General features: G+C 46.6%; 2 protein-coding genes across 3 annotated transcripts; both read left to right on the top strand.

Moving 5' to 3' along the window:
- Positions 1-29,949: 29,949 nt before the first annotated feature.
- BPI (bactericidal permeability increasing protein) lies at positions 29,950-56,503 on the top strand. Its single transcript, XM_026009683.2, has 15 exons — positions 29,950-30,173; positions 32,717-32,831; positions 34,110-34,238; positions 35,847-36,008; positions 37,231-37,294; positions 39,944-40,007; positions 41,597-41,688; positions 44,758-44,934; positions 45,972-46,031; positions 47,453-47,620; positions 48,672-48,739; positions 50,764-50,806; positions 53,441-53,504; positions 54,558-54,634; positions 56,101-56,503. The coding sequence occupies exons 1-15, from the start codon at positions 30,041-30,043 to the stop codon at positions 56,140-56,142; spliced, it is 1,458 nt and encodes a 485-aa protein (XP_025865468.2). The 5' UTR covers positions 29,950-30,040; the 3' UTR covers positions 56,143-56,503.
- A 9,313-nt stretch (positions 56,504-65,816) lies between these two features.
- LOC112928266 (lipopolysaccharide-binding protein-like) lies at positions 65,817-89,304 on the top strand. 2 transcript variants are annotated; one of them, XM_026009907.2, is made up of 15 exons: positions 65,817-66,073; positions 67,848-67,962; positions 69,057-69,185; positions 72,330-72,485; positions 73,071-73,134; positions 76,626-76,689; positions 77,671-77,762; positions 78,467-78,643; positions 79,988-80,047; positions 82,194-82,361; positions 83,595-83,662; positions 84,201-84,243; positions 86,234-86,297; positions 87,293-87,369; positions 88,908-89,304. In XM_026009907.2, the coding sequence occupies exons 1-15, from the start codon at positions 65,950-65,952 to the stop codon at positions 88,950-88,952; spliced, it is 1,446 nt and encodes a 481-aa protein (XP_025865692.1). In that variant the 5' UTR covers positions 65,817-65,949; the 3' UTR covers positions 88,953-89,304. The 2 variants fall into 2 exon arrangements, with proteins under 2 accessions (XP_025865692.1, XP_072591979.1); XM_072735878.1 differs by having other exon boundaries at positions 65,915-66,073; positions 86,159-86,297.
- Positions 89,305-115,229: the final 25,925 nt, after the last annotated feature.

Below are 115,229 nucleotides of genomic sequence, written 5' to 3'. Positions count from 1 at the left end.
CTGAGACTAAGGGGAGGGATTATTGTCGGGGCTTGGGCCAAAGACCCAGAACTGGAAGGCTGAAGAGTGAGTATAGTAACATAACCCATGATCTGCCCTAGATGAAACTGACCTTACCTGTCAGGGACTCTCGATTGTAAGTGACAGAAGCTCAATTCAACTTAGCCTAAATGAAAAAGGGACTTTAGGGTCTTAAAAGTGAGAACTGGTGCTGGATATCTGCATCATTCTTCTGGTGGTTTCTCTCCTGTCCAATGGAAGATGGTGGGTAGGACTCCAGGTCTGCGTGGTCTCAGCTCAGTAATCCTAGCATCGCCACATTTTTTCCCAACCTGTATATGCTGATCCTAGGGAAGAGACCTTGATTGGCCTTGCTTAGGTCCCAAGTCTGTTCCTCAGTCACTGTGGTCAGGGTAATGAGGATATTCTGATGGGTCAGAATAGACTCCCTGCCCACTGCTTGGTGGGATCATATGATGGTGGCTCTACTAGGACTGCATGGAGTGGGGAGAAGTTCTTCAAAGAAACCAGAAGGAGAGGGATGGAAACACAGGTTAAGCCAATGGAAGCTTTGGGGTTCATTGCCCACTTCATGAACAGTGGGAAGAGAAAAGATGGACCCTTATCCCTCAAGGACCTTCTCTTCTTGCAGGTGAAATATGATGTTTAGATGAGTTTCCTGAGACCAGGAATGGGATGGGACTAGAGGAGACCCGGGGACACATGGGGATCTCAGACACTGTCCCACCTTCTACGATGCCCACAGTCTGGTCCACAAGGGCAGAGATGGAACCAACCTATGAGAACAAAAAGCCCCTGAGACTTAAAACTTACCTTGTTTGTCTGTCCTAATTCACAGCAGGGAGATCCACCCACAGAGAGGTGAGTCATGTAGTGTCACACTGCTCCCAGAGACACCTACCTATCATGTTTGGACTGTTTCTAAAATCACTTCCTGATGGAGCAGGCCATGATAGATATGCAGGGCCCTGAGTTTGAGTCCCTGCCTGCCCACTAATTTCCTGGGGGCTTCCGGGGGTTTCCTTAAATTCTCTAAATCTCAATTTTTTCAGCTGTATGATGGAAGCAATAATCTCTGCTTTGCCTCCTTCCTCTGCCTGCTGTGAGGCAATAGCCACGAGCATTGATCATGTCCTGCAAGAGAGGGAGATGCATTTATTGATCACTCATTGTATGCCAGGGACAGTGTGCTGAGTGCTGGTAGTAACAGGGTGAGCATGACAGACAGGTCCTCCCGTGTATAGCTCACAGCATAGTAGGAGATCAGATCTTAATAATGAAGCATCACACAGATGGTGATATGGTTGTTAAAGAGGGAAAAAACAGGTATCAAAGGAACCCAGTAGATTCTAAGGGTCTGGAGGGCTGTCCTGAAGGCTTAAGCTGAAGAAGAGAGATAAAGAATGAACTAGTAAAAGAAGTCAGGGAAGAGCATTACAGTCAGAAGGAATGGCATATGCAAAAGCCCTGTGGCAGGAGAACAGTTGAAGGCGCAAAAAAGGCACAGTGAGAAGGACAAGGACACAAGGAGGGGTGGGGGAGGTTTTGCCTTAGAGCCCTGAAGAACCATGGGAGGAAACTAAGGAGAAAAGTGACAAACTTATTTTTCCCAAAAGATTCCTCTAGCTGCTGAATGAGCAGCTGGTAGAAGGGGGGCAGAAGCTGCAGGGACACCTGCCAGCAAGGGGGCTGCCTCAAGAGGCTGGAGAAGGGGCAAGCTCCAAGGACAGTGGAAACCAAGAGCCAAGACCCCATGAAAGGGGGCACCGAGGGCCATCCCACTCCCCCAGCCTATCCCTTAGCTCCCACCTGAGGTTTCTTTTTTCCTCCCAGTCCAGCCCTTGCTTGTTATTGTAGGACAGACTCCATCAATGACTCATCCAGGACTCGGGTTTCTCATTTCAGCCGCCTCCCCCCTCCCCAGCTACTTGGAGCTTCTTGGGGCCAGTGGAGCTCACCCCTCACCATCTGGGAAGGCAGCCAAGAGCCCCTCCAGCTGGGGAGGGAGGTGGAGTCTAAAGAGAAAGGAGCTGGGAGTCTGCCCGCTTAGCCACCACCCACGCCTTCCCTACTTCTGTGATTTTTCTCATCTTCTTCCTCCTGCCAGGGGACCCCCTATCTGCAAGTCCTGTTCATCCCCCCAAGACCACCTCCTCTGGGAAACCCTGCCCCACGCACTAAGGAGATTGTTCCCCTTCTGCTCAACAACATCTGTCTTTTCATCCACCCCTCAGGAGCTCACCTCCTTGTGAGGGGCAAGGGAGAGCAAAGGTGGCAGCGGGAACACAAATATGGTAGCAGCCTACAGGAGGAAACCAGGAACACCCCCCAGGGGAGGGATCAGAGGAGGTTTCCCAGAGGTAGAGACATTTGCACCTGGGTTGTGAAAGAGGAATAGAAGAAGTTCATATTGGAAGAAAGAAGAGAAGGCATTCCAGCCCAAGGAAGCAGTGTGTGTGTGTGTGTGTGGTGATTGCAAATCATTTCTGTGACGCGTGAAAGGGGCCCCATGCATTTTTTAATGAATAGATGTTTGGGGAGAACACTGAGAAATTCAGTTGTGTAGCTGCATCAGTTTGCAAACTGGTGATGAGTGGGCCAAACCAGGCAAACACAGGGTTAAAACAACAACAACAACAACAAACTGAATTCTTTGTCAACATCTAACAACAGGGAGGCTTCACATAAATTTCTGGGCAGCAGCCTCTCTCTTCGTCTACTTCAAGCATGTGGGTACCCAGCTCACTAGAGTCTCTACCTGGTTCACTCTACTTATTTGCATTTCCTGGGTCACTTTCTGGACCCTGTGGGCATTCGAGTTCTCATCCCCGATCTAGATGATAAGCTTCCCAACACTCTGAACTATATGAGGTACTAAGAGGGCTAGGTACACAACAGGGGCTCAATAAATGTTGGCTAGGTGGATGGATAGTGTGATTCTAAAACATGTCCACAATATCTTAGCACTCCTGCCTTTCCAAGTTGGAGCCCCCTTCAGTGTGGGCTGGACTGAGGCACTCCCCTTGAAAGAATCAACCATGGGGGGGGAGGGGAATTGACAATATGTAACTATCATGACTAGGTCATAAAAGACAGGCAGCTTCCTCCTTGCTGTCTCTTGGGTCTCTCACTGTGGTGAAAGCCAGTTGCCAAGTTGTTAGGATGCTCAAGTGACTCTAAGGAAACACCCACTTGGCAAGGAACTGAAGCCTCCTGCCAGCAGTCAGCACCAACCTGCTGGCCACATGAGCAAGGCACTTTGGAAGTGGACCCTAAAACCCAGGCCAGGCTTTGGATGGTTACAGCTCCAGCTGATGGTTTGACAGCAACCTCATGAGAGACCCAGAGCTGAACCTACCCAACTAAGCTGCTATCAGACACCTAATCCACAGTGTGCATCAATAAATGTTTATTTATAATCAATGTACATTTACCTCAGTACTCAGCATTGAAGCAATGAGTTATGCATCAGTAGATAAATTAATACAAATGGATGGATGGATGGATGGATGGATGGATGGATGGACGGATGGATGGGATGGAGAGAGGGAATGGATGACTAAAGGATGTGTTATGTAGGGAGAGAGATTCCATTGGGAAAGCAAAGGGGAGGGGTCAGATCCCAACTGAATTTTGTCACCCTGGAAAGCCAAAAGTTTGTAATCCAGGAGTGCCACTGTCATATCTAAGTTTCAAGCGAGTCACTCAGGTAGACAGACAGGGGAGGACAGTTAATGAGCCTTGAGACTGAAAGGTAAGCAAAAGGCTGTGTCAATCATCCTGGGGAGATGGGCTGCCTTTGTGTCACCAAACACAACTTCCTCCAGCAGCAGTCCACTCTGTTCTTTGTACCCTATGGTCCTGGCTCTGTCATTCCTCGGGCCTGACTGGCCCCCTGGGCTGTGGAGGAGGTCAAGACTTGAGCATTTCTCAGAGACCAAGTCATCCTCCTCACTCAGAGTCGTCTTTGTGTGGAGCAAGCAGTTGCTCCCTTGGCTGGTGGGGCCTCGGAGTAGGGTCATGGCCTTCAGGAGCCATGACCAAGAGAGGGGGACCAAAGAGCTCAGTTCTCTGTGAGGACCCCACTGGCCCTGAGGCGTGATGGGGAGCCACAGCTACCAAACACCCATGGGTTAGGTCAACCCTGAGGTTCAGTCCATTGGGATTGTTTGCAATGGCCCTGCATGTGTCCCAGGGAGACGTATTTGGAAATGAGCCTCACATGTATGAGAAGTTTTAATGCAAATCAATCTGCATTGAAATACCATTTCTCATCTATTAAACTGGCAAAAGTTCAAAAGTTTGGCAACATATTAGTGAGGCTTTGAGCACATAGGCACTCTGACACATCATTGGCAGGAATGCCAATTGGTAATAAGTCTCAGAAGGGAATTTGATGGTATCTAGCAGAATGACACATGCTGTAGCCTCCGAATCAAGATTTTTACTTCTAGGATTTATCCTAAAGATATAATTCCACAAATACAAAAAACAAAACAAAACACCTCCATCTCATTAATAAACTTATTCACTGAGGCATTAATTTGTAATAGCAAAATGTTGGAGTACTCATGTGCATTTATAGGAAACTGGGTGAATGATCTATGGTACCAAACAAGGGAATGTTATTCAGTCATAAAAGTAGGCAGCAAGGTCTCTATGGACCTGGAGTGACTTACAGCTTATGCGGTTAAGCAAAAACACAAAATAAAAGCAAAATATAAAGAACTACATATAGTCTGCTACTTTCCAAGTAAGAAAAACTCTTTGAAAACGATTTATTTATGTGTGTGCTTACTTATTTAATTATGCAAAATTTTATCCAGGAAGGATAAATCAAAAACTTACTGAAAATGGTCACTCATAAGGATTTGGTCACAATGCAATGAAGAAGAAAGAGATTGGCAACAAGATTTCTCTGGATATATTTGCATACAGTTTGACTTTTTAACTATGTAAAAACACTGCACATTTTCAAAAATAAAATTAAATAAGATATGAAAACCTAAACTCTAAACTTGAAAACAAAGAGATAAAAGTGAACTTAACTGTACGTTGAGTAAATAGTATAACCACACACAAAAAATAATTAATTCAAGTAACTTTGGCCACATGATTCTGACTCCTGACCCCATAGTAGGATATACTTTATGGACAAATAAAATGGAAAAGAACTCCTGAACTTTAGTTTATAGTAGTTGGCAGAGGTATTGGTATTACAATTCTGAAGCTACTATCTGTGTTGCATGATTGAAGAAATGAGCAAATATATTGATGATTTGAGAACCCAGGTCTTCACTCCGAGGAAAGCAAATTAAAAATGTGGAATGGAGAAAAGATCTGTGGCTCTGAGTTTTAACTAGAGATAGTGGTAGGAGCTCACACTTTAAAAGACATGCACAGGGATCCCTGGGTGGCGCAGTGGTTTAGCGCCTGCCTTTGACCCAGGGCGCGATCCTGGAGACCCGGGATCGAATCCCACGTCGGGCTCCCGGTGCATGGAGCCTGCTTCTCCCTCTGCCTATGTCTCTGCCTCTCTTTCTCTCTCTGTGTGACTATCATAAATAAATAAAAATTGAAAAAATAAATAAAAGACATGCACACACATGTATACACACACTACACACAGTACACACACTCCCTAGCTCTACCCACTGACAGGGCCAGGGAACTACAATACCCTCAGAGCGATTAGCACACCCAGCACCCACACCTTGGTTCCTAAATACCAACCTCCACTAAGTAAAACCCACATCTTTAGAGAAGAAACTAATTCCAGGATTGGGCAGGAAAAGTGCAAGGTGAACCTGAAATATCTTGTGTCAGAAATCAAGGAAGTGCTGGAGAATGGTGAGGTCAAGTGAAAGGATCTAACTTAAAGGAGCTTCCACTAACTAAAGTTCAGACAATTTGATCATCAAAAGAAGAGTGAGGTGGTTTCTTACTGATGGAGTAAGAGCTTACAGAGAAGCAGGGAGTAGAATGATCTCTGTGATAATGGGTTAGAGCCAGAGACAGTATGAACTCATGCTTAGTTTAATAAAGATATAGATGAAGATAGGTAGATTGATAGATACATATAGAAACATTTACGGATATGTGTGTACACTGAAGTCATTATATACACATATATTTCCTCGTTCCATCAGCTGAAGAAGCTTATAAGCAGTGATGCCCCAGTAGCAATGAGCACACCTAACACCCACATCTTGGTTTCAAATACCATTCTCCAAAAAAAAAAAAAGAAGTCAGAGGGGAGAAATAGCTGATTCTAGCACCAAAGTAGGAAATACACAAGATGAGCCTGGAGGAAGTAAGGAAGAGCCAAACAACAAACACAAAACCCACAATGATGGAGGTATGTCAAAGAGCCACAGAAACCCTCTGAAAGAGCTTCTCATGACCAAAGCTGCAACAATTTGAACAAGAAAAAAAATGCAAGTATTACACGGATATAAATATGAGTGAATAAGCAGGAGAGAACAGACAAATCTCCCATGCAGAAGAATTCCAAATAATTTGTGCAGATACTTCATTTTTGAGGAGATGGAGCATAACTCCCCACTTCTAAAGTAAACTGCACATAGTGACTTCTTTCCAAAGAGCACAGTCTGGAAAGGAGGGAAAAAACAATTTTACAGTCTATAAACCTGATAAACACTACCTCAGCCAGGTGCTCAAGGTCAACATCAAGACTCGTAAGTCATGTTGATAGTAGATCCTATTGATATGCTTTGCAAGGACAGAGTAATTGACAGACTGTCTTAGACATCCTCCATTCTGACCCTACCTGCCTTGCAAAGATGCCCAGAGAGGGCAACAGTCTTCTCTGAGGCCACACAGCATGTCCATGGGCAGAGGAGGATTAGAGCCCATCATATTGACCCCTCACCCAGGGATCTACCCCCAAATCTAAGTGCTGGGAATGACAGGGACCGGACAGTCTTCCTTACAACATCATCAGAGCTGCCATAGAGAAGGCAAGGGGGGGGTGGGCTCAGAGGGTTAGTGGAATGTCCCCACATCACCTTGGAGTGACAGAGTTGCCAAAAATAGGAAAATGGGGTGCCAAGCCACCCCACCCCAAGGTCACAGCTTAGCCTGATTACCCCCATCTCTGGGAATCCCAGCACGGATGTCTCCTTCCCCAAAGTGCTTATTTCTTCTCTGTCCTTTCTCACGGTGATGGTCCCTTCCCTTCCCTCTGTGGCCCCATGTCAGGGATCCAGGGCCACCAAGTACACCCTGGGCCTCTACCTAGGGTGATAGGGTCTGGGCAGTGTGAAAAAACTAAACAGATGGCGCTCTGGGGGCGACAACAGGAAGGGGGCAGGGTCACGCCGCAGAACCTAGCTCGCCATGAAAGAGCTAAATTGTCCTGTGCAGCTGTGCTTGTCTTTCTCCCCCTTTCAGTCTGCAGCCCTGGTCAGGGAGGGGGCAGCCGCCTTCTCCGTGCCTGTGCCCTCCTACCCCCACGCACAGTCTCCCAGGGGCCATCAAGCGCCACTTTCCCCTTCTGGGTTGTGTCAAAACAGAATTTCAGGTCTGCAGAGCAAGAAGGGGTCTTGGAAGCCATGGTGTCTTGCAGCTGCTACATGAGAATGGCTTGTGAGGTGCATTTTGTGCAGGCATTCCCTCTTCCTCAGGATCAGAACCCCCAGGGCCAAGACCAGAAATTGTATTTTTAATAAACACAGCTGGTTGGTGAGACACCTGGTTACACAGATGAGAAAAAAACTGGCAACTCCCTGTCTGGAAAGGTGACACAGACTTGCTCAGGGTCACAGAGTGAGTGTTATGGCTAGACCCAAGCTGACTCATTCATTCATTTGTTTATTCATTCACTCCTTCATAAAGACATTCACTCAGCACTGACTATCCCAGGCTACATGGTAAGGATTTACCAGAAAGAAGGTTTGCTCCCAAGATGCTCACAATAAGCAAGCAAGCAAGCAAATATGTCCTTCAAAAACGTGATGATACGTACTTCAATTGAGTACTTCAGGAGCCTGCCTGGAAACGGTACTTACCCCAGGCAAAGAGGGGAGTGATCAGGGAAGGCTGCCTGGAGGAGGTGAAAACCCAAACAGAACCTTAAAGGCGTTTTATAGGAAATATTACCACCAGGGAGGAAGGGCCTCCAGGCAGGTGGATCAGCATGAGCAAAGGCTTGGAGGTAAGAAGCAGCATAGTGTGTGTGGGCAGCCAATAGCAGGTCAGTGTTGCTGCAGCCAAATGTAAGGCAAGAAGCTCATTCACTGATTATATCTGTTGAGTGCTTACTGCATGCCAGACCTTATTCAGCACTGAGTTTGGGCACACTGAAAAAAGCAGACAAAATTTTTGCCCTCGTGGACCTTCCATTTCAGTGGAAAGATAGAAAAAGACAAACTGATAAGCAAATAAATGTATAATGTGCGTGAAGTGACAAGTGCTAAGTGCTGTCCTGAATAAATCAGGGCAAGGGGCTGGGAGTTCCTATTCTGTGAAGGGCAGCCAGGGGAGGCCTCTTGGAGAAAAAAGCCAAGACTTTTTAGTAGAGACTTATAGGAAGCCAGTCAGTGAGTCATAAATAACTGAGTGAAGCAAATTCTAGGAAGAAGAAACAGCAAGTGCAAAGGTCCTGAGGCAGAAGAGAGATGAGACTGGAGAAAGGTTGGCAGGGGCCAATTCAAGGAGGAACTTATGTGACACATTGAGACTTTTCTTTTTCTTTCTTTTTATAAAGTATAGGAAGCCAGCAAAAGTTTTAAGCACAGAAAAGACCATAGCCAATTTTAGATTTTAAAGTTTCTTCTGACTGTGCAGAATAACTTGTGGAGAAGAGAAGTAGATGGCAGCAGGAAGAACAGTGGTCCAGGTGGCCCGAGGTTATGGCCCGGACGCTTGTAGGAGGGGGTGAGAGGGGTGAAAAGAAGACAAAAAACACTAAATGAATTATCCAGGAGGCAAAATCCACAGGGCTGGCGTGGCTGCAATCATTGAGGGGAAAGGAGGCCCAGGATGGCATCAGGTTCCTGGTGGGATGCCCCCTCTTAGATGGAACAAGACTGAGGAGAGGATACATATAGTTTGGAGCTCTGAGCCTGAGGCTCCTGGGGGATGTCCCTATCCAGGGGATGGCAAATTGGGGCTCTAGAAAGATCTGAGCTGGGGGGAAGATTGGGGACCTGGCAGCATAACGAGCAGTAGGGAGAGCCTTGACTCACTGGTCATTTGAGTTGACTTATGATTGTTGAGTGGGAAGGGAATGGAGCCCAGGGTGGAACCCCAGGAAGGCCCAGGGTTTTAGGGGTAGAATAGAAGCTCACCAAGCAGCCAGAGAAGGAGTTTCCTAGGCCCCCAGGAGCTTGAGGAGCAGAGCTGGAGGAAGCCATGGACACTTCAAGGGGAGAGAGAGAGGCAGGGTTAAGTCTGCTCACGGGCCCATTCAATCAAGGGCTGAAATATGAGCGTGGGAACTTTGCCGGGCACTAAAGCTACTGACAGCCCTCTCAGCACAGGAACATGGAGCTGTCCTCGAAGTTGTGCTCGAATGACTCCACAACCTCGCGGCTTATAGCGACAAGGAACATTGATTGTTGCTCTGTTTCCATGGATCAGGAATTCAGAAACAGCGTGGTTGCCCTCTTCCAGCTCAGAGTCTCTCATGAGGTCGTAGTCAGGGTGTTGGCCAGGGCTATCATCACCTGAAGGCTTGACTGGGGCCGACAGATCCACTTCCAAGGCTGCTCGCTTACGCAGCTGATGAACACCAGCCAGCTGGTGCTGGCTGTTGGCGGATGCCTCAGTTCTCCAACCTGTGGGGCCTCACCACATGGCGGCTGGCTTCACCCAGAGCCAGTGACCCAAGATTGTGGAAGTCACAACGTTATATGGCCTAAGCTGGGAAGTCGCACATTGTTATGGCCTAAGCTGGGAAGTCACATGTTGTTATTTCCTCCATATCCTACCATAGTCCTATTCTGTGTGGGAGGGGACTCTACATGGAGGTTGGGGTCACTGGGGGTCACCTTGGAGGCCAGCTTCCACACGGTGAAGACAGTAGGAACATAAGTGCCTGGCAATATGATTGGTACACAGTGGTTTGTGGAAGTCTTCAAAAGGTCACCCGTCTACCGGAGCACATGGTGCCTATTTCATTGAGCATCTTTGAGAGGATATGCTTCTTTTTTTTTTTTTTTTTTTAATTTATTTACGATAGACACAGAGAGAGAAAGAGAGAGAGAGAGAGGCAGAGGAGAAGCAGGCTCCACGCCGGGGGCCCGACGTGGGATTCGATCCTGGGTCTCCAGGATTGCGCCCTGGGCCAAAGGCAGGCGCCAAACCGCTGCGCCACCCAGGGATCCCTGAGAGGATATGCTTCTCACAGTTTATCCCTTCGTATCTTACACGTTTCTCCTAGTCTAATAAATATATCTTAAAAATATAATTATCAGAGAGGAGGGGCAAGATGGCGGCGGAGCAGGGTCTCCAGGTCACCTGTCCTCAACAAATTACCTAGAAAACCATCCAATCATCCTGAAAATCTACGAATTCGGCCTGAGATTTAAAGAGAGACCAGCTGGAACGCTACAGGGAAAAGAGTTTGCGCTTCTATCAAGGTAGGAAGACGGGGAAAAAGAAATAAAGACACAAAAGGCCTCCGAGGGGGAGGGGCCCGCGAGGAGCCGGGCTGAGGCCGGGGCGAGTGTCCCCAGGACAGGAGAGCCCCGTCCCGGAGGAGCAGGAGCTGCACCGACCTTCCCGGGGGAAAGGCCTCCCGGGGAATTGGAGCAGGATCCCCAGAAAGGCGGGGATGCCCTCGGGCTCCCTGGGACAGTAACAGAGGAACTGCGCCCCGGAGAGTGCGCCGAGCTCCCTAAGGGCTGCAGCGCTCGGCGGGCCCCGGAGCAGCTCGGAGGGGCTCGGGCGGCGGCTCCGCGGAGGGGGCTGCGGGGCTCCGGGAACAGCTCAGCGGCGGCGGCTCGGGCGGAGAAAGAAGCTCCGCGGAGGGGGCGGCGCGGCTCCGGGAACAGCTCGGAGGGGCTCGGGCGGCGGCTCCGCGGAGGGGGCTGCACCGCCGGGAGCGCGAATCCAACAGCGCAGGCCCCGGAGCACAGGGCGCCGGGACACAGCCCAGGATCCGGCCTCCCCCGGGACAGGCAGAGGCCGGGAGGGCCCAGGACAGCAAGGAGGCTCCTGCCTGGAGCTGAGCACATCAGCGGCCCCGCCCGGGAGCCCCCAGGCCCTGCAGACGGAGAGCCCCGGAGCTACTGCGGGGGCTGACTTCAGGGTCCCAGAGCTGCCCCCGCCACTGTGGCTTCCTCCCGGGGCCTCACGGGGTGAACAACCCCCACTGAGCCCTGCACCAGGCAGGGGCAGAGCAGCTCCCCCAAGTGTTAACACCTGAGAGTCAGCACAGCAGGCCCCTCCCCCAGAAGACCAGCGACACGGACCAGTTCCAAGGGAAGTCAAGGGACTTAAAGTACACAGAATCGGAAGATACTCCCCCGTGGTTTTTTTTTTGTTTTTTGTTTTTTTGTTTTTGTTTTTGTTTTTTTTTTTGTTTTGTTTTGTGCTTTTTTTTTCTTTCTTCTTGATTTCTGATTGCTTCCCCCACCCCCCCTTTTTTTTTCTTTTTTCTCCTTTCTTTCTTTTTCTTTCTTTTTCTTCTCTTTTTCCCCTATTTTTTCTTCTTTCTCTTTTTTCTATTTCTCTTTTATTTCCTTCTCTCTCTTTTTCTCCTTTTCCCAATACAACTTGTTTTTGGCCACTCTGCACTGAGCAAAATGACTAGAAGGAAAACCTCACCTCAAAAAAAAGAATCAGAAACAGCCCACTCTCCCACAGAGTTACAAAATATGGATTACAATTCAATGTCAGAAAGCCAATTCAGAAGCACTATTTTACAGCTACTGGTGGCTCTAGAAAAAACCATAAAGGACTCAAGAGACTTCATGACTGCAGAATTTAGATCCAATCAGGCAGAAATTAAAAATCAATTAAATGAGATGCAATCCAAGCTAGAAGTCCTAACGACGAGGCTTGACGAGGTGGAAGAACGAGTGAGTGACATAGAAGACAAGTTGATGGCAAAGAGGGAAACTGAGGAAAAAAGAGACAGGCAATTAAAAGACCATGAGGATAGATTAAGGGAAATAAATGATAGCCTGAGGAAGAAAAACCTACGTTTAATTGGGGTTCCTGAGGGCGCCGAAAGGGACAGAGGGCCAGAATATGTATTTGAACAAATCCTAGCTGAAAACTTTCCGAATCTGGGAAGGGAAACAGGCATTCAGATCCAGGAAATAGAGAGATCCCCCCCTAAAATCAACAAAAACCGTTCAACACCTCGACATTTAATAGTGAAGCTTGCAAATTCCAAAGATAAGGAGAAGATCCTTAAAGCAGCAAGAGAAAAAAAGTCCCTGACTTTTATGGGGAGGAATATTAGGGTAACAGCAGACCTCTCCACAGAGACCTGGCAGGCCAGAAAGGGCTGGCAGGATATATTCAGGGTCCTAAATGAAAAGAACATGCAACCAAGAATACTTTACCCAGCAAGGCTTTCATTCAAAATTGAAGGAGAGATAAAGAGCTTCCAAGACAGGCAGGAACTGAAAGAATATGTAACCTCCAAACCAGCTCTGCAAGAAATTTTAAGGGGGACTCTTAAAATTCCCCTTTAAGAAGAAGTTCAGTGGAACAATCCACAAAAACAAGGACTGAATAGATATGATGACACTAAACTCATATCTATCAATAGTAACTCTGAATGTGAACGGGCTTAATGACCCCATCAAAAGGCGCAGGGTTTCAGACTGGATAAAAAAGCAGGACCCATCTATTTGCTGTCTACAAGAGACTCATTTTAGACAGAAGGACACCTACAACCTGAAAATAAAAGGTTGGAGAACCATTTACCATTCAAATGGTCCTCAAAAGAAAGCAGGGGTTGCCATCCTTATATCAGATAAATTAAAATTTACCCCGAAGACTATAGTGAGAGATGAAGAGGGACACTATCTCATACTCAAAGGATCTATCCAACAAGAGGACTTAACAATCCTCAATATATATGCCCCGAATGTGGGAGCTGACAAATATTTAAACCAATTAATAACCAAACTCAAGAAATACCTTGATAATAATACACTTATACTTGGTGACTTCAATCTAGCTCTTTCTACCCTGGATAGGTCTTCTAAGCACAACATCTCCAAAGAAACGAGAGCTTTAAATGATACACTGGACCAGATGGATTTCACAGATATCTACAGAACTTTACATCCAAACTCAACTGAATACACATTCTTCTCAAGTGCACATGGAACTTTCTCCAGAATAGACCACATACTGGGTCACAAATCGGGTCTGAACCGATACCAAAAGATCGGGATAGTCCCCTGTATATTCTCAGACCATAATGCCTTGAAATTAGAACTTAATCACAACAAGAAGTATGGAAGGACCACAAACACGTGGAGGTTAAGGACCATCCTGCTAAAAGATGAAAAGGTCAACCAGGAAATTAAGGAAGAATTAAAAAGATTCATGGAAACTAATGAGAATGAAGATACAACCGTTCAAAATCTTTGGGATGCAGCAAAAGCAGTCCTGAGGGGGAAATACATCGCAATACAAGCATCCATTCAAAAACTGGAAAGATCTCAAATTCAAAAGCTCACCTTACACATAAAGGAACTAGAGAAAAAGCAACAAATAGACCCCACCCCCAGCAGAAGAAGAGAGTTAATTAAAATTCGAGCAGAACTCAATGATATCGAGACCAAAAGAACTGTGGAACAGATCAACAGAACCAGGAGTTGGTTCTTTGAAAGAATTAATAAGATAGATAAACCATTAGCCAACCTTATTAAAAAGAAGAGAGAGAAGACTCAAATTAATAAAATCATGAATGAGAAAGGGGACATCACTACCAACACCAAGGAAATACAAACGATTTTAAAAACATATTATGAGCAGCTGTACACCAATAAATTAGGAAATCTAGAAGAAATGGACGCATTCCTGGAAAGCCACAAACTACCAAAACTGGAGCAGGAAGAAATAGAAAACCTGAAAAGGCCAATAACCAGGGAGGAAATTGAAGCAGTCATCAAAAACCTCCCAAGACACAAGAGTCCAGGGCCAGATGGCTTCCCAGGGGAATTCTATCAAACGTTTAAAGAAGAAATCATACCTATTCTACTAAAGCTGTTTGGAAAGATAGAAAGAGATGGAGTACTTCCAAATTCGTTCTATGAGGCCAGCATCACCTTAATTCCGAAACCAGACAAAGACCCCACCAAAAAGGAGAATTACAGACCAATATCCCTGATGAACATGGATGCAAAAATTCTCAACAAGATACTAGCCAATAGGATCCAACAATACATTAAGAAAATTATTCACCATGACCAAGTAGGATTTATCCCTGGGACACAAGGCTGGTTCAACACTCGTAAAACCATCAATGTGATTCATCATATCAGCAAGAGAAAAACCAAGAACCATATGATACTCTCATTAGATGCAGAGAAAGCATTTGACAAAATACAGCATCCATTCCTGATCAAAACCCTTCAGAGTGTTGGGATAGAGGGAACTTTCCTCGACATCTTAAAAGCCATCTACGAAAAGCCCACAGCAAATATCATTCTCAATGGGGAAGCACTGGGAGCCTTTCCCCTAAGATCAGGAACAAGACAGGGATGTCCACTCTCACCACTGCTGTTCAACATAGTTCTGGAAGTCCTCGCCTCAGCAATCAGACAACAAAAAGACATTAAAGGCATTCAAATTGGCAAAGAAGAAGTCAAACTCTCCCTCTTCGCCGATGACATGATACTCTACATAGAAAACCCAAAAGCCTCCACCCCAAGATTGCTAGAACTCATACAGCAATTTGGTAGCGTGGCAGGATACAAAATCAATGCCCAGAAATCAATGGCATTTCTATACACTAACAATGAGACTGAAGAAAGAGAAATTAAGGAGTCAATCCCATTTACAATTGCACCCAAAAGCATAAGATACCTAGGAATAAACCTAACTAAAGAGGTAAAAGATCTATACCCTAAAAACTATAGAACACTTCTGAAAGAAATTGAGGAAGACACAAAGAGATGGAAAAATATTCCATGCTCATGGATTGGCAGAATTAATATTGTAAAAATGTCAATGTTACCCAGGGCAATTTATACGTTTAATGCAATCCCTATCAAAATACCATGGACTTTCTTCAGAGAGTTAGAACAAATTATTTTAAGATTTGTGTGGAATCAGAAAAGACCCCGAATAGCCAGGGGAATTTTAAAAAAGAAAACCATAGCTGGGGGCATCCCAATGCCAGATTTCAGGTTGTACTACAAAGCTGTGGTCATCAAGACAGTGTGGTACTGGCACAAAAACAGACACATAGATCAATGGAACAGAATAGAGAACCCAGAAGTGGACCCTGAAATGTACGGTCATCTAATATTCGATAAAGGAGGAAAGACTATCCATTGGAAGAAAGACAGTCTCTTCAATAAATGGTGCTGGGAAAATTGGACATCCACATGCAGAAGAATGAAACTGGACCACTCTCTTTCACCATACACGAAGATAAACTCAAAATGGATGAGAGATCTAAATGTGAGACAAGATTCCATCAAAATCCTAGAGGAGAACACAGGCAACACCCTTTTTGAACTCGGCCACAGTAACTTCTTGCAAGATACATCCACAAAGGCAAAAGAAACAAAAGCAAAAATGAACTATTGGGACTTCATCAAGATAAGAAGCTTTTGCACAGCAAAGGATACAGTCAACAAAACTAAAAGACAACCTACAGAATGGGAGAAGATATTTGCAAATGACATATCAGATAAAGGGCTAGTTTCCAAAATCTATAAAGAACTTATTAAACTCAACACCAAAGAAACAAACAATCCAATCATGAAATGGGCAAAAGACATGAAGAGAAATCTCACAGAGGAAGACATGGACATGGCCAACAAGCACATGAGAAAATGCTCTGCATCACTTGCCATCAGGGAAATACAAATCAAAACCACAATGAGATACCACCTCACACCAGTGAGAATGGGGAAAATTAACAAGGCAGGAAACAACAAATGTTGGAGAGGATGCGGAGAAAAGGGAACCCTCTTACACTGTTGGTGGGAATGTGAACTGGTGCAGCCACTCTGGAAAACTGTGTGGAGGTTCCTCAAAGAGTTAAAAATAGACCTGCCCTACGACCCAGCAATTGCACTGTTGGGGATTTACCCCAAAGATTCAGATGCAATGAAACGTCGGGACACCTGCACCCCGATGTTTCTATCAGCAATGGCCACAATAGCCAAACTATGGAAGGAGCCTCGGTGTCCATCGAAAGATGACTGGATAAAGAAGATGTGGTTTATGTATACAATGGAATATTACTCAGCAATTAGAAACGACAAATACCCACCATTTGCTTCAACGTGGATGGAACTGGAGGGTATTATGCTGAGTGAAATAAGTCAATTGGAGAAGGACAAACAGTGTATGTTCTCATTCATTTGGGGAATATGAATAATAGTGAAAGGGAATATAAAGGAAGGGAAAAGAAATGTTGGGAAATATCAGGAAGGGAGACGGAACATAAAGACTCCTAACTCGGGGAAACGAACTAGGGGTGGTGGAAGGGGAGGAGGGCGGGTGTTGGAGGGGAATGGGTGACGGGCACTGAGGTGGACACTTGACGGGATGAGCACTGGGTGTTTTTCTGTATGTTGGTAAATTGAACACCAATAAAAGTTAATTAAAAAATATATATATATAATTATCAGGTGACCAAAAGGAGCATCCATTGAGTTTGGAAAAAGTTCTTTCATTCCTTCAAAAAGCAAATATTTTTACTGAGCTCCTACTGTGTGCCAGGCATTGTTCGTGGCACTGGAAACAGGGAAGTGAGCAGAGCAAAGTTCCTGCTGTCATCAGTAAGCAGGGCCGGCATAACCAAGTACTAGAGACTGGACAGCTTAAACAACAAATATTTATTTTCTCATAGTTCTGGAAGTTAAGAGTCTGAGATCAGGGTATCGTCCTAGTTGGTTCCTCCTGCTGGAGGAGAGAATATGGTCTGTTCTAGATGGCTCTCCTTGGCTGGTGATTTGCCATCTTCATGTTCACGTGGCATGCTCTTGTTTTTGTTTTTGTTTTTAAAGATTTTATTTATTTATTCATGAGAGACAGAGATAGAGAGAGAGAGAGAGAGAGAGAGGCAGAGACACAGGCAGAAGGAGAAGTAGGCTCCATGAAGGGAGCCCAATGCGGGACTCAATCCCAAGACTCCAGGATCACTCCCTGATCCCAAGGCAGGCGCTAAACCACTGAGCCACCCAGGGATTCCCGGCATGCTCTTGTTTGTATGTGCTTTTAAATTTCCCATTTTAAGAAGACACCAGTCATATTGGATTAGGGCCCACTGTAATGACCTCATTTTAAATGTATTACCTCTATCAAGACCAGAGCTCAAAATAAGGACACATTGTGTGGTACTGGACATTAGGACCAAAGATACGAATTTGGCAGCAGGAGTGGGGGTGGAGAACACACAGTTCAACAGGTAACACTGGCCTTATAATCTAGTGAGGGAGACAGACAAGAAGTAAGAATGTAATACTTCCAGGGGTGAGGAGTGTTCTGAAAAGAGAGAAAGTGGGGCACAGGGATGAGTAAACCAAGGGAAAGGTGTTGCTCTTATCTATGGGGTGGGAGGTGCAGGGAGGGTGGTGAGTGGGGAGGATGGCCTGAGGGCAGAAGTGGGAGCCTGATCTCGGGAGACAAAAGGGGCTTTGAGGAAATTTGGCTGAGTAGGGGAGGAAGGGCAGTAGCTGGAGGGAGGCCGTGGGATCAAAGAGGTTTATCTGACTTTCTGATGGAGAATTTTGTGAGCTGAGAAGACAAAAAAAAAAAAAAAAAAGTAATGAAGAGAGCAGGGTCTCTTCTGGGAGCTGAGAAGAAGGGAGGGAGGGAGAGGGGGAAACTGTGCATGCCTGAGCACTGGGAGAGAGGGAAAGGTGGGGAGGCTACCTGCTGAGTGAGAGGTACAGGGGGTGGGAGGGGGTGGGAAGGTGTGAGGACCGAGCTGCCCTGGGGCTTGGCTGAGGGACACAGGAAGCTCGGAGGGTGGGGGCCTGCAGGCTCAGTTCCCAGGCCTCCCTCCCAAACACCACCAACCCCTACAGCCTCTGGCCTTCCCATTTCCTCCCCATCTCCCTTAGGACCCTGTGATGACGGGCTGAGGGGCTCTCCCTCCCCACCCGATGTCCACTCTGATCAATGGATGCTGTGTTCTCCCTGGCTGCCTTCCATATGTCCCCAGTCACAGGGATCACAGGGCCCATGGTCAAGGCAGTCTCCATCTGGTCAAAGGAAGTTCTGCCTCCGTATCTCGGACAATATTTGAGATTCTTAAGAAGTTGTGTTTTGCCTTTTTACATCCATTGGACCCTGCCCCACCTTTTGAAAACCCTCCAGTGACCTCATTGCTCACAGCACAGAATCCAAACCCTTCAGAGTAGCCTCCAAGGCTCTGCATGGTTTGGCTTCCGTAGTACTTAAAAAAAAAAAAATTTTTTTTTTAAATTTTGAAATAATTTTAGGTTTGCAGAGGGTTGCAAAGACAGTATAAAGAATTTCGATATAGGCTTCACTTCAGTTCCTCTAATGATAGCATCTTACACAATCATAGCACATTTATCAAAACTGAGAAGTTAATGTTGGTACAATGATGTGCTGCTTTTAAGGTAATTGAAAATGATTATGGATTTTTCTTTCGTCTTTAATTGTGGGATGTGCCACAGATACTAAGGCATGTACGTGGATTTGGAAGAATAGTGATAAATGTTCTTTTATAGAATTTCTGTTCATGTTTTTTTGCTCATTTTCTATTGTGTTATTTATTAGTCTCTGACTCATAGGTGTTATATATATATATATATATATATATATATATATATATATATATTCTGATGCCACTCTGGTTAGTTATATGTGTTGCAAATACCTTACTGCAGATCGTAACTGGTTTTTTAATTTTTTTTCTTTTTAGGATTTACGTATTTTTATGAGAGAGAAAGAGGGAGTGTGTGTATGTGCGTGCTCTTGAGTGTGAGAGAGGGGTAAAGGAGGAGAAACTTTCCAGCAGAATTGCTGCAAAACATGCAGTCCATCAATCCCAAGACCCATGAGATCATGACCCGAGCCAAAATCAAGAGTTGGATGTATAATCGACTGAGCCACCAGGTACCCCTCGTCTTCTCATTCTTAATGGGGTTTTTGATTAATGGAAGTTTTCAATTTTAATGTAATTAAACGTTCTAAATATTTCCTTTATGGTTTAAATTTTTTGTGTAATATGTTTAAAAGCTTTCATCAAGGATCTTTGTGTAAAGAGGCTATCCCATATTTTATTCTAAAGTTGCAGGTTTTACCATTTACATCTAAATCCTTAATCCATCTGGTATAGATTTTTAGTGTATGGTGTGAGGTAGGGAATCATTTCCATTTTCTTCCATATGGATGGCCAATTATTCCAGGTCTGTTTATTAGATAGACCATTTTTCCTCCTGGATTGGCAGTGCAGTTTGTGCTAAATATCAGCTTTCCATATATGCATAAGAAAAAAAAATGTTGGGGCAGCCCCAGTGGCACAGCAGTTTGGCACTGCCTGCAGCCCAGGGCATGATCCTGGAGTCCCGGAATCAAGTCCCACATTGGGCTCCCTGCATGGAGCCTGCTTCTCCCTCTGCCTGTGTCTCTGCCTCTCTCTCTGTGCCTCTCATGAATAAATAAATAAAATATTAAAAAAAAAAAAGAAAAAGAAAAAAATGTTGAGGAAAAAGTAAAATGAAATAAGTCTACAACTAGGAATTTATCCTAAAGAAATAACAGTAAATGGAAAAAAAATACTTAGTTCTAGGATGTTGTTTATAAGACCCAAGAAATAAAAACAATCTGCTTGTATATCCAACAAGAAAGGATTATTTAAATATATTTTTCTATATCCATACAAGGGATCACTGTGTTGTAATCCAAAAAGACGTGCTGGATTTTAAAGTGGCAACATGGAAATACTGAAAAAAGCAGACTATAAAACCATAGTAGTATAATCCTCTCCATATTATCGAAAGGATGTTCATACATACATTACAAAGAAGAAAGGATTTACAGTAAGCTGTTAGTTGTTTATTATTCAAATTGCTATAACAATATCAAAAAAACACAAATAAATTGCAATTCATTTTTTACACATTCCAAAAAAAATGTTGCATCTGTTTAGGCTCGTACCATAGAACCCAGCAATCTTGCCCCAAGGAATTTCCGCAAGAGAAATAAAAGCGTAAGTTTACACTTTTGCCTGTATATGAATGTTTAGAGCAGCTGTAGTCATAATCATCAAGAGCTGGAAACAAGCCAGATTCCTTCAACTGGTGAAAGGCTAAACAAACTGTGGTACATCCATACGATGGATTATTACTCAACTATAAAGAGAAACGCAGCTGATGGATGCAGTTCCTGGTTAACCTCAATGCACTGTGTAAAATGAGAGAAATCAAAGGCTGCATACTCTGTGATGATCTCTTTTATATAACTTTCTGGAAAAGGCAAATTTATAGGAAAAGTAAACATCAGTGGTTGCCAGGCGCCGGGGTATTGGGAGGGGACAGCTACAAATAGGTACAAGGAACTTGTTTGGATGAACTATTCCCAACATTGATTATGGCAGTGATTACACCATGGTGAGTCTCTCAAAATTCAGACATAAATGCTAGAAAGGGTGACTTTTACTGTATGCAAATTACACCTCAATCACAAAAAGCAAACTGTAAGAGGTGCGGCATATAATATCCTTGTAAATTAAAATAAACCAGCAATGTGAGTGCTAAAGAAAAATGCGTTGTAAGAGAACATTTAATGAGACATTAAATTCACCTATTGTCATTCACCCTATTGTCAAATGAATGCCCATGTTCTATGACTATAAAATGAGCTTCTGTGTGTGTGTGTGTGTGTGTGTGTGTGTGTGTGTACATACCTGCACATATTGGTAGAAAGTCAAACTGCCAGATCGGCATCATAAATGGCATCCAAGACTCTCTCTGAGTGGAGGCATTACAGCTCCTCTGTATTTTCCTTTACTCCTGTGTTTGCTCATTTTCCCACGACAACCATAGTTCATCCTGGCTCCTTGGAACCGCTGGAGTCCAGGGCTGGCTTGGGGACGCTGGGAGGAGACAGCCACTTCACAGCTGGGAAAACAGCAGCCCCCAGATGAACCCTGAGTCTCATCCTGTCAATGTTTATTTTTTTCTCCCTGGGCAGACAAGGCAGGAGACTGGACAAAGGGACAGAAATTCAGACCCAGAAGCCCCGTTCAGGGTAGCCTGCCCCTGAGAGCCAGCTCGCCCCTCCTCTGGAGCACCCCTGTGCTCTTGTAGAGGAGTGTAAGGTCAGGAGGGCGGGCTCTGGTCCCTGCCACATCAACTCCCATTTCATCACTTGCCGACTGTGTGTCCCTGGATCAGTTACTCCACCTCTCTCTACCTCCGCGTCTTCCTCTGTGACATGGGGATAAAGATGGTGCCTACCTCTTCAGGATGCTGTGTGTGTACATGTGCATGTGTGCATGTGCAAAGAGCTTAGAATGATACCTGACACCATTTAAGTGTAGAAAGATTGTTGCAGAAATCAGCTGATAGATGTATGAGCCTACTGGTCCCATCACAGGGCATGTGGCAGTCACAGGGTCACACACCCAGTGAGTCACAATAGTGGTCACACACCCACTGTTCCCCAAATAGTTTTAAACCAACTCAAGTTCTTTACTATGATTTAGAGCATCCTGAAGGGATGCTAGAAAGGATCCTAGAAACGCTGTCTAATACTTCTCTTCAGCCAGCCACTTCCCTTGCCACCATCACTACCATCTCTCTGGGGGTTCTCCTTTTCCAAACTCCCTCATTCAGCCAACAAGCACTTACTGAGCACCTACTCTGTGCCAGGAGCCATACTTGGAATAAATCAGGGAACAAAATAGGTAAGAATCCTTATTGTTCACAGATAGATTACAGATCTGTCCCCCAGAGCTGGCCCTAGAACCTTGCTCTTTCCCCACCTCTTCTTCCTCATTCTGCCAACCAGAACCCAAGAAAACCCTGCAGCCCCATCCTCAGGTGGCAGGAGATCGGAGAAGGCAAGTCAGGAAAGCCAGACTCTCTTTAGGAGACAGGACTTGGCCAGAGATGGAGCATTTCCAGTCGTCAACTCCTGTGTTGACGCAATGAGTGCTGAGCACCAGCCCAGGTCTGGCACACAGTAGGAGCTCAGCAAGGGTGGCCCCACTTTACGGCAGTCACCTCATCCCCAGTGGGGTTGGCAGCAAGTTCTGGGCAGAACCCCAATGTTGTTCAGTCCTTGGGGAACGTACAGCACAGGGCATGGTGCAAAGCAGCCTCTTGATGGCTGGCAGGGCTCTCTAGGCGTCCTTCCAGGTTGGAAGCCACAGACAGCTGTGTCACGGTCTGCTGATGTGCTGGGAAGCTCACTGGGCGGGGGGTACTCATCAGCCCCCCCAGGGTTTTCTCTGGGCCTGTAGATGTCACTGAACTGTGTCAGCCCCCACCTGGCTGCCTCCCAGCCACTTGGTGCTCACACCACCCGTGTGAGCTTCATGGGGCAGGAAGTGGGCTCTGTGGGAGGAGGCCAGGGTTTGGACTTAGCTCCACCGGTCAGTAGCTGTGAGGCCTGCAGCTCTGAGGCCTGCTGACCTTCCCGATCCTCTGTGTCTTTATCCATGCAAATATGAATTTTAACCCCTTCCTTGGTGGAGCAAATTAAATGATACATGGTACACAGAGACATTTTGTAAATGCTCGTCTGCCTTTGCTCTCAGAAAAGAGGCCTCCACCTTCAGACTATCAGACACCTGGGAACAGACCCTAGGACACCACCGCCTTTGGAGGTACTTGTTGGCGTGGTCACCTCAGTTCCTCACAGCCACTCGGGCATGCTCTGGTACGCCACACAGACGCACAGACACGGGAATGTTGCGAATCAGGGTTCCAACGTCAAGGAACAGAAAGCCAACTGGCTAACTGGAGCAGAAAAGGAATTTATGGAAAGGATAAAAGTTTGACTTATGGAATCATGGGAAGTACTCCAGGCCTCGACTGTGAAGGCAGAGTGAACTTCATTAAAATTACTTGAGAGGCACAAGCAGCATTGTGTTTTGTTTGCATAGAGTTAGTGCTCCATAAATGTTCCCTGATAACAGGAGCACATCTCTGCTCAAAACACTTAATGGTTCCAACTGTCACTAAGGAAGTCCTGGCCCCCGGGGCATGGATACTCTCAGTGGGGTTGGGGACAGAGGCTCTGAATTCTTCCCAAGGATCTGCAAACCCATGTAGCCATGAAGCATTGTCTGGGATCCCCCCCCCCACACACACACACATCCTCAAGTGAGGAGAAGAAACATTCACCCTCACCTGCCTCTCAACTCTCTGGTCCTCCCCCCACCTCTAGGAATTTGGTAGTGCTGCTCCGATTGGCCGGATCTAGGATATGGACAGGCCCTGGTTTCCTCACCTCTGTGGCTAAAGGGCCACACATCCAGGTTTCCTTTTCCTGTTCTTCAAATCATGCTCGGTGACCAGTAAGTAATACTAAACTCTCTCCCTCTCTCTTCCTCCAACTGAGCCAGTCATCCTTGAGATGTGTCCACCATGCAGCACAGAGGCCAGCCCAAGGCTGGGAGGAGAAGGGCCGGACAGTGGGAAGAGGCTCATCCCACTGCCTTCTGTGTTCCTGCTCAGCTCAGCCACTGGCCACTGGCCCAGCTCAGTGAATCGATGCTTTGTTTCTGAGCATGACAGTCTCTGGGTTCAGCTCCCAGGTGTAGTGAGAGCCAGGGGGCAGGGAACAGGCAGGGCAAGTTTTGGGCATTCAGAGGTCCCTTAGCCAAACCATCAAATATCATTTGATGCCCCCCCACCCCCGCCCCGACTCCTTATTTCAAATGTCTCCAAACTGGAGGCTAGAAAAAATGCAAATTCATTTAAAAGAGTTGCTGCATTTCTAGTGGTTTTCCAGCTTTCCTACCAGCTGCAAATCTAACTACTGTCCTGGGAGGACTTTCATACTTGAAAAACGTGGGTGGTCACTGGCCTCCAAGTACAAGACCACAGCATGACCCCATGGCCCTCCCTGGCACTCTCCCCCTTGCAGTCTACACTGCAGTCCCCAGGGATTTTCACCCTCAGTGCTTTTTGTGGAGCTGTTCCCTCCACCTGGTCTACCCACCCCACCCCCCCAAGCCTATCTGTGGTGAGTGCTGTGACAGGTGCCTACACAGGGGACATTTTTCTCAAGGGGTCCTGGCATTCCTTAGTCATCCCATCACACAACCCAGTAGGACACCCCCCTCCCCTCCTTCTGAAGCTCTCAACATCCCTTTGCCACTTCCCAGTTGTATGGCCTTGGGTGAGTTGGTTAACTGCTCTGAGCCTCAATCTTCTCATCTGCGAAACAGACCTGCGAAACAGGTCTCATTGGAGACCTACTTTCCAGGATGGGTGAGGATTCAAAGAGAATGTTAGCCAAGGGTTGGCTCTGTCTGTGGCATGGTTTAAGCCTTCCAAAGGTGGAAGCTGCTTTTATGAATGAGGATCCTGGAGTCCAGAGAGGCACAACCACGTAGAAGGGAAGCCAAAGCCAGGCCCCGTTCCTTACTGGCCCCCTCTAGTCTCAGCCTGTCTGTGTCCCCTGCCCCATCTTCTGACCATCCCTGGGCAGGGCCAGATAGGGAACCAGGCCACAGTTATCTCAGGAACCATCCTCGGCCCCTGGGGCTGGCTGAGTGCACACACCTATTTTCTAATGGAACTGTTGGAGGCCCTTGGCCATTTGGCAACAGGGTGTTACTTGACTTCCTGTGATCCTCCCTCTGGCTGGAGGAGGCCCAGGCGGCTAGAGCCAAATGTCGTAACAGAAGTGAAGCTCTTCAGAAAGAAAGAACTGAGCGACACTCTCTCCCGGTTCCCTGCTGGGAGAGCAATTTTGCTTTCTGTTTTCTATTCTCTCAGCCTTCAGCTCTTTGCAGAAACTATCCCTTGCGCAAAGCCAATGCTTGCAGTGTCAGAAGCAAACCTTCTATAAGCACCATACTGAGAGAAGAGAGGAGAGGGGAGGAGAGGAGAGGAGAGGAGAGGAGAGGAGAGGAGAGGAGAGGAGAGGAGAGGAGAGGAGAGGAGAGGAGAGGAGAGGTCGCCTCCTACTGGCAGCCTTGCAGGAGTGTCAGCTCAGGCTGTGCTAGTCCTCAGGCTCCAAGCTCTTACTGTCTGGAATTTATGACCTGGATTCTGATCCTCCCTTCATTTCTTCACCATTAAATATATCTTGTGATCTGCTCTGGGACTGCAGAAATTGCAGCAGAAATTACAGCAGCAGCAATACTCTACGGTGAGGAAGATCTGCCTGCACCTCCTGGACCAGGGTCCCCAAGCAGGCCCTTTTATGAGAGCGAGGCTCAGGAGACAGACACATCTTTAGCGTGACAGGGTAGGAGGCACCCTCCCAAGGGGTAACCCACACAGGGCAGTGTCTGACTGCCTTGTCGGTACCTCACCTTGAGGTCCGATCTCCACGAAGGAAGGACCTGTGTTTGAGGATCAGGTGGGGGTAAATGAGAAAGCTGAGGTTCAGCCAGGTTAGGCTACCAGCTGAAACTCCCCCAGCGAGCAGGTGGCGAGCTGGGACTCCATCTATAAGGTTCCCAGCCCACACGCTCTTGACTGCTTTGCTGTGTGGGAAGGGATCACCTCTCACAGCACCACAAGTGCAGGCTCCCAGAGGCAACGTGAGCCATGGATTCCTCTCTCCTACATGTATCCAGCCCAAACCCAAAGCTCAGAGGTTGGAGAGCTCAGTGTGGTGCCCCATGGTGTGTTTTCCTGGGGGCTCCAGGACTCTCCAGCCAGCTAGTGATGAAGGTCGGATTAAGACTATGCACTGAGCAACTTCTCCATGCAAACTAATTCACACCTTATCTCATGTCATCCCCAGAACATAGCACATAAGGGGCAGTGTTTCCCCATTTTTAAATAAGGATAAATTTCAGAAGGGTAAGAGTTTGATCAGAGGTGCACAGAGAGTGGGTAGCCTGGCTGGAACAATGGACCCGGGTCCATCAGCTCCAAACTCAATGCATTTTCCTCTGGGAAAATTCAATGTCTTAAGGACCACAGAGTAGAGAGATGAACAAAACCAGCCCCTGAATTAACCAACTTTTGATCCATGCACCTTGGAGTTCCTGCAGGGATCAGGTATTTCCCTTATGCTTTCAGCCATGTTGAGCTGGGATAGCAGGAGAGGGTGTGAAAGGATCATGGGAATATTCTAATTCTTAATGTGGTCCTGGTTTCCTAGAACTACACATATATGAAAATTTATAGAGCTAGAAGAAACTATAGAAAGTAAACATGGGGATCCCCGGGTGGCTCAGCGGTTTAGCGCCTGCCTTCTGCTCAGGGCATGATCCCGGAGTCCCGGAATCGAGTCCCACATTGGGCTCCCTGCGTGGAGCCTGCTTCTCCCTCTGCCTGTGTCTCTGCTTTTCTCTCTGTGTGTGTGTCTCTCATGAATAAATAAATAAAATCTTTGAAAAAAAAAAAGAAAGTAAATATGGCAAAAAAAGAAAATATGGCATAATGTTAAGATTTTATAAACCTCAGTAGTCTATTCTTATCTATATATTTAAAATATTTTACAATAATAGTAATAAGACCCCCCCCCCCAAAAAAAAAAGGAGGAAAAAGAGGAGCAGAGGAGGAAGAGGCATTGGAAGAAGCTTACTTAGATGTGATGGCCGGAGCTGCTGCAGCTACTTTACAGCCATGGCAGAAGCCAGTGTGAGAGTAAATCTGAGACACTAGGTTAACAGAGTAGAGAGTTGGAGAAATGGCAAATGTCCACTGAATCAGCTGAATCAGCTAGAACTTAATACCTGCTCTCTCTTTGGACTTCTCTGAGATAACACACTTATTGTTGAAGTCAATGTGAATTGGGGATTTCTGTTACTTGGGTTGAAAACATTGTCACTCATGCAGAGTAGAGAGTCAGATCTGAAGCAGTAGGGCACCTCTGTGGCCTGTAGCAGCAGTGAAGAGGAGACTGTAGGGTCACCAATGGATTCATCTGGATTTGGTTGGGCATGAGCCATCAGAGGGAAGCCAGGGGGGAGGTGGCTTATTCAGAAACTTGCCAGTTGGCTTTAAGATTTCCTTTTTGTGGCAATGTAAGTCATAGTCACATGAGTTCCATTGTAATGTTTCTTTCCTGTCTGACGCCCTCACCCATGCAACGTCTTCCCAGCCCCAAGGGACTCAGGAATTTGGGGCAGTTAGAACTGCAAGTGTTCAAAACTACATAACATAATTTTTACAAAAGCCTAATTTTTTTTGACAAATCATCAATCTGTGTGTTTTGACTGCTATCTTCCTTCCGACACAGACATCTGACTCTGGGGCTCTAAGAAAGTAGAGCTAGGGTGAAGGCCCAGGGTGACAAGTCCTCCTGGCAACTGCCCCAAGTAAGAGGAGGAAGTCTTCTCTCCAGGAAAGGCAGTGTGACCTTGACAAGGACATAAAATGGCTCAGTTTTCTTAACTCCAAAATGGAGAGAACAATCACCCCTCCCTCCCATCCCTCCCTCAAGGTTTGTTTTTAGGCCTGGAGAGAATATATGTAAAGCGTCTGGCACACAGTAGATGTTCTGTACGTGGCCACTGTTTTCATTCCTAAGCAAGCCCGAAGGATTCTTGTTGTGGATGGGGGCAGGAAGGAGAGCCTTCGAGGACCTGGCAAAGAGAAGCAAACCCAACCCAACCCAACCCAACCAACTCCGGTCTCACATCCTCCCCGCTCAGCGGGCTTCATTAGACTTTCATTAAATTAGAGTCGGGGAGACAGGGCGCCAGGGGGCTGTCGGGGACCCAGCAGGAGAGACGCGGGCCTCCCCCTCCCGCCCCGCCCCTCCTCTCATCACCATGGAGACTGAGCCTGCTGCCCGGCGGGGCTCCGGCCCACCCAGGGCCTGAGGCTGCTGCCAAAGGGAGGGGCCGAGCCAAGCCGACCGAGCCCCGCCTGGAAAGCTGGGGTGGGGGTGGGGAGCGCCCACGCCCCCCCCCCCAACCCCCCAAGCGCAGAGGGCCGCGGCCGCGGGTGCTGTGGGCGCGGGGTCCCCGCTGGGCCGCGGAGCCTGCGTGACCGTGGCCGTGGGAAGAGCAGTTCCCCTCCCAAGCCTCAGGTCCTGTGTCTGTCCAAGGAAGGGGTGGAAAGGAGCAAAACCAAAAGCTTGGTGAACAAGCTGTGGGATGAGGAAGCAATAATACACGGTGCGTGTGGAGGGCTGTTGGCGAGAACATTCACTAGGTTGACTGAAAAACGGGAACTTGACAACACTGAGCAGCCTGATCCCATTTTTCTCTGTTAAAAAAAAAACAATCTATGCTTACTAAATATGGGGGAAAGGATACTCTAAGAAACACAAAACACCTTGTCTCTAGAATCGGGGTGTCCACGCGGTTTTTATTCTCTTGGTTCTTTCTCAAATTTTGGCCTGTGAACATGGGCTGCTTTTAAAGTCAGAGAGACGTTCGTAGCTACCGTTTCTGTGCGTATTACGCAGGGCCTTGTGCTAAGTGCCTTACGTGGTTGAAAGCCCTTTCTGTCTTCACAATAATCCAAGGAAGGAGGGTACTCTGATTGTCCCCACTTTACAGAAGAGGAAATTCAGTTCCAGAGAGGTTAAGGGGCTTGACCCAGGTCAGACCACTGGAGAGTGGCCGGGCTGAGATTTAAAACCACAGCCAAGCCCTTGGATTTTGGGCTCCAAAAATCCAAGCATTTAATGATTACCACTACTGTCTCTCGGGACGAGAAAATGCTAAAAGGTCTGTTTTTAAAAACTAGTTTAGGGGATCCCTGGGTGGCGCAGCGGTTTAGCGCCTGCCTTTGGCCCAGGGCGCGATCCCGGAGACCCGGGATCGAATCCCACATCGGGCTCCTGGTGCATGGAGCCTGCTTCTCCCTCTGCCTATGTCTCTGCCTCTCTCTCTCTCTGTGTGACTATCATAAATAAATAAAAATTAAAAAAAAAAAAACAAAAAAAAATAGTTTACTATGGAAATTATCAAGGATGTTAAAAATGCAAAGAAAAATGTAACTTTATAAAGTGAGTAAGTTCTGGGGATCTAATGTACAGCATGGTTTAAGTATAGTTAAGAATACTATAACATATTTTCTGGATTTGTTGAGTAGATTTAAATGCCCCCTCCCCCCCCATGATAGCTGCATGTGAGGTGATGGATGTGTTAATTAGCTTGGCTGTGGCAGTCCTCACGGTATATATGGTAAATGTGTACAATTGTATGTGTCCATTATATCTCAATAGTGTGGGGGAGAAAGAAAAATATGACAAATCCTGATATACCAATGATCCAGCTTCAATGAAGTTCTTAGGTGGAGGGATTTGGGTGAGGGCTCAGACAGGGGTACGGGGATGCCTAGGGAATGATGCCCAGAGCCAGAAATCTCATCCTATTATGCCCTCACTCCACACATACCCCACACATATCACACATACCCCCACACACACACCACCACCATCCCCATACATATCACACACACAGCACCACCATACACATGCTACACACACACCATACATGCCTGCCAAACACGCAGCCCCACCCCATACACACACACAGACATGCGTGCACACACACATGTCCCATGCCCACCTACTCCCCCTCACCCCCCAGCTCCCAGGCTCCACTTTGGGCCCCAACCATGGCAGGCAACAGCCCTCCCCCTCTCCCGCCCCCACTCAGTTTCCTTCCTCCTTTCTACATCCAACTGGCTTGCATTTCCCCAGCCAGCTCCTTTATAGATCCCTGGCTCCCCTTCAAGGCCTCAAGGCTTTGGCAGCTTTGGAGGACGAAGACATGGCCAGGCACCCTGACAACGCACTGAGATGGGCAACCCTGCTGCTGCTGGCCACCCTGGGCACAGCTGCTCTTGTGACCACCACCAACCCTGGCGTCGTGGCCAGGATCACCCAGAAAGGCCTGGACTACGGTAATCAGATGCCTTCCTTCCCTCCTCTTCTGCCCCTAAAGAACACTTATTGAGTACCTGCTGTGTGCAGCCATTTAAATCCAGGAGCTCACTGCTCCTCAAAGGAGGCTCTCTTATCCCCTGTCACATAGATGAAGAAACTGAGACAAGGTGAGTTGCCCAAGGTCACAGAGCTGCAAAGCGGCAGTGCTGTGATCGGATGCTGGTCTGGAGAACTCTAGGGCCAGTGCTCAGGCCCCCATGGGTCCTCACAGTCCCCTCCCTCTCTCTCCCCAGCCGCCAACTCAGGCTTCTAGGCCCTTATCTTCCCTCCAGAGCTGGTTCTCAGTCCTGTCATTTGCCTTGAGATCCCTGGCTCAGTCTCCAGCGTGGGCAGTGCCCAGGCCCTGCAAGGAGGCTGAGTGATGGGGAAGGGGAGGAAGGGAGGGCCTTCTTCATGGTCTCCCCCAGGCAGGGGCTTGGCACAGCCATATTGTGCACATTACCCATCCGGATGCCCCCGAGAAGTTCCCTCCAGGCCACTCACCCAGGCCCAGACGGAGGAGAGAGTGGACTGGAACCACCCCTGCTGCCCTGCCTGGATCTCTGCCAGGCACCTTACACACCTGATCTCCTTTCACCTTTACTTCAGCCCTGGGTGGGACATACTGTTACTAGCAACAATTTACAGATGAGCAAACCGAAATTTGGAGAAGGGACTGGCGAAGTAGGCGGGTCTGGATGGGACCTCCAGTCTTGGCCAATGTCCCCGAGTGGGGCTGCTTGATGCTGTCTCCCAGGGGTGGAGAGACAAACTGTGGACTGGTGGGGAAGAGCCAGCTGCAGAGAAATCAGACCAGGGAGGAGCCAGAGGCCCATCAGCTGGTGTTCCACTGAGGGAATCAGGACAGCACCCATGGGGACCTGGTGGGACACCTCTGAATCCCAGGGGTGCGGCTAGAAGGCTCCATGTGAGCTCAGAGACAAGAGTATGGCTAGTCTGAGGGCTTCCCAGGAGCAGTGGCATGGGCTCAGCCTTTAAACCCAGAAGTCTTCATATTCTGTCGCAGCAGCCCTAAACTCCCCATGTGGCAACAAGAGTGGGTTTCCTGAAATGCAGCAAATCTGCTCTTACCCCTGGGGGTCAAGATATCCTGATCCTTTGGAATGGCAATTGAGACCCTTTAAGGCCTGGCCCCTACTGACTCATAGGTCCTGGCCATCGTATGTTTTCCTTCCCCTCCAGTCAGTGACTATGTATGCATTATTCACTTTTGAATCTCCAGGAGACCCGTCCTGGTGCATGGGCTCTGGGACCAGAAGTCCTGGATTCAAATCCTGATCCATCCCTTGTCAGCTGTGTGGCTGCTTCCCCAAATTTCAGCTTCCTCATCTGTGAATTGGGGGTGGTAATGGGACCTATTTCCTGGAGTTATTCAGATTCAATAATTTAATACCTGTACCAGAGCCCAGGACAATGCCTGGCACAGATAGATGGTAGCGGTGGTGGTGATGACAGTTGTCATTTCCTAACTGGCTGTTGGAAAACACAAAGCCTGGGATCCGTCTTCTTCACTTCCTCCTTCTCAAGTAACATGTTTGTCTTTCAACCGCTTATTATGCTGTTAGCCGCATAATAACAGATGGCAAGATTCTTGACATTGGGCATTCATTCATTTATTTGTTCAACAAATATTAAGTGCCTTCTAATAGTAAGTGCCAATCACTGTGGTAAATGTAAGGGCCACATTCATAAATAAAATAGACATTCCTGCTGCAAGCCTTAAAGGACTTGTGTCTAGCAGTGGGAGGAGATAGTAATCACAAAGTCACTTGAATAGAGGTGCACTTACAGATAGCAATGGGGGCTCTTCAGGAGATGCCCACATGTGAGAATGATGACAAGGGAGATTGCTCTCATCTACTGGGTCAGAGAAGGTTCCTGGAGGAAGTGATGATCGAGCTGACTAGAATTTGGCCAGGGGAAGGTGGGAGGGGAGGGTTTCTTAGGCAGCAGGTATAGCCACAAGTAAAGGTCCTGTGGAGGCAGAGGCCAAAAGGTCAGAAGGGTGGCGTACCTGTGAGGGCATAGCACAGAGAGAGGCACAGAGTCAGTGTTCCATAAATACACATAGGACACATGACTGAGTGTTTAGGGTGGTATTTGAGACCATAGATTGGCAAACGACAGCCCTTGGGCCAAATGTGGCCCACCATGTGTTTTCATATGGCCCGTGAACTAAGAGTAGCATTCACATTTTACATTTTTAAATGGTTGAAAAAAATCAAAAGAATACTATGTCACAACATGTGAAAATTATATGAAACCCAAATTTCAGTGTCTATAAATAAAGTTTTATGGGAATATAACCACACCCATTCATTTACATATTGGGTATGGTTGCTTTCCTGCAATCACAGCAGAGCCGAGTGGTCCTGATAGAAACAGTAATGAGACACAAAACCAAAAATATTTGCCATCTGAGCCTTTACAGACCCCCGCCCCCCTGTATGGATGGGGATGGGCTGAGCTTCTGACCATCTGCCCTGTTCTTGCCCCTCAGCCTGCCAGCAAGGCGTGGCTGTGCTACAGAAGGAGCTGGAGAAGATGAAGATCCCCACGTTCTCAGGAAGCTTCAAGGTCAAGCATCTTGGGAAAGGACGTTACAGTTTCTACAGGTGAGGCTAGTCGAGCTCAATCCTGAGTGTATGGAGCATGAAGTGTTCTGGGGCCACCAAGACCTAGAAGCACAGAGCCCCAAACTCCTAAACTCAGAGAGGAGGTTGAGATCCACAAACTAGTGTTGACATTACCCCAACGGAATAGAATCCCCCAAGCTGAGTGTGGAGGATGCCGCAGAAGGTACTCACCATGACTCCCAAGGCAAGGGGAGTGTGTCATGAACCTCCAAACTCTGTGCCAGGCCCATATAACAAGTAGCATTTAGAAGGGGTAGGGTTCAAGGAGAGGAAGCCTAATCCAAAATGGCCCAAGCCAGAATTTATTGGCTCACACGTCTGAGAAGTCTCCGAAATAGCCTGGCTTTGGGTCCAGCTTGAGGTGGGCCCAAATGTCATTGGACCCTGTTTTTGCCTTGGGGTTCTCAGCATCCCTTCCCTTGGGGAGGTCCAACTCTCAGGTAGGGTGTCCCCACGAAGATGCAAGATGGCCACCAGCATTTCCTCAGTGCTGCAAATCCTGTGGAAGGACAGCAATTTTCTCTTGCAACTCAAGCCAAAAACCTAAGATTCCCCCCAATTGCCCCATCTTAGGTTATGTACACCTCCCTGGACCCACATGTGGCCAGGGCTACCCTACACTAACTAGCTTATGCCCAAGTCAGAAGCTTCATTCTGCGAAGGTGGAGGTGAAGTTAACTTTCTTTGGAACAACATAGAGTAGATGTGAGGAGGGGTTCCCCCAAAGTAAAAATGCAGTTCTGTTACCACAAGAAGGGGGTGAGGGTGCTGGGCAGAAAACCCATAAATGTCCTCTATGGAATTTTATACACCTATTCACTCAACAGATATTTTTGAACACCTACTACGTGTGTGACCCAGCAGGTTTTGCTACAATAGTGAACCAAGAGAGATACATTCCACCCATTACAGAACTTGCAGCCAATTGAGATTACATTTATTATCCTCATTAATCATCACACTTCCTGCAAGATGGAGATTATTGTGCCCATGTTACAAATGAGAAAACCAAGGCTCAGGATGATTAAGTGACATGCCCAGGGGCACACAGCAGTACAGGATTCTAATGCAGATGTGTCTGACTTTAACATCTAGCCACTCTGCCCATAGAGTTCCCAAGGCTGTTCTCATGGCTTCTGGGTTCTCCTGGAATGGATGCAATGATGGATTGGGGGTAGGGGTGGGTGAGTCTGCACTAACCATTAACTGAGTCTTTGTGTGGGTCCCCAAGAGGCTAACAGCGTTTCTTCTTCACAGCATGGTTATCCGTGGATTCCAGCTTCCCAGTTCCCAGATAAAACTAGTGCCCAATAAGGGCCTTGATCTCTCCATCAGAAATGCCAACATCAAGATCAGTGGAAAATGGAAGGCACGAAAGAATTTCATGTATGTTTCCAAGCTTGCAGTTTATTGAGTATGTGGGTGAGCTCCTGGTGATATTTGGAAGGGGCCAGAGCCAGGTCTCCGGAATGCCCAATTTTTGCCTTATCCATCACCACTTGTCCCCACAGGACTCCTGGGGTTATTTTCACATGTGAAGATGCAAAATAGCCTTTGATTAATAGCTGAGCATTTGTCCACATCACAATGCAAGACATTGTCAAGAGTTGATACATGTGGTTTAGGATGGAAGGCTAAGTGGGACCTTTCATTTACCCTTTTATCAGTTGGCTGTTGCTGTGTAATAAAACACCCCAAACTCAACCCCTGAAAACAATAGTCATATATTATCACCATGTATCTATGTGTCCTCTGGGGTTCTGCTGATCTGGGTTGGGCTCAGCTGAGGTAGCTCTGCTCCACATGTATCTCTTCTTCCTCCCCCTTAGACCAGTGGGCTACTGAGAGCATATCCTTAGTGATGGCAGACATGCAAATAGGGCAACTGGAAACCCATAGGCCTAGACTTGGAAATGGCCTATGGTCACTCCTACTCATATGCCATTGGCCAAAGTAAATCATGCAGCCAAGCCCAAAGTCAAGAGCTTGGAAATGCACATAACTCCCCCTAAGATAGGCAAAGGGGTGAAAAATTGAGGCAAATCATCCAAACTACAACTCTTAATACTGGGTTCACACCACAATAAGCCTGCCGTCTAGTGGTGGTGGCTCAGAATGACCCATCACTTCAGTGCCGGTGAGGAGTCGTGGGCAAAATGGAGAAGGCACTCTGGGGAGAGGGTCATGGATCTGCCCTCCTGGACTCACCCACCCCTGCCCTCAGGACTGCTAATTTGTCCTTTCCTCACGGTAAGAATTGCTTATTTATTTTTTTAATGTTTGTTTTGTTTGTTTTTAAGGATTTTATTTATTTATTCATGAGAGACACAGAGAGAGAGAGAGAGAGGCAGAGACACAAGCAGAGGGAGAAGCAGGCTCCCTGCAGGGAGCCCCATGTGGGACTCCATCCCAGGACCCCAGGATCATGCCCTGGGCCAAAGGCAGATGCTCAACTGCTGAGCCACCCAGGTGCCCCCTCAGTTCTTCACATGGGCTCTTTTTGCCTCTATCAGTTCACTCATTGATGGCAAAAAAGATGACAGTACTTCATTGTATTGAAGGAGAGTTGACGAAATATGTTACGTCTGCTCTCATACCCAAACTCGTTTTGCCTCTGGAGGAGGAGTTATTAACTCCATTTAATGAATGAGAGTATTAATTAATGAAAGTCAGCGACCCTCAAGCCCTCAACTTTTTAGGGGCAAGCCAGGGTTCAACTGTTGGCCAAAAGTCTGGGTGAGGCCGTTGGAACTCAGAGCAGTTAGGACACCCAAAGTCACTCAGCAGGGGCAGAGGCAGTAGGTAAGAGCAGCATTCCCTGGTGGGACATGGACCTGCACTTCACTCAGTGCTCTGTGACCTTGGGCAAGCTGCCTCCCCTCTCTGAACTCCGTCTCAAATAGTGAAACCCACCGGCCAGCCCAGGCCTGAAGTTTGAATGGCGGCGGGGAAGAGAGTGCTTGCCCCAATTCTTCTGTCTGTGTTCCTCTACAGCAAAACCAGGGGCAACTTTGACCTGAGTGTGGAGAGCATCTCTATTTCGGCTGGTCTGAATATGAGCTTCGACCCCACCTCAGGCCACCCCACCATCATCTGTTCCAGCTGCAACAACTACATTAACAGTGTCCGTGTGCACATCTCAGGTGGCCATCTGGGGTATGATCTCCTGGGACTGTGGGTGGGAGGAGGGACCTCAAGAAGCACTGTCTTAATCATGTCTGTATTCAGAAGTCATGCCAAGTGCCACCTCCTTGCCTGGTCTTGTTCAGAGGCCTCAGGTGTAGGGGAAGGACAGGGTCCACGGACAAAGCAGACACCATCCCTGCCTCAAGGAGTCACTTGTTCATCCAACATTCGTTCAACAGATTTGACTGAGCATTTGTGATGCCCCAGGCTCTGGGCTAACCACTTTATATGCACTAAACTATACAGTCCTCACCACCAATCTGTAGGCATTTATTTATCCACTCAGCAAATGCCAACTTAGAATCTGCTGTGCACTGGGCTCGTGCTTGGGAAATAATAGCGGCCAAATACAATTTAGCAATAGGTAACATCAGTGGCTCACATCACTGTGTGCCAAGCATTCTCTTAAACTTGCAAATTGTCTCAACCAATCCACACAATGAAGTTAGTCTATTCTTACGTCCATTTGCAGAAGTTAAAACTAAGGCAGAGAGGGAATAGGAAATATCCTGAGTTTTTATACCTACTGAGTGTTAAAAAGAGATTCAGTCCAGAACTATCTGGCCACAGACTCTTAGCCACAGAATCCTTATTCTCTTGAAGTTTCCTGCTTCGAGATAAATATTAATCAAATCATTGCACTAGTGAATGGCTCATGATGAATTGCAAAAGGATGTAAGAACTAAGAAAAGGAGGTACAACGTACTACAAGCACATGGGATGGGAGGATCTGACCTAGTCTGGGGGCTGGCTGGTTCGTCCTTGATGAAATGACATTTGAATTAAAATGAAAAGAATAAGTAGAAGTTATTTAGGTGGGTGTTGGAGACGGGGTGTTTTAAACACCAAGAACAGCATGTGCAGAGGCCCTGTGGTGGGAGGGAGCAAAGAACACAAGAGGATACAGCAGAACAGTGTGGCTGGAGTGCAAGAGGGAGAGCAGTAGTGAGGAAAGATGCTGAGACAGAGTGGGGGTCTAGCCATGCATCAATTGAGGAAATAAACTCATAAATGAGTCACTGCACCCAGAGGGCCAAGTACCTAATGGGAGCATGTACAGTTGAAGCCCAGGAACAAGGGTGCCTAGGCTATTTGGAAGAGGGAGGAAGGCTTCTCACATGAGGTACCCTCCCGAATGTAACCCAGGGACACCTGGGAAGCCTCATGCTTGTCCCCACATGTCACTCTCCAGGTGGCTGATCCAACTCTTCCACAAAAAAATAGAGTCTTCGATCCGAAAGACCATGAACAACAAGGTAGGACATGCTCAGAGTCCTGGGAATGGGGAGGGGTGGGGGGAGGGGAGTGGAGGGATGTCTCAGTATGTGTGTTGCTGGATCCTTCTGCTCTCAGCCCAGAGAGCTCACAGCTCACAGTTCTTTGAAACCACAGGTCCGGCTTAAAAACTGGTCATGAGGAGTCCAGCAAGAGCCTAGGAAAGGGTCCCGGCACACAGCCACAGTGTACTCTCCCCACACCCCGCTGGACCACCTCTGCTCTTCCTCCCTCATTCCTCCCTGCAGGCAAACTGCCTTCTCCTGCCTCACCTGCCTCCGAAACCTCTGCTCAGAGCCCTCTGGTCTCCTCCCCCATCCCCACAGCACCCCAAGCTAGGTGCTCCCTACCTTGAATAACACACATGATTGAGGAAGCTGCTAGGCTAGAGTGCCAACAAACTATTCCCTAGGGCTGGAACTGGTAGCAGCCAGTGTTCCCCAATCATGCCCTCACCCTAAATCCACCCAGGCCAGCTTCTTCAGCTGTGAAAAGGGGCCATTCATTGGGCTGATTTTCCATGAATACACTGTTAGCTCCAGGAATGCCCTGAGCCTGCCTCACAGGCCAAGTGAGTCAAGGGCAGTGGGGAGCCCTTGAAGATTTTAGGCAAGGGGGTGACCTTGCCAGATCTGTGCTTTAGAGACACTTCTGTGGCTGCCCTAAGAATGACAAGAGGCGCCAAAAGAAGCAGGGCATGTCAGGAAGACTGAGGAAGCTCTGATGGTCTTCTAGATGGGAGTCGCTGGGTTCCCGGTCCTAGGCACTGACAATGAGGGTAGGGAGATATCAGTCAAATCAGATCATCGGTCTGAAGGCATTCTGTCAAAGTTTTAAAACAAAACAAAATTAAAAAAAAATAGCGCATGTTTTTTTTTTTTATTTTTTATTTTTTAATTTTTATTTATTTATGATAGTCACAGAGAGAGAGAGAGAGAGAGGCAGAGATACAGGCAGAGGGAGAAGCAGGCTCCATGCACCGGGAGCCCGACGTGGGATTCGATCCCGGGTCTCCAGGATCGCGCCCTGGGCCAAAGGCAGGCGCCAAACTGTTGCGCCACCCAGGGATCCCTAGCGCATGGTTTTTAACATGTGTCTGAATACAGTAGATTATAGAATGGGTTTTATTTATTTTTATTTATTTTTTATTTTTTAAAGATTTTTTTTTTTTTTAAGATTTTATTTACTTATTCATGACACACAGACAGGGAGAGAGAGGCAGAGACACAGGCAGAGGGAGAAGCAGGCTCCATGCAGGGAGCCTGACGTGGGACTCGATCCCGGATCTCCAGGATCAGGCCTCGGGCTGAAGGCAGGCACTAAACTGCTGAGCCACCCGGGCTGCCCTAGAATGGGTTTTAGAGTCAGTCTCTGGGTCTTAATTCTGACTCCAGGGCCCTAACTAGCTTTGTCATTTTGAGCAAATATCAGAGCCTCAGTTTCACCATCTGCAAAATGGGGCCATAAATACCTCTGACACCAAGCTGCTGAAAGTATCATGGAGGTGAGGCAGGTGGTGTGCTCACCCCACTGCCCGGCTAACCCATGGTTCAACTGTCTTTGTAATTAGGTGATAGTCAGAGGGGAATGTTAACATTTAACACTGGAACTATTAAAACAAAAGTGTTTCTTGGTAACACCGTAAGAGAGGCCAAGCTAAAAAGTAATACTGTGCTGCTGTCAGCGATGGTGATGGGGAGAAGGAGCAAGAGGGTGCTACATCCACGGAGTGGGCTTGGCATGACGCCTAGAACTCTACAAGGATCCCAGCATTTAATGCACACAAAATCCTTACGATGAGGGGTGGTTGGGTGGGTGTCATGATTTCCCCCATTTTACAGATGAGTAAACTGAGGCACAGAGGGAGAAGTGATAGTACTGGAGTTCAAACCCAGGCCACCCCCACCTCAGAGGGGAAGCTCCTAATCATAATAAGATATTCTTTAGAAAACAGTACTGGCTTGAGTAGATGGATGGATGGAGAGAGGGAGGAGGGATGGAGGGATGAATAAAGGAGTCACACAGTGTTTATGATAGTAAGAAGGGTGGACGAGGAATGAGTTGGGCAGTTGGCTCCCCAGGAATGCTGAGTGAAGAGTAGGTATCTGAGGGAGGGAAGAGGCCACCCCCCACCCCATCCCTCCTCGAGGCATGATGCACCGTGTGTTTGGAGGGGTGGGGGGGCAGGTAGGATGGAACACAGAGGGGCAGCAGCAGAAAGCCGGCTCCCAGGGGCTATGATGTGATTTCCTGTGGTTTGGAGCCATCTGGTGGCCCTCATGGGTGAGTGGCCTTGGAGGGCAGTAGGGGCAGGTGCTGGGCTGGGGCCCCAGCTACCAGATGTGGGGCCGTCCTACCCTTGGGCCATGTGGCAGAGGCACAGGCTCCTGGGAGGATGATATTCTCGGGGCATGCAGAGTCACACCTCTTGTGTGATGGAAACACAGTCCGAGAAACCAATTTTCTCCCTCCTACGTTTCTTTCCTCCCTCCCTCCCTCATTCTTTCCTTCCCTCCCTCCTTCCTTCAAAAAAACATTCAAGGGAAGGAAAATGTATCAGATTCCTTATTCCCAAAGGACAGTTTCCACTATGGGCAGCCCTCACTGGTCACTTTCTTCGTCCTCTCCAGATCTGCCAGGTGGTGACCAGTTCCGTGTCCTCCAGGCTGCAGTCTTATTTAAAGACATTGCCAGGTGAGCACTGGGTGAGATCAAGGAGGCTGGGATACAAGTGTGTGTGGGGTGGGGGTGGGGAGGGAAACAGGGACAACGCGTGCTGAGCCAGCGAGCTTCCCAGACAGGCTGGTGCCGGGTGTGGGAATGAGTAGAATAGATTATTTTCAAATGGCCCCTGGCATTGGATCCCTCTTGGGCCAGGCCCTTGTGGCAGGTGCAAGAGCAGCCCACACCCATTCATTCCCCTACCCGTCAGGGGCCAAACAACCAAATTACTTCCAGCTCTGAGGCCAGACACACACAGCTGGCCTGAGATCTGAGGCTGATCATTTTGCCTCTCTGGGCCTCAGTTTTCGTAGTTTTATTTATTTTTTAAAGATTTTATTTATTCATGAGAGACAGAAAGAGAGAGAGAAGCAGAGACACAGGCAGAGGGAGAAGCAGGCTCCATGCAGGGAGCCCGACGTGGGACCAGATCCCGGGTCTCCAGGATCATGCATGCCCTGGGCTGAAGGCAGTGCTAAACTGCTGAGCCACCCAGGCTGCCCAGTTTTCGTAGTTTTAAAATGAGGACAATTCTCTCTATCCTTAAGTATGTGGTAAACTGTGACAAGTTGCAGATGGTCGGGAGAGGAGGCCTCTGGCCAGCTCTTGCCATGTGCCACGCATCCAGCAGAACTGTCTCCTCCTGGCCTCCCAACACCACAGGGAGGTTGGTGTATGATCCGGATTTTACCATCAGGGAAACTGAGGCTCAGAAAGGATCCCTGACTTGCCCAAGGTCACAAAGCCAGAAAGAAACAGAAGCAGGATCCAAAGTCAGGTTTTCTTACTCTGGAGCCTGTGCCCCAAGCTGCTACCCGGGCGTCCGCCCTGTCCAGTAGGCCCCATAGCACATGGTGTGAGCTCCTGTAAGACGTGTTCTGTCCCCAGGCACTGCCCCCCCCCCCCCCACTCCCCAGGGACGGGCGCATCCTGGGCATGTTTCGTGCAATTGCAGGTGTCCAGCAGGCAGGAAAATGATTTTTGTTGGAGTCCAGCTCCATCACTCACCTGCTGTGCCATCTTGGGCAAGTTACATTTCTGAGCCTCATTTCTTTCCCTCTAATGCGGGAAGGAAAGCTGTAAGGAGGGGGGCGGTATTTATTTAATTCTCGTTCATGTCAGTTGAGAAACACAGAAAACATTCGGCCCTGAGCCAGCCTGGGCTCAGCCTGGGGTATTATCCCTGCCAGTAATGGTCCCTTCAGCTTTTGAGCCCCTACCACGTGCAGGGCACCTGTGTGGTCACTAGTATTATCTTGTTCTACAAATGACAAAAAGTGGCTTCGAGACATGAAAGGACTTGTCCAAGGTCATGTAGAGTTCACTTCAGCCCTCTGCTCCTTGACAACATCTGGGGCTGTGGGAAGAAGGGAAGGAGATGATGTCCGTTTACGCAGAGTGTGGGTTCATTTCCCTCCCTCCCTGGGAGGGCTCCCTGGAGGAGGTGGGAATGGAACCGGCACCACTGTCCCTGATTCAACTTTGGCGGATGCCGACTGCGTCTCAGACTCCAGAGATGCTGCTGTGCGCAGCCGGCTCACGGTCCCTATTCTCTTCTCTAGTGACATACAAAATAGATCGTATTGCTGGGATCAGTTACTCCCTGGTGGCCCCTCCGACAGCTACAGCAGATAACCTGGATGGGCATCTGAAGGTGAGACTTACACGGAGGGACATATATACCCTCCGGCCTCTGCCTTGGACTCTCCTAGGGCTCCTCATCGTCCTTACCTCTGCACCTTCTCCTTGTTCCTTTCTTCTTTTTATTTTTATTTTTTAAAAAATATTTTATTTATTTATTCATGAGAGACACAGAGAGAGGCAGAGACATAGGCAGAAAGAGAAGCAGGCTCCCTGCAGGGAGCCCAATGCGGGACTCGATCCCAGGACCCCGGGATCATGACCTGAGCAGAGGGCAGCTGCTCAACCACTGAGCCACCAGGTGTCCACTCCCTGCTCCTTTCACACTGGCCTCCCCGCTGCTCCTGAACCACCCTATGCCTGCTCACTCCCCCAGGGCCGTTGCCTTGCTCCTTCTTCTGCCTAGAAGCTCTTGCCCAGATATTCACCTAAGTTCTCCCTTCCTTTTTCCAAGTCTTTGCTCAAATATCCCTCTCCCTAGAGAGTCCTTCCCAGACCACACTTACTGAAATAGTTTGCTCCTTTCCCTCCATATCCTGTTTTATTTTTCTTAGTGTTACTTATTACTGATACCCCCCCAACTTGCACACACTCACACACACATGCACACACAGTCACAAGGTGTCCCTCAGGGTGATGAAGGAGGAGGGGCTATTGTTGCTTTGTTCCTGAGTGCAGGGGCAGCACATGGAGCTAAGTTTGGTATCTATTAGCTGCTTAGCAAATATTTTGATTGGATGGACAGATGGGTGGATGGATGGATGGAGCTTCATTTCATGCCACTTTCCTGACACTCACCACCCTCCAGCCAGACACACTGGCCTTGCACGTCCTCAACAAACCAAGGTCAAGATTTAGAAACTACAGAGGAGCAGAGAAATAAATAAATAGAAAGGAAAGAATGGAAGAAGGAAGGAAGGAAGGAAGGAAGGAAGGAGGGAAGTTAGGGTGCTAGAGATTACCCAAATATTACAACTCAGAGATATACACTATTTTTAAAAAAGATTTTATTTATTTATTCATGAGAGATACTGAGAGAGGGCAGAGACATGCTTAGAGGGAGAAGCAGGCTGCCTGTGGTGAGCTCGATTTGGGACTTGATCCCAGAATCCCAGGATCATCCCCTGAGCCAAAGGCAGACACCCAACCACTGAGCCACCCAGGCGTCCCAAGATCATGGCCTGTCTCTACCAAGACACAGGAAATCACACACACATACACACATGCATAAAGGAGGCAGAAACAAATACACATAAAAAAACTCGCATATATAGAAATAGGAATAAATACACACATACATGTATTTACATGAGTCGTGTTATACATACTGTTTCACAACTTTTCAAAATATAACAGTGTAGTGTGAACATCTTTCCCGCAGACCTTTTACTGGCTGCTGGGTTTCTCGGTGAATAGCTTGTGATAAGATTCGTGGCAAGTGCCGCCTTCTGGGACATTTGGGCTCTGTGTCCATTTTTTCCCACACATGTAACCAGAGCTGCCACGAGCATCCTTGTATCTGGATCTCTGTCCATCCTTGACTACTTCCCAGAAGTGGGATTACTGGACCAAATAGTATAATTTTTAAAAACTAAGTGAAACAGTGGGAAAAAAAGGATTAAAATGATACATAATATTTTTTAGTGAATGAGAATGTCCTCTTTACTGTCCCTCCCCCTCACCCCCAGGCTCCTGCCCAGAGGTAACAGCTATGAGCCATGGGGAGTGTTAACCTCCTGGCTCCCTAGTTCTTTTTTTAAAAATATTTTATTTATTTATTTGAGAGTGAGGAAGAGAGAGAGGAAGAGCAGGGGCAGAGGGAGAGAGAGAAGCAGACTCCCTGATGAGCAGGGAGCCAGGACCCTGGGATCATGACCTGAGCAGAAGGCACATGCTCAGGCTGCGCCCCCCAGGCGCCCTTGGCTCCCTGGCTCTAAGCATTCAGGTGCACACACGCGTGCACAGGCAAGCCCATTTGGTTTTGCTGGTAATCCATATGCATGAATGGATACACATCAGTCTTTCACTTGCTTTTCTCACCTAATGACATGCATTAGAGTTGGTTCCTGGTTGGCACATGGGTCCACTTGTTATTTTTAAGAGTCGCATTTTGTCGGTATTCTATAAGACGGGTGCTGTGGCAGTTAATTTTTAGTGATGAAATGATTCACAGATACACAGAACCCATCATCCAGATTTAAGAAATGTTACCATTTTGCCAAGTTTGCCCCTGGGTTTTTTTTTTTTTTAAATGAACACTCTAAAAATAAATCTGAGGTCTCCTCGGGTCCCCTCTACCCTCCAGGGGATCACACCAATATGATGCTGGTGTGTATCCTTCTTAACCGCGTTTTTATACTTTCTATACTTTTGCTACATATCTACGCACGTCGATAATTCTTGCATAGTATGTTTTATACGCCTTTAAATTTTACATAAGTGGTATTCGACCATATGTATCCATCTATGATTTGCTCTTTTATAACTCCACATTGTTTTTTAAGCTAAATAAATGATCTGCTTTTGCATCGTGGTGCCAAATTGCTCTTCAGAAACTTATAAACATATATTCCCCAGCAGCATATGAACAGTCTCACCCAACACTAGATCACGTGGCTTTGAAGTACACACACACACACTTAAAACAGTTTACCTCTCTCTTTAAAATTTTACTAACTTGACAGATGAAAACAAACAAGCAGAGCCTTATTGTTCCTTTGGTAGAATTTCTGTGCTCACTGGCAAGGTTGAAGCTGAGCCAACGGAGTGACTGGGAGGGTGCCAAGCAAGTTGGGCATGTTGCCCAAGTGGCCCTGGCCAAGTCACTTCACCTCCCTGTGCCTCAGTGCCCTCTTCTGCAAAATGAGCATCATCACACCTACCTCGCAGGGTTGGCAAGAAAAGCCCCCTGGAAACTAGCACCCAGGAGGCGTATGACACTATTGTACGTTTCTGTTCCCGGCTTCCTCCTCTGTCTTGACTGCATGATTGGTATCCTCCACCCGTTTTCTCCCGGAATGAAGACATTGAATTATAATTCCTGAAGGGAAGCCCAGGCTCACCCTGTCTCCTCTGCCCCCAGGGAGAGTTCTTCAGTCTGGCTCACCCCAGATCCCCTCCCTTCACCCCACCAGCAATGGCCTTGCCCCCCGATCACGACCACATGGTGTACCTGGGCATCTCCGACTACTTCTTCAACACAGCAGGGCTTGTGTACCAAGAGGCAGGGGCCTTAAACATGACCATCACGGACGACATGGTAAGGCCGGGCCGGGGGTGGATGCAGGAAAAGCAGGGGCCTCAGAGAACAGCAGACAGTCGGGACTTGAACCTGTGCTCACATGGGAGTGGGAGGGATCATATTTCAGCTTCTAGGGGGGCCAGACCTGAGTTGGAATATCAGCCCCCTCTTTTCTAGCTGGGTGACCTTTGGCCAGTCATTCAACCTCTCAGAACCTGTTTCCTCGCCTGTAAAACACCCACACCAGTATCTCTCTCCCAAGGGTGTGACAGAGTGGAGTGAGGTGTGAATGCACGAGAAGCATTCAGCACATGCTTAGCATGTAGGAAGTGCTTGATGAGGGATAAAACTTATACAGCCAATGTGGCCCGAGTACTCGCCCTAACCCAGTCTTAGCATCACACCACCATGATCATCATCCTCAATGTGTCTATCGATAGGCTGAGTCCTGTTCTGGGCCTCAGTTTACCCATCTATAAAATGAAGACATGACCATCGTCTCCAGAATCCAGGTGAAGCCTGGTTGCCAGCCACGTGGGGTTCCTCCTACGCTGCTCCTGGAAGAGGTGCCAGGTTCCTTCTCTCTGTAGGGGCACCAAAGGGATGCTGAGCCCCCACATGTCCTTTGGAAATAATCAAAGACCAGAGTGAGAACTCTTCAGGGTGAAAGAGTCAGCCACCCACACTTGTGTTTGGCAGAGACAGATGCATGCAGAGGACGGGGAGCTTGATGGCTTTATACCTTTACAACTATACTCCTGTGGAGGTTTGGGGCACAGGGAAGCTGGAAGTGAGCTGATAGAGGCTGGGCATCCTATGTGATTAGTTTGAAGAGCGTATTTGAGTTTTTCAGGGCAAAAAATAGGGAAGTTGGCAGTCGCTGGTCATATCCTGACTATTCTGGGCTGATTGCTGCAGTTAGTGATCGGCATTATTGTCACATAGGGGCTGGCCATTGTCTGTGTATTCAGTCTCTCACCCCTCATATAGAATTTGCACCCCCCAATCTACAACATAATCCCCCAAGATCCTTTCCTCTTCTTCCCTTGCTACAGATACCAAAGAAATCCAAATTCCGACTGACAACCGATTTTTTGGGGACCCTCATACCCCAGGTAAGAAAGAGGCTGCTCCCCTTTTTGTCTGTTCATGAGGCAATCTAGGGGTGCTAGCGAGGGTTGAGCTGCACTGAGTGGCCTGAAGAGAGCCCCCTTCGCCAGACCCAGAGGCAGTCCAGCCTGAGAGTAGAAACAGCCTTGGGCAGCCCCTCCTCGATGCTGAGAAAGGCTCCAAGCGCCCTGGTGACTAGGCATGAGGGTAGACGCTGGGGGCTTACCCACCCTACAAATATTTACTGAATGCTCACCATGCAGCCAGGGCTCTGCTCTTGGCATCTAGCATAGCAGATTGTATCCCTGCCCAACTCCAGCCCCCAACCAGTGAAGAGAGAAAATTATTCTTCAGGCACCCAAAACAATTAAAAAGTACACACCACCATTTCTAAATGAAGCCAACAGATTGATGAGGTCACTTCAAACGAGAATCTCTGTCTCAGTCTGCTCGGGCTGCCATCACAGAGTGCCACAGACCAGGTGGCTCCCACAACAGAAATATATTTCTCATGGTTCTGGAGGCCAAGAAGTCTAAGCTAAAGCTACTCAAAGATTTGGGTTTGGGTGAGGCCCTCTTTCTGGTTAGTAAATGGACACTTTCTTGCTGTGTCCTCACATGGCAGTTCCTCTGAGCACATAGAGAGCAAGCATGCTCTGGCATCTCGTCCTCTTGGATCAGGGGCCCCACATCTATGACTTGATCTTCGTGACTTCTCAGGGCCTCATCTCCAGCTGTTGCCATACTAGGGGCGAGGGCTTCAATACATGAGTTTGAGGGGATACAAACATTCAATCCATAATAGCCTTTCCAGTGGTGGCACTTCCAGAAGTTTCCATAGTGGGGGTAGTGGTGTGTGGGGGGGGCATGACTGGTAGGGGCATCGGGGAAATCCTTTTGAAGCTTTATGGCATAACAATCACAATGTTTTTTCTGAGACCATGAGTTTACCTGGGGAGGACTAGAGGCTTGGGGATATCACCAAAGCCCTCCTCAGTTCCCCCCAGAAGCCACCACTGCTCTGTGAAGAGGTGACATTTGAGCTGACCCTTGAAGAAAGGGAAAGAGCCAAGCTGGGAAAGAATGAGGGGAGAGGCATTCAGAGAAAAGAACACAGAGTGCAGAGGGTTTAGGACAGGAACAGAGTGGGTTGTGTGTCTGAGGAACAGAAAGGAGTCCCATGGGGCTGGAGCTGGAAAGTAAGGGGTAGAGGCCTGGGGGAGTGAGGTCTCAGGCACCCACTGCCACTGTGTGCTGTCTCTACGATTTATTCAAGAAGCAATAGGAATACATCGGATATGTTCGTGCAGGGTCAAGACAAGACAGGCTTTAGAAACACTTTATTATTTTTTTTTATTTTTTATTTCTTTTGGAGACACTTTAATAAAACTGTCACTTTATTGGCTGTCCCCGCTGGGGGCTGCAGGTGGCCCAGATGTTCCCCAACATGACGGTTCAATTTAACGTCTGGGCCTCCTCCCCGCCGCACCTCACCATGCGCCCTGCCGGCCTCATCTTCACCCCGACCTTGGAGACCCAGGCCTTTGCCGTCCTCCCGAACTCCTCCTTGGCTCCCCTCTTCGTGCTTGGCCTGGTAAGCTGTTCCCAGCTGTGGGCAGATGAGGGCACAGCTCTCGGAGTTGGGCAAATCCTGCCCAGATTCAGATGCTCTGGGGCCTGAGACCAGAGCCCGTACTCACTGCTTCTGGTTCCTGCAGGGGTTCGCAGACTCAGTTCTTCCCTCCATCACTGGCTTGAAATATGTGTCCTGTCTCAGATCCGTTCGCTCCTACCTTTGGTCATTGAATTAGGCAGTTATGAATTTGTTCATTGATTCAGTTATTCATTAGGTTGCTAACTTGAAATAGGCTAGACCCGCTCTGGTTCAGACATGTATTAATTTATTCCATTATTCATCTATTCATTTACTTATGCTTTTGTCCAATTAATCATTCATTTGGATATTTGTTCACTCATTCGTCATTTGTTCATTCATGCATATCTTTGTGTATTCCTTCGTTTGTGTGTGTAATCCTTCTTTTATTCAAGTTTTTGGTCCATTGTTGATTTGCACATTCATTTATCTGCTCACTCTGTCACTTGGTGAATATTTGGCGGCACCCTCTGTGGTGCGGAGGGGAAGGCCAGACTCTCTCCCCACCAGGGGGTGCTCACAGGCCTCAGGCAGGTCTGCCCTCTCTCAAGTCAAGACCCATTTTCCCCACTTTGCCAATTAAATGGGTTCTGAGGGGTCTGCCCCAGATCACGCAGACAGTGGGCAGCAAAGCTGAGGTGGGGAGCTCAGTTTTCTGGCTCAGTAAATATTGAATGAATGAATGAATGAATGGCTTGAGAATAGGGCTGGCCTGGACTCCAGCCCTGAGATCTGTCTCACCTGGCTTGGCTCATGAGAGTGGCCTGGGAATCTGAAATGGTCCCTAGGGCAGTGGGAGAAAATGGTAATTGGTTGCCAGCTCAAGACTCACCAGTTAGCAGAAAGCAAAAGGAAGAGCCCCTCCTCCTTGGGTTCCGTGTGAGCCCCTCTGCCAAGCCTTTATGAAGCTGACCCTCCCTGTCTTGGAGACCTCGCCAAGGCCTCGGCCCCTGGCTCGGGGGATTTCACTCTCTGGATTGCTGTTTTGCAGAGCACGAACCTTTCCATGGAGGTCAGCGCCAGGCCTGACAGGCTTGTCGGACAGCTCAGTTTGGACAAGTAAGTGATCCCGTGAGGATGACAGGAGGTGGCTGCCCATCCACTTTTGGTGCCCGTGGACCAGCAACAGCCCTACAACACACCAGCCCTGTGTCATTGCTTTCCTGTTCATCCATCACATTTAAGCCTCAAATGGTGCACGGTGGGCACCAGAGCCCTGTGTTGCAGACAGTAAATCTGATGCTCAGAGATGCAGCGGCCCCCCCGCCCCAGGGTCCTACACCATAGGTGACCAGTCATCTTGGTTTAGCTGTGGCCCCACTGTGTTAGCACTGAAGGTCCTGAATCCCGGGATGCCCCTCAGTCCTGGGCAGACTCATGGCTGTGCCGTGCCAGCCGGTGATTCCACTCCACACCGAACCCCAGCAGCGCCCAGTCACCCGTGTCCCTGGCCTGCCTTAGCCCTCAGAAAACCTACATCGATTTCTTTATAGTCCATCCCTGGGCCTTTGTCAGCCGCCTCGGGCTGGGAGAGCCCCGGCAGGTGGTCAGGCGTGCGGGCTCTGGTGTGGAGGCTGCCTGTGTTCGAAGCGCAGCTCACCTTGGCAAACACTCAGCATGCACTGAAGTGTTGAGAACACAAGGAATCTGAGTGCTCCATGAGCAAGAGTGAGAGAGGGACATAAAAGAAAGAGAGCTATGGGGGAGAGACAGGGCAAGTCAGAGACAGAGACACAGGGAGAGACTCTCAGAGAGAGATGCACACAAAGGGAGAGACACAGAGCAAGAGAGACAGAAAAAGAGTGGGAGCAAAAGAGACAGATAGATGGAGAGAGACCCAGAAGGGGGAGAGAGTGGAAAGGACGCACACAGAGGAAGAGATAGGGAGACCCTCGCAGAGCAGACGCGATGACCCCGACGGTTAGACCTGCTGTCTGCCTCTTAATCACGCTCCCGCTGTTTAAATTGAGTCTTGACCTACATTCCTGCCCATTTCCGCCTTCTCTGCAGCACAGAGCTGTCCTTCTTAACCTTGAGACTGGCTCCTGAGGTTTACACGCCGCTTATTTCTCCTGGCATCATTCTGACAAGTGTTACTGCTTCAGATACATGTGGATTTAATTTTCCTTGAACACCCATGAGCCTCTCAAGTAGAGGAGCTGGAGAGGATACAGCTGGGTGAGGGCTGAGCAGATGCTCACATATGCAGGGGTGCCGTGTGAGAGTCCACGGGCCAGGAGTCCTGGGGCTCCCAGCCTCTTAGTGAACAAGGGTGAGTTTTCAAGCCTTGTAGGGTATTGGAGACAAGAGCTCAGGCCTCAGAGAGATCTCTTGAAATTCTACTTTGCTAATTGTTAGCTGTGTGACCTTGGGCAAGTTGTCTGACATCTCTGAGTGTCAGTTTCCTTGCCTGTGAAATGTGAGTGATGGCCCTTGCCTCTGAGGGTGTTATAGGATTTCCATGGGGTAAAGCACACAACATAGTGAATGATAGGGTTCAATAAGTAGCCGTTTATTTCCTCCTTTCTCTTAGATCACTGTTAAAATGCCACAAAGACTGTAAAGAGGGGATAGTTTATTGGCTCTGGTAATTGAAAAGTCTAAGGGTTTCAGGCAAAGGTGGATCCAGATGTTCAAATGATGTCTTTAGGATTCTGACTCTCTCCATTTCTTGGTCCTACTATCCCCTATGCTGACTTCATTTCTCAGCAGGCTGTCACCAAGTGGTGACAAAAATGGTCACCAGTACCTCCCTAATTTTCCTGGATAAAAGAACACTTCATTCCCAATATTTTCAGGAGAAGTCCTGGGGCCAAGTCTCATTGGACCAGCATGGGTCACAGGTCCATCCTTCCAATAATCACTGTGGTAAGGGACATAGACTCTTTGGCCAGCCTACCCCAGAGCTCAGCACTAAATGCCCCAAAGGAGCAATTAGGGGGCTGTGACCAGGGAGAAAGGAATGGATACTAGGGGGGAAAACCAGGTGGCATCCACCACAGAGGGTGCCTTCTCCCCAGCAACTGGACTCTAACACAGGTCAGGCAAATGGTGGTCTCAGCTTCCTCCTCCCCTTCTCACAGGCTGCTCCTAGAACTGAAGCACTCGGACGTCGGCTCCTTCTCGGTGAGTCTGAGGCCCTTGGTGGCTCCCTCCTTTCCCCTGATGTTGAGATAACTGACCTGAGGGCCACTCGAGCTCCTGGCATCATTTCCAGAGCCACCTGTTCATTTGCATGTAATTTGCATGTGAAGTAATGACCAGAGGAGCTTTATGGGCCCACAGACCTAAGCTAGAATCACTGGTCCATGTTTACTAACTGTGGCCCTTGAGCAAGTCACTTCCCCTCCCTGAACCTCAAACCTTTCCTCAAATGAGCCATAATCTTTTCCATCTGCATGAAAGACAAAGTGAGAGTGGGGTAGCAAGTGATGGGGAGGGTTGAAGTTTAGACCATGTGATCAGGGAAACCCTCTCTGAGGAGGTGATATTTGGGACAAAAGAGCCAACAAGGTGAAGATCTGTTGCAGACAGAGGGAACAGGAGAAGCGAGGCCGTGTGGTAAGAACAAGTTCAACATGTGTGGGGAATGGAGGGAAGCCACTGTGGCTGGAGCAGAGCAAGCTGGGGGTGGAGGTGTAAAAACAGATGTGGCTGGAGAGGCAGGTGGGGCTAGGTTCTGGGCGCTCTGGCCTAGCATAGATTGTGGTCAAAGGCAGTGAGGAACTATTCCACACAGGGGGTGACTTGATCTGATTTATGCCTTTATAAAAGTTGCCCCTGGCTGGGGTAAGGGGAATGGATTTTGGGGGACAAGAGTCAGACCATGTGGATCAGTGGGGAGGTGGGTGCATTTGCCTATGAAGAAGGAGAAAGATGGTGGATTGGACACATACTTTGGAAGTGAAATTAGATGGAACTTGGTGAGAGCTTTGATATATGTGGTGGGGGTGATAAAGAATGACTCTTGAATTTTTGGCTTGAATAGCCAGGTGAATGGCAGAGTCATGTAGAGGTGGAGAAGGGCAGGTGGGAGGAGGAGGGCAAGTATCTCACCAGCCCAGCAAATGATTCCACTACTTGGAATCAATGACCGTAATTAAGCAGACTCACCCCTGCCTCTCTCCTAAGTCACCCTGGGGCCCCAGAATTGCCCAAGTCGATAGCAGCTCAATTCTCCTCACCAGCCACCTTGAACAAGCATTGCCCTTGTGACTTATTAGAAGCCACGGTGTGCTGATTCTGTGGAAGTGTCTTACTACATATAGCCCAAATGTCCCAGGGGGCCTCTTGTTGAACCCCTGGAAAACATTTCCTTAGATCTCTGAAATGCCTCTCAAAGATCCCCACCAAGTGGGTGCCTTGTAAGCCACTCAGCCCTGAAGTTGGACTATCCCAACATTCCCTCCAAATTGGATGGAAATCCAGCCCTTTCCATCTGGTAAGACTACAACAAACAGAAGGACCCAAACAACCTCATTGTATTTTCATGGATTTACTGTGCCAGGGCTCTTACAGTGGCTTGATTCAGTGAGTAACTAAATTCTACTTCTGCAGAAAATAAAAATTTAAAGTTCTCAGATTTGTAGGAAGAAGGGCACCACATTTTATGAGCCCAGGGATTTACAGCCTGGGGAAGGAAACTCAGTTGTTCCAGAGGAAAAAAAAAAGTACATATTTACAAGTTGTAAATGTCACCAAGCAATCATCTTTAAGGTGCTACATTATTTTTGAATATTTTTTTTACTATTGCAAAAGTAAAAATCTACATTATAGAATAATCAGAGCCTACAGATATGCAAACCAAAGGGGATAAAAGCCATTCCTATTTTTACTACTTAGTTAATCATTTGGAGTATATCCTTCCTGACCATTTGATATGCATATTCAATAGGACAGTGGACTATGTGGTTTCCATAGCCTGCTTTTCCTCACTCAAAAATATATCATGAATATCTCTGTGTGGATAATGAAATTCCTACAGTATTATTCTTAAGAGTTGCATCCTATTTCCTAGAGTCAAAGTGCCACCATGTCCCCCAGATAATTCCCCAATTGTTAGTTGTTAATTTACTGTTTTGGTTGAATTTATGGCTCTGGTGAGCATCCTTGCATATTAATTTTTGCCTACACCCTTCATCATTTTCTTAGGATGAATGCCTTACAGGAATATTTGCTGGCCCACCAGGCTTATTTATTTATTTATTTATTTATTTATTTATATTTTATTTGAAAGAGGGCAGGGGGAGGGGCAGAGGGAGGGAGACAAGAAGGATCCTTGCTGAGCACAGAGCCTGACATGGGGCTCGACTTGGGGCTTGATCCTAGGACCCTGAGATCATGACCTAAGCTGAAGTCAGATGCTTATCCAACTGAGCCACCCAGATGTCCCCAGGCACACACATTTTTAAGGCTTTTGCTGAATATGGCCAAATAGAACCTCAGAGAGGTTGAACCAGTTTGTCCTGTGGCCTGCAGTGTCTGAGACCATGCATTGTCTTACACAAATGTTTTGACGACCTTCCTTTCCTCTGCCTGATACCTTACATCTAGAATATGCTTTACATCTGGAACCTTTAGAGCAAAAGAGATCACTTGGGTGACCTGATAGGGCTGTAGAATTTTCCTGTCATCCTATATCCCTCACTCAGCAGTTTTCCTAGCTTTGAGGTTGTTCTGTGGGGGAGGGAGCTTGGCAGAAGATGTCCAACGACGACACCAAGGGTGCCCTGATGTGGGTCCTGTCCTCCTGATTTCCAGGTTGAAGTGCTGCAGGCTATCATGAACTATGTTGTGCCCACTGCTGTGCTTCCCAAGGTTAACGGTAAGGAGCTTTGGGAGAGCAAGTGACTTTTAGTCCTAGGGGAGGCAGGTGAGGTCAATTCCTAGAGTCGCCTAATAACCTGGCTGGAAGGTGGTCACGTCAAGTGAACCTCAAATGGTATCTGACCAGAAAAGGGATGGAGAAAAGGGGACTACCACGGGTTGAGTTCCTATTATGTACCCATCTATTATTTCATCCAATCTTTAAGACAGCCCTATGAGATGGGGATTTTCATGGGAGGAAATGGGAGATCCAAGAAGTCAGGTGGCTTGTTGTAGGTCACAGAGAAGGCGAGAGATGGAGCTGAGATTTGGTCCCGGCTCTGAAGCCAGAGCCCTCAGTCTTTTACCACCTCGGAGAGAAGTGCCAGGGAAGAAGGGCTAGCCTCAGCTAACCGCTTACACTCAACACACTCAGAAAAGCCTAACGTTTGCGGAGCCAGGGGAAGAGTACACATAGAGGCCCACAGACTCCAAGATCAGAATGATTAAGAACTATAAATCTAGGCCACAAATTATTCTATAATAATAGACTTCTCTTCCTACCTTGACAAATGTAGCTTCATAATGACCTGAGAGAATAGGTTTGAGTTTAGATTCTCTGGAGTCCCGCATCTGGATATGGTGGTATGGGGGGAGCTGGCCCCTGGCTACTGCCCATCTCTGGTTTCATCCTCAACATTGAGGGGCTCCGTGTGCACGCCAGTAGATACTCCCAACCACATGCCACGGGCTGTCCACCCCCCTGCAGCAGCCGCCCCTGGCCGTGTACACCAGCACTGCCCTCACCCTCAGGAGGGTGGTCTTGGGAAAGAGGCCTACATGGGTTCTGAATGTGGCTTCTTGGAGCTGATGGGGCAGGAAGGCAAGGCTCCCAAGTCCCCAGAGTGTGGTGAAGAGTGAGAGTCTCCAGGGCAGCCAACTTTTCAAGCTTGCAAGTACCTGCCAATCCCTACCCAGAGCCAGACACGCTGGTTCAGGGAGGCTGCCCACCTGGCTCTCGGGGGCGGGCCTCTGCCTTCCCTCCTGAGGACTGACCTCCCCTCCATTGCAGAGCGGCTGCAGGAAGGCTTCCCGCTCCCCATGCCTGAAAACGTGCAGCTCTTCAACCTGGTGCTTCAGACCCACCAGGTAGGTCCAAAGGTCTCTTTTCACCAAATGTGCGCGAGCCATGTACCAAGCACTCTCTACCCTTTCAGCACCCTGCAAGGTTGGGTGGGCTGTTAATGAACCCAGAAGAAAGAGTAAAGCTCAGGAAAGCTGCACAGCTAAGCATTGAGTCCAAATTCACAGCCATGTCCTGCTTTGAAGCATCCCCACACTATGTTCGGTAAAAATGGAGCTCCCCGATGGCCGCAGAGCCTCTTTTATAAGTGGATGCATTTACATATTTGACAAATATGTGTTGTATACCTCGCTTTGCGGCCAGCAATGTTCTAGGCATTGTTGCCAATGTTCTGGCAGTGGGTGGGGGCGGTAAAACCGGAGCCACAAAGTGGGGACTTCTGTCCCAGAATGGATCTCCTCTTCTTGCCTGTCCTCCAGCCAGACCCACAACGGCATCTGAGACGATTTCGGAACACTTTCTTCTCCTAGCTTGGAAGCTTGCTTTTCCTGGTCTCCAGCCACCTCTCACTGGGTTAATGCAGTCTTCTTTACTGGCTCTTACCCCCCAATACTCCCTCCCCCTCCTCTTCTTCCCCTCCTTTTCCCTCTCCTCTACCCCTCCCTGCAAGTTCTCCAGGGTTTCTGCCCAGGCCTTGATTCTTCCCCACTGTCAGCTTTCCCTGCTGGCTTATATCAGCTCAGGCTAACAGCCACCTTTGTGCCACCCAGTGACCCAGCTATGCTTCCATTTCCTTCTACGCTCTCTCCATCCCCGAGGCCCCTTAAGCCTAATGTGTCCCAACAAAACTGGTAACTGGGCAATGAAACTGGCACCCACTATTGCAGTCTTTACCTTGCTCGGTGGCTGTCCTGCTAACGGTGTGGCCCTTGTGACAAGCGGCCCCATTGCCTATCCCTGCCCTCCCTCACCCTGGATATCCATCCAGTCAGTCAGCCCCCAGTTCTTCAGACCAGGTTGCAAAGGGGGCCGAGACTGCAGAAGAGCCGAGAAAGCGTGCGCGTGGGTGCGTGCATGTGCACACACACACACACACACACACATCCCCCCCACTGTGTCCCCCACATTGTACCAAGTTCATCCTCAACAAAAAAAATGACCCCATGGCACAGTGTAATTTCCTCATTTCTGAAAATTCTGAGTGAAGGGCAGGAAGGAGCAAAGAAAAGTGGTTTTGCAGCCTCTCTGGGAACAAGGCTGCCTTGAGCTGCCACGAGGCAAGGATGACAAATGAAGGCCCGCACTGCAGCTCACGGAGGGGAACAGCTGCGGGGGTGGTGCTGGCAGCCACAGACACGGGGCCCTCCCCCCCTTGGTGCCCCCGCTCACCCCGCGGGGTGCTCTGCTCCCCTTCCTGGCAGCAGGCAGGCTGCTCTGAAGTTTCCTGTGAACCACCCCCCTAGCCCCTGCTCCAGGGCCAGGGTGCGTTTCCCACCAATGACAGCACTCTAATCGCCCCATCTTCCCCTAGGACTTCCTGCTGTTTGGTGCAGATGTTCACTACAGCGGCTGAAGTCCCGAATTCAGCGTGGGTGCCGAGGGGCTGTCAGCCCGGCCAGGAGGTGCGGGGCTGGTGGTGCCCGCTCCTGACCCGCCCGTGGGGCACAGGCTCCCTTTCTCCAACCCTTGAACCAGACACCCTTGCAAATGTCTGTGAACTCAGATTCGGAAATGATCTAAATACAGAATCTTTGTTCCTTGACAAAGTGTGGGGTGTGTGTACTTCAGGGATTCTGAGTTTCCTTCAAGCCCGAAGTCTGCACAGAGATTTCCTCCAAGAGTGGCTTTCCACTTTTACCACAATATTTCTTTTGTGCTTCACCACCCACCCACCCCGGCAAAAAAAAACAACAACACTTCTTTTTGCTATGGAATTCTGAGTGATGGTATTGTTTCTTGGGTTTTGTTCATTCTTTCATTCGTTGGCAGTACCCAGCATTCCCTGCAGCACCACTTCACAGCTTGGATACAATCACCTCTTTCCATTCTTCTAATTCATATCTTGAGCCTCCACATGCACCTCTTAGCAGAAAGTCTCATTGTCCCTTTCTTTTTAGACCTATTTATTTTGAGGTGGGGGGAGCAGAGGGAGAGGGGTAGAAAAACCTAGGCAGACTCCCCACTGAGCAAGAAGCTTCCTCGCTGGGCTCCATCTCTGGGCCCTGTGATCAGACCTAAGCTGAAAGTAAGAGTCGGTAGCTCAACCGACTGTGCCACCCAGGCGCCCCTCACTGTCCCTTTTTGAGGTCACCCCTGACGCCACACTTCCCAAGAGTCCCTGGGGTTTACTTAGTCCAAAGGGAGCGGGTCCACTTCCTAAGGTCAGGGAGAGAGGATCTATAGAGTGGATCCATCCCCTGGGCTGTTGTTTTGGCCACTGCCACACGGTGTCGCTGTTGAGCAGCTGGCCCGCGCAGCCTGGGTCTTCCTGTGCGGTCCTCAAGCTCCGGCGCCTGCTGCTCCTGTCGCCACCGCACGGTGTCGCTGTTGAACGGCTGCCCTGCACAGCCTGTTTCCCTGCCCTAAGCTCGGCCGTGTGCTTCCTTTTTCCCCCAAGCTCTCCTGCCCAGCTGTTGAGCCCAAAGCAGAACACTGGGCCAGGGGACAGAGGCCAGTAGAGGTTTTAGCTAGCCACCCCCACAGTTGCAGTAGCTCTTCCCCATGACTCTCCAGGCTGACATGGAAGCCAGACCACCAGCCCAAACTGTCCTTGGGCCCCTGGTGAGTTTCCTTGGGGCCTCTGGGCCATATTCCATCGTGACACTCCAGCTGTGGTCACCTGGGGCCATTAGCCAGGTCCTCCTAGCATTGACTGAGCAGTCTCAGAAGACTCTTTCACGTTTGGTCCAAGACCAGAAGGAGGAGGAGTTTGCAGCAGGCAGTGGGGTGTGGGATGACATGATTGGATTTGGTTTTAAAAATCTTTTGTTGTGACACCTGGAAGCATTGGAGGGGCAAGGCTGGAAGGGGTTGGGCACAGATTAGGAGTCTGTTGTTGTTCAGACTTCATCCAGATTGGTTAATGAAAATGTAGTGAGGAGAAGCAGATACAAGACATTGAAGAATTTGTGTGTGTGTGTGTGTGTGTGTGTGTGTGGTTTTGGTTTTTTTAGTACTTTATTTATTTATTCATAAGAGACAGAGAAAGGCAGAGACATAGGCAGAGGGAGAAGCAAGATCCCCACAGGGAGCCTGATGCAGGACTTGATCTGAGGATCCCAGGATCATGACCTGAGCCAAAGGCAGATGCTCAACCACTGAACCACCCAGGCATCCCCCAAATTTTTGTTTTTTAAGAAAAATGCATATGCTCCACTAACATTATTGATTCGTTTTTAAATGGAGGTAGGGATTCTGGGCCCACACAGGGGAAGAGAGGGGATATTGATCAAGCCCAGCACACGGATGGTTTCATCAATCCTCACAGCTCCTTCCAACCCCCAAGGTGGGAATCATTCACTCCTTTTAGATTGAATCACCGTCCCTGGGTCACACAGCGGGCCGGTGGCAGAGTTGGGATTCCCACCCTTAGAGATGCCCTCTGAGCCCATGCTCTTTCCACTCCTCCCAGATATAAAAATCTTGCCTGTTTGGGGCTCGGCATGTTTAAGGCAGAACTATAGTGTTCAGTTGCATAGGTCGGGTACTGTAGAAAGGCATCAGGCTGAACGAACAAAATCCTTTCTCTAATTTGTCCACCAAGAGGGTGCACTTTTTCTATTTGCCAAAAGCTCATAGAGGCAGGGTATGAACAGAAAAGCAGTGTGTGAGGCTAGAAGGAAGAGCATGAGTGGGAGCACAATGTGAGATGAAGCTGGGAGGCCTTCAGACTACTAAGGACTCTGGATCTTCTTCCAAAAAATAAGGGAAGCCGTTGGAGAGTTTTAAGGAGAACAACACAATACAATTTGCAATTTTGAAAGACCCATCTGGCTGGGGTGGGAAGCATCACTGCTAAATACGGGACACAGCCCTGCCTTCCCCTACCCTTACTTCCTCTCCCATAGGCCTCTTTAGGGTGAGTCGGCCCCTCCCACACTGACCCTCTACTTTCTACACGTTCAGGCAGCCCCTACCAAACTATCTACAGAAAAAAAAAATGTAATTATTTCTTGGACCTAAAGACTAGTGAACGGAACACACTGTGCCCCGTGGATGGCTCTCTAATGGGAGAAATAGGCAGTTGTTCGAGGTATGATTTGCAGAGTATTCCCTACCATGCTCCAAATAATCAGCCACGCTGCCAACAAAACCACTATTTGAGCAACTTCTCCCTCTAGGCTAAGCATCGCCTGTTCCAAATGATGGTTAAAGTATATGGGTTTTCTTTGGGGGGGTGTTGAAAATGTTCTAAAATTAGCTGGTGGTGATGGTTGCACAACTCTTTGAACACATAAAAAGTGCTGAACCATCCACTTGCATGGTGAACGTTATGGTATGGGGAAAATACGTCCATAAAGCTGTTAAAAAAAATCGCCACCCCAGACTGCCTAAAAGCTCCCCATTCAAGCAGCTTCCCCTCTGGGTTAGGCATTGCCTTTGGGGGTACCTTTTTCACATGCCAACTTGTTAAATATGCAGTAGGTGTCCCCTACTGGGGTAGGGAATAGGAGGCAGGTCCCAGGGAGTCCAACCACTACAGTCGCCATTTTGCCACATCCTATTGGTGACCACATATGGCCCTTCCCTGGGCCAATGTCTTCACATTTATTATCTCATTCAGTCCTCATGGTCACTTCCAAAGGTAGACAGTGGTGGTGGGGGCAGGGGGAGCGAGGTGTAGTCTGAGGTTTAGACAGGCTATGCGGCCCACCCAAGATCACTGAGCTCAGAGCTTGGTTTCAAAGGTCAACCCAGCCCCACATGGGCTGCACAGCTTTCCAAATGTTACTTAACCTCTCTGATCCTTTTCTATCCTGAAAAGTAGAGATAAAACCTTGCCCTCGTCTTTGGTGCGAGGTTTTTGGGAGAAATCAGTGGTACAACTAGTAAGTCCACACCATGGTGGTTAAGAGCATGAGCTATGGTCCCAGACATGGTGGTTTCGAATCCCAGCTTTGCTGTTTACTAGCTGTGTGACCTTGGGCAATTAGCTGGCCTTCAGCTTTCTTACCTGCAAAGTGAGGCCACAGTAGTCTCTACCTCACTGAGTTGTTAGGAGAATGAAACATATGTGAAACCGGGGGTACAGAACCGGACAGGTAGAAACCAAAGTAAGCTCTACCTATTAATATACCCAGTAGTTCCTACTGTACTGTAAGGGCTGTATCTGGCTTGTCACAGATTCTCAATGCCTGCTGGACAGTTGGTGCTTAATAAATACTTAAAAAAAATTTTTTTTTACTTTTTAAAGTTTTTTAAAAATATTTATTTATTTATTTGAGAGACAGAGTGTGTGTGTGTATGCTAATGGGTGAGGGGGGTTGTGTAGAAGGAGAGAATCTCAAGCAGACTCCCCACTGAGAGCAGAGCCAGACATGGGGCTTGATCTCACAACCCCTGAGATCCTGACCTGAGCAGAAACTGAGAGTCAGTTGCTGAACTGACTGAGTTAATTTTTCTTTTTTTTTTTTTAATATTTTATTTATTTATTCATGAGAATACACAGGGAGGAGAGATAGAGAGAGGCAGAGACACAGGCAGAGGGAGAAGCAGGCTCCACACAGGGAGCCTGACATGGGACTGGATCCTGGGTCTCCAGGATTACTCCCTGGGCTGTAGGCGGCGCTAAACCGCTGAGCCACCGGGGCTGCCCTGAGTTAATTTTTCTTAAGTAGGCTCCATGCCGGGAGGGGGGGTGGGAGGGTGGACCCCAACATGGGGCCCCAAACTCATGACTCTGAGATTAAGACCTGAGCTGAGATCAAGAATCGGACACTCAATCGACTGAACTACCCAGGCCCCCTAATAAATACCTTCTTTTTAATGATCTGGAATTTGAATCCACATCTGTGTGACTCAAAGCCACTATGTCATGATTTTCAAAGCGTGATCTGGGCCTGCCTGCCTCGACAGCCCTAACCCCAAGAAGGGCTCGACAGAAATCTGGTTCCAGTGATGCACTCCTGATGTGGCCAGCCCTTCCCCCTCTCTAGGTCCCAGTTTCCATCTGTAAAAGCAGGGCCCACTGGAATTCCAGGAAAGGAATCCAATAACATGAACTCTGGCAAATACTAAAGAATCTTTCCTTGCTGAGAAATTTTCATTTTAACAGAAGCTCCTTAGAGTCCCCAAAGCTATCAAGACACAGTAAAATGAGGCTATGGCTGGGATTTTAGATGCTGCCAATTGCAGAGGCAAAGAGAGGGTGGAGCGAGGGATGGGGGAGGGTCCTCAGGTTCCTCAGAGCTCCCCTGGGGGGAAGGGCTATGAATCCAGCAGCACCAGGAGGTGACACAATTTTCAAACCACACTGGATCATCGCTGACAGTACTATTTTCTTCTGTAAATCTGAACGCACAGATCTGCAGGTGATGGGGCTGGGGGAGGAAGCTGCCATAAATATCAAATTCTCAATCCCGAAGTACCCCACAGAGATCCAGAGTGGCAGGTCTTCATAACATTGGTCTCTTTCAGCTAGAGCTGATGTATCAGGAGTGTGGGCCCCGTCATAGAAAGCTGCATGAAAATAGGAATGAACAGTTATAGAATCACTGAGCCTAGAGGGAAATCAGAGTTCATTTTAGTCCCTTGTTCTCAAAACACAGCCCAAGATTGGTACCACCTGGGAGCTTGTTAGAGATGCAGAGTCTCAGGAGTGCCTCCGTCCACAGAGCATGCGACTCTTGATTTGGGGGTCGTGAGTTCGAGCCCCACCTTGTGCATAGAGATTACTTAAAAAAAAATAAAAACAAACAAAAAGAAATGCCCTAGAGTCTCAGGCCCTTAAGGAACCTGATGAATCAGAATTGCATTTATTTTTTTTAAGATTTATTTATTTATTTATGAATTTATGATAGACAGAGAGAGAGAGAGAGAGAGAGAGAGAGAGAGGCAGAGACACAGGAGGAGGGAGAAGCAGGCTCCATGCCAGGAGCCCGACGTGGGACTCGATCCCGGGACTCCAGGATCGCGCCCTGGGCCAAAGGCAGGCGCCAAACTGCCGAGCCACCCAGGAATCCTCCAGAATTGCATTTAACAAGATTCCTGGTGTAGATATACACCACAACTTTTTTATCAGTCATCTGTGGATGGATAATTAGCTTGTTTCCATCTCTAGCTACTGTGAATAATGCTGCGATAGACATGAGAGTCTCTTTGAGATCTTTTTTTTTTTCTCTTTGAGATCTTATTTTCATCTCCTTTGAATATATACCCAAACGTGGAATTGCTGGATCATAGGGTAGTTTTATTTTTAATTCTTTGAGGATCCTTCATACTGTTTTCCATAATTAGAAAAAGTCATCTGCACCAATGTGCATTCTGACCAATAGTGCACAAAGGTTCCCTTATCTCCATATCCAAAGGTTACACATGCACATGCATGTGCACACACACACACATACACACACATCCCACAATGGAATATTATTCAGCCACCAGAGAGAAGAAAGTTCTGCCATTTGCAACAACATTGATGGAACTAGAGGCATGATGCCGGGTGAGATGTCAGACAGAGGAAGACAAATACTATTATGATGTAACTTATATGTGGAATCTAACAAAGCCAAACTCATAAAAACAGGAAGTAGACTGGTTTTTATCTGCGGCTGGGGTTGGGGGGAAGGGGGGGAAGATGTTATTTAACATCTACAGAAACTTGTACCAGTGGATAAGTCTTGGAGATCCAATGCACCACGTAGAATTAAAGACAGCAATATTGTATCATAAACTTCTAAGTTGCAAAGAGGCTGGATCTTAACTGTTCCCATCACTCACAAAAATGTTAACTACGTGACCTGATAGAGGTGCCACCTAACTCTACGGTGGTAATCATATTGCAAAATGTAAATGTATCAGATAGACCCATTATACCCTTAAATTTATATGCCAATTCTACCTCAATAAAAATACATTTACAAATAAATAAGCAAGATTCCTGGGTGATTTGAGAAATACTGTCCTGGTCCAAAGCCTTCATCTGCATTGGCGGGCAAGGAAAGTGAAGATCAGAGAGGGGCATGGTTTGCCCCGAGTCACACAGCCTGTCAGGAGCAAAGCCTGGACAAGGACCCAGGCTTCCTTGCTGCTAGTTCTGCCCATCTCATGGCTCTGTGTTTTGCTCTCAACTCTTGCAAAACATGGATGTGACCTTCAGGACGCAGCAGGATGCCGCCTCTGCACAAAGCCTTCCTCAGTGGCCCCCAGAAACTCCCTGGGTGGCAGCGCATGGGTTGCTGTATATTTTTAGCACTGTCTTTTGTAGCCTGCTGTCTCCACAAAAGACCTGACAGACTTTGGAAAAGAATTCAAAGCTTTCCACAAGAGGAAGGCACTGCTACAAAAGATCAGTAAGTGCAGGAAAAAATGCTCGGTGTGCTAATTGTGTCCATCAGGGTCCAGGCAGGAGAAGAGAGTCCAACTCAGTTGGTTCTTGGGATTTGAATTAAGCGGCTATTTATAGAGGTGGGGGACAGGCTTAAGGACACCGGCAGAAGGTGATTGAGGGACCCAGGAACTAGCACCCCTAGTTTCTGGCTTAAAGCAGCTAAGAAAGGAGTCTGGTGTCCAACTCCAGGGAGGCCTGGAGCCACGGGTGATGGGTTTCGGGGAGCGACCCGGCCACTGTCGGACTGAAGTCCAAAGTCCAAAGGAGGGAGCTGAGAAGTGCCCTGGTTCTTCTATCTTCCACACCTCTGGCTTCCTATCCTACTGCCCCTTAGCTGAGCCTAACTACAAATATGGAAACTGAGTCACAGAGTACCCAATATCACACAGGGGGCAAGTCAAGATTCAGCACAGCTTTTGTGGCCCCAGAGTCCATGCCCTTAACCTCACACTAATTCCTGCTTTATGTTCATTCCCTCTTTCAACAATGATCTATTATGTGCCGCTCAATATTCCAGGCACCGAGGTTTCCAAATACTGTGTTTTCCAAACTATTTCAACCAATACTTTAGTAATCAGAACACAACAAACACCATTCTCATTAAAAAGGAGGGCATTTTCACTGCCGTAGGACTTGAGAGTGGCAGGAGCACAGTGGCAGCTGTCGCTGTCATGCAAGCGGATAGACAGCCTGATACAAGAGAGAAGAACCCCCAGCCCAGGGGTTCTGAACAGCCTTGGAGTCACACTGCTCCCAGGAGCCTCTGCTGGGTCCTGGGTCACCAGCAGGGACCTTGAACCAGGAGGGGGCACCCATGGGGGTGGAGGCCTGGCCTGGGGCCATGTGGCATGCTGGCTGGCTGGGCAGGTGTAAGTCCAAAGGTCATTGCTGTGGGAATTCCCGCCACTGCCAACGGCCCCCAGTCTGGGACATCCTCAGACTGCTGCCAGAGGAATGACGCCGGTGTCCCCAGGCGGTCCCCACTCTCCAGACTGTCCTCCACTACTTCGCATGGGAGTCACCTGCTCTGTCTCCCTCATTTTACAGAGGCAAACTGAAGCACAAGGAGGGCACAGGTCTGCTGGGGGTCACACACCGGGCCAGAGCTGAGCCGGGTCAGAACCCTGGTTGCCAGCTCCCTGCCCCCGGGGGCTGAGTCAGGGGAGCAGATGCCCCTGGCACATGGGGAGCCCTGGCCGGCTGCTAGGCTTTGTCCTTGCTCAGCCTGGAACGGCTCTTCCAGAGGCTGGCTCCTGCTCATCTTTGGGGTCTCGGCTCAGCACATCATCTCAGAGAAGCATCCCCTGACCGTCGTTTTGGAATGATGCCCACAGATCTGGGTTCAAATCCCTGCCAGGTGACTCTGACCAACATCACTACACCTCTCCAAGCCTCAGATCCTTCAGCTAAAATGAGACAGAGACACCGCGTGAGAGAGCCAAGAAGTGTGCACAACCACTGCAGTGGCTGGCACGGGGCAGGAGCCCATAGCTACTGGTTTCCTGCCCCTTCCTGCCCCTCTCCTCCACGCTGCAGGGATCACAGGACTCTGAAGCCTCAGCCCTGCCCTCAGGAGCATCCAGGCTGGGGGCAGGGGTGGTGTGCAAGGGACCCCAACAAACCTCGGCCCAAAGGTTTGAGGAGCAGAGGTGTGGGCTGTAGGCTTCTGTGTGTTCAACGGGGGGAATTCTGATCTCAACCTCAATCCCAGAGCCTCTTATGAGCCTCTTACCATTGGGAAGAAATTGTTACTCCCGCCACATTTGACCCATTGAGGGGGTCACAGAGACCCAACCTAATGTCAGAGGGAGGACCCGGAGACTCCACCTTCTGATGGAAAGAGTATAAAAGAATTTGCGGACATATTTTTAAAGGACCACAATTTTACAAAAGCAGAGTGGTTAATGCTATGATGGAGAAAGTGCAGATGTTCTGAGACCTCAGAGGAGGACCTCTCTCTAATCCAGGGAAATGTGGGGGTGATCAGGGAAGGAGACCCAGGTGATCCTGGAGACCAGGGATCGAGTCTCACCCACATTGGGCTTCCTGCACGGAGCCTGCCTCTCCCTCTGCCTGTGTCTCTGCCTCTCTCTTTGTGTCTCTCATGAATAAATAAATAAAATCTTTAAAAATAAATAAATAAAAGTATCACACTTAATTTGGCCAATGTCCTTTTGGTAGACCCTTTAGGGTGGATCCCACTGCTCCCTTGCCTGTTTCATACTGTGCAGCAGTGGGCACCGTGGTGCCTTGACATATTTGCACACTGATGTAATTATGTACTTACATTCCAGAAGGAGAACTTTAGGGTTACTGGGCATGCAAGCATTTAAAGATTTGCCAAGTCGCCTCCCAGAACATTTTACCACCAGCAAGGCTTGAGAAAGCCTGGTTTCCCATGGGGGAAACTCAATTCCGTTTGTTTTAAAAAGAGAAAAGAATCTGACTGGCACCAGACCTGGCTTTGACTCCCAGCTCTGCCACTTGCCAGAGGGAGTGACACGGCTTCTCTGAGCCTCAGTTTCCTAGTCTGTAACACCGAGCCTTCCTGGCAATGAACATGGGGCCTTTTTGCGGGAAGGATAGACAGAGGTTGTCACCTGGGGCCAGGCCAACCCACCCTCTGACCTGGTGTAGCAGTAACTGGTTTCTAAGTGCAACCCATGACCCCAGCTGTGTCGCAAGCAAGTTCCAGTCTCTGTGCTTCCCATTCCCGATGCAACGAACCAGATCCCAGGAACCGCCCCCCTTCAGGAGCCACTCCAGCTCCAGCCCCCTTGCTACTTAAGGGAGCGTGGGGCCCAGCCTGGGTCACTCCACTGGGAATCCAGGATGAAGGTTTTGGCTGGGGTCCTGTCCTCTCTACTGCTGAGATTCCTGCTCACATCCATCCCTGGGGCCCTGGGTACCAACCCCGGCCTGGTCGTCAGGATCACTGACAAGGGCCTCGAGTATGGTAAGAAGCTGTGGCTGTTGGCTGGACTTGGCCGACCTGCTGGGCGCCAGACTGCTCTGCATACTGTGGGGGACACCAACGGGCGCTCTCCCTCAGTCTGGCGGCCCTGGCTCCCAGTCTGGCAGCCCTGGCTCCCAGTCTGGCCAGGTCACCCACCCACTGTGCTACTTGGGCATGGTGCTTGTCTGGGCGGGGTCCCTCACTAGCCAACAGGGATAAGAATTTGGAGCAAACAGTTGATTGAGGGGCAGATTCCAGGACACAGTGGAGTGGAGTGGGAAGGTGAGAGGAGAGAGGGAGGGCAACCAGAAGATGTCATTAACCCAGCCATTACCCACTGACTGGCCCAACTCCACTGGAAAGTTCTTAGGTTCTTAGTCAAGCTTGAAAACATGTCTTAAATCATGATAACAGAATGGTCGTGACCTCCAGAGGAAGGCAATGACCTGGGGGGTGAAAGTGGGGGGCAGGAGGGAGGCTGCAGCAGTGCTAGGAATATGCAACATCTGGCTCTGAGAGGTGGCTACCTGGGTGCTTAAACCTTTAAATATTACCTGGTAGTGTCTCTCGTGTATGTTATATCTCAATTTTAAATCGAGCAAAAGCAGGATGACTTTTTGAAAATGATGCTGAAACAAAGCGTCAGGATTCATCCATCAGTAGGGAGCTGAGGTGTTTATACACCACCCCCGACAGTAACTGAACCAGCGCCTCAGCTGCCTCATCTGTTAAATGGGGGACTGTTAAATGATAACATTTACTTTGATAACATTTTTTTAATTTGATAACATTTAATCTGTTAAATGATAACATTCCCCCAGGCAGGGTTGTTGGGAGTTGAGGAAATGAAATCAGGGAAGGCTTCTTGGAGGAGGTTAGGGGAGGCACAAAGGTGAGTGGCACCTGGCCAGGCACGAGCGGTAGCATTCGGGCAGAAGGACTGGCACGTGCCTTCACTCGAGGGAGGAGTGCCAGCTGGAAGGAGGGGAGGCCCCGGCCTTCTGCGTTTACACGCGCCCCTTGCAGAATCCCGGACCCCTCGCATATCAGAACAAAGGGTGCTAATAAGCACTGTTTATATTGAAATCCTACATCAGGCAAAATGTGCCTTTGGTTCCTTTCCCCTGTGTGACTGACGATTGTACCATGTTTACTTAGCTGATTGGCTAGAGTTGGACATTTTGGTCCTTTCCATATTTGTCATAGTATAAACCCTGCCGTCGCAGGCATCTACTGAGTGCCTGCTGTGTGCCGCGCACCAAGCTAGGCGCGCCCGTTATCCTCCGAACCCCCTTTTGCCCTGCAATGATTTCTTTTCATCTTCATGCCAGCCCAGAAAAGCAAGCTCTGTTGCCATTGCCGTGGAGAACGTGAAGCTGAAGTCTTGCTCAAGGTCACCCAGCTAGAAAGATGCCTGCGCAGGGGTTCTAGGCCTCACAGTGTCTTCAGCACGGGCTAGATGCGGGGAAGGGCAGGACAGAGGACCACCCACTGCACACGCAGCACTCCTGCCCTCGTGGGGTTGCTGACAAAGACACTGTTTCCTCACCCATAACCTGGGCATCAACCTAACGGCACCCCGTGAAATGGAGGGATGCTCCTATTTCTCCTGTCACTTGGTACACAGCAGGGGCTTGATATTCTGTAACTGTCATTAATGTGTGTAAGCAAGTCGGCCTTTCTCCCTGGAGCAGGTGGGAGCCACCGAAGGGTTTGGAAGGGAGTCAGGCAGGCAGGCAGGACAGGCTGACTTGCAGCTTTTTCCTATCCACAGTGGCCAGGGAGGGGTTGGTGGCCCTGCAGAAAAAACTGCTCAGCATCACGCTGCCGGACTTCGCCGGGGACTTCAAGATCAAGCCCATTGGCCGTGGGCACTATGACTTCCACAGGTGGGGCCCTGAGGTGGCTGGGAGGAGGGGTGGGGATGTGGAGGGAGGGGAGGGAGAGCCCCAGGACCTCCCTGGGCCAGCAGTATGAAGAGTTCCTCGCAGCATTGAGAGGGAAGTCCTGGGGGGGAGTTAGGTTCCCCCCATTCACTCACTCATCCAACAAATATCAGTGAAGACCTACGAGCTGTGTGACCTGAGCTTCGGTTTCCTTATCTGTAACACGGGGATGACTCTGTGATACTCCAGCCTTTGATCTGGCCCCTGCATGTAGTCTGGAAGGGGACATAGACCTTAAACTTTAAATACAGTAGCCCAACTGTTAGAGCTGAGGTGTGTCCATCCAGGGGAGTCAAGGAAGGCTTCCCAGAGGCAGTGGCATTTGAGCTGAGTCTTCAAAGGATCACAAGACATGAGTAGCTGATGCCAGGGGAAAAAAAGGCATAAAATACTTGTGAAGGAATGGGTGACGGAGAAGAGCAATTGAGTCACAGCTCATCACCCCTTCCCTGCCCACTCCCATCGATGGCTCCACTCATTCTTTCTTTTCTTCAGTCCATCAGCAAACATTTATTGAGCACCTACTACTATGTGCTGGGCATATAAAATGGAACTTGACCACTGTTTTCCCAATAGGTGTCGTCTTGGTTTGCTTCTCCCAGCACTTTGTGTCTTTTCCTGAGGTTGGCCTCAGCCTTTCCTGAATCTGATCCCCCTACCTGGATCTGTCAAAGGAGAGGATGGCTCCAAGAAGGAGCTGCCAACCCAGAGGGGTGTGTCGATGTCCCCTATTCCGGATCCCACCCACGATCATGAGATTCCTGGGCTCAGATCCTGACTGTGTGACTTTGGCCAAATGCATCTCTTCCAAGTGGTTCTATTTCCCTGTCTGTAAAAACGGAACAAGAATGGTGCTGACCCCTCTGAGAGGCCTAGGTGACATAACGGATGCCACGTGCTTAGAGTGGCCATGTGGTTCAGCACAGAGCATACAACTGCCTGGAGCAGACTTCCAGCCCAGTCCCCTGGGGAGGGAGTGGGGATGGCGGGGCTCGGAGCTGGGGCTAATGCTGTCCACACTGTGTCTCTCTCCTCAGCCTGAGTGTCCACAGCTGTGAGCTGCGTGGCTCTGCTCTGACGCCACTCCCCAGCCAGGGCCTGAGCCTCACCATCTCTGACTCCTTCATCAGAGTCCAGGGCGAGTGGAAGGCGCGCAAAGCATTCGTGTAAGTGGACTCTGCTCCCACGCTCTCGGGCCCTGGGCCCATCCTTCTTGGGTCCTAGCTCATCAGAGAAGCCACATGGTGGATGGAAGATGCCTACAGGGGTCCGAGTCCTGGCTCTTGGTTGAGTCTCTTCCCTTCTCATGCTTCCCTGATGGGGTTGTGGTTAAATGAGAGAATCCTGTATCTTTTTAGTTTGCTTTCCCCAGCAGCAGGTCCCAAGACAAGAATTCAAATATAAGTATTTTACCTGGGAAATGACCTCAGGAAATGTCCATGGGGGTGGGGGTGGGGAGAAGGGAGGCAGGGAGGGAAGGATGTCAGCTTGGCAGCTGATTGGAGCTCTGTCCTTCTGGGGACCTCTGGAGACCATGCAGGCAGAGCACACCTCTGAGTTACCCCAACTCAGCCATTATGGCCCCTTCTTCCTGTTTGGCCCTTGGTCAAGGGCGGCTCCCAGGAGCACGAACTCTCTAACACCTTGAACTGTTCTCTGATCTCCAGGGTCCATGGATGGAAGGTGGGTTAGTCTGCTCGGGCTGCCATAATAAAATGTCACTAGGTGATTTAAAATTCTGGAAGCTTGAAGTCCAAGATCAAGGTATCAGCAGGTCTAGTTTCTTCTGAGGTCTCTCTCTTTGACTTGCAGATGGCAGCCCTCTCGCTATGTCCTCACATGGTTGTCCCTCTGTGTGCATGCACCCTGGGTGTCTCTCTGTGTCCTCTTCTTATAAGGGTCAGATTAGATTCTGGCCCACCCTAATGGTCTAATTTTTTTTTTCAAGTTTATTTATTTAATCTCTACATCCAATGTGGAGCTCGAACTCACAACCCTGAGATCAATTCTGGCTCCACTGATGAGCCAGCCAGGTGGCCCCTTAATGGCCTCATTTTAATGCATCATCTCTTTAAAGACTGTGTCACAAATGTAATCACATTCTGAGGTATTGGGGCTTAGGCCTTCAACATGTGAATTTGAGGTGGGGACAAACAATTCAGTCTATCACAGAAGGGTTGACCAGTCTTTTCTGGGCAACCTGACTGTATTGATACTTTAGACCTGCACTGTCCAATAGAGTAGCTACTAGCTATGTGTTTTCACTGAGTACCTGAAAAATGGCTGGTACAAATTGAGATCTGCTATAAGGGTGAAACATGAGATTTGAAGATTAAGTACAAAAAAACCCCAGATGAAATATCATTAGTGATTTTTATATTGTTATGTTGAAATGATAACATATACTATTAAAATTAATTTTTTTCTTTTTCTTTTATTATTAAAATTAATTTTACCTCTTTCTTCTTGCCTTTTTGAAAGTGGCTACTAGAAATATTTTAATTGCCTATGGGATTTGCTTTACAAAGATGTGCAGGATACACGTCACCATAGTGCACATTCATTCGATCTCCAGGAAAACAAGCAAACTATGCTCTCTGTCCTGTGTTTTTCCAGCTAAGATCTTTTTGTATGAGTGTTTGAAAATCTACCTCATTCTTTTTTTTTTTTATCTTTTTTAATGTAATATTTTCATTGAGATGAAATTCACATAACGCAAAATCCATGTAATGTAAAATTAGCCATTTTATTTATATTTTAAAAGATTTCATTTATTCATGAAATACAGAGAAACAGAGGCAGAGACATAGGCAGAGGGAGAAGCAGTCTCCTATGGGGAGCCCAGTACAGGATTCGATCCCAGGACCCCGGGATCATGACCTGAGCCGAAGGCAGACACTCAACCACTGAGCCACCAAGGTGCCCCAAAATTAGTCATTTTAAAGTGAACAATTCAGTGGCATTTAGTACATTCACAATGATGTGCAACCACCACCTCCCTCTAGCTCCAGAATGTTTTCATCTTCCCAGGAGATCACTGCCCACTGCCTCCTCCCTCAGCCCTGGGCAAGGCCCAATCTGCATTAGTTCTCTATGAATTTGCCTTTCTGGGACATTTCATACAAATGGAATCATACAATATATGACATTTTATGTCTAGGTTCTTTCATTTAGCATAATATTTTTGCGGTTCATCCACATCATAGCATGCATCAGTGCTTTATTCCTTTTTATGGATGATTAATATCTCATTGTATAGATAGACCATATTTACCCTCTTTCTTTTTTTTTTTTTTTTTTTGAAAGGGGCAGGGGTGGGGCAGAGGGAGAGGGAGAGAATCCCAAGCAGGCTCCATATCTAGCACGGAGTCAATGCAGGGCTCAACCTCACGACCCTGAGATCATGACCTGAGCCAAAATCAAGAGTTGGTACTTAACCAATTGAGCCACCCAGGTGCCTCTACCCTCATTCTTTTCAAAGGCTGCATAGCATAGATGCCTACAACTTGCTGAATCTGTCCTTACTAGTTGAAAGTTGGGTGGTTCATCACTTTTTGCTATGACCCGTGATGCTGCCATGAGCTGCCCCATGCGTATATCTTGGCAGGAAGAGCCACAGAGTAAAGTCTTAGAAATAAAATTCCTAGGAAGAAAACATGCATTAGGATGGATCCCAGCAATCTGTATTCCAGAGGTGCTCTCCCCACTGCAGCACCTGGGACTTCTGTTTACCCACACCTTCTCAAGCTTCAGAACTTTCATCCGACAGGTGAAAACTGGCATCATTGTTATTTTCATTTTTAATAATGTTTCATATGCTTATTTGCAACTGAACTTCCTGTTTGATATCTTTGATCACCCTTTTTTTCCTTTTGAGTTGTTTCGTCTTTTCCTTATTAATTCATATGAGCTTGTTCTTTGGGTATTAAGGAAATTAGCTTTTTGGCTGGCTCACCATGCAAAGTCTTTTTTTTTTTTTTTTTTACTTCGAATGTGGCATTTTTTGTTCACTGGAGTTTTAATTTTCTATGCTGGCAAGTCTATCAGCCATTTCCTCCAAGGCTCCTGAGACTTGGATCCTGCCTAGGAAGGCTTTTGCTCACCCCCTCCCACAAATAACTAGACCCAGGCTTTTTTCCTGATCTCTTACAGTCTTATTTGTAATAAATCTTTGCTTCATAGTAATTTTCATATTTAAGATTTTGCTCTAGCTCCTCTTATGTTGGGGTAAGAATTGAGCTCATCTTTCCCCCTAAATGGTGGCTGATCTTAGTCTAGGAATTGATGATTGCTTTTCTCATCTCCTCCAGGAAACTACGGGGTTCCTTTGATGTGCAGGTCAAGGGTATCACCATTTCAGTGAACCTTGTCTTGGGCAGGGAGCCCTCTGGGAGGCCCACTGTTGCTGCCTCCAGCTGCAGCAGCCACATTCAGGATGTGGAGGTGGACATATCAGGAGATTTGGGGTAAGTCACACTGGCCAGCTGGACCCCTGGGTGCATCCCAAGCCCCATCCAACCCAAGGCCTGGCCTCTGATAAGCACACATGTCCAGGTGTAATGCAGGGGCACATCACAGGCACTGGGAGGTCATTCTTTGGGGCACCCTGCTGAGATCAACAGATGCAGGCTTGAGCCGGAATACACTGGGGACCACCATCAGGTGAATGAAATCTATTAGAGGAACACAAGGGCTTTTGGCTGAAGAAGAGTGTGTGGACAATGTACAAGTCCTCGGATATATGTCTTTTTGTCCGAGTTTCCTTGATGAGAAGTATGTGGATTCTCAAGCCTCTCCCTAAATCTACTGAATCTGTTTGGGTGCAGCAGGGGGCTGGGATGCCAGATGCATCAGCAAGTGTGCTGGGAGCTGGGACACTGCATTTTTATCCTGTCCAGGATTCTGAGACAGAGCAGGGTCCCAGGATGGGGTGAGAAGAGTTCCCTTGGGGACCGGCCTGGCCAAAGGCCAAGGTCTGGCTTTCTCTGCTGCCTCACTGTCCCCACATTCAGAGGCACACAGCTGACCGTCCTCTGTGCCTCTCTCCCCAGGTGGCTGATGAATCTCTTCCACAACCAGATTGAGTCCAAGTTCTGCAGAGTATTGGAGAGCAAGGTAGGAATGTCCAAACTGCTGGCATCTGCTGTGCCACTCCAGAGCTAGGTGTAAGCCTTCATTTTGGCGCTGGATGGCCAGGAGGACTGGCCCAGACGTATTTAGGCCCAAGGCCCAGAGAAGATGAATCATTTCCCTGAGGTCATGGAGCCAGTGTGTGGCCAAGCTGGGCAAAATGTAGGTCTCTGGACTCTAAGTATGTTTAGGGAAGCAGAGAATGGTTAGATGTTCAGCCAGTGGTTCACACAGCAGGGACACAACAGGGACTCCTGCCCCTCCCTCTCCTTGACTTTGTTCACTGTCCCCCAATGCCCTGCACTCCACAAGGCCAAAAAAGGAAATCGGCACTTAGGTGCCTGCAGATACCAGGCAGGACACTTGGGGAATGTGAGAACCAGGTGAGAGCTCTGGTTCCTACCTCATGAGCACCTGCCCAGGAGAAGAAGGCAGCCACAGGCTGTCTGTTTTCCCCATTAAAAAAACAAAACAGGGATCCCTGGGTGGCGCAGCGGTTTAGCGCCTGCCTTTGGCCCAGGGCACGATCCTGGAGACCCGGGATCGAGTCCCACGTCGGGCTCCCGGTGCATGGAGCCTGCTTCTCCCTCTGCCTATGTCTCTGCCTCTCTCTCTCTCTGTCTCTCTGTGTGACTATCATAAATAAATAAATAAAAATTAAAAAACAAACAAACAAAAAACAAACAAACAAACAAAAAAAAACACCTATGTGAAATCTCCAAATTTCAAAATCTTTGGCTAAAACAGAGGTTTCATGTTAGCAAATACTCACTTCACCTCCAAAATACCATTTCTGAGGTATCATGAACCTGGAGGTATGTATGTAGCAATGATTGCGCTTGGGAAGGAGAAAGTCATGAAGGAGGAAAGAGGAACACAGACACACACACAGACACACACACACACACACACACACACACACACACACACAGGGTCTCCACTGGGTCCAACAGCCAGTCTCATTTTGAGTGCCCCTGGTGGTTGAAGTGGGAATAGTGGGAATAGCAGAAGACCCCACGGATGAGGAGTGGCAAACTGCATTCTATTCCTTTTCTTATTCTGGGGTCCTGGGGTCTAGGTGAGCTTGGGAAATATGTCAGCTTCCTTCTTCAGCACCTCATTTCCATGTAGCCATGCCTTTCTCAGTAGGACACAGTATTCTTCAGCGGTGTGGATTTATACTACCCTGCTGATGGTGGTTCAAATAAAGATTAGCAATAATATTATACAATAATAGTAATATACTACAATTGGTTTTGATATATGCAATTCGTTTCGCTTTGGTTAAATAATATAATTAATGTGATACAGAATATATCATTGTGTAACTATTCTTATCTATAACAATGGCGGCTATTTATTGAGACTGTGGTTTGGCCAGGAATAGTGTGCTAAGCTTTCCAGCACTGAACAAGCTCTCCACCTTAACCACGACCTTTGAAGAAAGTGCCATTTCCCACATTTGACCTAGGAGGCTCTGAGAGGTGGAGTAACTTGCCCAGTGGCCACCTTGCTAGGGAGGCGCTAGGTCAGCATTCGAACTTCCTAGAATGTGAGGCAGTTTGTACCAAAAGTCTTCTAGGGGCGAGTGTCTTGGGAAAGATAGAGATCTCACCTGATCCCTGACCCTTATGGGTCTTCGGAGATTTGCTACATCTAGGAAAACAAAGAGCCTGGTACAGGACCTTTCAAATTCCCCACTGGCAGTATCTGACCACCAGGACTAAGAATAAGCACTCCCCGTATGCTTGCTCTCTGGGTCATACATACTCACTGTCTCATCCCATGTTTCTCTCAGCCCAATCTCTGGGAAGCACTTGGCCTTGTATCCTGTAGGTAAGAACTCAAAAGCAGGGAGAGATTCTGCAAAAGTCACACAGCTGGTAGGGGGTGGGAGGATTGGACAGGATTTGAACCTAAGTTTGTTCAATTCACCTACTACACCCTTAACCTGCCTCTCTAGGAGGCCTGAGGGCCAAAGAGCCTTCCCTGCCCCATCATGCAGGTCCCATTAGGGGTGGGACATTCAGGGAGGTTTTAGAAAGATCTGATGGGCCTTTGTCTGAGGGAAAAGCAAGAAGGGAAGAGTCTCCAGTGAGGCCAGCAGTTTCCTGGTTCCTGTGAAGTCAACTGTGACTGTCCGTCACCACCTCCATTCTTTGCTTTTTGGCCACAACCCTTGATCAAACTGAGCCGTCACCACCTCCATTCTTTGCTTTTTGGCCACAAACCCTCCCAAAACTGAGCCAGCTGCAAAGAGAAGGTTAAGATTTCACCTCTTGCCTGCCCAGCATCCAGCATAGACCTTTCCCCACGTCCCCCATGTGCCTGATTTATGCCTGCTCACCTTTCCACCTGCCCTTAAAATGTCACCTCCCACGCTGGTGGAGCCCACCCCCCTTAGATACGTGGATCCATCTGCACAAGAGGTGGTGGCTGCTTAGTCAAAACAACTGTGTACTGTGGGGAGTCACATACACACATGAACACAGAAAATATTTACATATAAATCTAAACATTTTAAGACACGGTAAATACAAATCCATTTGTCATCTTTTCACACAGGGCCCAGAACTGTTCTTTGAAAATAGTCTCCTGATTGACACTGGACTTTGTCTTTCGTGCATGAAACATTGATCTGCTACACGTTCCAGCTCAGATTGCTTTAACCACAATGAGAATTCAGAGACATTTGCAAAGCAATCCCAGTGAAGAATCCTTCTAGATTTTTATGATTTCTTCCTTCCTAAGCATTTGCTTGTTCACACCAAGAATGTCTAACAGTATTTTCTTTAAGCAGCTCACCTCTCCAGAGTACTTAGGTTCCCTCGGTCGTAATCTGTTGGTTTACATAATAAATATTTCGAGCGATTACAAGAGCAAGTATAGCAAACAGGTTTGGGAACACACATTCCCTCTTCGTGAGGTGCATGTCACTCAAGTGGCCACCACGAAGTGTGCAGGCCTACTGTGTGGTGGCCTCCTGGACACGAGCATCAGGGGAAAGGTGGAATACTGATCAGTCCAGCCAACTTGTTAAGGGATGACATTTGAGAAGTATCTACTAAGTACACCTGTGTGTGTGGCTATTTCTACTGACCATCTAGTTCTGCTATTCAATTCTAAATTCTGAGAAGCCAGCACCTCCCAGAGGAAAGTATCTCTCAAGGTAGAATGTCGGGCAGCGCCTCCAGCCCATGTGCCCTCGCCAGGCTGGGAAGCTGACTAGCTAGCTCAGATGTCTAGCTCTGGGAACTTGGAAAGGTCCGGTTGGACCCTATTGAGGTCCACGTGGGGGCCTGCATGTTTTTGATCATTTCTGTTTCCCGGCACGTGGCACATGATAAGCACTGATCTAGTTTTTGTAGAATCAACCAATGGGCAAATATATGAAAGACCACGACTAAAGCAATTAGCACAGTGGCAGACCAAAGCCAGGGGGACCCACTCAGGCTTTCTCCTCCCATGTGTTTCAGATTTGTGAAATGCTCCAGAAATCGGTGACCTCTGATCTCCAGCCTTATCTCCAAACTCTGCCGGGTAGGCTACTCCATCCATCTCTGGAATACTCTATTAATTTATATATGCACATATTCATACCTTATAAAACTTTAAATGGGACAGAAATGTAGAAAGTAATAACTTTAAGTATCCTTTTCACCCCCAGATTTTCTTCTAAGAGGTAACTTCTATTTGGGATATAACCTCTTAGATATTTTCTTTTGTATATAAAAATAAAGGGGGCAGTCCAGGGGGCTCAGCGGTTTAGCGCCGCCTTCAGCCCAGGGTGTGATCCTAGAGACGCAGAATCGAGTCCCACGTCCAGCTCCCTGCATGGAGCCTGCTTCTCCCTCTACCTGTGTCTCTGCCTCTCTCTCTCTCTCTGTCTGTCTCATGAATAAATAAATAATCTTTGAAAAAATAATAAAAATAAAGGGGCACCTGGGTGGCTCAGTTGGTTAAGTGTCTGCCTTCAACTGAGATCATGATCCCAGGGTTCTGGGATCGAGCCCCACATTGAGCTCCCTGCTCAGTGGAGAGTCAGCTTCTCTGTCTCCCTCTGCCTCTCCCCTTGCTTGCACGGTCTCTCTCTCTCAAATAAATAAAATCTTTATATATATATATATATATATATATATATATATACATACAGAATTCTCCCCATTCTGTGGCTTCTTTGGCATGAAGTTCCAGGTATGGAGGGGATACCAGAGCTGGGCTCCTCCTGCCCTCAGGTGTGTGTGTGTGTGTGTGTGTGTGTGTGTGTCTGTATGAGGGAGAGAGAACCCGGAACCCACTCAGGCCCCAGCTGAGCATACCACCTCTTCATCGCAAGCCCACCAGTGGGACAGAAGAACCATGTCATCTCTCTTTGGAGAAGTAGCTCTTTGCTCCAGGGCTGGGCTGGGTAGAAGGTCTCGAGGCAGAGGGGCAGGAGGCCCTGATGAAAGTCAGAAGAGTGTGGCTCAGTCGGAGCCCCCATCACCTGGCTCCTAATTCTTCCTCTCTCCCGGTTCACAGTCACAACACAGATCGACAGTTTCGCTGGCATTGATTACAGTTTAGTGGAAGCCCCTCGGGTAACAGCCCAAATGCTGGACGTGATGTTTAAGGTGAGAGTCCTAGACCAGGGGCTTGGATGGGTTCAGCCCCAGTGTACCGTACCCTCAGGGGCAGCCCTTACTTGGGGCCTCCTGTCTCTCTGGCTTCAGATCTGTCCTCATCTCCCAAGTGGTTCCAGCTGTTTTGAGGATGGGGCAACATGGAGTGGTGGGGAGTGTTTCAAGAGCCAGGGCCCCAATAGGTGTCTTAAAACTCTTGGGACTTGAAACTCACCCTCTTCCCCTCCTCATCTTGACTACCATGCAGGTGAGGTCAATCAGAACTGGGCTAGATGGCACAAAGCGTACAATGGGCTAATTTGCCACAGCCGGGGAGCTTTTCATTTATAAATTCTGGATACACAACCCTTTGGTCCAAAGAAAAATACTTTTTTTTTTTTTAAAATTTTTTTATTTATTTATGATAGTCACAGAGAGAGAGAGAGAGAGGCAGAGACACAGGCGGAGGGAGAAGCAGGCTCCATGCACTGGGAGCCCGATGTGGGATTCGATCCCGGGTCTCCAGGATCGCGCCCTGAGCCAAAGGCAGGCGCCAAACCGCTGCGCCACCCAGGGATCCCAAGAAAAATACTTTTAATGGGAGAGTTTTAGGCAACGACTTGCCAGTGCCCCCTCATCAGGCAACTGCCCAGGTCAGATGTCTAGCCCTGGGGTAGACTTTGAAAAGTTCAAATGCATCCTATTTCTCTCTCCAGGGTGAAATCTTTAACCGTGATCACTATTCCCCAGTCACCTTCCTGGCTCCTGTCATGAGCCTTCCTGAGGAACACAACCGAATGGTCTACTTTGCCATCTCTGATTATGTCTTCAACACAGCCAGCTTGGTTTATCATGAGACAGGGTACCTGAACTTCACCATCACAGATGACATGGTGAGTGAGGATGGTGGCAAAGTAGCACTCACAAATGACAGGGTAACCTGTCCTTCTTCCTTCTTTCCTTTCCATCCCATTTACATAAATGAAATAGGAAGTTATTGAGAAAAAAGATTCAGACAAGGAAATATATACATTAGCACAATTTCCCTTTTCATTTTGGTTGCCAGGAAGTTCAAGCCAAAATCCTTTCTCCCTCAGAACCGTGAAAGACTGTGACTTCCTTGTCTGTGTTTTACTTTTGTCCACTCTAGACCTGTTGTTCTAATTAATATTTTCTCTCATGTTGGTTTGTAGAAGTTTTTTTTTTAAAAAACTTCTAAAAATTTAGTAAGTGAGGCAGGATAATAGATACACTAATAAATGCATAAAGTTTTATTGAGTAGGAAATTAAGACCAAGTTAAAAGTAAAGCACACTTAGAAAGCACTTATAAAAAATCTATTTGGGAGCTTCCTTATAGCCAAAGTGAAAAAGGTCCATGATTTCATGATTCCTGGTGAAAGGAGAGACAAAGGCTTCCTAGGACTTACCTCTAAAACAAGTGTCTCAAGTGGGACTTTGTATAAGGAATATTAAATTTTATGGTGGATCACATCTTTAATAATTCTCAAGTTTCTTTAATACTTCTGGGTTTCAGAAAATTATTTCTTGTGGCCTTTTGTAAAGCTGAGGACTCGTGAACAATGTCAGGATGATGAGGGAAATGCAGTGCAGGCCCACTTGGTTGATCAGCTGGCTCTAATAATATTTGAGGGGCCATCTCGTGGGTGGATGGAGTGGCTTTTTGTCTTCTCAGTAACTTCTCACACTCACACACAGGCCTTTTACTTCTATTATCGTGTTTGAATAACCCACCCCGCCTGTGGTGCAGTCCTTTCTTTTAGTGGATTGGATCATGCTAGCGGTGTTTTATAATAGTTATGCGCTGGGCCTTGTGCTAGGTGCTTTGTACCCACCGTCCCACTTAGCCCTCACAATGACCTGAGAAGTGGGAGCTCCTATTATCCCCATTTTATAGATGAGGACATTGAACCTCAGAGAGGTGAAGGGACTGGCTTGTGACCACACAGTAACAAAGCCAGGAGCCATCCCTAGGTCCTTATGACTGCAAATCTCCCCACCACAGACCCTCTGGGTGTGCCCCACATGTCACCTATGTCCCGAGGAGAGTGGCCAGGACTCTGGCAACTGGTGCTTGTGCTGAGTGCAGGGCAGGTAACTCACTGTTACTATGGTAACCAAGGTAGTATGGTATCCCTGCCCCTCACCTCCCCATCTTTCTTAGACCTTCAGCTGCAGTGAGAGCACCCAAATAAAACTTTGTATCTCTTTGCTGCAGGTTCCCCCTGGCTCTAACATTCGTCTGACCACCAAGTCCTTCCGCCCCTTAGTCCCCAAGGTAAGCCCTCTCTCAGGCTTAGGCAGATGCAGGTAAACCCACTAGCCTTCTAGGGGGTTCTCTTTAAAACCATGATACAAGGGATGCCTGGGTGGCCCAGTGGTTGAGTGTCTGCCTTCGGCTCAGGTCCAGATCCAGGGTCCTGAGATCGAGTCCTGCATTGGGCTCCCCGCCCGTTTCTCTCTCTGCCTGTGTCTCTGCCTCTCTCTGTGTGTGTCTCATGAATAAATAAATAAAATCTTTACAAAAAAACAAAAAAATAAAATCCTCGGTACTATTCTCAGTTTAACCAAGAGTCAGAATGTGGCAGTGAGGCCCCCAGTGAGGGCAGGGATTTCCTTCTGTAGGCCTCAGGACCCCTTCTCTCCAAAGCCCAAACAACAGAGACCTGAGCCCCATGTCCCTGGGACCACAGGTTTCCCAGTCTTTTATCAATGATATCTGAGAATCCCAAAGAATGCTAACATGTCCCACCAAATGTACCCTAATTAATAATATCAGATGATTGCAGAGGGCACCCTAGGGACCAGGCACTGTTCTTGGTCCTTTAAAATTTATTTTTTGACTCAATACTAAATTCTCATGGTTCAACACATAAGACATAAGAGATCCTAGAGTGGAAAATTTTCTGTGCACTCCTGGCCCCTAACCACCCAGTTCCCATCCGGAGTCTACATTCTTCTGGGGATATTCTATGTATATGAGAACAAACGCTGTGAATCTTTTCCATTTTTATACATTTATATACAATCTTTTCCATTTTCCATTTTAGACATATTATACACACCAATTTGTACCTTATTTTTTTTGCCTTACTGTCCTAGGAGATCATTCTGCAGAGGTAGAAAAGGAGCTTCCATACTCGTGTTTTTCTGGGCACCCGGCCGGCCATTGTATGGACTTACCCCATAGCTTGCTTAATGGGTCTCCCAGGAAGGACTTGGAGGTGTCACCAGGTGTTGCTACAGCAGTGTTGCGGTGACTAACCTTGCAACTCTGTCATCGCGGGCCTTAGCTCGTCATTTAATCCCGCAGAAATCCACCTGTCCTCTCCCCCACCTTCCCAGTACTCCCAAGACACAGTTCAGACAGGCGGTCGTGTTGAACATGGCTTGTAGAAGGCCCGAGGATGGCGGAGAGAATTATAATGGGAAAAGACTTTAAACTTCAAGTCCTGCAGTGCCTGGGTCGTGTCCTTCCATAAGGTAGCCCTCATAGGCCCTTTCTCTCCCTTGAGCCCCAGAACCGTTCATCCTGCTGCCAATTTGTCAGAACTAGATTTGGAGGGCCCTTGGTGGCCACATCCTGGCTCCAATATCCTTTATGTCCTAGAAAGAGGAAGAAACTCTCCCTCCCTCTTCCTGCTCGTGTCAGCAATAACCTGGCAGAGAAGGAATTCAGCCCACCTTCTAAATAAGGCTCTGTACCTTCCTCAACCTTTTCAGTGCCTCCCTTTTACAAGAGGATGTAAAGTTTACACATTTCATCACAACAACAACAAAAAGCTCACAGGGACTGTCATCCTTCCCCCTAAAAAGGAGCAGTTTTGCCCCTAAGTTAAATACTAGTTAAACAGAAAATTGTGAGTACTTTTGAAACTGTGGGATCTAGTTGTGTCCTATTTCAAAATTGCTGTGGTCTGGTCTCCACGTGTACAGTTACCCAATTACAATAGCTCTCACCCAGTGCTCAGGGAGGAAGGGAGGGGTGTGACACATTTGGCCCAATGTTTTTGGAGGACAGTTTGATAATATCCATAAAAGGCTTGAAAAATATCCCTGCCCTTTGACTCGGCAGTTCCATGTCTAAGAACGTCCCCCATCCTCCCACCCTCACTCCCAAATAGCCAAGGTACACATAGCAGTGATCGTTATGACAAAACCTTGGAGACCACCTGATGCCCACTGTGGTTACATTACCCATGCCCGATAGAACCCAATGCAGTCACGAAATACATGGTGCAGACTCTGGATGTCTGACAGGGCAAGATCTCCAGTTGCACCATTAAGAGAAAAAGGGAACAAAGCATTTTGTGAAAATAGAATCAATTAAAAAGCATTCTCAGCTTCATCCAACTCCCCCGGGGTTCCCCTGGTAAACCTGCATATTTCCTTCTCTTGACATAGTATTGTCATTCTGCCCCCAGTTAGCCCGACTGTACCCCAACATGAACTTGGAACTCCAGGGAGCAATGGCCTCAGCCCCATTCCTGAACTTCAGCCCCGGGAATCTGTCTTTGGCACCCCTCATGGAGATTGAAGCCTTTGTGCTCCTGCCCAGCTCCATCAGGGAGCCTGTCTTCCAGCTTAGTGTGGTAAGGTTCAGAGCCTTTGCAAATGCTGTTCCCTTTTCCTGCATGCTCTTCCCCCTTCCTTCAGATCTCAACTTAAATATCACTTCCACAGAGAGGACTTTTTGGATTGCCTCTTACCATCTAAGGCCCCCTGTCATTTTGTTTTCTTTAAGTGCCCTATTATTTTTCTGCATAGCATTTATTATAAAGACACTTACGTAGCAGTCTGCAGGTTTATTTGCTTAATGCATATGTTCCCCACTAAGTGAGAAAGGGCTATTGTTGAGAGGAAGGCATAGTAGGGGTCTTTGACTTGTTTGCTCTGTATCTGTATCTGACCCCTGAAGACTACATTTCCCAGGCTCCCTTGGACTTTGACTTCTAACCAAATCAGCAAATGAAAAGCTCTGTGAAGAGAATAGAGGGCAGGAAGAAGGAAGAAGACAGAATAATTCTTCCTCTGTCTTTGTCCTGGACAGAGACTCAAGCAGTGACTGTGTCTCTTCCATGGTGGTTCCCATAACCCCAATTCCTCCTTCTGCTCTTCCAGTCCTGGGGTGGAAGCAGCTTCCTGCCTCTGCTAGTACCTGAGTCGCCCCTCTAACTCTCTTTGGCTTCTTGGCAATTCCATAATTCGTGTAGCCAAGTCTTTATGTTAAAGTCCCTCTGAGTTAAATATTGAGGGGGGGTGTCTTTCCTTTCTCAATGTACCCTAAGAGCGAAGGGATTCTGAGTCCTTCTGGGTTCCTGCTCACTGGTTGAAGAACTTCACTCTCTTGTTTCAGGTTTGAAATTCAACAAGACAAATTTCTGGAGGGATGATTGCTTCTAAATGCTATATCTGCAATTTGATTTGTCATTGTTGTTATCAAATTTGTTGTTATTATATATTATAAATTAAAAAAATACTATAAATATTATTTTTATTATTATCACCACTAGAATTGACTCTTAGCCCTGAAACAATCCCTTTAGAGATCTCCAGGGATAGGCACTCTATACCTCATGGTAATCTATTCAAAGTTCAATCACTATCATAGTCAGCAACTTCAAGTAAAAAATGTTCAAGTCCAAGTTCAAACATTTATTGAGTACCTATGATGAGCCTTTGGGGAGTCTGCAGTCTAGTGAATAAGTTCCTGCTTTAACTTACTGAGTTGTTTGTTTAAAGGAAACAGCAGGTCCAAATAGTATCCTTCCTATATGTGACAACCTTTCTCATTTAAACCTGTTTTCTTCTACTGGAATTTCCAGGCTACTAATATATCTGCCACGCTGACCTTCAACACCAGCAAGATCACTGGGTTCCTGAAACCAGGAAAGTAAGTCAGCCTCCTGCCCACATGGAGGCACTCAACTGAGCTCCTTCCATCTGGAAACTGTACCCAATTCTCTGTAGCTGGACGTAGGGATGTGAGCAGATCTTCTTCTCAATGTTAGGGGCCTGCCATTGGAGAAGGAAACTTATATTTTACCCCAATTGGCTCAGAAACTTATATTTTACCCCAATTGGCTCAATTCTTTTGCCCCACTGGTCCTGCCTCCACAAACTTCCTTTCCACCTAATCCCCCATTACTTCCAAATTTCTAAAGAATTTACTAGAACTGCTTTTTCTCAATCTGTAAATTTTCTACATCAGCTATATTGAGTTTCTGACATACACTACCCCTTTGTGAGTCTTCCCAGTAAGGTTGTATCACTGATTTGAGTTCTTAACCATCTTTTCCAGTCCCATCCCTACCCTGTCCTCAGCTTTGTGTCTTCTCAAGCCAGTACCTCCTTTCTGGGGACCCGCACATTGCTTAGGTTTCCCATGGACGTAATGCCCTCATCTCTGAATCTTCTTTGATTCATTATAGGGTACGAGTGGAACTGAAAGAATCTAAAGTTGGAGTGTTCAATGTAAGTTATTATTGTTTTTATTTATGAAATGATTAAGGTATTAACTAATTTACTGTGTTAACTAAACAATATTATGGCACCTATAGGAGAAAATGGAAAAATGAGAAGAGCTACTCTGTGCCATAGAAAAGTGTAGAAGTTCTCAAGGACTTGAAACATAGGGCCAAACAACCGTTATATCCCAGTAGAAGATAAGATATAATTAAATTGTCTGTTGAACAGAATTCTTTTCACTACAAGAATAGAAAGCCAACTAAAAGTGTCTTAAGCCAACAGAAGGAATTTATAGGGTCATAAAACTAAAAAACAAATGGAAAAAGCCAAGGCTAGAAGTTTCAGGCAAAACTGGATCTAGGTGCTCAAATTAGTGCATCAAGAATCTCTTCCCAAGTCTCCCTTCTGCTTTCATCTGTGTTGGCTTCGTTCTCTGACATGTTTTTCCCACTGGTGGAAAGTCTGAAAATTTTGTAGTTTAATTCTTTTTTTTTTTTTAAGGTTTTATTATTTATTTGACAGAGAGATTGAGAGAACACAAGCAGGGGGAGCTGCAGAGGGAGATGGAGAGCAGGCTCCCCACTGAGCAGAGAGCCCATGGTGGGGCTCCAACCCATGAACCCGAGATCATGACCTGAGCCCAAGGCAGACACTTAACTGACTGAGCCATTCAGGTGCCCCTGTAGTTTAATTCTTTAAAAATCCAGGTGCTAGCTCTCATTAGGTTAATCTGAGTCATGTGGCCATTCTTTAGCCAATCACTGTGGTTAAAAATTGGACAAACATGGGTTTCACCTACACTCTTGGAGCCAGGATGTTCAGTCCCAAGCCATATGGACTGAGATCGGAAAGGAGGGTCCCCCAGGGGAAAATAGGGACTCTGTTATTGAAACAAGAAGGAATTAAGTGCTGGACAGGCTGAACCAAGAGGTGATTTCCACAAGGAGGGACAAGTGGCAAAATGGATGGCCCTATATTAAAATAAGAAAAATAGTGGGAAGATCACTGTGGGCAGAAGTGATCAGGGAGAGATTTCTGACGAGAGAAGGCTAAGGAGGAAATGGGTAGAACTTACCTGTAATAAGTATCTTACTTTTCACCATCCTGCTAACACTGGCCCCTCTGGCCAGCCTCCCCCTACCTTGCGCTGCCCAGATCCTCCCTTACAGACTTACAACTTGGAAATAAATGCATAACCTGTGGGGAGAGACGCTGCTCACAGGGACCCCAAAGGATGACCCCTTTCAGGGAATGAAGGAGGAAGTAAATGATGACACAGTAATATTGCATCTGTGTGTGGCATGTAAGAATGTTCTCGGAGGTAAAACATTCACATGTAAAGATTCACAGAAAGTTATCAGATTTCGGAACACAGAATGCAGAAAGCAAGAACTATAGAATCAGATAAATCCGGGTTCAAATTCTGCCCCTGCTGTTGGTCCTAAAAGTCACTTTCATTCTGTGGCCTCGGTTTTCTTGTCTGTGAAGTGGGGGGGCAGTAATACCAACTTCAAGGGGTTATTGTGAAAACTGAATCAGATATATACATAATGCTCTGAGCCCTATACTGGGTACATGGTGTTAAAAGTGGTGTTTTATAATTTTTGTTTCGAGAATTTTTAAAAAATATGTCTTATACAAACAATTCAAGATAACATGCTGTGAAAAAAATTAAATTGTAAAAAAAATAAAAAATAAAGACAAGGCTAAACCAAACCTTGATATTCTTCCTAGAGGAAAGACGGTTGGGTGTATAATCTTCCAAATGTTTCTGTCTCTTGCACACAAATAAATGTGTGTCTCAAAATAGTTTTATCTCATTAAATAGTAGCATGATGTAGGCACCTATTCAAAATATGAGTTTTTTCAGTCTTATTTGCCGTGTCAGCACATACAAAACTAGCCCTTCCCCCAATCCCAGGTCCGCCTTGTGGAAGTTTGTTGGTGGGCAAAGTGGCACACGTGGTCATGGTGTATCTGTCCTGTTCTCCACCAGGTGGAGTTGTTGGAGGCACTACTCAACTACGGCATTCTCCACACCCTCTACCCCAAGGTCAATGGTAAGGATCACTAGGGATTTTTCCAAGTCAAGGAAGACAGTGCTCCTTTGAGGGAAAAGTTGCTGGACTTGGAGATGGCAAACAGAGCTCTTCGGCAGGCTGAATGACTTAGGCATTTCTCCTCCTTGACCTTCAGCAGCCTGCGAGAAGGGCGCTTTGAAGGTGGTCTCATTCCCCCCCCCCCCCCCCCCCCCGCCCCCACACCGGGCTCTAGTGAGCTCTTTGGAGCACAGAAAACCCCTTCCTAAGAGAGAAGGAAGGACTCACAGAAATGTGCCCCCTATACCCTGAAATGGCAGGTAAAAGACTGAGGACCAAGTTAATATAGAGGGCACAGGGCAGCTCACCTCTGAATTCATGTTTCCCAGTCAATTGCCAACTCCCTAGTCAGAAAATAAAGCATAAAGCCCTAAACGCTGTTTCTAGAATGCCCTGCTTCATTTGGCTGCAAGAGAAAGCAGGACAGGGGTGGAGGGCAGAGAGCATCGTATGCCGCCCCATACCTGCCAGTCCTCCCATATAGCAGCAGGGCTGGGAGCTCAGCCTCCTGTGGCAGGCAGCCCGCCTGAGTTGAAATCTCAGTTCTGCCTCTATGACCTTGAACAAGTTACTTGGCCACCCTGTGCCTCAAAGTCCTTATCAGTAAAATGGAATTAATAGTCTTACCTACCTCATAATCTTTGGTGATAGTTAAATGGGAACATACTGTGTATAGAGTCTGCAGAGGGAAACTTGTTTTTTCTATTACTTTATATATATTTTTTTAAGTTTTTATTTATTTTTTCATGAGAGACACAGAGAAAGAGGCAGAGACATAGACAGGGAGAAGCAGGCTCCTCACAGGAAGCCTGACATGGAACTCGATCCCCAGACCTGGATCATACCCTGAGCCGAAGGCAGACGCTGAACCGCTGAGCTACCAGGTGTCCCTCTATTACTTTATTTATGATTGTCATTTATTAACAAATCTCTCTATGTTATGCCCCAACCTCCAGAGAAGTTGGCAGATGGCTTCCCCCTTCCTCTGCTCAAGAATACTCAGCTCTATGACCCTGTTCTGGAGATCCACAAGGTCAGTGGGTTCAGGTGGACTTTTGAGGATTTGGGGAGGGGAGTTGGTTAGTTTTTCAGGTTCAGAGGCCATAGCTCAGTGGGTGGGACCCCACCTGGCCCTGCAGCTCAGAAAGGGGAGGGTTGCCCCAGGCACCGCTAGGTGCCATGCAGCCATCCATGTGGTCTTCAAAAGTGGCCCCCCTCGGAGGCAGGGGGCATTTGACACAGCTTGTGCCACACTGCCTTCCACACCCCCACGATGGGTGACCTGGGGAAACCACAAGACCAGCTCATCCTGAAAACACTGCCATGGCAACAGCCCAGGTTCTAAAAGCCATTTGTAAGTTTTGAAAATTTCTTCTAGATTCTTAAGTGGAAAGGCTTTATCAGACATACAGATCTGATGTGCTCCCCCTCATAAACCCGTTGCCCCAGCAGGCACACAGTTTGAATTTTGGTGTGCTGCCTCCCACACAAAAAAAGTCTTTTTGCTTTCTCTAGGTATTTTTAAAACGTGTGTGCTCATTTGTTTGTTTGTTGGAGATAGTTGCGTTGGTCATACTTATGCCTGTTTTCTTTCTTTGCTGTTTTTCTATTTTGTTGCCATCTATCCCTGCCTCTCCAATGTTAATACAGTTGTATCCATCAGAGACCATAATTCATGGAACTATTTTAATACCAAGGAATACACTTGATCTTCATTCTTCTCTCCACTGTTCTGACCATGCATTTTCTGGTCTGTCTGTGTCCACGGTTCAGGTTATCTTTCTAGAATAGCATCTGTAAGGTGGGATGGCTGGGTTGGGTAGCCCTGTGAGCAGTAAGGGCGATGCTGAGTTGTGTCTGGTACATCGTCAACATCCAGCAAGTAACAGCCGCTAAAGCCAGTGAAGGGCAGCAGAGTGGTCAGGGACCTGGAAACATGGACCAACTGCTGTATTTGGAAGACAAAATATCCAAAGTCCTTTTGGTCCAGAGATGCTCAACATCCTGCTGCTGAGTGTTTACAAGGAGTCAGACAGCTGGTTATTTGAAGTAAGGACGGACAATTCACGCAGCTGGCCTCAGCAAGGGCACATCAGAAGATTTATTATAAGCTATCATGCTCGTTAGACTGTTGAGGTCATTTGTTTGACCCCCAAAGACAAGGGCTGGATCACTGTAGGAGAGGATTGGATATGGACTTGAGTTCAGAGTTCCCGCCTCTTCGGATGATGGAAACTTCCAAGGAGCTAGGAGAGTAAACCTCAGCGGTGCGCAATTTTGTGTTATTTGTGAAGGAGAGAAAATTTAGGTGACACAAAGGACATTTATGGGGCCTGCCAGGAAGCAGCAGCTTGGGAAATGACAGATAAATTGCCACCTTAGAGAAGGTGGCTGGCAAAAGCTGTGCTTTATGGAGACCTTGGGGATGGAGGCACATTCACGATTTATGCTCTTACCTGGTTTCTGGAAGAGCTTGTGCTTTCCCCAACGTGGGCCTCCCTTTATATTGGAGATGCGTCTTTTTGGCATAGGGAATGCTTTTGCCATCCTGTCCTGTCTTGTCTTTTCTAGGACTTCCTGTTCCTGGGCACCAACCTCCAGTACCTGAGAGCTTGAGGGCAGGGACACAGCCGGGGTTTGGAGGCCACAGCCGGATTGGCAAATTGCATTTCCAGATGTGCAGCGTAGTCCTGACAATTCTGGGAAGATGAAGACTTCTCTGTTCTCAGCTCTCAGGGAGAGCTCCACCTGGCTTCTGCCCCCACACTGCTCCTCTTCAGCAGGTGCACCCACGCCATCTCTGACTCTGGGCTTTACTCCCCCCACCACCACCCTGCTCCCAGGATGGACCATCTTCCCCCACTGGCCTGTACCGTCTTTAAGGGCAAGCATCATTTTTTTAGTCATCATCTGATCCCTGTGCCTGACATTTAGTAGATCCTCAATAAATATTTATTGAATGGTTCAATGAAGGAACCACTTGGTACCTAGTTGAGCCTCTCTACCACCCACTCTCTTTTGTCTGAGAGGTCTTTGGATGGCTAGCCCCATCCATGGTCTCCAAGGCTCAACCCTGACCACACTCCCCTTTCTCAGTGGCTGCTGCTGTGGGAACCTCAATGAGAGAACAAGAGATTCCACTCCCCACTGGGCCCCAGACTGGCCCTGGTGCTCAGATCTGGCATTTGTCTATCTCAGTGCATGGGCCGCTCATGGCTCACTTCAGTGTGTGCTTCCTCCCTCACTTCTTGCCTGCTGCAGAAAAGGGCACCAGTGGGTCTCCCAGAGCAAAAACTCAGCCTCCTGCTGCTCTCCCCCATTGAAATGGGTATAAATTAGGAGGAAATGGATCCCCCTAGGTTTTTGGTCCGACCCAAATAAAAAGCTCATCCAACTGTTGTTTATGAGCCCTAAGCCCGGAGGAAGAGGCCATGATTTCTAATTACTGAACAACCAGCCTTTGATCAGACTTACTAAAGAGTCATTTCCAAGTTATGTAGTTGGGCCTCCGGGGACTGGGAATCAGAAGGCTCATTTGATATTTTTTTTATAGTGTTAATGAGCAGATGGATGGAGCTGCTGGCTAACAGATAATTCACAAGGAATAGACCCATTTACCCGGTGTGTGACAGAGATGCATTCCAAGATGGGACACTGTGCTGTCACCCAGCTGTCGGCAGGGTAGGCGATGTCTTCACATCTTCCCTCCTCTTTCCTTTGGTTCACTTGTCCACCTGCATCATCCATCCTTACGGTGGACAGGTGATAGACTTGGGCTTTGTCCATTACCAGCCACGTGGCCTTGGGCAGGTCCCTTTGCCCACTCAGGGTCCTTATCTATAAAATAAGGATGACACTGATAGTAGTCACCTCCTAAGCCTGTTGTCATGGTGATCTACATAAAAAGACTTATTTAGCTGTACTGGGGATTTGATGTTTATTGTCTGGCTCTGCTTACTGAGCATCTCCTGTTTATAGCCTCAGCGTGGGGGAAGTAGAGGCAGCACAGACCCCATTCCAGTCCCTGCTTTTAAGAGTGTTGCCTCACGTTTGGTGGAAAGAGCCAGTCTGGACTCCAGTTTACTTGCTTTGGGCTCCCAGGCAAGTCCTGTGTCCTCACCTGTCAACTGTGATTGGGAATCCCTCCTTGCAGGGTGACCAGGGACTCCATGAGTTCATATCAAGCCCTTGGGGTTGCCTGGGCCATAGTAGGTGCTGGTAAATGGCTGATGTGATCATCACCTGCCTTACTTTGGGCTCCTCGGATGCAGCCGTGGACACAAGGAGATGAGTCCAAGTAGTTTATTTGGAAGAAGATCCGGGGAAGTTCCAGTGGAGGAGAGAAAATGGGATGGGTTGGGGGAAAGCAGCCTATAAGGGGTACATGATCAAACCAAAGGTGACTGCAGCTTAGTTCAACTGGGAAAACTCTGGAATCCAGTGCAGGACACTCTTCAGAGTGCACACCCAAGGGCCATGGGAACGGGAATATTTATACACCATCTCCTACCACTCACTGGTTGAGGGAATCTTCTGGTGGACCTTAGTTCTCTGGTTCTTCTAGTCTTGGCACAGAGGGCTCTAGCAGCCCTTAGAAAACTCTCAGGCAAAGAAATACAAGTGCCGGCAAGCAGAAATCAGGTTGCTGTGCCCAGCTGTGGGGAGATGGGAGGGGCACTGACCCAGTCCCACAGTGGAGTAGGAGCTCACCAGCCCAAAATCCCATATGTGCTAGAAAACTGTTTGCTACAATGCCTGGAAAAGTTGTTCTCCTGTGCATATTTTTAAGAAACTCAGGCTAGTTTGCAAGCAAACTTCCATTCTGAACATTCTAGGACGTTCCAGAACATGCCAAGAAAAGACTCGGGGAAGCCCAAGCAAGTTCTTGAGGAGTATGGGACAACCATTTTGCTAAGAGACAGAGGCTTATTTGTAAAAGAACAAAATATTTGTTATTCACAAAGCAAGGAAAGTCTGTTCTTACCCAGTGAGACTAAACGCATTGGTTTTGTAACAGAGTGTCATCATATCTTGCTGAGATAGGTCCAGGGCAACCACAGCTGGCGCATAACAGGTCTGACACCCTGAAGTCTGACTGTGGGCAGATGACTATCTTGTACAGCTCAGACCTGTATAGGACTGGCTTTGGGACAAGGCATTCTGCTATCAGTGATCAGAACTCTGAGCTGTCAAAGAACCATCCAGACCACAGTCTCATTATACACCATGGACTCCATCCTCACACCAAGCAGAGATCCACCCTGGAGACCCTCCTCTTGTCTACAAGCTGTAGCTCCCCCTCTGTTCTTCCCTGACTTCCCCACACGCCCTCCTTACTGCTACAGAGAATTCCACACTTTTATATATACAGGACAACTCACTCTTTCTTAAAGATGCATAGGATCTCCCTGGTGGGGAGATGCCACAATGTATTTCACCCATCTCCTACTGATGGGTTCTTATGTTGTTTCCAATACTTTACTTTTATAAATGAGGAGTCCGTCTCCTTATTTTATCAGAAGTCTGGCATTTTCACCAAAATCTTACATATGCTTTCTGAGGCCTGACATAGGCAATTAGAAAGGCTTTGTCTGACAGGCCTCCTGGGGGAAGGCTGGCCTCCCCACACCAGACCTGGTGAACAGCCAGGGCACTGGATCTGGGAATGCTTCTGGCCCATCATGCTCTTTGCATATTTGCGTTCCTAGCCCAGGCACCGTGGGCCCTCACTCCATCTGAGGCCCTCGACAGAGATCTTCTTTAGGTGCTTCTGCAAAGGACCCTTCACAGGGAGAGAAGGGGGATGCCTTGCAGACACTTTTCCCCAACCGTGACGCAGTACTCAGTACTTTCTACTCCCAGCCCTACCCCACCCCCCACCCATCACTCCCTGCTGGCCCAGGGTCCATAAAACTGCCCGAGGCTTCTCTCTGGGGCTTCCTCAGCAGTGAAACAATCCCCACATCTACCCTTACCCAACTGATCCACCAGCATGCATTTTGAAGGGGGAAAGGGAAGAGGGGGTTGTCGGTATTTTTTCCAGTTTGAGCCTCTTACACCATCATCAGAGTGAATGACTAAAGGCTTTCCTCTTACTTTCATTTTGGTTTGTTGTTGCTTTAATCAGCCCCTGTGACACCTGGCAGCTCAGCTCCCTTTCCAGCTCAGCCAAGCTCTTGACAATAAATAGTGCTTCAGTGAATAGCTTTATCCATACATCACTTCTATTCACACATCCACTCAGGTATATGTACAGGTACATCTGTAAAATCAATATCCAGAAATTCAGTGCAATAATTGAAGGAGACTCTTCCATAATTTAGCCGGTGTGTATTTGCTCATGGTCTCTCCTCTTATACTTGCTCCCCTTCTCCCAAGGTGGGGCCTGAGTCCCTGGAGAATCATGGCAGTGGAGTGTGGGGCTTTTGCAGTAAACAATTCAAAGAGAGGACTGATCTTTGCCCTCAGCCTGAGAGGTAATCTCTAAGCCACTCAGAAGTCTTGCTTGATCAGAGTGTCTTGTCTACCTGGGGGCACTGGACCTGCCAGTCTAACACTGTGATCGGTGGTGGCACCTTGGGGTTACATGGCATCATCTGGACCTCTGAAGGGGCTGGAGACTGCAGTTACCCACGTGGGTGGTCAGTAGTGCCTACAGATGAAGCTCCAGTAGAGACCCTGGACGCCAAGGCTTGGGCAAGTTTCCTGGTTGGCCACACACTGTGTACATTGTTACACACTGATGTGGGGGTGGCAGGGCAGGGGGAGAGAGGAAAGATGTCCAAATATCCCCAAGGAGAGGTTGACTGGAAGCTCTGTGTTAGGATCTTTCCTGGGTTCTACCCTATGAGCCTCTTCCCCTGGCTGATTTTAATTGGTATTTTTCACTTTTAACAAACTGTCACCATGAGATTAATAGCTTTCTGTGTGTTGAGTCCTTTGAGCAAATTATGGAATTTATGTGTGGTCTCAGGGACCATCAAACTTGCAAGGGTGTCAGAAATGAGGGTGATCTTGTGTGCTGTGTGCCTCTGTCTTCACAAGGTGTATTCAGTTCTCTGACTCCTTTGACCACCAGACATACTACTGGCCCCAGACACTTGATATCTGTGTTCTGTGACCTGGCCAGGACTGGAAGGCCCCCGCTCCAGCTGCCAGCTGACTCATCTTCAACATTGTTCTTGTTAGCACTGCAAACCCTGTATTGGTCAGGCTTCCTAAATGCAAAGTTCAGAATCCTCTTTGGTTAGTCTAGGCAGGAAGGAGGTTTCAGCCTCCAGGGCTTGGAAGACCATCAGTGGTTGCAATGTCCCTTATGTATGTATCTCCAATCCAGACTTATCCTGAGACTCCAACCTATCCCCTAACTGCAGGCCTGACATACCCCTCGGGCTGACTGGATTTGGGCAGTACACGTGGCCTGTGTGACAAAGGAATCTATAAAGGCATCCTGGGGACTTCCTTGGGAGTCTGGTGCATAAACTACCCCAAACACATCCGCCTGGGCCTGCTTCTCCTGGTCCACAGAGGAACGCTGGTAGTAAAACACAGCAGAACAGACAACTGTTTTATGGGCCAGAAGAAAACGATTTCCCATCTGGGACCACTAAAGAATCCAGAGCTCAGTTCTCCACTTCCCTTAGAGAAGACTTTCCTCCCGCCTCAAGTGATCTCCTGGGGCCCTTACTGCAGACCTATCAGCAAAAATCCCAGGGACAGGAAGGCTGTTTTTAGAAGGATGCTCTTGCTAGGGAACCTGGGTGGCTCAGTGGGTTAAGCATTCAACCTTCAGTTTCTGCTCAGGTCATGATCTTAGGATCATGAGTTCCAGCCCCTCATCAGGCTCACACACTCAGTATGGAGCATGCTTGAGATTCTTTCCCTCTCCCTCCCGCTCTGCTCCCCCTTAGCTGCCCCTGCTCGTGTGCTCTCTCTCTTTCTCTCTTAAATAAATAAAACCTTTAAAAGGATGTTTTTGCCACTACCATCTCATCTTGGGGTGATGGGTGCAGGAGTAGCACCAGAGCCATCACCTGAATCCCCCAGATCCAATCAAGCCCAGCTTCCTTCCAGCCCCACCCCTCCGCCACTAGCTAGCCTTCTAGGACCTGTCATTCAATCAAGAGTGGTCCTCCAAGAACTGCTCCTGCCCCTTCATAGAACCATTTTAAGTCAATGTAAAATGGTTAAAATGAAGAACACAAACAAAATCTCTGTTGGCAAGAATGTGGAGTAACTGGGACATGTGTCCACTGCTGGTGGGAGTGTACATTAGTACAACCATTGGAAAGACATCCCAGAGTTGAATGTGCACATGCCCATGACCCTGCAATCACAGTCCTCCATAGATGCCCAGTGGAAATGCCTCCACACGGTCAACAAAAGACACATACCAGCATGTTGATAATGCACCCTTCCTAATATGCCCTAACTGAAAATAACCCAAATATCCATTAATTGTAGATGGATAAATCGTGGATTATTTACACCGTGGAATATTATACAGCAATGAATACAAATCAACTTCAAACACAGGCAATAACGTAGATGAATCCTGCCAAGACAGTGCTCAGTTAAAGAACCTTGAAACAAAAAGTTCCATGCTGTGTGATTCTACTGACACAGCTCAAAAACAGACAAAACCAAGTCGTGGAAGTAAAAGTCAGGAGAGTGCTCATGCTATCAGGGAGGACGAGTAATAAGAAAAGGACACGAGGGTCTCCTTGGGTCTGGAAAATGTTCTGCTTCCTGATCCATGTGCTGGCTGGCTGGGTGAGTTCATATTCATACACTTACTGTTTGCACTTTTTTCCTGCATGTATGTTTACTTCCAAGAAGTACACATAAGATGATTCTATCTGTGTTTACAAGACTTCTTACATTGCCTTTGATTACTGAGCCTCCTAATAAACAAATTCCTGTGTCTCCAGGTTTTTTTTTATCTAACACACCAAGATGTACACTTTGTATAGGCTGCTCACTCACTGTGGCATTATTTGTATTAGCAAAAAAATCACAAAGTGAAAACTGAAAGCAACCCATGTGACCTTTGATTAGATCTGGCAGATCGATTAGTGCATCCATGCAAAACAATGCCATATAGTCATTAAGAAGAATGACTCTGTGCACACATGAAAAGATATCAAGGCATTATTAAATGGAAAGAGTGAGCTATAGGACAGTAAGTACAGTATTTAAAATTTCCTTTTATTTAAAATGATAGGGACACATACACACATGCTTAGATGTCTACAGGAAATTTCTTGGGGTTTACCTAAGATACTAGAAGCAGAGGTTACCTCTGGAGCATGGGAAGAAAGAGTTTATAAAGTTGTGAAGCTTTGATTTCCCCTCTTGCACCATTTTGTATTGTTTGGATTTTGTACAACAGTAATGGGATTACTTTGTCAAAATATACATTCAAACATGTCAATCAAAGTAATTGAGCACATGCTTTAAAAATCTAATGTACAGGGCAGCCTGGGTGGCTCAGCGGTTTAGTGCCGCCTTCAGCCCAGGGCCTGATCCTGGAGACCCGGGATCGAGTCCCACGTCAGGTTCCCTGCATCGAGCCCACTTCTCCCTCTGCTTGTGTCTCTGCCTCTCTCTCTCTCTCTCTCTCTCTCTCTCTCTCTCATGAATAATAAATAAAATCTTAAAAAAAAAATCTAATGTACAAAAGGGCCTGTATAAGCAACACTCATCACAGAAAGAGCAACTTCGAATTCCTTAAATATTTGGTTTTAGTTCTGGATACCTCCAAATATCAAGTAATGATTCTATTTCCCCCTTTTTAAAAAAAAAATACCAATTTTAAACAAAATTACTGACTTCATGAGGGTTAAGCTCATGAACCTGTTCCACTTACCTTCCCTCTCTCAAAATAATTATGTAACTCAATATTTTTGGTTCCTCTATTGGTAAGTGTATAATTTTAGATATTATATTGACAAATTTTTTTTGCTCCATCAACTAGTTTTGATGGTCTCTTGACTTCTCTTTACTCACTGTGTGACCTTGAACCTCCCTGAGTCCAAGTTTCTTCCCCTGAAAAAGAGGCAGGTGTGAGAGAACCTAACTAGATAGCTATCCACAAAACCATTTCTCTTTCTTCTTGAGCACACAGCTATGTCCCCCAGCTTCTCTTTTAAGTATATGTGGCCATTTGGCAAATGGAATGTGGGTAGACGTAATGTGCACCATTCTGGGCAGAGCCCATAAAACACGACCTATATGATCCCCCTCACCCCGTTTCTCTCTCTCTCATTCTCTCTCTCTCTCTCTCTCTCCCACTTCCCCCATAGCTGAAGCTGAATGTTGACACCCAAGGTGACTAGAGATAATATGTGTTGAAGACGACAGAGCTTCTAGCAGCCTGGGTCTTTGAATGATTGTATGGAGCAGAGGAGCAGAGCTCCTGCCATACCCAACCATCATTTGGACTTTAGAAGAACAGAAATGAACTTCTTCATATTTAGCAACTGAGATTTGGGGATTTATCTATTACAGAAGCTAGAATTGGTTTAAATTGTTACAGAAGGTAGTGATAGCAACCCATGGAACTGTTGTATGACTTAAATAAATAAGGGCGCTAGGGTGGCTCAGTGGTTGGGTGCCTGCCTTCGGCTCAGATCATGATCCTGGAGTCCTGGGATTGAGTTCTGTATCAGGCTCTCCATAGGGATCCTGCTTCTCCCTCTGCCTATGTCTCCGCCCCTCTCTGTGTGTCTCTCATAAATAAATAAATAAAATCTAAATAAAGAAAGAAAGAAAGACTTAAACGAGTTAAGTACACAGTATGTAAATTTCTGAGTCTGCAGTCAGGGTTCAATACATAGGAGCAATAATTATTACTTATACACTCCTTAGGTGTCAGATTGTCTCCCGCTTCTCCATCCAGAGCCTTCCATGATTGTCCTGCTCAGTCATTGTTTAATATAGTGATGTTTATTTTAATTGGAATTCTAAAAATTGTTTTATTATGGTAAAAAAAAGACATGAAATCTACCCTTGTAACAAGTCTTTAAGTGCACAGTACAGTGTTGTTAATTATATATACATTGTCGAACAGCAGTTCTCTAGAACTGTTTCATCTTGCATGACAAAAAGAGCCACAATTCCTTACTTCCCTTCCCCAGCAGCCCTTGGAAACTATGATTCCACTTTCTGCTTCTATGAGTTTGACTACTTTAGATACCCCCATATAAGTGGAATCATGCAGTATTTGTCCTTCTAGGATTGTCTTAGTTCACCCAGTATAATGTCCTCAGAGTCGATCCATGTTGTAGCATATAGCAGAATTTCCTTCTTTTTTAGGGCTAAATAATATTCCATGGTATGAATACACCACATTGTCTTTATCTATTCATCCATTGGTGGACATTTGGTTTGTTTCCATCTCTTAGTTATCATGAATAATGTTGCAAAGAACATGGGAGTGTAACTATCTCTTAGAGGTACTGTTTTCAATCCTTTTGTATGCTTACTCAGAGAGGAGATTGCTGAATCATATGGGAGGTCTACTCTTAACTTTTTGAGAAAACCATGTTTTTCATAGTGGCTACACCATTTAACATACCCACCAATAGTACACCAGGGTTCCAAGTTCCCCATATCCTCACTAAGGTTTGTTATTTTCTGATTTGTCGGTCTGTTTTACAATATCCATCCTAACAAATGTGAGGTGATATCTCATGTGGTTTTCTTTTTTTAAAAGATTTTATTTATTTATTCATGAGTGACACAGAAAGAGGCAGAGACATAGGCAGAGAGAGAAGCAGGACTTGATCCAGGACCCTGGGATCATGACCCAAGACGAAGGCAGATGTTCAACCACTGAGTCCTCCAGGTGCCCCTCATGTGGTCTTCATTTACGTTTCCCTGATGGTTAATAATGTTGAGCATCTTTTCATATACTAGTTGGTCATTTGTATGTCTTACTTGGACAAATGTCTATTCAAATCCTTTGTGCATTTTTAATAGGGTTATTTGTTTTGTTTTTGTTTTGCTTTGCTTTGTTTTGCTATTTGCATATTTTAGATATTATCCCCTTACCAGATATATAGTTTGCAAATATTTTCCCCCATTCTATAGATTGCCTTTCATTCTGTTGATTGTTTCCTTTGAGGTGCAAACGTTTTTTTAGTTTAATGTATTTTTTTCTTTTTTTCCCTGTGCTTTCCGTATCATATCCAAGAAATCACTGCCAAGACTAATGTTACAAAGATTTTCCTCTATGTTTTTTTTTTTTCCTCTATGTTTTTTTTCTAGGATTTTTATAGTTTCAGATCTTACGTTTGGGTCCTTAATCCATTTTTAATTTATTTTTGTGTATGGTATAAGATTGTAAGTCCAGTTTTATTCTTTTACATCTGGATATCCAATTTTCTCAGTGTCATTTGTTAAAGATTATAATTTCCCCATTATGTAGTTGTGGCACACATCTTGAAGATCATTTGACCATATATACATGAGTTTATTTCTAAGCTCTATATTCTCTTCCATTGATGTAGATGTCTGTCTTTATTCCAGTACCATGTTGTTTTGATCACCACAGCTTTGTAATATGTTTTGATATAAGCAAGTGTAAAGTGTTTTGAATTCAGCTTTGCTCTTCTTTCCCAAGATTGTTTTAGCTATTTGGGATCCTGTGGTTCTATTTGCATTATAATGTTGTAGTTTTTTCCTATTTCTGCAAAAAAATCCCATTAGAATTTCATAGGGATTGCATTGAATCTATAGATTCCTTTAAGTAGTATGGACTTTTTAACAATATTGTCTTCCCATCCATGAACGTGGAATGTCTTTCCATGTATCTCTGTCCTCTTTAATTTCTTTCTGCAATGTTTTATAGTTTTCATTGTACAAGGTCTTCTACCTTCTTGGTTAGGTTTATTCCTAGTTAGTTTATTCCTTTGGATGCTGTTGTAAATGATATTATTTTCTTAATTTCTTTCTTGGAGTGTTCATTTTTAATATGGAAATGTGATGGAATTTTGTATGTTGATTTTGTATTCTGCAACTATGCTTATTTTATTAGCTCTAACAGTTTTTTGTGGAATCTTTGGGTTTTCTACATATAAGATCATGTCATCTTTGAACATAGATTGTGTTACTTCTTCCTTTTTCATTTAGATGTCTTTAATTTTTTTTCCTTGCCTAATTGCTCTAGGTAGCACTTTAAGTACTATGTTGAATAGAAGTGGTGATAGTGGGCAACTTTACCTTGTCTCTAATCTTAGAGGAAAAGATTTCAGTTTTTCACCATTGAGCATGATGTTAGCTATGGGATTTTCATATATGGGCTTTATTATGTTGAGGTAGTTTCCTTCTTTTCCTCATTTGTTGGGTGTTTTTTTTTTTATCACAAAAGAGTTTTGAACTTGATGGTTTTTCTGTATCTATTGAAATAATCATGTGATGTTTATCCTTCATTCTGTTAATATGCTGTGTGATTTGTATGTGTTAAAATACCTTTGCATCCCATGGATAAATCTCACTTGGTCACGGGGTATGATCATCTTAATGTGAGACTGAATTTTATTTGCTATTATTTTGTTGAGGATTTTGGATCTATAATCATCAGAGATGTTGTCCTATACTTCTCTTTTACTGTTTTTGTCTGGCTTTGGCATCAGGGTAACAATGGCCTCATAACATGAGTTTGGAAGTATTCCCTCCACTTTAATACTTTGGAAGAGTTTGAGAAGGATCAGCATTAATTCTTCTTTAAATGTTTGATAGAATTCTCAGTGAAGCCATCCGGTCCTGAGATTTTCTTTGTTGGGAGATCTTTGATTACTGATTTAATCTCCTTACTAGTTATAGGTCTGCTCAGACTTTCTATTTCTTCATAATTCAATCTTGGTTGGTTGTACGTTTCTAGGAATATATCCATTTCTTCTAGCTTACCCAATTTATTCGCATATAATTGTTTATGATACTCTCTTATCATCCTTTTTATTTCTGTGTCATCAGTTATAATGCCTCCTCTTTCATTTCTGATTTTATTTGAGTCTTCTTTTTTTTTTCTTAGTCTAACTAAAGGTTTATCAATTTTGTTGATCTCTGCTAAAAAAACATCTCTAGGTTTCACTGGTTTTCCCTGCTCAGTTAACCCTTTCCTTCCCCAGCAAGAAAATATGTACCTATCTAGATCATAAATAAACAAATAGTATCTCCTGGTTCAGAATTCTAAAAGCTTGTTATCAGCTCTACAGTTCATTTAACAGCTGGTCTTGTGGTATTGTAGATTACTATTTAAATATTTTGTTGTTCTAGTTCTCCTGAGTTTTATGTCTAACATCCCTAAGTAAATTATAATTTCCTTGAAGGCAAGAAATAGATATTAGATGTCTTTGTGTCACCCATGGCTTATTGCAATCCTGAGTTGAGCACTTAATAAGTACCTGGTGATTTGATTTGAAGTCTCTTAGCACTTAACCTAATACTCCAATCTTTTCCCCAGTTACGGGCTGCCTCAGGCCCTTATCACATAGCTCCTCCAATTTATAGTCAGTTGTTAATCATCTCCATAACTTTGCCTCTGTTTGTGCTGCACATGCTCAGTAGTCCCTGTATTTCACTTTCATGTCATTCCTGTTCAAATCACAGAGCATCCCAAAGGACGTCTCACTCTGTTCTCACTCTTTCTCATTGTTCTAAGCTATTGGAGCTCCAAAGGGTGCTCAGGAGGGAGATGAGTCATGAAATGACCCAGGGCAGTAGAAAACAAGAAAGGACCCAGGGGGCCTGCATTTTGGTGCTTAATCAAGGCCTGCAGGGATGAGAGACCTGTTAGATTGAAATGACCTTTGCCATAGTTAATACTTTGGTGAATTTTCTTGACAATATTTCATTTTAGGAGACTCTATTCATGGTAAAGGCCAAGTAAAGGGACTATAGAGTAGGGTGGCTCTAACAGGAAGAGTCCCTTTTAGCTCTAGCATTCCATGATTTGAAGTAACTTACTGCTATGAGGTGAACTGTGTCCTCCAAAAAAAGGATATGCTGATATTTTCACCCCGGTACCTCAAAATGCGACCTTATTTGGAAATAGGGTCTTGACAGAGGTAATCAAGTTAAAACAGGATCATTAGGATGATCCTAATCCAATATGACTGGTGTCCTTATAAAGAGGAGAAATTTGGATACAGACACAGACACACACACAAAGGCAAGATGATGTGAGGACAGCTGTCTGATGACAGACACAGTGCTTGGACTAATGCAGTTGCAAGCTAAAGAATGCTTGAGGCTACTGGAAGCTAGGAAGAGGTAAGGAAGCTTCTCCCCAAAGTCTCAGAGGGAGTAGCCCTATGGATACCTTGATTTCAGACTTCTGGCCTCCAGCACTGAAAGGCAATCAATAGCTGTTGTCTGAGCCATCCAATTTGGGGTTTTTCTTTACAGCAGTCCTATAAACCAATATACTGACCTCCTCCATACTTCTTTTCCTTATCTGTAAAATGGGCACCTAACATCAACCACCCAACCTCCCAGTGGGAGGGTTTCAGCTGAGATAAAGATATCAATGGACTTTAAATTAGTCATACAAAAGTCATCTCGCTGAAATAACAACAGGTATTTCAAGTAACCTTTTAAGAGGAAAATTTTCCAAAGTGTTCCCTGGAAGTGTGGCTCTCAGGTGGCCATGTTCTTTTCTCAGGACAATGTCCCAGACTGTTCGGCAACCCCAAGACCACCCCTGCCTGCCTGTGTGAGTCTCAGGTGTGCTGAGAATCAGATGGTGGTAGCTGTTTGGTGTTCAATTATTTGGAAAAATTCTTTTTGTTTCCATTAGTACTTTCAGTTTCCCCGATCTACATGCCAGTGGGAGGGAAAGAAAAAATTTACTCATTCCACAAATATTTATTAAGTCTGCACTATATGCCAGGTGTTGTTATGGTACTTGGCCTATATCAGTAAACAAAACAGACCCTCAAATCCCCACCTCTGTAAAGCTTATATTCTAGTGGGGAGAGAGAGACAATAAACAAAAACATAATATGTTAATTATATAGTTAATTAAGAGATGATAATGGTTATGGGAGAAAACAGAACAAGGTTATAATCCAATTTTCATTTTGTTGCTCAAATAGGCCCTGCTTTAAGCCATTAGGAATAATTCAGGTTGGCTTCTGTGTCTTTTCACTGTGACCCCAGCATTTTCTGCCCACTTCCTTTCTCTCTAGCACCATAATATGTTCCAGGCTCATGTTTTACTTTCTCTATCCAAGCTCTGGAATTAATCATTTCTCCAAGGAACTTTCTTTTTTTAAATTTTTTTTCAAAAAGTAAATTTCTTTCTTTCTTTCTTTCTTTCTTTCTTTCTTTCTTTCTTTCTTTCTTTCTTTCTTTTTAGATCCACTTATTCATTTGAGAGAGAGAGAGAGAGAGAACATGAGTGCAAGCGTATCAGGAAGGGGCACAGGGAAAGGGAGAGAGAAAATCTTCAACAGACTCTCCACTGAGCACTGAGCCCATGATGCGGAGCTCAATCCCATACCCTGAGATCAGACCTGAGCTGAAATTAAGAGTTGATCCGCACATCTGACTGAACCACCGGGGTGCTCCTCTTTCACTATAATAGGAAAATGGTCTATAGAGGCCATGAGCCGGGCACTAGATATCTCAATGTGCTCATTGCCACTGGGATGTCACTGCCTTCTGAGAGATCAGAACTAGGAAATACACATGGATAGATGAACACATTCATACAGGCATCGTATTTATTTCTATATTTATCCATCTGTAAATATATTAAAATCCATGGGTTCGTACTTATTTTTTTTTTTTTTTTTTTTTTTTTTTTTTTTTATGATAGTCACAGAGAGAGAGAGGCAGAGACACAGGCGGAGGGAGAAGCAGGCTCCATGCACCGGGAGCCTGACGTGGGATTCGATCCCGGGTCTCCAGGATCGCGCCCTGGGCCAAAGGCAGGCGCCAAACCGCTGCGCCACCCAGGGATCCCCGTACTTATATTTTTGATTCTAGAACACCACCACACAGCATTCATCCTGGGTCTTTCCTTATTACTAATTTATTTTTCTGACAGTGAGAAACCTGTCTCTCGTGGTCCATAATGTATTTATTTTTTGTTCAATACTAGTAAACATATATTTACTAAATTGAGTTTCCAGTCAAAATACTGTTTTCCAAAGTTATGTAGATTAGTTCCTTTACTCCCCATATGTTTCAGTGGGGTTATCCTAATCACTTGTAACCCAGGTTTGTTTGTTATTCTTTGCATGCCATTTTGGGTTTCTCCCATATATCCCGGTTGGTTTGGGTTAATCATTTGTTTATTGGGTATATGAAACATTATTCTGGTTCTCTGAGTCAGGGCTATACTAAAGGGTGTACTCCCTAGCACTTGGTATTGTCAGTATTTAAAATTTTAGCCATCCTTAGAGGTGTGTAATGGTATCTCATTGTGGCTTTAATTTGCATTTTCCTAACAGCTAATGTTGTTAACATCTTTTCATGTGCTTATTTGCCATCTTTGCATCTTCTTTGGTGAAATGTGTGTTCCATTTTTTAAACATATTTTCTAAGTTGATGGTTATCTTAATGTTGAGTCTAGAGAGTTCTTTCTATATTCTGGATACAAGTCTTTTTTTAAAGATTTTATTCACTTATTCATGAGAGACACACAGAGAGAGGTAGAGACATAGGCAAAGGGATAAGCAGGCTCCCTACAGGGAGCCCAGTGCAGGACTCGATCCCAGGACCCAGGATCACACCATGAGCTGAAGGCAGACGCTCAACTGCTGAGCCACCCAGGAATCCCTGGATATAAGTCTTTGCCAGATTTGTGATTTGTACATATTTTCTCCCAGATTGTAGCTTGTCTTTTCATTTTCTTAACAGGGTCTTTTGTACATCAAATGTTTTTAGTTTTGATGGTCCTATTTATCAATTGTTTTTCTTATATGTCTTGTGCTTGGTCTAATATTGAAGAACTCAAGTTCGCCAAGCCCTAGGTCATGAAGATTTTCTCCTAAAGGCTTTGTAGTTTTGCATTTTATGCTTAGATTTATGATTCATTTTGAGTTAATTTTTGCATACAGTGTGCAGTTCAAGTCAAGGTTCATTATTTTTCCTTTGTAAGTCCAATTGTACCAATACTAGTTGTTGAAAGGACTATCCCTTCTCTATTGAGTTGCTTTTGCTTCTTTGTCAAGAATCTATTGGTCATACTTATGTGACTATTCCGCTCCCTTGATTTATGTATCTATCCCTACACAAACACCACTTTCTTGATTACTATAGCTACATAATTAGTAGTAAAATCAGATAGTGTGATTCCTCTAATTTCATTCTTCATTTTTAAGTGTTTTAACTATTCTAGTTCCTTTACCTCTACGTACATTTTGGAATCAGCTGACCTGTACCTACAAAAACTCCTACTGGAAATTTGATGGAAATTATGTTAAACCCGTGAAAAAATCTGGGAAGAAATATCACTTTGGTTATGTTGAATCATCCAGTCCATAAGCACAGTCTGTGTCTCCATTTATTGAGGTCTTTTACTTCATAATGAATACTTCTTAGTTACCATCATGTAGATTTTGAATGTGTTTTGTTAGACTTGTACCTAAATACTGCAATTTTTAGAGCTATTGTTAATGATACTGTGTTTTTCATTTCAGTTTCCAATTGTTCATTGGCAATACATAGAAATATGACTGAAATGACTGATTTCTGTGTATCAACTTCCCACCATCTGGCTATCTCTGTTATTCTTTAATTATATTACTGAATTCTACTTCTTAATCTTTCATAGAGGTGTTCTGCTTCAATATTCATAGATGAAATTAGCCTGTTATTTCTTTTTGCTGCTCTGTCTTAGTTGGCTTAGGGAGTTATAACAAAATACCATAAACTGGGGGGTGTACACAACAGAAATTTATGTCTCACAGCTCTGGAGGCTGAGAAGTCCAAAATCAAGGTAATGGCCAATTCAGTTCGGAGGGTCCAAATCCCCACTTATTAAATAGCTATTTTCTTGCTGTCTTTTTTTTTTTTTTTAGATTTTATTTATTTATTTATTTATTTATTTATTTAAGAGAGAGAGCATGAGCTGGGGGGAGGGGTGGCACAGAAGGAGAGGCAGATTTCCCGCTGAGTGGGCAGCCCAACATAGGGATGGATCACAGGGCTCCATCCCAGGACTCTGGGATCACAACCTGAGCCAAAGGCAAAAACCTAATGGACTGAGCCACCCAGGCGACCCTCTTGCTGTCTCGATCTCTCTTGTGTAAGAGGGCTCTACCTTCAACACCTCTTCCACACCTAATCACCCCCCAAAGGCCCAACCTTCCAACAGCGTCACACTGGGAGTTAGGGCTTCAACATATGACTTTGGAGGGGAGGACACAATTCAATCTACAGCAATATTGGTGCCCTTCATAAGAATAACTGGGTAGTTTACCTTATTTCTTTATGCTCTGGAAGAGTTTGACTTTTGGCAGGGAGATTTGTGACAAACTATGAAGTTCATTTGGACTTCCTTAGCTACTTCCATAGTTACTAGTCTGTTTAGCTGTTCTATTTATTCTTTTATTTATTTATTTATTTATTTATTTATTTATTTATTCATTTGAGAGAGAGACAGCACAAGCAAAGGGAGAGGGAGAAGCAGATGTCACTGAACAGGGAGCCCAACATGGGGCTTGATCCCAGGACCTGGAGATCATGACCTGAGCCAAAGGCAGATGTTTAACCATCTGAAACACCCAGGCGCCCCTGTTCTATTTATTCTTTTTTTTTTTTTTTTAATTTATTCTTAAATTGATTTTGGTAATTTGTATTTTTTAAACTTATATTGGTTTGAAATCATCCTAATTTTCAAGAGATTAATATTGCATTGTGTTAAATGCAACAATTAAAGAGAATAAAGTCGATCTATATATGCTGACATGGAAAAATCTATGACATAATAGGGGAGGGACGCAAGTCTCAGAAAAATGGAAAATCTGTTTTTTAATACAAACTTTTATTTTGGAATTAGAGTCTCATTTATATATATATAATGGATGTAAAATGGTCTGAGGAGATACCCACTAATATCTGATGGTAGCAGTTTTATATTACCCTTAGTCCCAACCAAGAGATGCCTCTGCCTTGGGCTTGTACTTCCAAGGGGCTTACTCTAGCCCCCTCCAGATGCACCACACCCCACAGGGGACTTGCTCTTCTAAAGCCTGAGCCTTCCTTCTAGACCAAGCTCCCATTCCTGGGACCCTGGAATTTTTTCCAGGGTGTGTGGGAACCTCACCCACGTACATCCTCCTGAGGATGATATGACCCCTGCAAGGTCCAACCAGTAACCAAGGAGCACTGTCTGAGGTGGGGAACGAGCTTGGGTGTGTAGGTTGGAGACCCCATACATACAGGTGTGCGTGGGGCCCTCATGGTGCGGACAGAATCAGGTATGGGAGCAGAAGGGTGGCCCTACTGCTACATTCTGGCAAGGAACTCTTGAGACTCCAGGAATTCTAAATTCAAACCTGGTTTTCCAGGTCACATTTTTATTTAAGGGTGTGTCATCTGGCTTCACAGAAAATATGTAGACACCTGGCATGTGAGCCTCAGTCTGACCTTTGTCCTGGGCCCCTCAAATGTCACGGGAGGCCTCGTTAGTCAAGACACTTCTGGGGAAAGAGGGGGCTTCTGAGGGAGAAGGTGAAAGGGGGTGTTACAGGCTGAATTGTGTCCCCAAGCAAATCCATGTGAAAGCCCTAACCCCAGTACCTCAGAATGGTACTGTGTTTGCACATCGGGCCTTTAATGGAGTGATTAAATTAAAATGAGGCTATTAGGGTGGGCCCTCATCCATGCTGGCTGGTGTCCCTACAAGAAGAGGAGATCTGGACACACACAGACACCAGGGGCACACACAGCAGGACCACGTGAAAAGACAGCTAGAGGCTGACGCCTGTACCCCCAGGAGAGAAGCCTCAAAGGAAACCTACCCTGTAGGCACCTGGATCTCAGATTTCCAGCTTCCCAAACCATAAGACAATACATTTCTGTTGCTTACGTCCGCCTCCCCCCTCGCCCCCAGCCTGTGGTATTTTGTTAGGTAGTCCCAGCAAACATATTTAGAGGGCTTTCACCTTTTACTCTATCTTTTCTTATGATTTGCCTCTTGTTTCTAAAGCATGTGTATCCGTGCATTATTTATGTAATTAAAAATGCATATTAAAATGCTCTCATCACGCTTATCTGTCATTTCTCTTTCCTGATTGTGCCTTCTCCGTCTGCGTTTTGCCCTCTGATTAGGCTAGCTAGCGGCTTAGCGGCTTATCTGTTTTCCTGTATGGGGTCCTTTCCCCGCAATGAATCAGCTCCTCCATTTATCAATTCTACCTTTGTTGTGTTTTCTGATTCATTAATTTCTACTTGTCTTCATTCTGTCCTTCTTCCCCTGGATTGATTTTGTTGCTCATTTTTTATCTTCCTGTGTGGAATGGTTGATTCCATTTTCCTTGTTCTTCTTTTTCAGAAATTTCAACGTTTAGGACTGCATTTTCTGATCAATATGGGTTTAGCTTTATCTCGTTGCTTCTGATGCATAGTGTTTTCCTTCTTCCTTCAATCTGGTTTAGCTTGCAGTTTTTACTTCCTTTTATTCTAGATTGGAATTTTAAATTTTGAGGAGGGGGTTTTGGTCCCATTTCTTCTCTTGTTTTAATTTCTCATTTTATTATTTGGTGGCCAAAGAGATCTCCATATCTATTTTGGGGAGAGGTATTGGTATTTCCTTTATAGCCATGGTCAATTTTTATAAAAACCACATGCAATTTTTTATAAAAGCTCTGGTTGGTGTTTCAACAGAAGGTATATTCTCCGTTTGCAGGATACACCATGCAGTACCATCACTAATGTCAGCCTGATTAGTTCTTTGATGCAGATTCTTTGCATTCTTTTGTGACCTGGGGCTCATGGTAAAGACTTTGAGCCACCTTGTTTCAGTGAGATTTAATTTCTTTATCTCTGATTAGCTGGCATCATGCAAGAGTGATGTCAAAGTATCATTCCCACCTGTCCTCTCTTCATCTTGCCCTCAGGTTGTTGGTCTGGATGAGGAGCCCAGAAAACAGAAGGGTGGTAAGGTCACTGGGTCCTCTGTACAGCTCAGATTCCCACCACCCTGGGGCTTGAAGACAGGCGTGAGGCATGATCTTCCCTAACTCATCCTACCTCTGCTCTGAGTCCTTATCTTTCCAAGGAAAGACGTTGGCCAGACCTTTCCAGATCCTCTTACTTACTTTCGGGAAACTAGACCAACATATGATCTGAGAGATAGGCAGAGGCTCTCAAGATGTCCCTTATATCCCTGTATCTGGAAGACACTCTTTTCAATATGCTCAAATCTGCTAAATTCATGATTGATGGCATGTTCGTCTGTGACTGGCTCCACCATTTGTCTCTGCTGTTGCTGCTGCTGCTGCTGCTGTTGCTGCTGCTGCTGCTGCTGCTGCTGGGGGTCACCAGGGGCCTCCACACAGCCCTCTTCCTCCTCACACCCATCTGAGCCAATTGTTTCTGCCTGTTGCCATATTCTATGAAAGCCAGGAGCTGGATCCTCACTAAATTGAGAGACTATGTGTTGAAGTGTCTGACTCAAAATAAAAGCTATTAACTTTGTGGATCCCTGGGGACACCTCAAAGGTCATTCTAAAACTGGAATTCAATGGGAAGCCCATGTGCCTGCTGATGAGGACAGATGAGGCATGCTAAGATGCTGTTGAGAGAGAAAACAGTGGCTTCAAATCATGTCTCGTGGATGGGGAGATGCTCTGAATGGTGTCTCACACAGGCGACTTAATGTGGTCTTTAGGTAAGCAGCAACCAGGCATTACTGGTTTAATAATATTCCTTTTATTTTCCTAGGCAGCATCAGGGAATCTGTTGAGTGGTATATAAACACAGTGTTCTCAAACTTTCTTTGCTTTCCCCTTGACCTTTTCCCTTTCTTTTTCTTCTTTCCATTTTGTTATTTGTATTCCTTCTCCTGACCCTGAAACAAATCTGCAAGTACCAGTATTTCTGATGCCCAGGAAATGTTTGTAGGACTCTTTCCCTTTTCCCTTGAATAAGATCTTGCTAGTTCTTTCTTTAGCCATGTTCTTACCTCCTCACAGTCATTTAAGAAACAGAGAAAACTTCTACTTACTTTAACTGGCAATTATTATATAAAACATTCTTCATGTATTGGTCAGGTTTCACCAGGTATGCTGCAGAACAAACAGCCTCAAGATCTGAGTGGCTTATCCCCACAATGGTTTATTTCTCATTCACATTACCCATCAGCTGGAGTTCTGCTCCAAGTCCTCTCATTCTGGATCCAGTATACAGAAAGAGAGAGAAAATCAAAGTATAAAAGGGACAAGCCAAACAGACCTAATCCCTTTTACAAAAAATTTCCAACAGCACCCTCCCCCCCTTTCCTGGTTTGGGTGCAGCCTCATTCTGCAGCCTCCTCCATTCCGCATGGGCTGCGCCTCCAGCCCCTGGAGCCTGTGGTGGGTGACAGCCAGCAGCACTGCCACACCAGCGGCTTCCCCCAACATCCCCACCTCTGGTGATTTTGTATCCCAGTGCCTTTACTGAGATACCTCCTGTGAATAACTTTCCTTGGTACCATAAGAGGGCAGTTTTCTGGTAAGTTCCCCCAGCACAGGCTACAATGATGTCTCTGCCATGCAATGAGCCACAACCTTGCCATCTCCAGCAAAGTCTAGACCTCAGCTCTGCAGGGAGAGAATGGGGGAGGGAGGAGCTGTAGCTCAGCTCTAAGAGTAGTGGCTGCTCCTTATCCTGTGTCCTCTTTACTTCTTATTAGCCAATCCCTCATTACTGCAATCCCCTGTTTTGGTTAATAATTCTTTATATTAAACTCTCCCTATTCAAATTACCATGTGGTTTTTCTCTCCTGATTGAAGCCAGACTAATACACCCACCCAGCATTATTGGTTCACGTCTCATTGGCCAAGACTAATTGCCAGTACTCTTTAGCTGGGTAGGTGGCCACTTCAGCTAATCTGGGGTTCTGCTAATAAGAAAGAAGAGGAGCTGAGGTCTTGCATAGGCAACTGGCAGTGTCTGCTTCAATAGCAATATATACTGATAAGGATTCTTTCCAGAGCCCCGAACTTCTCTGTTTTCTAGGACACTTCTCATGACCATACCCAGAGGTAAAAATTCTCACCTGTCCACATCTCCAAGCTCATTTCACATCACCCTCTCAGATACCATGGAACCCTCTCTTGAAAATCTCCTCAATGCAATCTGTTAGAAAAAGGATTAAATATGTAGAAACAAATGTTAACAAGTATAATTTGCGCTATTAAGGGTATCAGAGAAACCAACTGCCCCACAATGTCCCCCCAGTCTTTGAGAGGCTCCCATCCCTTCCAGGCCCCCAGAGTCTGCTAGATAGCAATCCCTTTGAGTCTCCTTCACATGGGGGCGCTGACCCAGGGTGTGTCCTGGGCAGCTCCAGGCCCAATCACACTGGCCCCCACAGGCAGGGAGGAACATCCCCTCCTTTCTCAGGACACTCCCAGGGCTCTCACGGCATATACTTATGGTGCAGACATTGCTCCCCTCTTCTAACTCAAACACAAGTTCCAGCCAAGATGGAAAGGTGGTAACTGGCTTACTATGTGACTTTGGGCAGGTTACTTCCTCTGTACTAATCCTTCAGGGTTTGTTGTGAGCGTACTGGAAACAATGAATGAGTCATGCTTGCCAGTGTCTAGGACACGGTAAGCTCTCAGTAAATGCTAGACATGGGTAGTATTCCTACTATTGTTTTAACAGTTCCTGGCTAGTTTTTCAGAAGAGGGGTCTCTCACTCAGAAGTGGGGATCTTCTCTGGCTGAGGGGCCTCTAAGTGAATTCCGGCCACTTTGAGGTCTTGAGGCATCAACAGAGGTCCCTCTGAAGGAACAAGATGGGAGAGCAGGAGGCAGGCAGTTTAAGGAACCAAGCTCTCCTGATGGATGTTAGCCTTGTATTCACAGGAAACCCAGCACTGTGAGATCTTTCCAGAAGCCTAGAAGCTGCATTCAAAGTGCAGACTGCACTGCCATCTGCTGGCCATGTCTTAGAGTGTAGACTTGAGGGAACATAGGTAACTGGTCACCTAAAATGCTGGTTAATCAGGTAGGTTCCTGCCCCATGCACCCAGGGGTCCTGGAGATGTCCGCATGTTTGAGTGCCTCAGGGGATTCTCTGCAGGCAGTCCAGTGCTCCCACCTCTTCCTATGAAGGCACCTCATTTTTAAGTTGTGAACAAAAATGTTCAAAGTGATGTAATAAACTGAGATGTACTCTCCTGCCCCAAAACACTTAACCTGAATCTAATTGTGATGAAACACCAGGCAAACCTAAAGAGACTGACTGGCTTGTACTCTTCAAAAATGTCAAGGTCATGAAAGACAATTAAAACTAGGGAGCTGTTACCAACTCAAGCCAACTAAAGAGACAGGACAAGTGAATGCAAGGTATGATCCAAGATTCCTTTGTTTTGCTGTACAGGATGTCATGGGGCAATTGACAAAATCTGAATATGGTCTTCCGATAATAGCATCATATCACTGCCAATTTCATGCTTTTGATCCTTGTTCTGTGACTACATAAGAGCATGTCCTTGCTTTTAGGGAATACACATGCAAGTGTTTAGGGGTAAAAGGCCACCAGGTCTGCATCTGATATGCAAACAGTTCAGGAGGAAATATATATGTGTGTATAGTCTTGGTGAAGGATGTTCAAGAATTCTTTGCACTGTTTTTGCAACTTTTCTTATAGCCTGAAATTATACTCAAATATGTTTAAGATTTTTCTCACAGCTTTCCTGAGAAAATAAAGGGTGACAAAATGCCACCATACGTTCAGTTATGCACTCCAACAGGAACACTTCACAGCTGGGAGCTACACTTGCCGTGAGCAGAACGTACCGTATAGGCTTGTGCAACCACCATGCTGTACATCTGCAGCCACTGTGACATTGTGTGTCAACTATACAGTTGTGTGTCAACTATAAATTAATTAAATAAAACAGGAACACCCCAGCTTTTTATGGCACCTCAGGAGATACCAGGCATGTCCTAGTTACTTTTCAAGGCTTTCCCCATTTATCCTCACCACAATCCTGTGGTAGAGATGCTATTATTCCTCATCAGTTTTCAAAAGAGGAAACCTTCACTCCACATAGCTATGCACCAAGGTCACACAGCTAACAAGTGATGAAACTGAGATCTAGAGTCCTAAAAACCCAACTAGCAGCAGGTAGGGTCTACCACTCTAGATGACTACAGGTCACATCTCTGTTGAAAGTCCTCATTGCCCTTCTCACTGCCTCCAATATCCCTCCCCTACTTCCTCTTCTGGGCTGAGTCACCTCCGCCCCCCCTCCCCCCGCAGCCCATGCCCTTCCATGGGAGGGCTCTCTCCCTCTTCTGCTGTCCTATGGTTCTATAGCATCCCTCTCTCCAAGATTCCCACTCTTCCTCTTCCACTATAATTCCTTTGACAGAGGCAGAAAAGTGTAGCTCTTGCTAACTCCAGCTACAGACTTAGACCTGGTGTCAAAACCAGCTCTGCCGTTTACCGGCTGGGTGATCCTGGGCAAATCGCTTACCTCTCTGAGCATCTTACAAGTAAAACAGAGCTGTATAAGCCAACTCATTATGAAGAGAAAGTGAGCCAAACTATACAAAACCTCTCACATAACATCTGGCAAGCAGTAAGCGCTCAGTAAATGATAGCTTCTATTCCTATGTCCTTTCTCCATGACTGTTTTAAATTTCTCAGATAAATTAGTTATAAGCAGGTGTCAAAGTTTTATTTCAATCTTACCACAGAGCCAAGTCACAGTTCTCTTTTGTTAAGGACATTTTGCAGGAAAAGAGAATGGTTGGATAATCACTATTAAACTGAATACAAGACAAAGAATGTCTAATAATCAGCTGCATGTGTGGGTAGCTGATTTCCCCAAAGAGGTTTTAATCTTGTTAAAGTTTATCAGAAAATTGCTTAAGCATTTATCAGGAATGCTAATTTCCTCCCACAAGGAGGCCGTGCATTGCATCAAGCAAGAGAGTTCTACACCAGACCGTGATTGGGGCACTCTTTTCTTAATCACACCCGTAATAATTAAGCCTGACATTTCTTGAGGGCTCACTATGCACCCAGGCCTAGTAGATCCTGTTAGCAGATCCTGAATGCACCTCATCATTGCCGCCTGCTCACATGGAACATGCTCCCACATAGTTCAGGGTCAGACTATGTGGGCAGCTGCTAACTGCTGATGGAATGGGTGAATGGGAGCAGTAGCCATCATGTCTCTGTGCAATGTGGGGCACACACCCTGTCCTGCCCTCCACACCACCAAGATGGAAATAAATGGGTTTGTGAAAGTAGAAACCATCCACTGCTTCTCCAGTTTAATGGAGTGTTAAGTAGGTGCTATTTAGGAAAGTGTGATGTGGTTAGGCTTTCTGGGCCAATATTGTCAAGTGGGGCCTTTACCAGCTAGATGACAAGGTGCTTTATTCTGGCCTTAAAGCCCAGCAGAGCAACCAAGGGCTCATTACCAAGCATGGATGCCTTTTCTCTGACAGACAATAAACAGTCGGATCCAAGTTGCTCGTTAGCTTCTTTGGGGATTTGTTAGACATCTTGCTACTGTTTGAACAAACAGATGGACTTGGCTCTTGGCTGCAAGGATATTTGGAAGGAGTAGATCTGCCTACCCATTGTGAAGAGCAAAACACCATATCCAAATGGGGTGCACTGTGTCCGAGTGAGTTTGGGATGAGGTCAGTGGTCCTCAAAGTGTGGTACCCTGACTAGCAGCAGCAGCATCACCTGGGAACTTGTTAGAAATGAGAATTCTTGGTCCCCACCCCAAACCTACTGAGTCAAAAACTCTGGAGTGAGGCCCAGAAATCTGTATTTAAGCAGGCTGTCTAGGTGGTGTGGATATATATTCTAGCTAGAGTAGAGTCAGGCTATCGTATTTGTGTTGCTTTTCATCTTCACTCTCTTCCTATCTTCTCCCACCCATCTTCCCCTCTAAACCAACAACTTCTCAGAAGCCCCTGGGGTTCCATATAAGCACCCTAGCTGTGTTGTGAGACCCCATGGGCCACAAGGAAGATGGAAGATTATCACCAAGCTCCCAAAAATGGTCATGTTCTCCTAGCTGAATGTTGGTGAGCAAGCCTGCCTGGATAAACTAGAAAACACCGTGATGGCCATCTGAGGCCATGGCTCCATGTGCTTCTGGGGCAGAAACAAGACCAAGCCTGAGTTTGGAGTCTATGATGTTCTGGAGCCAGCCTTAGCTTCACAGAGATGTTTGAAGTAAAATGGCATAGGCAAGGAACAGCCACCGGAAGAAGCTAAGAAGTAACCATAGGTGACCATAGAGAAGCCTGGAGCAATGGAGCCATTCAGAGAAAAACACAACAAACAGCTGCAGGACAAATCTATTAAAACATATCAGCAATTTCTAAAGACTCAAATGGATTTTCTGCAGAGCTGGGCTGATATTCAGTGAATGTTTGAGGAGACCGTAACTCCTGAAGGCCGGAGAACTGGAGACGCTCACCTGCAAAAAGATGTTGATTCTTTCAATAAACATTTGCCAAGTGCCAACAGGTCACCATGATGCAGGCTGGATTTTAAACAGAGGACAGATCTGGTACCTCACTCTGGTACCGTGGTGCCTTCTGGCAAGCTCTGCAGCCAGCTCCTCAGCAACTCATGTGGTTGGGTCTGCTCAGACCCCTCAAGATCCCAGGATCTCAGGGAAACTACATTCCAAGGCCCCCTGCTATGGACCATATTGTGTCCCTTCAAAAATCTATATGT

The sequence above is a fragment of the Vulpes vulpes genome, chromosome 14 (genome assembly GCF_048418805.1).
Source record: "Vulpes vulpes isolate BD-2025 chromosome 14, VulVul3, whole genome shotgun sequence".
Lineage (NCBI taxonomy): Eukaryota > Metazoa > Chordata > Mammalia > Carnivora > Canidae > Vulpes > Vulpes vulpes.
The sequence above is the reverse complement of the archived record's forward strand: the minus strand, read 5'-3'. Positions and strand labels throughout refer to the sequence as shown.

Excerpts from the sequence above, each read along its gene's own strand:
- LOC112928266 (XM_072735878.1), top strand. The coding sequence starts at position 65,950 with ATGAAGGTTTTGGCTGGGGTCCTGTCCTCTCTACTGCTGAGATTCCTG. Across the intron at positions 80,048-82,193 it reads TCCGCCCCTTAGTCCCCAAG|TTAGCCCGACTGTACCCCAA; the intron begins GTAAGCCCTCTC and ends TTCTGCCCCCAG. Across the intron at positions 82,362-83,594 it reads CTGTCTTCCAGCTTAGTGTG|GCTACTAATATATCTGCCAC; the intron begins GTAAGGTTCAGA and ends TGGAATTTCCAG.
- BPI (XM_026009683.2), top strand. The coding sequence starts at position 30,041 with ATGGCCAGGCACCCTGACAACGCACTGAGATGGGCAACCCTGCTGCTG. Across the intron at positions 40,008-41,596 it reads TTATTTAAAGACATTGCCAG|TGACATACAAAATAGATCGT; the intron begins GTGAGCACTGGG and ends TCTCTTCTCTAG. Across the intron at positions 48,740-50,763 it reads GGACAGCTCAGTTTGGACAA|GCTGCTCCTAGAACTGAAGC; the intron begins GTAAGTGATCCC and ends CCCTTCTCACAG.